Source organism: Nerophis lumbriciformis, linkage group LG33, assembly GCF_033978685.3.
Source record: "Nerophis lumbriciformis linkage group LG33, RoL_Nlum_v2.1, whole genome shotgun sequence".
NCBI lineage: Eukaryota > Metazoa > Chordata > Actinopteri > Syngnathiformes > Syngnathidae > Nerophis > Nerophis lumbriciformis.
In genome coordinates, this window is record NC_084580.2 from 11,242,091 (window position 1) to 11,386,269 (window position 144,179).

Below are 144,179 nucleotides of genomic sequence, written 5' to 3' on the forward strand. Positions count from 1 at the left end.
ACTGTCACTAAGTTTGTCGCTACATCTGTAAGTGCAAGTTAAAGCTCTACTATGCAAAGCGAAAGCCATTTATCAACAACATCCAGAAACGCCGCCGGCTTCTCTGGGCCCGAGATCATCTAAGATGGACTCATGCAAAGTGGAAAAGTGTTCTGTGGTCTGACGAGTCCACATTTCAAATTGTTTTTGGAAATATTCGACATCGTGTCATCCGGACCAAAGGGGAAGCGAACCATCCAGACTGTTATCGACGCAAAGTTCAAAAGCCAGCATCTGTGATGGTGTGGGGGTGCATTAGTGCCCAAGGCATGGGTAACTTACACATCTGTGAAGGCACCATTAATGCTGAAAGGTACATACAGGTTTTGGAACAACATATGCTGCCATCTAAGCGCCGTGTTTTTCATCGACACCCCTGCTTATTTCAGCAAGACAATGCCAAGCCACATTCAGCACGTGTTACAACAGCGTGGCTACGTAAAAAAAGAGTGCGGGTACTTTCCTGGCCCGCCTGCAGTCCAGACCTGTCTCCCAATCGAAAATGTGTGGCGCATTATGAAGCGTAAAATACGACAATGGAGAACCCGGACTGTTGAACGACTGAAGCTCTACATAAAACAAGAATGGGAAAGAATTCCACTTTCAAAGCTTCAACAATTAGTTTCCTCAGTTCCCAATCATTTATTGAGTGTTGTTAAAAGAAAAGGTGATGTAACACAGTGGTGAACATGCCCTTTTCCAACTACTTTGGCACGTGTTGCAGCCATGAAATTCTAAGTTAATTATTATTTGCAAAAAAAAAATTAAGTTTATAAGTTTGAACATCAAATATCTTGTCTTTGTAGTGCATTCAAATGAATATGGGTTGAAAAGGATTTGCAAATAATTGTGTTCCGTTTATATTTACATCTAACACAATTTCCCAAATCATATAGAAACGGGGTTTGTAGAAGAAGCTGGAATGAGATACCGTACAAGTCCACTGGCCAAGGTAAATGCTGTACATTATTATTACATTACTTCATAAAACTATTGTAAAAACTGACCGTGAGGAACACGAGAAGCACTTTTTATTTCAACAGAGTCTCTCTTTATACCGGCTGTCATTATCGTAAAGACCGACCGCACAGTTCCTGTTTTCACAATAAAAATGCCTGCACCAACAAAATAAAAGTCTCAAAAAACTAGCTAGGGAGTTAACTCCAATGTATTTCTTGTTAAGGGTATAAAAACGAGTATGGAAGATGGACAGATAAAAAGCTAAAAACAACAACTTTCATCTGGTGTTGGAAAGAGAGGACTTTTTCCCCTTCACAATGTAAATTTCAAGTTGTGGAGCTTGCTACAGAAAGACGTGTTTTATGCCACTCCCTCTTTATCTAATTTTGACAACTAAATGTTTAATGCTATGCGTGAATGCACAAAGGTGAGCTTTGTTGATGGTATTGACTTGTGTTGACAAGCTTTTTGGACTTGTTATTGACCTGTGTGGAGTGCTTGTCAGGCATATTTGGTCAGTGCATGACTGCAAGCTAATCAATGCTAACATGCTATTTGGGCTAGCATCATTATGCCTCGTTTGTAGGTATATTTGAGCTACTTTAAATTGCTCTCTGTATTTATTTTATATTTGCATGTCTCATGACACATTATCTGTATGTAATATGGGCTGCATTTCTGACAGTTGTTTGTGTGCCATATTGTTCCAGACCACAGCAAACATTACCCAGCTTGCCAAATATTGTAATGAATTCATTAGAAGAATGCCATATTGTTCCAGACCACAGCAAACATTACCCAGCTTGCCAAATATTGTAATAAATTCATTAGAAGAATGCCATATTGTTCCAGACCACAGCAAACGTCAGCCAGCTTGCCAAAAATGTCAATAAATTCATTAGAAGAATGCCATATTGTTCCAGACCACAGCAAACGTTACCTAGCTTGCCAAAGATTGTAATAAATTCATTAGAAGAATGCCATATTGTTCCAGACCACAGCAAACGTAACCCAACTTGCCAAAGATTGTAATAAATTCATTTGAAGAAGACAGCCTGCCGTTTCCTTTAACATGGAGACACACATCTATATCATCATTTCCAGGAGTTATCTCACCCTCTGAGAAGCCTCCGTTTTACTAACGTTTTACAATGTTGTAAAAATGTTTAGAATAAATATTACATTTCAAAACAAATACCTGTGCAAGCAGATATTCTCAAACATGAACAACATCAAGTCCAAATATCGCACCCGCCTCACAGATAAGAGCTTGCAGGCTAATTGTTATGTTTTAACAGAGGGAGATGATGGCTCAGACACTAGGGGGCAGTAATGTTCAATGATTTATTATATATATATCGTCTATATATATATATATATATATATATATATATATATATATATATAATGTCAGGACGTGGACTATGGGGTGTTTGTTTTCCCGAGATGCAAGAATAGAAGTGGACATGGCGTGAAGGTAAGGACATCATTTTATTTTAACACTAACTACAAAAAGGGTACAAACAAAAGGTGCGCACAAAGGCGAAGAACAAACTTGACTAATGAAACAAAAGCTAGCACTTGGGCAAAAAACTATGAACATGAAACAAATAAACACTTACTGTGACAAAAATATAGACAAAACTCACTTGGCATGGAACTATGGTAGCATGGGTACGGCGTGGCGCAGTGGAAGAATGGCTGTGCGCGACCCGAGGGTCCCTGGTTCAATCCCCACCTAGTACCAACCTCGTCATGTCCGTTGTGTCCTGAGCAAGACACTTCACCCTTGCTCCTGATGGGTGCTGGTTAGCGCCTTGCATGGCAGCTCCCTCCATCAGTGTGTGAATGTGTGTGTGAATGGGTAAATGTGGAAGTAGTGTCAAAGCGCTTTGAGTACCTTGAAGGTAGAAAAGCGCTATACAAGTACAACCCATTTATGGGTAACATGGGTAGCAGAAGTCAAACAGAGTTAATGTCGCCAGCCTAACTTCCTGGCAACTATTGGCTTAAATAGTCTTGAACATGATTAATGACAGGTGTGTGAGTCCAAATGAATCAAGTCTGTGACATGAGGACAGGTGAAAACTAATGGGTTGTCATGGAAACAAAACAAACAAGAGTGCACAAATAGTCCAAAAACCAAACCGAACATAACCAAAACAAAACATGATCACACAGACATGCCATATAATAATAAACAATACAAACTAACTATACTTAAACTAAGGAATGGAGTGTGTGACCAAAATGCAAGGGTGTGTGTGGTGTTAAACTATGTGTGTAATTAACTCTTGTGTGTTACCGCAATGTTGGATGAGGAAGCAGACAAATCCAAAGGGGTCTAGGTGAAAGGGGTCCGCGATCCAAGTGAGGTCCGTAGGGCAGAGAAAGAGGCGACAAGGTCCGTGTCCAGGCGGGGGTCGAGCATCGAGGGAGGCAGTCGAGATCCAGGACAACGGAAGGAAAACAGGTTCACCATCGAGAAACTAAGTTCCCGTCTGGATCCTTGTGTCCACTGGTCCTTTATATAGCTCTTTCTCATCAGGTCCAGGTGCGCTGATTGCTGATCGCCCACAGCCTTACATGACATCCATTATAAGACTTATATAAAGCTTTTAGTTGTTTGCAGCTCCAGACAGATTTTTTTTTTTTTTTTTTTTTGGTCCAATATGGCTCAAACTTTTATGAATTTCCTTAAGCCAACTTAGTGGTGTCTCAGTGATGTGGACGGCTTCCAACGCAAAACATGAAAGAAAGACTTTGAGATATGTCTTTTGGGTGAAAAATGACTGGGGACCATTGTTGAATGACACTATTATTATAGGATACATCTCATTACGAGCATCAACTACAGCGTACAATTACAGGACACAAAGGTGCAATAGTAAATTGGGGCTGCGCCATTAAACTTTAATTGCAGCTCACAAAAGGCATTCTGGGTAGATGTTTATTAGCTAAATTAGCCAGGATTAAGAGGTAATTATTACACCCATGGGGGACACGGTGGGAACGGTTAGCATTTATTTGCGCTCACTCACACATGAAATCTGCATATGGTGAATGTGGAGCAGTGCAATCCTAACTAAATTATTGGGAAAAGTGGATAATAATCATTGAATTAAAGGCATCAAATCATCAAAAACATGACTTGGTGAAGCTGTTGGATCGTCTCACTGCACCATGAGTCTAACGCCAGCTAAAAATGTTAAAATAATATCGAAACAGCGGACATTAATCCATGAAAATACGGAAAAGCTGCTGATGGAGAAGCAGCTGGATGGAGATACTGTAGAAGTCCCCTATCCAAGGTAAATAGTAGAGATGTCCGATAATATCGGACTGCCGATATCATCGGCCGATAAATGCTTTAAAATGCAATATCGGAAATTATCGGTTTCAAAATTATCGGTATCGGTTTCAAAAAGTAAAATTTATGACTCTTTAAAACGCCGCTGTGTACACGGACGTAGGGAGAAGTTCCGAGCGCCAATAAACCTTAAAGGCACTGCCTGTGCTTGCCGGCCCAATCACATAATATCTACACTTTTTCTCACACACAAGTGAATGCAAGCCATACTTGGTCAACAGCCATACAGGTCACACTGAGGGTGGCCGTATAAACAACTTTAACACTGTTACAAATATGCGCCACACTGTGAACCCACACCAAACAAGAATGACAAACACATTTTGGGAGAACATCCGCACCGTAACACAACATAAACACAACAGAACAAATACCCAGAATCCCTTGCAGCACTAACTCTTCCAGGACGCTACAATATACACCCCCCGCTACCACGCCCCCACCTCAACCCCGTCCCCCCCAACCCCGCCCACCTCAACCTCCTCATGCTCTCTCAGGGAGAGCATGTCCCAAATTCCAAGCTGCTGTTTTGAGGCATGTTAAAAAAAATAATGCACTTTGTGACTTCAATAATAAATATGGCAGTGCCATGTTGGCATTTTTTTCCATAACTTGAGTTGATTTATTTTGGAAAACCTTGTTATATTGTTTAATGCATCCAGCGGGGCATCACAACAAAATTAGGCATAATAATGTGTTAATTCCACGACTGTATATATCGGTATCGGTTGATATCGGAATCGGTAATTAAGAGTTGGACAATATCGAATATCGGCAAAAAAGCCATTATCGGACATCTCTAGTAAATAGCATACATTATTATTGCATTAATTCATAAAACTACTGTAGTTGACTCGTTAGTAGTATATTGTACTGTATTGTTTATAATACAAAAGTCGTTTATGCAAAAATTTATTTTTATTTTTAAAAGGCATATAACATGTTAAAATTGTGCTTTTTGGGTGTGTGTGTGTGTGTGGGGGGGGCAAGTACCAATTAAATCGATTCCAATTCATTTCAATGAGAGATGTTGATTTGAGATGCAAGTGTTTTGAGTTAAGAGCTCCGCCACAGAACCAATAAATATGTTCACTCACACATGAAATATGAGTTTGGTGAAATTGCAGCAGTGCAATAGTAACCAAAATATTAGAAATACCTCTATGTATCATTAAAAAAGAAAAGAAAACATCTATAAAATAATAAGAACTGCTTCTTCTAACCCATTTTCGGACAAACATATAAACAACACTTTTGTTTTTGACCCCTTTTTTCACGAGTTGAACTCAAAGATCTAAAACTTTTACCATAAACACAGAAAAGCAATTCCTCTCAGATATTGTTCACAAATCTGTCTAAATGTGTGTTAGGGAGAACTTCTTCTTTGCCAGTATAATCCATCCCACCTCACAGATGTGGCATATCAAGATTGTGATTAAACAGCATGATTATTGCGCGGGTGTGCTTTAGCGTACCAACTGCCCACGATAAAAGGCCACTCTGAAATGTGCACTTTTATCACACAGCACAATGCCACAGATGTCGCAGGTTTTGAGGGAGCGTGCGGTTGGCATGCTGACTGCAGGAATGTCCACCAGAGCTGTTGCCTGTGACTTGAGGCGTTTCAGGGAATTTGGCAGCACATCCAATCGGCCTCACAACTGCTGACTATGTGTAACCACACCAGCCCAGAACCTCCACATCCATGATCATCTGAGAACAGCCACCCGGACAGCTCCTGCAACAATTGGTTCGCATTAGGGATGTCCGATAATATCAGACTGCCCATATTATCGGCCGATAAATGCTTTAAAATGTAATATCGGAAATTATCGGTATAGGTTTCATAATTATCGGTATCAACAAGTAAAATGTATGACTTTTTAAAACGCCGCTGTGTACACGGACGTAGGGAGAGGTACAGAGCGCCAATAAACCTTAAAGGCACTTCCTTTGCGTGCCGGTCCAGTCACTTAATATCTGCGGCTTTTCACATTCACAAATTAATGCAAAGCATACTTGTTCAACAGCCGTACAGGTCACACTGAGGGTGGTCGTATAAAAAACTTTAACACTGTTACAAATATGCGCCACACTGTGTACCCACACCAAACAAGAATGACAAACACATTTTGGGAGAACATCCGCACCGTAACACAACATAAACACAACAGAACAAATACCCAGAATCCCTTGCAGCACTAACTCTTCCGGGACGCTACAATATACACCCCCCGCTACCCCATACCTCCTTCCATCCCACCTCAACCCTGCCCCCCCAACCCCGCCCACCTCAACCTCCTCATAGTCTCTCTCAGGGAGAGCATGTCCCAAATTCCAAGCTGCTGTTTTGAGTCATGTTAAAAAAAATAATGCACTTTGTGACTTCATTAATAAATATGGCAGTGCCATGTTGGCATTTTTTTTCCATAACTTCAGTTGATTTATTTTGGAAAACCTTGTTACATTGTTTAAAGGCTTACTGAAACCCACTACTACTGACCACGCAGTCTGATAGTTTATATATCAATTATGAAATCTTAACATTGCAACACATGCCAATACGGCCGGGTTAGCTTACTAAAGTGCAATTTTAAATTTCGCGCAAAATATCCTGCTGAAAACGTCTCGGTATGATGACGTCAGCGTGTGACGTCACGGATTGTAGAGGACATTTTGGGACAGCATGGTGGCCAGCTATTAAGTCGTCTGTTTTCATCGCAAAATTCCACAGTGTTCTGGGCATCTGTGTTGGTGAATCTTTTGCAATTTGTTCAATGAACAATGGAGACAGCAAAGAAGAAAGCTGTAGGTGGGAAGTGGTGTATTGCTGGAGGCTGCAGCAACACAAACACAGCCGGTGTTTCATTGTTTACATTCCCGGAAAATGACAGTCAAGCTTTACCATTGGCCTGTGGAGAACTGGGACAACAGAGACTTTACCAGGAGGACTTTGAGTTGGATACGCAGACGCGGTACCGTGAGTACGCATGCAGCTGCGGCTTCCAAACATTTGATCGCTTGCCCGTACGTGCGTGCCGCTATGTGCATGTCACGTACGTAACTTTGGGGACTTTGGGGAAATATATGTGCTGTATGAACTTTGGGGAGGTGAACGGTACTTTGGGCTGTGGGATTGAGTGTGTTGTGCAGGTGTTTGAGTTGTATTGGCGGGTTATATGGACGGGAGGGGGGAGGTGTTTGTTATGCGGGATTCATTTGTGGCATATTAAATATAAGCCTGGTTGTGTTGTGGCTAATAGAGTATATATATGTCTTGTGTTTATTTACTGTTTTAGTCATTCCCAGCTGAATATCAGGTCCCACCCGCCTCTCACAGCATCTTCCCTATCTGAATCGCTCCCACTGCCCTCTAGTCCTTCACTCTCACTTTCCTCATCCACAAATCTTTCATCCTCGCTCAAATTAATGGGGAAATCGTCGCTTTCTCGGTCCGAATCGCTCTCGCTGCTGGTGGCCATGATTGTAAACAATGTACAGATGTGAGGAGCTCCACAACCTGTGACGTCACGCTACTCGTCTGCTACTTCCGGTACAGGCAAGGCTTTTTTATCAGCGACCAAAAGTTGCGAACTTTATCGTCGATGTTCTCTACTAAATCCTTTCAGCAAAAATATGGCAATATCGCGAAATGATCAAGTATGACACATAGAATGGACCTGCTATCCCCGTTTAAATAAGAAAATCACATTTCAGTAGGCCTTTAATGCATCTAGCGGGGCATCACAACAAAATTAGGCATAATAATGTGTAAATTCCACGAATGTATATATCGGTATCGGTTGATATCTGTATCGCTAATTAAGAGTTGGACAATATCGGAATATCGGATATCGGTAAAAAAGCCATTATCGGACATCTCTAGTTTGCATAACTTAAGAATTTCTGCACAAACTGCGAAAAACCGTCTCAGGGAAGCTCATCTGCATGCTCGTCGTCCTCTTCGGGGTCTCGACCTGACTGCAGTTTGTGGTCGTAACCCGACTTGAGTGGGTAAATGCAAATGCCCACATTCGATGGCGTCTGGCACGTTGGAGAGGTGTTCTCTTCACGGCCGAATCCCGGTTTTCACTGTTCAGGGCAGTTGGCAGACAGCGTGTGTGGCGTCGTGTGGGAGAGCAGTTTGCTTATGTCAATGTTGTGAATCGAGTGGCCCATGGTGGGGGTGGGGTTATGGTATGGGCAACGAACGCAAGTGCATTTTATTGATGGCATTTTGAATGCACAGGCATAGAGATCCTGAGGCCCATTGTTGTGCCATTCACCCGAGACCATCCCCTCATGTTGCAGCATGACAATGCACGGCCCCATGTTGCAAGGATCTGTACACATTTCTTGGAAGCTGAAAACATCCCAGTTCTTGCATGGCCAGCATACTCACCGGACACGTCACCCATTGAGCATGTTTGGGATGCTGTGGATCGGCGGTTCCAGTTCCTGCTTATATCCAGCACCATAGCACAGCCATCGAAGAGTAGTGGACCAACATTCCACAGGCTACAATCAATAACCTGATCAACTCTATGCGAAGGAGATGTGTTGCACTGCGAGAGGCAAAAAGGTGCTCAGACCAGATACTGACTGCTTTTCTGCACCGCGACGAAACCTGCATGCATGTTGCAACGCTCTATGGCTCATTTGTACGCACTTGACCTTTCACAAGCTTCGCGAGCTGACTCATTTCTTTTATCGCATCAACAAAGGAGGAATAGTGCTTTCTGGCACACCCATCTTCGGAGCACAGATGGCGGTCGAAAGGGGACATGTGACCATCATGTGGCGGCACTAATGGAGGCTACGGTCTGGTTGCCTGTTGTCTGAGCCAACTGTTATTGTAGCCCGAGGTGATGAGACTTGGCTTTGTTGCAGCAGTACAGTAATGGACTCACTGACAGATGACTGGCGATGATACAGATAATCGAAATGTTTACCTGCATCTAACACAAGAATGCCAAAACAGTTATTCATTTTGCTGCTGTATGCATTACTAAGAGTTATTACAGTATTTGAACTTGTTTGTTTGGCTATTTGAGGGCAACATACTAGTACTTGTCAATAAATTACAATATTCTGCAAAAGGGAATTAGGAGTTTTCTTCAGACTAACAGACCATTAAAAGCAAACAAAGTCTTTGCAGTTAATTTGCAGATAAGAGCGTGACACAACTAATTAACAATATAGACCTTCAACACAATTCTAACATTTTTAATTAAGCTATGTGCTGTAATCATTATTGTTATTACTTAATTAATAAATAAAGAAGTTATTTAAATATTTCTGTCTGTGTAGCGAATCCATATAATGATATGACTTACAATTACAAAGTTAACCTTACTAAAATGTAATTGAACAACGGAAATAAATAACATTTAAAAAAACCTATATACCATTTTATTTAGATACATCTGTAATATTATTTATATATATATATATATATATATATATATATATATATATATATACTTTATATATTATTATATATTTTTTCCCCCCAAGATGGCATTGCTGTAGTGGCTGATGTTGGCAGGAGCTCTGTGCTCTTGTGTCATTGAGGAGGTTGCCCTCCAGGGGGTTCTTTGGACAACCAAGCACCGAAATGATAGCCCGGTTCAGGTTCAATAAAGTTTTATTTTTCAATCAAGTCTCTCGGTTGCTTTCCAGCAAATGTCTTTTGAGACGGTGACAGGCACGCTCTCGCTCTCACGCCAGCTCCAACAATGTCTCTCTTCCCGGCTGCTGCTTAAACAGAGCGACATGTGATTAGATAATAAGGCCCACCTGGGCCATCTACGCACCTGTCGCTGACTTCGAGGCCGGTCCTGGCACACCCCGTTCCGCTGCAGGCCCGCAGGCCACGCCCCCCTCCGCAGTCATCCTTTTGTGTTCCTGATGTTTCACTCTTGTTTTCATTTGTTTTTATTTATTTTTTTGCCTTTTGGTTCGGGACCCTTTGGGACTGTGCGACAAGGAGTGGCACTTTCGTAATTTCTGCTGTGATTTTTTGTGAACTTCTGGATCTGCATCCCGGGAGCCTTTTGGCCATGGAGAACAGCTGCTGGGTGTCTGCCACACCAGAGTCCGTTTGGAGAGACTGAGGAGATGCGGATGAAGAGACAGGGCTGCGGAGCTAGCGCTGAGTGCCGGGACAGACAAGCTTCACAGTCTCTTGGCTGAATGAGCAGGTATCGGACACCTCGGTCTCCTTTGACGCATCCTCGCTCATCCATGCGGACTGGACACTGGCCGAGAGTTAGTGGGCGGCCGAGGGTGGAGTCGGCTCTCTTGGTTGCTTTGTTGGGTCTGCTCCTGTCTCTGGCCACACTCCCCAAACCCCAGCAGACGATGGCATGGAACACCACAGAGGCCACCACAGTATGTGTTTTTTTTGTTGTTGTTTACCAGTTTCTCACCTTTTTTGTAAGGGCCGCTGGAAATTGGCAGACCCATCAGTGATCCTGTTCTGTCTTCCTGTAATGTTTATCTGATCTTGACATGATCCGTGGTCCGGATCATGTTTAGTTTAGTTATGTTTTGGACTTCTTTAGTTCCGTCTGCGCTTCCTTTTTGTCACCATGGCTACTTATTATTTTCACCTGCCGCTTGTGTTCTGGACGTGCACCTGTTTGTCATCAGAGACTCTATTTAGGTCTGCCTTTTCCGGTCACTCGGTGTGGCTTCATTGTTTACGTCACGTTCTGACCAAGTAAGTTTTCATGTTCCATGCCATAGCTTCTGCTAAGTATTAGCTTTACGTATTTTAGGCACGCTTGTCTTTTTTGTTATTTGCCTGTGTTTTTGGTAGTTGGGTGTTTTATGTTAATAAATCAAATCCTACCTTCACGCCTGGGTCCGGAACCATCAGTAATGCATTCCGGGAGTACGAACCGCAGCATGCTGCATCCCCATCGTGACAGATCTTGAATGGGATTGTGCTGAAAATCTTAATTTCCCCTCGGGGATTAATAAAGTATTTCTGATTCTGATTCTGATTATAAATATTATTATATAAATGATGAATAAATGATGAGTAATTTATTTCAAGTACATAGATACAAATTATTAAATAGATAGAAAATAAGTAAATGAATACAATATATAAAAGTATCGTGGCCTCTGATTGGCTCCGCTTCAGGCAGCATTGCTATATTGGATTAAGAGTGTAAAGGTAATTAAGGGTGTCATTACATGTCTAGAGGGCTCTCGTAATGTGGAAACCCTTCTTTAGAAGGTTGTACACAGGTTTGTTATGCTCCAGCAATAACAATATTTGATCTGTAATCAATAATTCCTACTTCACGGAAATTTGTGTATTGCAGTCATGTCAGTCACGTACGTTGAATGAGGGTTGACTGTAAAAATAATGTTTATAAAAATCATAAAATATGCTGGTTTATCATAGTGTTTGGAGCCTCAACTGAAGATGTTTCTAATCTTTTGGTACTCTATTCAGTTACTTGAGAGGGTGCTAAATACAGAGGTGGGTAGTAACGCGCTACATTTACTCCGTTGCATCTACTTGAGTAACTTTTGGGATAAATTGTACTTCTAAGAGTAGTTTTAATGCAACATACTTTTACTTTTACTTGAGTATATTTATAGAGAAGAAACGCTACTTTTACTCCGCTACTTTTATCTACATTCAGCTCGCTACTCGCTACTAATTTTTATCGATCTGTTAATGCACGCTTTGTTTGTTTTGGTCTGTCAGACAGACCTTCAAAGTGCCTGCCTTACTGGTGACGTTTCACTTCGTTCCACCAATCAGATGCAGTCACTGGTGACGTTGGACCAATCAAACAGAGCCAGGGGTCACATGACCTGACTTAAACAAGTTGAAAAACGTATTCGGGTGTTACCATTTAGTGGTCAATCGTACGGAATGTGTACTGTACTGTGCAATCTACTAATAAAAGTTCCAATCAATCAATCAAAAGTGTGAAGGAAAAAAGACCATTTTTTATTTTAACCGTACATCCCGTCAAAAGCCTAAAGACTGACTGCACAGTTCCTGTCTTCACAATAAAAGTGCCGCTCCATCGCGCCTGCGCTTTCAAAATAAGAGTCTCCGAAAGCCAGTGCAAACAAGCTAGCAAGCTAGCAAGCTACGGAGTTTGCCGCCAATGTATTTCTTGTAAAGTGTATAAAAACGAATATGGAAGCTGGACAAATAAGAAGCCAAAAACCAACCACTTTCATGTGGTATTAGACAGAAAGGAGGAACTTTTTTTCTCCTCCATTTGAAAACATGGACGTTATCATCACTACTGTCTGATTACAATCAATGCAAGTCATCAGAATCAGGTATTACACCAACTTATATTCTTGTTTTCATGAAAGAAAATAATATATATATGTATGTGTTAAACATGCATGTATATTCATTAAAACACCTTTAACATGTAAACAAAAACGGCAAAATAAATAAATATAAATTATATACTGTATATATCAATGTATGTATACATATATATATATATATATATATATATATATATATATATATATATATATATATATATATATATATATATATATATATATATATGTGTGTGTGTGTGTATATATATATGTGTGTGTGTGTATATGTTACTCATCAGTTACTCAGTACTTGAGTAGTTTTTTCACAACATACTTTTTACTTTTACTCAAGTAAATATTTGGGTGACTACTCCTTACTTTTACTTGAGTAATAAATCTCTAAAGTAACAGTACTCTTACTTGAGTACAATTTCTGGCTACTCTACCCACCTCTGGCTAAATATTAGGAACAACTCTCAGTATGACACACTTCTACACAGACTGCAACCATTTCAAACATCCATCCATCCATTTTCTACCGATTAATACCTTCGGGGTCGCGGGGGGCGCTGGAGCCTATCTCAGCTGCAATCGGGCGGAAGGCGGGGTACACCCTGGACAAGTCGCCACCTCATCGCAGGGCCAACACAGATAGACAGACAACATTCACACTCGCATTCACACACTAGGGCCAATTTAGTGTTGCCAATCAACCTATCCCCAGGAAACATTGTTTGCAAAATTTAAAAATATCAATCAATCAATCAATCAGGCTTGCTGATGAGAGACGGTCTTCACCCTAACCAGGAAGGCGCCACCATCCTTACTAAAAACATAGACTACTGTTTAAGTCACATTTGACTAACTACACTAGAGCAAGCCCGGTCACAGGCAATTACAGAGCCTGCTAGTCCGGGTGAGGAGTCAGTTAAGCTAGAACTAGCCAGCGCCAGGCTGGATAATCCCTGTACGCATATCAACACCTTTTTGGCACATGATAGCAAATCATAGCAATTCTGATATTATTTACTGCAGTTATTAATGTTATTTCTTATATGTGTAAATATATTGTGGACTGAGTGATGTGGATACATTTTGTTTGACTAAATATACTTCCCAAGGACATTTCATGTATAAATGATAATTCCCCATTTGTAAACGAGTCTATTACTCAGATGTTCAATATGTTTCTGTAACAGCACTATAGAAACATTTGATTATACAGTACCACAGACCATAATAATAGCTATTGTGCTATGGAGAATATATGTTTTGAGAATGTAATATTGCATTTAGAGAATTTTTATTAAATTTTTGTTGTGGATCATAGGAAATATGCAATGTGCAATACAGAGAGGAAACTTGGGAAGCTTCAAAGGTTGTTTTTGTCTTCACTTTCTTTAAAAATTGCCTGTGTTTTCCAGGGGTTAGAGTTAGACAATGAACACAACCTTTTTGTTATGTTATGTTATGTTATGTCATGTTATGTTATGTTATTTTCATTTATTATGCGCCCCAAAACAAAAAACAAAAAAACAGAAACGGACTGAGACACACAAAGGAATCTAAACTGAACATTTAAGACTCACAATGAACACATAAATCAAAAGTCATCTGCGGTAAAGAGGTGAGTTTTAAGCTGTGCTCTAAGAGTCCAGAGTGGTGGCGGTCTTAATATTTAGAGGGAGCTTATTCCATAGCCTAGGTGCCATCACTGAGAAAGCATGGTCTACGTTTGTCACTAGGTTTGACCATGGGACCTTCAGGGTCATCTGGTTGTCCGATCTAAGGCAACGACCAAGCCTGGAGCTGGTGGGTTGGTCCAGGAGATCTTTGGTGTAAGCTAGGGCGAGACCATCAAGCGCTTTGAAGACATACGTGACGATCTTAAATTTCACTCCGCGCTTCACTGGGAGCCAGTGAAGGGAGGAGAGGATGGAAGAAATGCGTTCCCTCATTTTTTGCGCCTGTCACCAGCCTGGCAGCTGCATTTTGTACTAGCTGCATGCTATGGATGGTCTTGTCGGTGACCCCAGCATGAAGGGCATTGCAATAGTCCAGTCAAGAAAAGATGAGCATCAACACGACCCTCCGTAGGTCACTGGGGGAGAGGAAAGACTTGATCTTGGCTATGGTGTGTAACAGGATTTCACCACAGATTTCACTTGCTTGTCAAATTTGAGGTCTGGGTCGAATATGACCCCAAGGTTTTTGACATGGGGTTTTTCAAGAGTGGACAAACTTCCCAAATTCTTCCTGATCTGACTGACCGAGGTGGAGTTGCCAAACAGAAGAATTTCACTCTTAGTGTCATTGAGCTGCAGGAAGCTTTGTGGCATCTACTCCTTTATGTCCCGCAAGCAGTCTTTCAAAAGGTCCAGCCCAGAGGGATCGTCTGTCTTGAGTGGAAGATAGATTTGAGTATCGTCAGCGTAGCAGTGAAAGGAAATTTTATGGCGATGAATGACTTGGCTGAGGGGGAGCATGTAGATGGAGAACAGGATGGGACCCAGTATTGAGCCCTGAGGGACCCCACAGGTGAGGTTGGCATTTTGTCTACTGAACTCACTGACAGAGGTGGGTAGAGTAGCCAGAAATTGTACTCAAGTAAGAGTACTGTTACTTTAGAGTTTTATTACTCAAGTAAAAGTAAGGAGTAGTCACCCAAATATTTACTTGAGTAAAAGTAAAAAGTATGTTGTGAAAAAACTACTCAAGTACTGAGTAACTGATGAGTAACCTGTTCTTTTAATGATGACGGCAACAAATAATGCGCAAAAACATAAAAATAGCAATGAACAAATTCAGAGCCAGGAATATCTCTTAAGCAACTAAAACAATAATACATTAAAATAAAATAAATTAAGACAAATTGAGCCACAATAACTTAACAGCACCATAGGCTCAGTAGGCAAAGATTACAAAGGAAAATAACAAGTTCGCCTTTACGCAAACCATAAACTCTGATAGGTGTGGGCTGCACCTGAGAACACACTGTGCACTTCTGATTGGTGTTTCTATGCATGCGTGAGTATGTGTGCGACTGTGCATGTGTGTGTGTGTCTCTGTCAGTCTGTCTATGAGGCTGCAGTGCGTTAATAAATGTCCGCACACTATGTACATTTGACAGTGATTCATAGCAGGGAAGCTAACATCAGCCTACGGTGACAGCCAAAATATCTACTAACGTTACTTATCGCCATGTGCTTCCTCAAATTTGATGTTGAGTTCATGTAAGCTGAAATGTCCACTTGTTTGGGGAGACACATATGACAACGTATTACATAACTGTTTTTTTTGGTTGTCTGAACGTGAACATCGATTTTATGTGAGGCCAGGGGTGTTCTTCCTCTTCTGCTTGACGCGAAGCGTTCATTGTTGTCTCTGCCATTGTTGTTGTTGTTTGCCGCCGAAACTTTATGTGTAGTTAATCACGTGACCACCTGACTCGGTTTGATTGGTGAAAAGGAGTCAAATGTCACTAGTGACTGTATTTGATTGGTGAAACAGGCATGCAATAGATCCTACTTTGAAGGTCTGTCTGACAAACCAAAAAAACAAAGCGTGCATTAACAGATCGATAAAAATCAGTAGCGAGCTGAATGTAGATAAATGAAGCGGAGTAAAAGTAGCGTTTCTTCTCTATAAATATACTCAAGTAAAAGTAAAAGTATGTTGCATTAAAACTACTCTTAGAAGTACAATTTATCCCAAAAGTTACTCAAGTAGATGTAACGGAGTAAATGTAGTGCGTTACTACCCACCTCTGCTCAATAGTAACAATAGTGGGGGCTGTGATGAGAGTACCATGGACTTGGTCATCACCCATCTTCAGTCCCCCGCCTTAATAAAACTGGAAGATGAAGGTATGGGCAATTTCTTGATGCTGAATGATTTAATCTGTAAGATGATTTCATTAATTGCTGTTGATTTAACTGTAAATGTAGACAATGGTGTTGCACACGTTTTGCCTGTAACTACAGGCACTACATTACTATCATCATATCAACATTCCCACAACACAGTCACAAAGCTATATGCTAACAATGCTACCAACATAAGCTGTGACACGACTACCAAGTCAGTAGGAGAATTTAGGAGAGTGTATGAAGAGTTAGGTGAAAGGCTTAGACAGTCTGAGGCTGAAGGTATTGCTCAACCCACTACACCCAACCTTTTAAAGGGGAACATTATCACAATTTCAGAAGGGTTAAAACCATTAAAAATCAGTTCCCAGTGGCTTATTTTATTTTTTGAAGTTTTTTTCAAAATTTTACCCATCACGCAATATCCCTAAAAAAAGCTTCAAAGTGCCTGATTTTAACCATCGTTATATACACCCGTCCATTTTCCTGTGACGTCACATAGTGATGCCAACTCAAACAAACATGGCGCATACAACAGCAAGCTATAACGACATTAGCTCGGATTCAGACTCAAATTTCAGCGGCTTAAGCGATTCAACAGATTATGCATGTATTGCAACGGATGGTTGTAGTGTGGAGGCAGGTAGCGAAAACGAAATTGAAGAAGAAACTGAAGCTATTGAGCCATATCGGTTTGAACCGTATGCAAGCGAACCCGACGAAAATGACACGACAGCCAGCGACACGGGAGAAAGCGAGGACGAATTCGGCGATCGCCTTCTAACCACGATTGGTATGTGTTTGTTTGGCATTAAAGGAAACTAACAACTATGAACTAGGTTTACAGCATATGAAATACATTTGGCAATAACATGCACTTTGAGAGTGCAGACAGCCCAATTTTCATCAATTAATATATTCTGTAGACATACCCTCATTCGCGCTCTTTTCCTGAAAGCTGATCTGTCCAGTTTTGGAGTTGATGTCAGCAGGCCAGGGAAGCTAGGGTCGATATTCTTCTCTTGATCATCTTCGGTGGCGTAAGGGACGGTGTGAGCCAAGACATCCAGGGGGTTTAGCTCGCTCGTCTGCGGTAACAAACTGCCGCCATTGCTTGCCGTGCTACCGAGGTCCTTTGTCCCTGAATTGCTCACACACTCCGGCAGATTCAATGGGGGTCTGGCGGCAGATTTCTTTGACTTTATCGTTGGAAATGCATCTGCTTTGAGTGTCGCAGGATATCCACACATTCTTGCCATCTCTGTCGTAGCATAGCTTTCGTCGGTAAAGTGTGCGGAACAAACGTCCGATTTCTTGCCACTTTCGCATCTTTGGGCCACTGGTGCAACTTGAATCCGTCCCTGTTCGTGTTGTTACACCCTCCAACAACACACCGACGAGGCATGATGTCTCCAAGGTACGGAAAACAGTCGAAAAAACGGAAAATAACACAGCTGATTTGACTCGGTGTTTGAGAAAATGGCGGATTGCTTCCCGATGTGACGTCACAATGTGACGTCATCGCTCCGAGAGCGAATAATAGAAAGGCGTTTAATTCGCCAAAATTCACCCATTTAGAGTTCGGAAATCGGTTGAAAAAATATATGGTCTTTTTTTCTGCAACATCAAGGTATATATTGACGCTTACATAGGTCTGGTGATAATGTTCCCCTTTAAAGAAGCGCCTAATAAAACTGATGAGCTTTATTATGTTCTTAAAGACTGACTTTTTGGGTCTCATTGCACTGTGCAGTTGTACCTAATAAAGTGTTTATATATGTTACTATTAATGCATTTGGGCTCTGCATTGTGATACCTACCTAGCACTGCAATAGAATATATATAAATACCGGTAAATATGGTAAAATGGAAACGTCTTCGCTCCCTCATCATCTTGGATGACAAGTTCTGTGTGGCTTCACGATGTCTCTCTGACAAGATGCAAGGATGTTCAATTTCCCCCAGAGTGAGTGGCTGGGACTGTTTGTTTGCGCCTCCGTGTCCTAATTGGCTCTGTTATATGCCAGTGTTATCAGTTGAAAAATGTATTAATATTGCTGCCCTATTAAAACAATAACCCTTCCCTGCTTCCATTTGCAGCCTCTTCTAAATTGGTTATTTTGACATCCTCGATGTGCAGGTATAGCATGTCGTTTATTTATGGAAAGAATCATCCTTCGCTGTCGCAACCTAATCTGCCCTACGGCTCTTTGGGTCTACAGCTGACAGCTTGTAATTGCTGTGAATTGCATGAGTCCACCACAATGACAGCAGCATTGGGATGGAGGTAAAAATAATACACGGACAGAGACATATTTGGCACAAATTTGACATATTAAAGTGGTTTTCCTTCTGCAAATTGAAAGGGAAATGACAATGTTTTTATTGTCCTTTTAGGCATATCTTCCATATAGTGGCAATTTGTGGTACATCTCTGTTGCCCCCCAGTGTTTGCTACAGTATATCACAGCTTGCTGCGATCAAGGTACAATTCATGGACAAAAAATCCTGGGTTGCACTTTTACAGATTACAGGTTAGGCCAGTGCTTTTCAGTTATTTTCTCTTACGCTAGGAAGAAGAAAACATTTAGTGCCTCTCCGCCTCCCGCTCTCGCAACGACTATAAATAGTATAATTTGTCTCTAAAATTGTTAAAAATACACCTCTGCATAACAATGTATTCTGATTAGCATTAAAGAAAACAAAATAAAAAATATAGATCAACTTACAACAAAAAATTTACTTTATTAACATTATTTTTTAGTCTGCAACGGGAAATATTTAAAGTGCATCAAATTGCAGGAAAATGAAAATAAAGTTATCCTAAATTAAACTATACAATTTTTTAAACCATTATAAACAGACAAATTAAAATACATAAACTCAATAATGTCATGTCTGTGTGATCATGTTTTGTTTTAGTCATGTTCGGTTTTGTTTTTGGACTTTTTGTGCACTTTTGTTTTGTTTTGTCACCATAGCAACCATTAGTTTTCACCTGTCACGTCACGCACCTGTTTCACGTTTTGAGTCACGCACCTGTTTTCGTTAATCATGTCTATAGTATTTAAGTTCATTGTTTTCAGTTTGTCGTTCTGGTGACATCCCGCATTTATACTCTCCACACACTTATGACCCTTGCTGTGCTTTTTCATGCCGTTTTTTTCATCCAAGTAAGTTTTCTTTATTCATGCCATAGTTTGCAAGTTTTGTTTAATTGTTCATAGTTTCTGCCAATGTGCAAGTTCTGTGTTTATAGTCTAGTTTTGTACCTCCGCCCCTGTGCGCACCTTTTGTTTGATCCTTTTTTTTGTAGTTATAGTGTTTAAATAAATCATGTATTTACCTTCACGCCACATCTGGTCCAATTCACTTGCACCTCGGGAGAACAAACCAAGCCATAGTCCAAGTCTTGACAAATAAATTATAAAACATTCCAATTGATCAACAACATTAACTCAGGAACACAATATATAAAACACTTTAACCTACAAAACAAAAATGAATGAGACAATTTATGTTGATTTTTTTTTTTTTTATCGAAATGAGAAAATCGGGATTACTGGCTAGAATGACCATGCTTTGTAGTGCAAAGCTATTCGAAGTGGGCTTTGAAGCACGACACTGCATGATGCTAATAAAGCATGTTCCCAGGGTCACACACCTATTTGAGAAGAACTGGGTTAGATTTAGAGTTGAATTAGGGTTAGGGTTTGTGTTAAGGTTGTGGTTGGTATTAAGATTGGGTTTTAGCGTGACAAGCTGAGAGTCTGGCTTGCAGTGTGACCCCAAGATGCAGAAATGGCAGGCACAATGCAGACAAAAAATATATTTAATAAATGAATGCAAATGACAACTAGTGCGTCTAGGGAGTGCACAGAAAAGTCTACACTTGACGTGGTAGCAAAACGAAATCTACACAGATAGCAGCTGAACGAGTGGAAATGTTCAAAGGACAGGGCTGGCTGGCATATGACGAAACACTCTTATTGGCAACCAGGAACAGGTGTATCTGATTGCCAATCAGGGACATGTGTGGAAGCCAGCGCTCAGTTGCAGACAAAGGAAGCACACATGAAGTGGAAACTGAAATTAAGACCACTGAAACCGAAATAACCCTAAACCATGAAAATAATAACTCTCACTTTAAACAGTCATGACTAGTCATGACATTTAGAGTTTAATTTTAGAGTTTGCATGTAGAATTAGTGTTGGCGTTTAGAGTTTGAGTTAGTTACATTGTGTGCAATAAGCTCAATGACTAAATGGGCTACTTCGCAAGGAGGGCCACGGTTTTAATCGTGTGTTGTTTTAGGGTCTGCATTTGGAATTAGAGTTGAGGTTTAAGCTTCAGGGTTTGAATTTGCTGAATCATAAAATAAGCTTGATCTGTGATCAGTCTGAGTCAGCGTGAAGGGCGTGTGGGGACCAGAATTCCAAAAAGTGTCCCTGCTTTTAACAAAACGACTGGAGAAGACACACAAAACAATACGGGTGCACTTTGAAGTGTTTCAGAACATTGTATGCGTGACCTACACATCAGCTTTTAAGTGTTGTACTGGAGTGCCGACGCTAGCTTTATTTGCCAGCTCTCGTTTTGTAGAGTGCGCAAAGCACTTAAAGCATGATTTACTAAGATCCAAACACCGCGCAATAAACAGCAGGTGCAATCTATAAAATTAGTTGGCGTGTTACGTGTGATCTACTAAGACTGTGTGGGCAATTGAAAAGTGGACTGCTTTATTTAAATGAGGATTTTGTGTGTACTTATACTTATACCTGCATTATCCTTTCCATCCTTACCCTTTCCATACTTTGTAACTGAGCTACTGTGTGGAACAATTTCCCTTGTGGATCAATAAAGTTTGTCTAAGTCTAATGTCTATGTCTAAGTACTAAACGGGGCATCTCCACGGAGACACTCTCATTTACTGCACATCCATGTTATCATGTATTTTCCTATGTTTCCAAGCAAGCAGGTCGGAGACATGTACCACTTTTTATGGGCATTTTTGAAGCAGTCATTTGAAGCGCGTGCATCTTTGCGGGGGGTGGGGTTGATATCAGCACTTCAGTCATCAACAATTGCATAATCAGAGAAATGGACATTGAAACAGTGTAGGTCTGACTTGGTAGCGAGCAGTGAACATAGTCAGTTCAGAAAGCATAAGAACAAGTATATACATTTGATTATTTACATTTGATTATTTACAATCCGGGGAGGTGGGATGTGGAGGGGGGAGGGTGTTGGTCAAGGGATAAAGTTGCCTGGAGGTGTTCTTTTAGTGCGGTTTTGAAGGAGGATAGAGATGCACTTTCTTTTACACCTGTTGGGTGTGCATTCCATATTGATGTGGCATAGAAGGAGAATGAGTTAAGACCTTTGTTAGATCGGAATCTGGGTTTAACGTGGTTTGTGGAGCTCCCCCTGGTGTTGTGGTTATGGCGGTCATTTACGTTATGGAAGTAGTTTGACATGTACTTCGGTATCAGGGAGGTGTAGCGGATTTTATAGACCAGGCTCAGTGCAAGTTGTTTTACTCTGTCCTCCACCCTGAGCCAGCCCACTTTGGAGAAGTGGGTAGGAGTGAGGTGGGATCTGGGGTGGAGGTCTAAAAGTAACCTGACTAGCTTGTTCTGGGATGTTTGGAGTCTAGATTTAAGGGTTTTGGAGGTGCTGGGGTACCAGAAGGTGCAAGCGTAATCGAAAAAGGGTTGAACGAGAGTTCCCGCTAGATGGAACGAGAGTTCCCGCTGCATTAACTTCGCCCAAGGCGCAAAAAAATACATTCCTATAGAAGTTTTTTTTCACATATTTAAAAAATATATATAATAAAGAACTTCAAAATACATCAATTGAAATTGTTTTAATCAGCCCCTTAAGTCCTTTATGCCGCTATAACATTATAAAATGATGTTGCTGAATAGATAATATGTCTAATATTTCTTATTTCTGACGTCTGTCTACACAACGCGAGCACTGATCCTGCAGACGTGTGTGGAACTGTCAGTTTGAACGTCCTTCTGACACGTGCTAAATAAAATGCAAAATACTGCTTGCAAAACAGTGATGAGTGTTGCTAAAATACACTGTGTGTGCTAAATAACTTTATGTGCATCTTCTCCCAGTATTGTGGGCGTTTTGATGATCAACATACTGTATATTTTGCATATTAATGAAGACAAAGATGGCTTATTCTGCCCACTTGACAGACGCAATCCACTTTGCACACGTTTAGTAGATCAGCTTTGCGTGTGCTATCAAGTTTGTACTTGTTTTAGTACACACAAATCTTTAGTAAATCAGGCTCTTAATGTGCAATTTCAAGCCCTTGCTCACAGATATGCATTTGACTAATAAAAACTAAATATATTCTGACGGTTCCGCTAGCGAGACAGCCTTTCTCCAAATGAGTAATACCGTCACGTATGAATAGCGTCACGACCCAAATAATGATGCATAGTTCGAATCCCTGTCATGGGGAACGGGTGAGGTTTTTGGTCTTAGTGTCAGGTTTTTGGGTGGGCATTTAAGTGTAATTTATATTGTGTGTGACTTATTAGCTCAACAAGTGATGATGCTTGCTCATTAGTTTCAGAGTTTGCATTTGGAATTAAAGTTGGGGTTTAGGGTTTTAATATGGTGTGGGGGGCGTGGCCTGCGGGCCTGCGGAGAAGATTAGCGGCAGGTGCATAGATGACACAGCTGTGAGTGTTTGTCTGATCACCTGTCGCTCTGTTAAAGGCAGCAGTCGGGAAGGAGAAGGTGGTTGTTGGTGGATGGCAGAGCACGCCGAGAGAGAGAGAGAGCGAAACTGACGGACAGACACAAAAGACGTTTGCTGAAAAGCAGCAGAGAAACCATTTGTGTGCTCAGGTGGGGGAAGAGAGCGAGCGAAGAAGTTGATATGGCAGAAATGGACAAAAAGGACATTTTTTTGAAAAATAAAACACTGTTCAAAACCCTGCATGCCGCTGTCATGTCCGTAGGGGGTTGTCGAAAGAACCCGGAAGCAAGAGACTTCCACATATGGAATTACTTACTTTGTTAAGAACTGATCAGTTTGAATACCAGGCAGGGTTGGATTTAATTTTTCGGGTGTTGGCATTTAGTGTTAGGGTTTGAATTTAGGGTCATGGTTTGGTATTAGAGTTGGGGTTAAGGGCTTAGGGTTTGAATTTGTAATTAGTCACACCTTGAGGGACTGATTAGCTCAATGGGTAGTACGACTTGCTCTCACTGCATGGATGCCTTGGTTTGAATCCTTGTCAGATTGAATGGTTACATTTTTGGTGTCATGTTATTAGAATTGGTGTTTACTTTTAGAGTTTTTAATTAGGAATTAGGGTTTTGGCTCAGCGTCCAGATTTGGAATTAAAGTCGGGTTTCAGGGTTTGCAGTTCAGTTTAGCCTTTGGTGTTAGGATTTGGATATAGGGGTTGGTTTAGTATTAGGTTTAGGGTTTGCATTCGGCATTCTGTTGTGTTTTCTTCTTTTCATTAGCAGTTTCTTTGAAGGTGTGTGCCACCCACCCTGGAGGTGGAAGCTCCGTCATTGTCAGTGTGTGCAAACATGCACTGCGGTGTGCACAAAATAAAAAATAGCAGTTAGCAGAGGACAACGTCTGCAAGTGTCCATTTTGTAATACTACATCAGAGTGCACCAACATGTCCCTTATGTGGGAAAACTGTAATTTGTACGCATTGAAACATGAAGTATTTAACCCGTGTTCATTCACAAATTTGACAAAAGACAGTGCCTGTAACACGGCATACAGTAGCCTACCGGAGAAGTCATTGAGCGCGGTCTTCGTCCTCTTCTTTCTCTTCCTGAAACTTCTTCAAACCTATTTGTGGTGGTGGATTTTAGTTCCAGTTCATTATCTGGGTTGATTGACTTGGGCTTGGTTTGTGTCGTGTTTCGCTCTATGACAAGGGTGAGTCCATAACGCGCTAAATGGCTAAGTGTGAACAATTTCATTGGTGCCCCTGACCCGTTCGGCATTTTCATTGGTCTGATGTGACGAGAATTACCTAATTAGTGGCGTGTGAAGCTTGTGAATCTGGAAATATCTATAAATTAGCCACAGTGTTTTATAATGTGGTGGAAAAAGTAGTATCTTACAGCTCAGAATTTATGGTAAATATTATTGTTAGGTTTAGGATATGAGGTCTACCCATTTACAGTAAGTACAAACCCCGTTTCCATATGAGTTGGGAAATTGTGTTAGATAATATAAACGGAATACAATGATTTGCAAATCCTTTTCAACCCATATTCAATTGAATGCACTACAAAGACAAGATATTTGATGTTCAAACTCATAAACTTTTTTTTTTTGCAAATAATAATTAACTTAGAATTTCATGGCTGCAACACGTGCCAAAGTAGTTCGGAAAGGGCATGTTCACCACTGTGTTACATGGCCTTTCCTTTTAACAACACTCAGTAAACGTTTGGGAACTGAGGAGACACATTTTTGAACCTTCTCAGGTGGAATTCTTTCCCATTCTTGCTTGATGTACAGCTTAAGTTGTTCAACAGTCCGGGGGTCTCCGTTGTGGTATTTTAGGCTTCATAATGCGCCACACATTTTCAATGGGAGACAGCTCTGGACTACAGGCAGGCCAGTCTAGTACCCGCACTCTTTTAGTATGAAGCCACGTTGTTGTAACACGTGGCTTGGCATTGTCTTGCTGAAATAAGCAGGGGCGTCCATGAAAAAGACGTTGCTTGGATGGCAACATATGTTGCTCCAAAACCTGTATGTACCTTTCAGCATTAATGGCGCCTTCGCCGATGTGTAAGTTACCCATGTCTTGGGCACTAATACACCCCCATACCATCACAGATGCTGGCTTTTCAACTTTGCGCCTATAACAATCCGGATGGTTCTTTTCCTCTTTGGTCCGGAGGACACGACGTCCACACTTTTCCAAAAACAATTTGAAATGTGGACTCGTCAGACCACAGAACACTTTTCCACTTTGTATCAGTCCATCTTAGATGAGCTCAGGCCCAGCGAAGCCGACGGCGTTTCTGGGTGTTGTTGATAAACGGTTTTCGCCTTGCATAAGAGAGTTTTAACTTGCACTTACAGATGTAGCGACCAACTGTAGTTACTGACAGTGGGTTTCTGAAGTGTTCCTGAGCCCATGTGGTGATATCCTTTACACACTGATGTCGCTTGTTGATGCAGTACAGCCTGAGGGATTGAAGGTCACAGGCTTAGCTGCTTACGTGCAGTGATTTCTCCAGATTCTCTGAACACTTTGATGATATTACGGACCGTAGATGGTGAAATCCCTAAATTCCTTGCAATAGCTGGTTGAGAAAGGTTTTTCTTAAACTGTTCAACAATTTAATCACGCATTTGTTGACAAAGTGGTGACCCTCGCCCCATCCTTGTTTGTGAATGACTGAGCATTTCATGGAATCTACTTTTATGCCCAATCATGGCACCCACCTGTTCCCAATTTGCCTGTTCCAAATAAGTATTTGATGAGCATTCCTCAACTTTATCAGTATTTATTGCCACCTTTCCCAACTTCTTTGTCACGTGTTGCTGGCATCAAATTCTAAAGTTAATGATTATTTGCAAAAAAAAAAATGTTTATCAGTTTGAACATCAAATATGTTGTTTTTGTAGCATATTCAACTGAATATGGGTTGAAAAGGATTTGCAAATCATTGTATTCCGTTTATATTTACATCTAACACAATTTCCCAATTCATATGGAAACAGGGTTTGTACATTTAGAGAATAGTTAGGGCTTAGTTAGGGTTAAGGTTTCAATTAGGGTTGTGTTACGTTTGTAGTTATTCAGATCTATAGTTTGTTAAAAACAATCATCTTTTCAATTAGGCTCCTAAAAAATATGTAGAAAACAAAGTGCGAAACAAAATGTTTAAATCAAATAAAATATCAGTCTATAATCAAAATTATGATAGCAACTAGACACGTTTGTTTTTAGATTAATAAAAAGGCTGTGAAATTGAGGCAACAAGTTATGGCACCCCTGAATTATATAGTATCTCCTTTCAGCCTATTGAAGAAAATAAGATATATTGGTACAATAATTGTATTAATAAAATAAATAGTTTTTAACATTAAAAAATATATTTTCTGTTATGAGTTGCATCGATTTATGCCCAACAGAGATAGGCTCCAGCACCCCCCCGTGACCCCGAAAGGGACAAGCGGTAGAAATGGATGGATGGACGTCTTGTGACAATTTGTCTCTATCTAGAGGATTTTAATCGTACTGCATGTGATTAAAAAAAAAAAAAATACTACCAGTCCATTTATTTCAATAACAAAAGTTTTATTAACAATGCAAAATGATCTAAATCATCAGCCTTCACCTGGCCCTAAACACTAATAACAAGCATCAACCACAAGGAGGCGCCATGCTGAGCACCGACCAACAACCTAACAATTCGTATAGGGCAGACACAATAAAGTCTAAAGTTAGATATTTATATATATAGAGAGTGTGCAGAGACAGTTCTCCATAATGTATCATACAGAATATTGCACTTTGAAAGCAGGAAAGTGAACACAGATTTATCTTTTATGGAAGACTAAATTAGGTACACCGAGGGGGGAAAAAAACAGACTACATTAAAATGACGTCCTTGTCTTTGCCATCCTTTCACATTCAGGTGGATTGTAGGCAATATTCTGACATAACAGACGGTTACACTCTTTTGTCTTCTGGTTTATCACAGGAAATGCTGTCTTTTCAAAAAAAGGGTTCTCTTTTACATTAAACAATTTTTTTTATTTAACCCCCAATACAGATTATGCAATAGATCTTCGTTGTATAACAAAATAAAAAAGGGCAATTTGTTAATCTGAAAAATGGCAGCAGTATAGGGTGAGGGAGACACACGTGGTGGAGGACAGTGGACGATGTTTCGTTGACTCCAAGAGACCTCAGCTGGTCACCAAGCAACAGAGGCCGAAGAAGCGTCTCTTCCTTTGTTGGACTAGCGGGTAGGGAGACAGGTTGAGCAAACTGCTGTCATCTAAAAGCACACGGGAAGTATATTTATTTTCATGTTGTATCATTTAAAAAGTTGTATACGTTAAGTTGTTACCTTGGTTCTTCAGTGGTAAAGGCATTGTCTCCCTGAGTTTACTAAGAAGGTTCTTCATGTCCCTCATGTCCCTGCAACAAAGACATACATGATAAATACATTATGGCTAAGGTTGTTTTGCATTTTATGTTGTGTATTTACACCTACAAGTCCATGAGTCATTGAGTTACAAATGCCACAACAGATTGGAGGATGCGGGCAGAACTGCGGACACTTTGTGTTTTAGATAACATCTGCCCTGCAGGATGAATTTGAGGACCAGTCATAGACAATTTAGAGTGAAAAGCAAATTTTATTTTCACTCGCATACAAAACTTTCTAACTTGGATTGTTTCCCTGGCTTCGGCGAAGACACAACAAACTCCCTTCTTGTCTATCAAGGACACACACCTGTTGTTGTTGACTTTGGACTGACTGGCGGCTGCAACAACACCAAGGCCGCGGAACAGAGACATAAGGAAGGCTTACACACACACACATGCATCCACAAAAAATATACGCCACACACACGTACCCCACCCCCCATCCAAGGCCCTTGACACAAATCCCTTATTGGTGATGGACAACTGGGCAGCGCCTGATGAGCTGCAGCCCCCCACCATAGCCCCTCACTCCCTCCCCTCTGTTGCAAGTCTCGAGTTTTATGTTGCTTTGCTATGGAGGTTTTTTTCCCACTCCAGACTGGGCCCCCTTAGGAGCCCAGTCTAGATTGTATGTTTTTACTCATCCTCCCCCAGCGTTGACCTTTTTCCCATCTTTTACGGGGCACCTTGTGGCGACCCATCAGAGTTCCTGTTCTGTAACCCTGTACATTGTTTGTTTGTCTAGTCTTGAACGGGTTTGTGCTGAAAACAAAGTTTCGCTGTACTTGTGCAATGTCAATAAAGACCTACCTACCTGCAGAGGCTATAACTATAAAATATCAGTTCACATTTATATATATATATATATATATATATATATATATATATATGTATATATATATATATATATATATATACATATATATATATATATATATATATATATATATATATATATATATATATATATATATATATATATATATATATGAATTAAATACAATTTATAAATTATAAATTAAATTAAATTAATTAAATTCTTAGACATCTTCTTTTGTTAATTTCTTGTTCTAAATGTTTATTTCGGACATAAAAAACATCTACACAATTTAAAGAAGAAAATAGTATCTCCAATAATATATTTTCATTTGTAAAAAACACTACGAATGTATATGAGGGAAAACAAATCATTTGGTGTGTCAAAAAAGCAGGAAGAAGCAATTTTATAATATCCTTCTTATGGAAAGTTTTTTGAAAAATACAAAACATGTATTTTGTAGAAGAAGACAAGAACATATTTTTGTAGATTTTATTTTTGGAGAACAAGATTGATTTAATTTTCTTTCAGTTTCAAAATTACACAAATATTTGAAAAAAAAACAAGTTGAGAGTGGTACAATTGTGCAGTAGTAGTTTTTGTTTTGTTTTCAGGCTCTTGAAAATATTGACAACGTATCTGTATATTACTATATCAGTATATACAGCACATTACAACTATATTTACATAGTTGTGTCATGTCTGTGTGATCATGTTTTGTTTTAGTCATGTTCGGTTTTGTTTTTGGACTTTTTGTGCACTTTTGTTTATGTCACCATAGCAACCATTAGTTTTCACCTGTCACGTCACGCACCTGTTTCACGTTTTGAGTCACGCACCTGTTTTCACTAATCATGTCTGTAGTATTTAAGTTCATTGTTTTCAGTTTGTCTTTCTGGCGACATCCGGATTCATACCCCTGTCACACTCTGTTTACCTCTGCGCACTTCATAGTCCATGCCAAGTAAGTTTTTGTTTATTAATGCCACAGTTAGTGTTTTTGTTTAATTGTTCACAGTTTCTGCCTATGTGCAAGTTTTGTTTTCAATAGCCTAGTTTTGTACCTGCGCCATTGTGCGCGCTTTTTGCTTGTTACTTTTTGATATATAGTGTTAAAATAAATCATGTACTCCCCTTCACGTCACATCTGGTCCAAATCTTTTGCACCGCGGGAGAACAAACCACGCCACAATCCAAGTCGTGACAAGTTGAATATATGTTTTTCGTCTTTTTAGTTATTTAATTTTTGTTTAACATTTTTGGTTTGGACACAACAAACCAACATATCCAATACTATATTTCCATTGGTATCAATCAATCAATCAATCAATGTTTATTTATATAGCCCTAAATCACAAGTGTCTCAAAGGGCTGCACAAGCCACAACGACATCCCCGGTACAGAGCCCACATAAGGGCAAGGAAAAACTCACCCCAGTGGGACGTCGATGTGAATGACTATGAGAAACCTTGGAGAGGACCGCATATGTGGGTAACCCCCCCTCTATATATATATATATATATATATATATATATATATATATATATATATATATATATATATATATATATATTGTCAAAAGTTAACATACACTTATAAAGAACATCATGTCATGGCTGTCTTGAGTTTCTAATAATTTCTACAACTCTTTTTTTTTTGTGATAGAGTGATTGGAGCACATACTTGTTGGTCACAAGAAACATTCATGAAGTTTGGTTCTTTTATGAATTTATTATGGGTCTACTGAAATTGTGACCAAATCTGCTGGGTCAAAAGTATACATACAGCAATGTTAATATTTGGTTAAATGTCCCTTGGCAAGTTTCACTGCAATAAGGCGCTTTTGGTAGCCATCCACAAGCTTCTGGCAAGTTTCTGGTTGAATGTTTGACCACTCCTCTTAACAAAATTGGTGCAGTTCTGCTAAATGGGTTGGTTTTCTGACATGGACTTGTTTCTTCAGCATTGTCCACACGTTTAAGTCAGGACTTTTGGAAGGCCATTCTAAAACCTTAATTCTAGACTGATTTAGCCATTCCTTTACCACTTTTGACGTGTGTTTGGGGACATTGTCCTGTTGGAACACCCAACTGCGCCCAAGACCCAACCTCCGGGCTGATTATTTTAGGTTGTCCTGAAGAATTTGGAGGTAATCCTCCTTTTTCCTTGTCCCATTTACTCTCTGTAAAGCACCAGTTCCATTGGCAGCAAAACAAGCTCAGAACGTAATACTACCACCACCATGCTTGACGGTAGGGATGGTGTTCCTGGGATTAAAGGCCTCACCTTTTCTCCTCCAAACATATTGCTGGGTATTGTGGCCACTCAATTTTTGTTTCATCTGACCACAGAACTTTCCTCCAGAAGGTCTTATCTTTGTCCATGTAATGTCAGATGAAACAAAAATAAAGAATAAAAAATAATAAACTCAGTTGAGAGTAGAATAATCTTTTTTTTTTTTTTATCATTGTTGTAATTATTTGTAGGCCATTAGACATACAGTATGGATTAAATACAATTTAACTGTATATTGGGCAGCTTTTTATGTGTTTATCACTAAAAGGTTTTTTTAAAAGGCAAAAAACATATTTTTTCAAATGTCGATTTTATAATTTTTGGGGGGACAATTTCTACTGGTACTTACAACCGGAATTTTAATAATTATTTAGATTAATTGTTGGCTTTAGAACAGTGTTCCAGGACAATTAAAATGTAATAGTTTTGGTACAATTTTAATAACATGTTTAAGTAATAACATGGTAACAATATTATTTAATGCGATAACACCCTTTACTGAGAATAGCGTGGCTCGGATGTTAGAGCGGCTGTGCCAGGAACTTGAGGGTTCCTGGTTCGAATCCAGCTTCCGCCATCCTAGTCACGGCTGTTGTGCCCTTGGGCAAGACACTTCACCCACCTTTCTCCTGATGGGTCGTGTTTAGCAACTCTTTTTATTTCTGTTTACTAAAAATGTTCATATTCAAAAAACAAAAGCACGTTGACTAAATCAGCGACAAAATTAATTGACAATTTAGTCAACAAATTAAAACGGGACCAAAATGTTGTCAGAGACGAAACCCAATCATGTTTAATTTTGTCTCTAGGCAGGTGCATGCAGGAAACGCACGATGCATATCCAATCAAAATTAGCCTCTTTGTAAGACACGCTGTTTTGATTTTTCACCCAGAAAAGCAAAAGTCAATACAAGACATCAATACAAGAAAGAGAAGAGAAGACATACAGTATGCACTTCACATTTGTCGCAGTAGACAACAAAACAGGTTGTGAACCCCGTGGCTCAATTTTCTTAGGAAAAATGCTAATATTTAAAAATTACTTCTACTGTACTGAATTACCGTTACTATTAAAGGCCTACTGAAATGCGATGTTCTTATTTAAACGGGGATAACAGGTCCATTCTATGTGTCATACTTGATCATTTCGCGATATTGCCAGATTTTTGCTGAAAGGATTTAGTAGAGAACATCGACGATAAAGTTCGCAACTTTTGGTCGCTGATAAAAAAGCCTTGCCTGTACCGGAAGTAGCAGACGATATGCGCGTGACGTCACAGGTTGTGGAGCTCCTCACATCCGCACATTGTTTACAATCATGGCCACCAGCAGCGAGAGCGATTCGGACTGAGAAAGCGACGATTTCCCCATTAATTTGAGCGAGGATGAAAGATTTGTGGATGAGGAAAGTGAGAGTGAAGGACCAGAGGGCAATGGGAGTGATTCAGATAGGGAAGATGCTGTGAGAGGCGGGTGGGACCTGATATTCAGCTGGGAATGACTAAAACAGTAAATAAACACAAGACATATATATACTCTATTAGCCACAACACAACCAGACTTATATTTAATATGCCACAAATTAATCCCGCATAACAAACATCTCCCCCCTCCCGTCCATATAACCCGCCAATACAACTCAAACACCTGCACAACACACTCAATCCCACAGCCCAAAGTACCGTTCACCTCCCCAAAGTTCATACAGCACATATATTTCCCCAAAGTCCCCAAAGTTACGTACGTGACATGCACATAGCGGCACGCACGTACGGGCAAGCGATCAAATGTTTGGAAGCCGCAGCTGCATGCGTAGTCACGGTACCGTGTCTGCGCATCCAACTCAAAGTCCTCCTGGTAAGAGTCTCTGTTGTCCCAGTTCTCCACAGGCCAATGGTAAAGCTTGACTGTCATCTTTCGGGAATGTAAACAATGAAACACCGACTGTGTTTGTGTTGCTGCAGCCGCCCGCCATACACCGCTTCCCACCTACAGCTTTCTTCTTTGCTGTCTCCATTGTTCATTGAACAAATTGCAAAAGATTCACCAACACAGATGTCCAGAATACTGTGGAATTTTGTGATGAAAACAAACGACTTAATAGCTGGCCACCATGCTGTCCCAAAATGTCCTTTACAATCCGTGACGTCACGCGCTGACGTCATCATACCGAGACTTTTTCAGCAGGATATTTCGCGCGAAATTTAAAATTGCACTTTAGTAAGCTAACCCGACCGTATTGGCATGTGTTGCAATGTTAAGATTTCATCATTGATATATAAACTATCAGACTGCGTGGTCGGTAGTAGTGGGTTTCAGTAGGCCTTTAAAGACGGTAGGGCAGGAGCAAGACTGCTTACTCTACCACATGTCCGAAAATAAATAAATACTTAAAACCAAACTACTTTTGTAGCAGACCATGATGCGGCATGTTTGTGAGACATATATACAGTATGTTAGTTTTATAACACTGGTTGCTGTATTTACACAGGACAGTGGCAAAAAAAAAATTACTGTGCACACTCAGTGTCGTTACCGGTACTTCGACGAAGAATATTTGTGAAATATTTCTTCAAACTTATTATGATTAAAATTCAAAAAAATTCTTTTGGCAAATCTAGAAAATCTGTAGAATCAAATTTAAATCTTATTTCAAAGTCTTTTGAATTTCTTTTAAAATTGTTGTTCTGGAAAATCTATGATTTGTCTTTGTTAGAAATATAGCTTGGTCTAATTCGTTATATATTCTAACAAAGTGCAGATTGGATTTTAACCTATTCAAAACATGTCATCAAAATTCTAAAAGTAATCTTAATCAGGAAAAATTACTAATGATGTTCCATAAATTCTTTTTTTTTAAATTTCAAAAAGATTCGAATTAGCTAGTTTTTCTCTTCTTTTTTTTGGTTGAATTTTGAATTTCAAAGAGTCAAAATTGAAGATAAACTATGTTTCAAAATTTAATTTTCTTTTTTTTCGTGTTTTCTCCTCTTTTATAAAATTGTTAGTGGCTAGCTAGTTAAAATTGGATATTGTGATTTCACAAGACTGTCTTAGAAGTGATCATTTGAAAATGTTCAATTTGAAAAATGTGCACTTAGAGAAAATATAAAAATAAAGTGTTGCATATTGATATTTATCTGTTTCTATATATATTTATAGTGAGAAATTATTAAGATGATCAGTGTTTCCACAAAGATAAATATCATTAATTATTAAAGGGGAACATTATCACCAGACCTATGTAAGCGTCAATATATACCTTGATGTTGCAGAAAAAAAGACCATATATTTTTTTAACCGATTTCCGAACTCTAAATGGGTGAATTTTGGCAAATTAAACGCCTTTCTATTATTCGCTCTCATGTTGTGACGTCACATCGGGAAGCAATCCGCCATTTTCTCACTTTCGTCGGTGTGTTGTCGGAGGGTGTAACAACACAAACAGGGACGGATTCAAGTTGCACCAGTGGCCCAAAGATGCGAAAGTGGCAAGAAATTGGACGAAATTTGTTCAAAATACGAGGGTGTGGGGAAAGCCGATGAAATGGTCAGTCGTTTGTTCCGCACACTTTACCGACGAAAGCTATGCTACGACAGAGATGTCAAGAATGTGTGGATATCCTGCGACACTCAAAGCAGATGCATTTCCAACGATAAAGTCAAAGAAATCTGCCGCCAGACCCCCATTGAATCTGCCGGAGTGTGTGAAAAATTCAGGGACAAAGGACCTCGGTAGCACGGCAAGCAATGGCGGCAGTTTGTTCCCGCAGACGAGCGAGCTAAACCCCCTGGATGTCTTGGCTCACACCGTCCCTTATGCCACCGAAGATGATCAAGAGAAGAATATCGACCCTAGCTTCCCTGGCCTGCTGACATCAACTCCAAAACGGGACAGATCAGCTTTCAGGAAAAGAGCGCGGATGAGGGTATGTCTACAGAATATATTAATTGATGAAAACTTTATTCATTACTCGCGGTTTTACGTAAATTATTATACATAAACTGTGTTTACCAATAATTTAGCTTAAAAACATTTATTTTTTTCAATCATTCGAGTACATTCGGGTAGTCTTGAGTAATGCAGTATTTTGTGTCTATTTAGGTATGGTTAACCTGAGTGCTGAAATTGTGGAAAAATATATGTTCTTAGCGCGCCTGAAACGAGCTGTCTGCACTCTCAAAGTGCATGTTGTTGCCAAATGTATTTCATATGCTGTAAACCTAGTTCATAGTTGTTAGTAATTATCTTATCAGACAGTGTTAAGCCGCTGAAATCCGAGTCTGAATCCGAGCTAATGTCGCTATACCTTGCTGTTTGTTTGTATTGACATCACTATGTGACGTCACAGGAAAATGGACGGGTGTATATAACGATGGTTAAAATCAGGCACTTTGAAGCTTTTTTTAGGGATATTGCGTGATGGGTAAAATTTTGAAAAAAACTTCGAAAAATAAAATAAGCCACTGGGAACTGATTTTTAATGGTTTTAACCCTTCTGAAATTGTGATAGTGTTCCCCTTTAATAATAAAATAGAGTTAAAGGTAAATTGAGAAAATTGGCTATTTCTGGCAATTTGTTTAAGTGTGTATCAAACTGGTAGCCCCTGTGATGAGGTGGCGACTTGTCCAGGGTGTACCCCGCTTTCCGCCCGATTGTAGCTGAGATAGGCTCCAGCGCCCCCCGCCACCCCAAAGGGAATAAGCGGTAGAAAATGGATGGATGGAAACTGGTAGCCCTTCGCATTAATCAGTACCCAAGAAGCAGCTCTTGGTTTCAAAAAGGTTGGTGACCTCTGCAATATAGAATACAACTTTTTTTTTTAATGAGACCATAAACATGCACACATATTTTTATGCACTACACATTGTTATTTATTTGTTTTTTTTCAACAATTTATTTGATATTTTGGTTTGGTCATATTTGTCTAAAAAAATAAATAGTACACCTGCATGATAAAATGTACACATTACCTCACTCAGCATCAAGGGTTGGAATTGGGGGTTAAATCACCAAAATGATTCCTGAGCGCGGCCACCGCTGCTGCTCACTGCTCCCCTCACCTCCCAGGGGGTAGAACAAGGGGATGGGTCTATTGCAGAGGGTAATTTCACCACACGTAGTGTGTGTGTGTGTAACTTTAAGTGTGGGACCTTACATACAGAGTGTGTGCCTTTCCAAATCATGTACAATCAACTGAATTTACCACAGGTGGACTCCAATTTAGCTGTAGGAACATCTCAATGAATGATCAGTTGAAACAGGATGCACCTGAGCTCACTTTTGAGCTTCATGGCAATGACTGTGAATACTTTTGTAGATGGTATTTCTTGTTTTGTTTTTTTTAATTTAAAATACATTGGCAAAAATCGGTAGAAATAACCAATGCCGTTATGGGGTATTGTGTGTCGAATTTTGAGGACAAAAGCGAGTTTATTCCATTTCTTAATAAGGCTGTAACATAAGAAAATGTGAAAAAAAGTGAATACTTTTTCAAATGCACTCTATTTATTTATTGTTTTTGTCGTTCAAGTTCACCACTTTTGTAATGCATAGTCAGTGTTTACAAAACAACACAAAATGACACTATACCCAAATTTCAAAAGTGCAGTTTTACTTACTTTTCTATGTTTTCTATATCTGTGGCCACCAGCCAACAGAGTTGAGGGCAGTCAGTCGGCGAGGAAGATGTGTCCTCCTGCAGGATGGGGATGTCTGAGCTCTCCTCTGCTTTTCGGTCCACTGCGGAGGGGCTGCAAGTCTCTTTACCTGGAGCACACAACCAGCAGGGGGCGCCACAGATATATATATATATATATACAAACTGCAAGGGACATGAGAAAGAAATCAGAATTGCCTGTGCGTGCATTTAATACCTTTCCTGTGGAGCTGCAGGGAGCTCAGCAAGCAGACAGATTTGAGCATCTCGGTGATGTACATCTCCAGGCAGCACTGCAGCTGGATGAAGAGTCTGCAGATCTCGGGGTGGATCTCGCCGTCCTCTGGCCTTGAAGCACAAAATATGCATAATCACGCATTGTTTCAGTCAAAAAAACCCACACAACAAATAAGTACGCTGCAAAAACTGAAATCTAAGTAAGATTAAATATCTCAAATAAGGGTGATATTTGCTTATTTTCTGTCTGATAAGATAATTCTTTTCACTAAGCAGATTTTATGTTAGAGTGTTTTACTTGTTTTAAGGGTTTTGGTCCTAAATGATCTCAGTAAGATATTACAGCTTGTTGCCGAGATTTGATGACCTATATTGAGTAAAGCATGCTTGGAACTAGAATATCAACTGTTGCAAAGCTGTGTCGTCAACACTCACAAGTATAAAACTACTTTTTTTTGAAGTAATACTTTCTTATTTCAAGCATGAAGAAAAAAAAAATCATGACTTTGACACAATTGTGTCTCATAATTAAAACAGATGACAGCCAAATGGACTTTGCTGTTTTATTTCCAATGAAACAATAGAAAATACATACTCATATACTAGTACAGTTGGCACAGTATAGTAAACTAACAGTTAATATTTAAACATTTAACATTTGACATTTCTAACAATTTTGAACAGAACTAGTTCATTCAGATAAATTCTTCAAAATACAATAAATTGGCTGGGGTTCCGGGCTGTATATATGCGAACTAATTGATTGAAAGAGCATGCACTTGGCGCGATGATGTCATGTTGTCGATGGAAAAATGCATTTTCAGACCATATGATTTGCCTGAGCGGCTAGGAGACCACAAGAGTAACAAACGGTTGCCTTGTTGAATTTCCATTAAGAACAATACATTTGTTTTTAGTATAAGTAAATGTAATGCCGAGCGCATATCATTATGTCAAGATAATGGCACTAGCATTTACTTAATTTAAGAATATTTTTCAACATATTGAGCAAAAAGTTCTCTTTTTTTTTTTTTTCCCAAGAAAAGTCCACTTGTTATTCATCAGAAAATACTTATTTTAAGGTATTTTTGGGTTCATTGAAGCTAGCTAATTTTACTTGTTTTGGAAAGTCTTGACAAGCCAAATTTTCTTGTTCTATTGGCAGATAATCTTGCTGAGTTCAAATAAAATACCCCTCATTTTTGTATTTTTTTTTCTTGTTTTTGAACACTGACTTTTTGCAGTGTAGCTATGTGGTAAACATTCTACACCTCCACATTACTTCATGCGTAAGAATCATTTGAGTAATACCACACATTTACATAAAATCCCATCAGATTATGTTTTATTGACCTGCATTCTGCTGCCGCGTCATGCATGCTTACACATAAACACATTTAAGGATGGGTACCGAAACTCTATGACACCGGTGCTGACGTAAACAGTAGTAACCAGACTTAAAAAAAGAAGTAGCTAACGACGCCTCATTTTGATGTGAAATGTAATGCAGACTCAGCAACATGCAAGTTCTGGTCGGTGATATTATACAAGTAACATTCTAATGTAGTGATGTAGCGTCCTGACTAGTGTTGTCCTGATACCAATATTTTGGTACCGGTACCAAAAGGTATTTCGATGCTTTTCGGTACTTTTTGGTACTTTTCTAAATAAAGGGGACCACAAAAAATGTCATTATTGGCTTTATTTTAACAACAAATCTTAGGGTACATTAAACATATGTTTCTTATAGCACGTTTGTCCTTAAATAAAATAGTGAACATACAAGACAACTTGTCTTTTATTAGTAAGTAAACAAACAAAGGCTCCTAATTTAGCTGCTGACGTATGCAGTAACATGTTGTGTCATTTTACATTCTATCATTTTGTCAAAATTATTAAGGACAAGTGGTAGAAAATGAATTATTGATCGACTTGTTCATTTACTGTTAATATCTTCTTACTTTCTCTTTTAATATGTTCTATCTACACTTCTGTTAAAATGTAATAATCACTTATTCTTCTGTTGTTTGGATACTTTACATTAGTTTTGTATGATACCACACAATTGGGTATCAATCCGATACCAAGTAGTTACATATCATACATTGGTCATATTCAAAGTCCTCATGTGTACAGGGACAAAAAAAATATCGATGTAATCATAATAGTATCGACTTGATACGCTCCTGTACTTGGTATCATTACAGTGGATGTCAGGTGTAGATCCACCAATGGCGTTTGTTTACATTTTGACGCCGGTGAGCTACGGTGTGTAGTGAAGCATGTTTAGCTTAGAGATGCGCGGTTTGCGGGCACAACCGCGGAGTCCGCAGATTATCCGCGGATCGGGCGGATGAAATAAAAAAAAAAAAGATTTTATCCGCGGGTCGGGTCGGGTCGGGCGGTTGAAATAAAAAAAAATTAGATTTTAAATAGATTCAGTCGGGTGGCAGTTAAACCAATTCGGAAATATATATACATAGTTAAATGTTGTTACCCACATACGAAAAACGAGCAGGCACCTGCTGCATATGCCATGGAAGTTGGAACCCGCTAAGGAGTGTGTAACAACCCACCTGCCGAATCAACTAGCCCTGAAAATAAATGGCGCTGGAGCGTCGGGCCCATACCCGGCCGTCGCCGGCAGCGAGACGCGCTTGGAGGTGCGCTCAGCGCGGCTCCCATATGATTGCGCACTGGTGTGCATCTGGGTCGTGACAGCGTGGCACGCGAATGTCTGTGCTGCATTGGATCAGTCTCCTTTCTTTAACAGGCAAAAGCTTTATAACCTCACTAATGCCTTGCATCGTCTATATTAGATATATAACAACGGGCGGGTGCGAGCGGGTGCGAGCGGGTGCGGTTCTGATCAAATGTTAGAAACGGGTGGATGGCGGATGGTTGACGACTTTCTGATGCGGTTGCGGATGAAATAATTGCCAATCCGCGCATTTCTAGTTTAGCTATTCCTCGTCCTGCAGGGATGATACTTGTAAGAAACTTACTTTATTTGTCGCCATGGAGGCGAGGATTAGTGATTTAGAAGTCTCTAAAACACTGCAGATGGACGTTAGCCGCTAGCTAGCTAGCCATGTCTGAAAGCACCTCTTCCTGAGGGCGTTTCAGTGTTATAACTTCACCTTTATCGTTAGTTTTTAAGCCAAAATGCGTCTGTTCTCCCTTTCCTGTCTACACACTGTGTCTGCTTGTAAGTACTCCGTGATTGTGCGCTGCCGAACATGCTCGTCTGTGACGACGACGGTGGGCCAGGGGGATGGTGGACCGGTACTTTTTAGACGCGGTATAGTACCGAATATAATTCATTAGTATTGCGGTACTATACTAGTACCAGTATACCGTACAACCCTAGTCCTTACAGAAGCTCTTTTGAAACTTTATTGGCAACTTAGTCATAGTGTTACACAAAATATACACGTACATCCATACGTTTATCTTGAACTTCATTTGATCACACACACACACACACACACACACACACACACACACACACACACACACACACACACACACACACACACACACACACACACACACACTCTTCAGGCACTAGACTATCTGCAAAAATATACAGCTGTGTCTTTGACCTTCAGGCCTACTATCTATTGTTTTTGGAGACATTGATATGTGGTGAAAAGAATAATGTCTCCAAATGGGTATCGGCCTACCCTGACATCGAGCTGTCTTAAGAATGGTCCAAATGACAAAATTCTTAAAAAGGGGGAGCGAGCCTCAGGTAATAAGGTGTTTAAAGGGCTCAAAAATATGATTTATTTTCAATTACGTTGTTTTAAGTGCCTTGTACTGAACTTTATTTATTTATTTATTTATTTATTTTTTTTACTCCTGGTACTTTTGTACTCTTACTTATGTTTTTTGTTTTTGTTTTTGTTTTGAGTGACAGCAGGGGTAGGGGATGAAGAGGGTTTGAATATGTTGTTAATGTGAATGTGAAATCAATAAAAAGAACTATGAAGAAGAAATATATGATTTATTTCTACATTTAAAACCCCAACACAACATTCCAGATGATATAGCGAGATCATCGGGCTCACCATGTTTTGTTGTCGGCACGACACGGAGATAAAGCGGACGGAGGAGTGGAAGGAAGCAGCCAGATCTCTAAGGTTAAATTTCTACATAGTCTGTATCTCTCCAATTCTAGATCCTGGACGTATACACGTGTATATTGACAATAACATTATTTTCTATTATATATCATGTTAATAAGTCCACTGCACTGCTGCTTCGACCCCTTTGTAAACAATAGAGGCTCAAGGCTATAAGTTACACTACAAGCGACTTCGCGATCGTAATATCGTATTTTATTAATACCGTATTTTTTGGAGTATAGGTCGCTCCGGAGTATAAATCGCACCAGCCAAAAATGCATAATAAAGAAGGGAAAAACATATAAAAGTCGCACTGGAGTATAAGTCGCATTTTTTGGGGAAATTTATTTGATAAAAGCCAACACCAAGAATAGACATTTGAAAGGCAATTTAAAATATATAAAGAATAGTGAAAAACAGGCTGAATAAGTGTACGTTATATGAGGCATAAATAACCAACTGAGAACGTGCCTGGTATGTTAACGTAACATATTATGGTAAGAGTCATTCAAATAACTATAACATATAGAACATGCTATACGTTTACCAAACAATCTGTCACTCCTAATCGCTAAATCCGATAAAATCTTATACGTCTAGTCTCTTACGTGAATGAGCTAAATAATATTATTTGATATTTTATGGTAATGTGTTAATAATTTCACACATAAGTCGCTCCTGAGTATAAGTCGCACCCTCGGCCAAACTATGAAAAAAACTGCGACTTATAGTCCGAAAAATACGATAACTGGTCTTTTGACAAACACGGTAGGCACTGATCCAAGTAAAAGTAGTCTTAAAGGCCTACTGAAATGCGATTTTCTTATTTAAACGGGGATAGTAGGTCCATTCTATGTGTCATACTTGATCATTTCGCGATATTGCCATATTTTTGCTGAAATGATTTAGTAGAGAACATCGACGATAAAGTTCGCAACTTTTGGTTGCTGATAAAAATTCTTGCCTGTACCGGAAGTAGCAGACGATATGCGCGTGACGTCACAGGTTGTGGAGCTCCTCACATCCGCACATTGTTTACAATCATGGCCACCAGCAGCGAGAGCGATTCGGACCAAGAAAGCGACGATTTCCCCATTAATTTGAGCGAGGATGAAAGATTTGTGGATGAGGAAAATGAGAGTGAAGGACTAGAGGGCAGTGGGAGCCATTCAGATAGGGAAGATGCTGTGAGAGGCGGGTGGGACCTGATATTCAGCTGGGAATGACTAAAACAGTAAATAAACACAAGACATATTTATACTCTATTAGCCACAACACAACCAGGCTTATATTTAATATGCCACAAATCAATCCCGCATAACAAACACCTCCCCCCTCCTGTCCATATAACCCGCCAATACAACTCAAATACCTGCACAACACACTCAATCCCACAGCCCAAAGTACCGTTCACCTCCCCAAAGTTCATACAGCACATATATTTCCCCAAAGTCCCCAAAGTTACGTACGTGACATGCACATAGCGGCACGCACGTACAGGCAAGCGACCAAATGCTTGGAAGCCGCAGCTGCATGCGTACTAACGGTACCGCGTCTGCGTATCCAACTCAAAGTCCTCCTGGTAAGAGTCTCTGTTGTCCCAGTTTTCCACAGGCCAATGGTAAACCTTGACTGTCATCTTTCGGGAATGTAAACAATGAAACACCGGCTGTGTTATCCGACACAACAGTCAGGGGGTGCATTCTACGGCGGGGGTGCGTTATCCGGCACAACACCTGCCGCAATACACCGCTTCCCACCTACAGCTTTCTTCTTTGCTGTCTCTATTTTTCATTGAACAAATTGCAAAAGATTCACCAACACAGATGTCCAGAATACTGTGGAATTTTGCGATGAAAACAGACGACTTAATAGCTGACCACCATGCTGTCCCAAAATTTTCTCTACAATCCGTGACGTCACGCGCAGGCGTCATCATACCGAGACGTTTTCAGCAGGATATTTCGCGCGAAATTTAAAATTGCACTTTAGTAAGCTAACCCGGCCGTATTGGCATGTGTTGCAATGTTAAGATTTCATCATTGATATATAAACTATCAGACTGCGTGGTCGGTAGTAGTGGGTTTCAGTAGGCCTTTAAGGAAAATGATTTTTTGTTTATGCCGGAGGACGGTGACGCTCGTGTCTCTTACGTTAGAAGGCTAAGCTAGCTACACAACAAATCGAGCTAACATTGCTAATGTATCATTCACACATTTCTAACCTACTGTTATTTCTTACCGTTTCATTAGGCTCTTCTCCACCGCAGGAACCTTTAAAGGAACTTCCCCACTTACCCGGGTGAATAAAGTTCCCCCTGTGTTTCCACCAAAAACCACCCAGGTAGATTTAGTTCTTCAGGAACTCTTAGAAGTTCCTGCCAGATTGGTGGGACTTTTGGGAGGTTCCCAAAACCTTTTCGGGGGCGAGCTGTGCTGTCGAACGCTGTTTGGTTGAACACAGCACCGCCATTTACAGAATTCTAGACGACTTGTTTATTTCTTGTTTGTTGTGTATTTCTATTACAATAAACTTGACGACGGAGAGAAAGAAGAACAAAGGCAACTTTCGACTCGCAGGAACTTTTGTGGTGCATCTTTGTGCCGAGGACCGTTGATCAGTGTTTTTACTCGGTCTTAGTCTACGCAGTTCATTGCTGTTTATTATTTTTATAAACTTCCTTTCCATACCCGAAGCTCTTTTAAACGTATTTACAGTGGAGTATGAAGCCGGACTGGGAGCAACGACTTCAGCTCTGACCACTCTGAGATTCCGTCGGATAAATGCGAAATAAAAGAGGAACTAAACAAGTGGAATATAACATTGAATATTAACAATTTACTTTATTACACGTTGTAAAAGTAGTCAGTGATACTTTGTTTGTTTAGTTATTAGCCTCAAACCGAGTGAACAGAATGCTAACGCTAACAAGCTAACGCTAAAGCGAATGTGTTAATAATATTGTCGGCGTGAGATAAACGCCGACATTTATTATTTATATATATTGTTGTTTATAGCTGAAATGGACCAAAAGTAATCACCTGAACTTAACAAATTCATAATTTACTGAGAGGACGACTTTCTGACTGCTGGACGTTGCGGACAAAAGCCTGACTTTTTATGAACAACTCAGTACACTTTATTGTTTAAGTCATATTGTTTTGTATTTCATTTATTTACAAACCTTGTTTCCATATGAGTTGGGAAATTGTGTTAGATGTAAATATAAATGGAATACAATGATTTGCAAATGATTTTCAACTCATATTCAGTTGAATATGCTACAAAGTCAACATATTTGATGTTCAAACTGATAAACGTTATTTTTTTTGCAAATAATCATTAACTTTAGAATTTGATGCCAGCAACACGTGACGAAGAAGTTGGGAAAGGTGGCAATAAATACTGATAAAGTTGAGGAATGCTCATCAAACACTTATTTGGAACATCCCACAGGTGTGCAGGCTATGTGGGAACAGGTGGGTGCCATGATTGGGTATAAAAACAGCTTCCCAAAAAATGTTCAGTCTTTCACAAGAAAGGATGGGGCGAGGTACACCCCTTTGTCCACAACTGCGTGAGCAAATAGTCAAACAGTTTAAGAACAACGTTTCTCAAAGTGCAATTGCAAGAAATTTAGGGATTTCAACATCTACGGTCCATAATATCATCAAAAGGTTCAGAGAATCTGGAGAAATCACTCCACGTAAGCGGCATGGCCGGAAACCAACATTGAATGACCGTGACCTTCGATCCCTCAGACGGCACTGTATCAAAAACCGACATCAATCTCTAAAGGATATCACCACATGGGCTCAGGAACACTTCAGAAAACCACTGCCACTAAATACAGTTTGTCGCTACATCTGTAAGTGCAAGTTAAAGCTCTACTATGCAAAGCGAAAGCCATTCATCAACAACATCCACAAAAGCCGCCGGCTTCTCTGGGCCCGAGATCATCTAAGATGGACTCATGCAAAGTGGAAAAGTGTTCTGTGGTCTGATGAGTCCACATTTCAAATTGTTTTAGGAAATATTCGACATCGTGTCATCCGGACCAAAGGGGAAGCGAACCATCCAGACTGTTATCGACGCAAAGTTCAAAAGCCAGCATCTGTGATGGTATGGGGGTGCATTAGTGACCTAGGCATGGGTAACTTACACATCTGTGAAGGCACCATTAATGCTGAAAGGTACATACAGGTTTTGGAACAACATATGCTGCCATCTTTTTCATGGACGCCCCTGCTTATTTCAGCAAGACAATGCCAAGCCACATTCAGCACGTGTTACAACAACGTGGCTTTGTAAAAAAAGAGTGCGGGTACTTTCCTGCCTCGCCTGCAGTCCAGACCTGTCTCCCATCGAAAATGTGTGGCGCATTATGAAGCGTAAAATACGACAGCGGAGACCCCGGACGGTTGAACGACTGAAGTTCTACATAAAACAAGAATGGGAAAGAATTCCACTTTCAAAGCTTCAACAATTAGTTTCCTCAGTTCCCAATCGTTTATTGAGTGTTGTTAAAAGAAAAGGTGATGTAACACAGTGGTGAACATGCCCTTTCCCAACTACTTTGGCACGTGTTGCAGCCATGAAATTCTAAGTTAATTATTATTTGCAAAAAAAGAAATAAAGTTTGAGTTTGAACATCAAAATATCTTGTCTTCGTTGTGCATTCAATTGAATATGGGTTGAAAATGATTTGCAAATCATTGTATTCCGTTTATATTTACATCTAACACAATTTCCCAACTCATATGGAAGCGGGGTTTGTACTTTTTTAGTAAAATAACTCTGACCTAATATTGTCGGTTTATTTACATGGTATCACTGTAGAAATAAACTGAACCTCTCCTCCGTTCGTCATCAGCCTGATTTGTATAAACTAACCCCCTACCCTCGTGAACACTCTTTGACCATGGACTTGCTTACACACACAATCAACAATGTGTTTGTGGGAGTGAGACCAATGCTGTAACATTTACCTGTGACCTGTTTCAATAAATGCATGTGAAATCTTCCAGAAGATGGAACGAGGCTATGACCGTTGGACAAAAAAAAAAATGCGGGTAAAGTCTAACAACTTCAACAGCTGCCGTAGAGTACGACAATGCTATCGCAGCACTAACTACAATAAACCCAAAGTAGGTCCTCATTATGCACCAATCATCGTCAAGGCAAGCGAGATGCATTCATGAACCCCGGAATTGTGACCATCAGCACAAGCAAGTTGGTTTTTTTTCACATTCTCTGTTTTTCTGTATTGTTTCTGGTTTTACTGCAATAATTATGACAATTTTAATGAGTGTATTTCTTATTTTCGAACGTAAAAATTTACCTAATTACATATTCAAAAAGCCATTCAAATTGAATGTCCCAAAATTCTGTAAAAAAAAAATATATATATTTTTTAAATATTTTTTATGTTTTCCATTTTGTAAGTGCTGCTTCCTTCAGGCATCGTTTAAGCATCGGTACTGTTTCAATAGTACCAATTTCGTTTCAGAATCGGTAGTTGGTAGGGGTGTGGCAAGATCTCGCGAGATTAGAATGTGACAAGATTTTGTTGTCTTGATCGGGCTTCTATTAAACCCAGAAAATATGATACAAATTATATTTTTATGCTGGATTTTTTTTCACAGCATCACAAAACTCTACATGTTGGAGCATAAGACACGATAGGTGTGCATTAAATGAGTGTCTCCATGGTGACAGCCAGTATACACAAGGGTTGCCCCCGATACCAATATTTTGATATTGGTACCAAAATGTACTTTGATACTTTTCGATACTTTTCTAAATAAAGGGACCCATAAAAAATGCATTATTGGCTTTATTTTAACCAACAATCGTACGGTACATTCAACATACAGTAGTAAGCAGACAAAGGCTCCTAATTTGGCTGCTGACATATGCAGTAACATATTGTGTCATTCTATTATTTCCTCAAAATTATGAGGGACAAGCGGTAGAACATTTATTATTAATCTGCTTGTTCATTTACTGTTAATATCTGCTTATTTTCTGTTTTAACATGTTCTATCTAATCTTCTGTTAAAATGTAATTGTGGAGGGGGGCGTGGCCTGCGAGTCAGGACCGGCCTCGAATACAGCAACAGGTGCGTAGATGGCCCAGGTGGGCCTTGTTATCTAATCACCTGTTGCCTTTATTAGGAGCAGCCGTGATGAGACGAGTACTTGGAGTTGGAGGGGCTGCTGAGAGACACAGACGCGGAAAAGACACTTTGCTGAAAAACAAAAGACTTTGCACGATTGGAGGAAAAATAATACAGTGTTATACCCAGAATTCCGGGCTCTCCTGGCAGTGTGTGGTGGTCTGAAGAACCCACTAGATGGCAACCTCTACAGTAACAAACACTTATTCTTCTGTTGTTTGGATCCTTTACCTTAGTTCTGGATGATACCACAAATTTCGGTATCAATTCGATACCAAGTAGTTACAGGATCATATTTTGGTCATATTTAACGTCCTCATGTGTCCAGGGACATATTTTCTGAGTTTATAAACATAATATACATTTTTCAATACAAATAAAATATTGATATAATCATTGTAGTATTGACTAGATATGCTTTTCTACTTGGTATCATTACAGTGGATGTTAGGCATACTTGCCAACATTGAAACCTTCGAATTCGGGAGATGGGGGGTTGAGGTGTGGGGGGCGGGGTTTGGTGGTAGCGGGAGTGTATATTGTAGCCCGGAAGAGTTAGGGCTACAAGGGATTCTGGGTATTTGTTCTGTTGTGTTTATGTTGTGTTACGGTGCGGATGTTCTCCCGAAATGTGTTTGTCATTCTTGTTTGGTGTGGGTTCACAGTGTGGCGCATATTTGTAACAGTGTTAAAGTTGTTTATACGGCCACCCTCAGTGTGACCTGTATGGCTGTTGATCAAGCATGACTTGCAGTCGATTACCTTTGTCTGTAGAGGCCGCATACAACATGTGACTGGGCCGACTGTATGAGAAACAGGACGCTAAAGACAGTGCCATCACGGCACACCCTCAATGTTGTTGTCCGGGTGAAAATCGGGAGAGATTCGGGAGAATGGTTGTCCAGGGAGATTTTTCGGGAGGGGCACTGAAATGCGGAACTCTCTCGTAAAAATCGGGAGGGTTGGCAAGTATGATGTTAGGTGTAGATCCACCCATGGCATTTGTTTACATGTTGGAGCGCCAGCTTGTCGTTAGCGGTGAACTATTGTTTCCTCCTACAATTTGTAGTGAAGCATGTTTAGCTATTCCTAGTCCTGCAGGGATGATACTTGTAAGAAACGTACTTTATTTGTCGCCATATAGGCGAGGATTAGTGATTTAGAAGTAGCTAAAACACTGCCGACTGCGGATGGACGTTAGCTGCTAGCTAGCTAGCTATATTTTAAAGTACCTCTTGCTGAGCGACGTTTCAGTGTTATGACTTCACCTATGTCGTTAGCTTTTAGGCCAAAATGCCTTCATTCTCCCTTTTGTGTCTACACGCTTTGTCTGCTTGTAAGTACTCCGTGCGTGTGCGTTGCCAAACATGCTCCTCTGCTCGTAAAACCAGCAATGTCACGACGTGACGAATGCGCGGTGTTATGTCCGTAAAATAATTTTAATTTTAAGGGTAGCACGGTGGAAGAGGGGTTAGTGGGGCAGCACGGTGGAAGAGGGGTTAGTGCGTCTGCCTCACAATACGAAGGTCCTGAGTAGTCGTGAGTTCAATCCCGGCCTCGGGACCTTTCTGTGTGGAGTTTGCATGTTCTCCTCGTGACTGCGTGGGTTCCCTCCGGGTACTCCGGCTTCCTCCCGCCTCCAAAGACATGCACCTGGGGATAAGTTGATTGGCAACACTAAATTGGCCCTAGTGTGTGGATGTGAGTGTGAATGTTGTCTGTCTATCTGTGTTGGCCCTGCGATGAGGTGGCGACTTGTCCAGGGTGTACCCTGCCTTACGCCCGATTGTAGCTGAGATAGGCACCAGCGCCCCCCGCGACCCCGAAGGGATTAAGCGGTAGAAAATGGATGGAATTTTAATGTATTTATTTTAATTTTAATTCATTAGTACCGCGGCACTTTATTAGTACAGGTATACCGTACAACCCTAGTATACACAAAATAAACGCATTTACACTAAAGCATATCCAATGCATTCTAGACCACAATGTAGTGTGTTAAATGTAAAATACAATAATTGCCTCGTCTCCAGCGGGTCTTTCCACGACGCTGCTTTCTGCCTCGTCTCCAGCGGGTCTTTCCATGACTCGTCTCTGGCTCTGCAGTCAGCTAGACCTTCAGCCCTCTGGTCCATCAACAGGGACTTGGGCATAAGACTCATCGGCTGTTGAGCTTCTGGCGCCGCTCACATCTGCCTCTTCATCGGCCACAATTAGCGGCGTTCAACTCACCGTCGCCACCTGACTCGTCCCCGGTGGCTTCGGGGACACTTGGCTTGGCGACCTCCTACAATGTCCTCCCTCCACCTTCCCGTGACTAGAGATTTGATTCAGTTTGGGACATCTGGAATCCGTCCCTTAAGGAGGGGGTAATGTCATGATCCGTTGTCCGGGTCATGTTTCGTGGAATTAGGTATATCCTTACTTGTTGTTTATTTCTGTTTTAGCACTCTTGTTTGTTTTCTTAGTTGCCATGGGTGCTGATTTTCGTCACCTTCCTCCGATTAGTGGTCGGGATGCTCACCTGCTCCCGGTCACTAATCAGAGAGTTATTTATTCCTGCCTCGCGCCCCACTATGTCTGGCAGTCTCGCCAGTAGTTTCTCCTACTTGTCACTAGCCTTTGATCATTCCTGAGTTAAGCTTTCCCAGAGTTTCCCGTGCCATCGGCACGTCGCCCTTTTTTGTATTTTTTCCCTCGCTTATTGATAATAAAGAAGCATCTTACCTGCACGCTGCTTTCCTGCCGTCCTTTCTGCGACCATCGCAACCATGCGGCCAAGACGTAACAGGAGACTGCCAGGATGAAGTTTCCCCGCAGAAAGCAACGCCAAGAACTTCACCGTGGAGGAAATGGAGGTATGGACTTGGCGGGTGTTGAAAGCGATGGAGGCGGAGAGCCTTCATCCTTCTCCAGAGTGGCTCCAGAGGACAACGAGACGTTAATATGGGGTCCTGATGGTACACTGATCCTGATTGACACCGTTTGTCCCGGGGACCACAACACATTGCAATCCCGTGCGGGTCGACGGAGGCGGATGTTCACCAATTCTTTCCATGGATCAAGCATAGTACAGACGGCTTCTCCCCCCTCGTCGCCGCAGTTTGGTAACCCCATTCCTCATGATCCAAAGCCTTCCATATTGTGGGTTCTTAGCCAGGACTCTAACCCGTCACAGCGCGATGACGTCCCGCCATAGGCGCGCTTTAATGACCTCACAAGTCATTCAGTTACTTTTTCCTTAACCTTGTCTCCCAGGCAGCCTTCACTTGAGAACATTAAGTCAAAGGCTGCTCACAATTAGAACCTTTTTCATAAGGCTAATGCAGATAGCCAATCCATGCCTCCCAATAGGCAAGCTTTGACGCCCGCTTCAGCCAAGCTTGCCCAAGCATCCTCGACGCCTGCCCAGCCGCATACTGCTCCAGCAACGCAATCTACCGTTGTCTCTCTAGAGAGGTACAGTGCGGCGTGGATGGATGAGTGGTGCTGGAAGATGTTGGTTGGACTGGAAATGGAGGATCTGTTTCGTGCATAAGACTCATCGGCTGCTGAGGTTCTGGCGCCACTCACATCTGCCTCTTCATCGGCCACAATTATGACTCGTCCCCGGTGGCTTTGGGGACACTAGGCGACCAGCCACCATGTCCTCCCTCCACCCTCCTGTGACTATAGACTTATTTCAGTTTGCGACATCTGGAATCCGTCCCTTAAGGAAGGGGTATTGTCATGATCTGTTGCCCGGTTCATGTTATGTTGAATTAAGTATATCCTTAGTTGTTGTTTATTTCTGTTTCAGCACCCTTGTTTGTTTTCTTAGTTGCCACAGGTGCTGATTTTCGTCACCTGCCTCCGATTAGTGGTCAGGATGCTCACTTGCTCCCGGTCACTAATCAGAGATCTATCTATTGCTGCCTCGCGCCACACTCTTTCTGGCAGTCTCTCCCCCTTCATGCGACAGCTTGCGTTTTGGTTTCTCCTACTTGTCACTAGCATTTTGATTGTTCCTGGGTTAAGCTTCAAGTTTCCCGTGCCATCGACAGGTCTCCCATTGTTCTCCTCCCTTTTTGATAATAAAGAAGCATCTTACCTGCACGCTGATTTCCTGCCGTCCTTTCTGCATCTTGGGGCCACGACCACCGCAACGATGCGGCTAAGACTTAACACTATATAAACTATCAGACATTCAATTGTTAAAACGTCCAAACATACAATATACGTATAATTCAGTGGTTCTTAACCTGGGTTCGATCGAACCCCAGGGGTTCGGTGAGTCGGCCTCAGGGGTTCGGCGGAGCCTCTGCCATGGAGGTCAAGACACACCCGACTCATCGTGTAAATAAAAACTTATTATGGATATTTGAGTCCTGGGCATGACATTAAAGTCCATCTGGCAGTGGAGGCTCCTCTATGGGGTCTTGGGGCACTAGGAGGTTAGTCCCTTTACTACTGTTACCCCAGGTGTCCCTTGGCAAAGGCCTAGTACCTGACTGCCCCCTAGCCAGGGATACGGTGAAGACCTCAACGGCGGAGCAGGCGGAAGACGGTATATATAAGAACTACCACAACGGCTGCGATGGCGGGAGAAGGCTGCAGTAGAAAAGGGTCCCCAGTCGTCTTGGACTCCATGCCACTGGACCCTGACCCGATTCTGTCAAGGATCGTGTGGTGACTGTCTGTGCACCAGTCTCCCCACGTTAAACAAAGTCACGCACAGGCATCCTCCATAAAGGGATACACCCCTACCAGGAGGATCGTCATACTCATTCGAGTGACCGCCGATGATATTACGGATACCCCCAAAGACTGTTCCCTCTAATTTTCCATCTGATTTGCAGGTGTGTAATTTGTTGTGAGTTCATGCACTGTGTTGGTTTTGTTCTTTGAACAAGGTGATGTTCATGCACCTTGTGCACCAGTAAAAAAACATATAACTTTGTCTTGAATTTGAAAAAAACAAAACATTTTATTTTTCACTAAAGAAGGGTTCGGTGGATGTGCATATGAAACTGGTGGGGTTCGGTACCTCCAACAAGGTTAAGAACCACTGGTATGATTATAAAAGACATTCAAAGTCGAAAAAATATGAAAATATATTTACAGAACTTTTTGGGTAGGTGACATATTTTGGTATTTGGGTGGAATGGGTGAGAAGGTGCAGCTTAAAGAAACGATAGGGAATAATGTACTTTGAGTAAACAGCTTCAAAACCATGTTGATGCCGCACTGTAAGGACGATAGCATCGGCGCTAACATGACATTATGTGTAGGGATGTCCGATAATATCGGACTGCCGATATCGTCGGCCGATAAATGCTTTAAAATGTAATATCGGAAATGATCGGCATCGGTTTCAAAAAGTAAAAAGTATGTTTTTTTCAAACGCCGCTGTGTACACGGGCGTAGGGAGAAGTACAGAGCGCCAATAAACCTTGAAGGCACTGCCTTCGCGTGCCGGCCCAGTCACATAATATCTATGGCTTTAGACACACACACAAGTGAATGCAAGACATACTTGATCAACAGACATACAGGTCACACTGAGGGTGGCCGTATAAACAACTTTAACACTGTTACAAATATGCGCCACACCAAACAATAATGACAAACACATTTCGGGAGAACATCCGCACTGCAACACAACATAAACACAACAGAACAAATACCCAGAACCCCTTGCAGCACTAACTCTTCCGGGACGCTACAATATACACCCCACGCTACCCCCTAAAGCCCCCTCACACCCCAACCCCACCCACCTCAACCTCCTCATGCTCCCTCAGGGAGAGCATGTCCCAAATTCCAAGCTGCTGTTTTGAGGCATGTTTAAAAAAATAATGTACTTTGTGACTTCAATAATAAATATGGCAGTGCCATGTTGGCATTTTTTTTCCATAACTTGAGTTGATTTATTTTGGAAAACCTTGTTACATTGTTTAATGCATCCAGCGGGGCATCACAACAAAGTTAGGCATAATAATGTGTTAATTCCACGACTGTATATATCTGTATCGGTTGATTCGGTATCGGTAATTAAGAGTTGGACAATATCGGAATATCAGATATGGGCAAAAAAGCCATTATCGGACATCTCTAATTATGTGCATTAATTATTCTACATTAAAATAAATGTATGCTGTTTTTTCCAGAGTGTTTTGAAATGATATACTGTAACACCTCAAGAGCAAAAACCATTAATTTCTTCCAAATATATAAGCTCATTACGTCATGTAGTTTACTCCTCCTGCCATACCGCACATACATTGTGGTTTTAAATCTATACAGCTACTGTACATACAATGACAGGAAACACTCACCCTGATATCAAGGACAGATTGTGGTGGGCAGCTCTTGCCATCTCGCATCCTTTGGTTCGAGTCCTCAGGATCTCGGCCCGTAAAATGGGACAGTCCACTGTGATCTCGCCGATGGAGATGACCAGCTCACGATACAGCGCCACCAGTGTGTTGAACTCTTGGACGATCTGTGTTTATGACGAGCACACCGTACAAATCGTATAGCGGTTATTAACATGTTATCTCATGTTATGTTTTCTAATAGGATCCAATATACATATATTCTTGCTCAATTTTGACTGTTCTTAGCTGCTACACATGATATCAGAAACTGTATGATGTGGTGCACATCATGTAACCCATACATTTAAAACCGTTCCACCATGTGCGGAAATAAGTACATGACAGTTGTGAATAATAATAATTGTAAACATAAAACAATGATTTCTGATATTGGTCCGATTACAGAAAAAAAAAAAAAAAGGATTATATTGGCTTGCATCTAAACTACCTGATATAAGCTCCGATATAAGCAATCCTGTGGTGTGTTTACAAACCCAAAACCAGTGCATGTTGTTTAAAGCGTAAATAAAAACAGAATACAATGATTTGCAAAGCCTTTTTAACTTATATTCAATTGAATAGACTGCAAAGACAAGATACTTAATGCTCGAACTGGTAAACTTTGTTATTTTTTGCAAGTATTAGCTCATTTGGAATTTGATGCCTGCAATATGTTGCAAAAAAGCTGGCACAAGTGGCAAAAAAGACTGAGAAAGTTAAATAATTTTCATCAAACACTTATTTGGAACATCCCACAGGTGAACAGGCTGATTTGGAACAGGTGGGTGCCATGATTGGGTATAAAAGCAGCTTCCATGAAATGCTCAGTCATTCACAAACAAGGATGGGGCGAGGGGTCACCACTTTGTGAACAAATGCGTGAGCAAATTATCGGACAGTTTAAGAACAACATTTCTCAACCAGCTATTGCAAGGAAATGTAGGGATTTCACCATCTGCGGTCCGTAATATCATCAAAAGGTTCAGAGAATCTGGGGAAACAACTGCACATAAGCGGCAAGGCCGAAAACCAACATTGAATGCCCGAGACTTTCGATCCCTTGAATCCCTTGATTAGAGAAACTGGAAATTGTGATGTATCATGTTGTATGCATGCATGTTCGAAATAAACTCAAACTCAACTCAACTCAACTTAGGCGGAACTGAAACAAAAAGCGATATTAGTGTATAAAGGATATCACCACATGGGCTCAGGAACACTTTAGAAAACCACCGTCAGTAACTACAGTTTGTCGCTACATTTCTAAGTGCAAGTTAAAACTCTACTATGCAAAGTGAAAGCCATGTATCAACAACACCCAGAAACGCTGCCGGCTTCACTGGGCCCGGGCTCATTTAAGATGGACTGATGCAAAGTGAAAAATTGTTCTGTGGTCTGACGAGTCCACATTTCAAATTGGTTTTGGAAACTGTGGACATTGTGTCATCCGGACGAAAGAGGAAAATAACCATCCAGACTGGAGGGTGTATTAGTGCCCAAGACATGGGTAACTTACACATCTGTGAAGGCACCATTAATGCTGAAAGGTACATACAGGTTTTGGAGCAACATATGTTGCTTTCCAAGCAACATATTTTTCATAGACGCCCCTGCTTATTTCAGCAAGACAATGCCAAGCCACGTGTTACAACAGCATGGCTTCATAGTAAAAAGGGTGCATAGTACTAGACTGGCCTGCCTGTAATCCAGATCTGTCTCCCATTGAAAATGTGTGGCAAATTATGAAGCCTAAAATACGACAACGGAGACCCCGGACTGTTGAACAACTTAATCTGTACATCAAGCAAGAATGGGAAAGAATTCCACCTGAAGAGCTTCAAAAAATTGGTCTCCTCAGTTCCCAAATGTTTACTGAGTGTTGTTAAAAGGAAAGGCCATGTAACACAGTGGTAAAAATGCCCCTGTGCCAACTTTTAAGTTGGCACAGGGGTTAAGTTAATAATTATTTTCAAAAAAAAAAAGAAAAAAGTTTCTCCGTTCGAACATTAAATATCTTGTCTTGGCAGTCTATTCAATTGAATATAGGATGAAAATAATTTGCAAATCATTGTATTCTGTTTGTATTTATGATTTACACTACGTGCCAACTTCACTGGTTTTGGGTTTTGTACTTGTGCAAGCACACAAAATGTACATATGTCGTAAGTGTCCTTAATTGAACAATATTGCAGACTAAAACACAACATTTTTCAATACAAACAAATGTCAAATATTCATAGTTGCATATTACTTACAAATAAAATGTCCAGGGCAGAAGCGTATTTAAAAAGTATCCAGTGACAAACGTGTCTGCATCGTTGAACTTACTGCATCTTGAGCTCAATTTAAGAAATTATTCTGGCCACTAGGTGTCACCAAAGAACAAACTACCACTCCACTTCAACTTAAAGACATAACATACGTCCATTCCAGACAGTTCATAATAAATAGGTTGGCAATTTTTATACCTACCATGAATCTCTGTTTGAATAATTTCACATGACCAAACCTTTATTAACATTTCACTCTACAAAATAACAAAAGTATGTAAGTTTCGTATCGGGTTATATCGGTATCGGCCAATACTCAATGCTCCGATATCAGTATTTTATGAAAAAGTGTAATCGGGACATACAAAACGACAAAATATAATATTTATTTTATTAGTACCGTATTTTTCGGACTATAAGTCGCAGTTTTTTTCAAAGTTTGGCCGGGGGTGCGACTTATACTCAGGAGCGACTTATGTGTGAAATTATTAACACATTACCGTAAAATATCAAATAATATTATTTAGCTCATTCACGTAAGAGACTAGACGTATAAGATTTCATGGGATTTAGCGATTAGGAGTGACAGATTGTTTGGTAAACGTATAGCATGTTCAATATGTTATAGTTATTTGAATGACTCTTACCATAATATGTTACGTTAACATACCAGGCACGTTCTCAGTTGGTTATTTATGCCTCATATAACGTACACTTATTCAACCTGTTGTTCACTATTTTTTATTTATTTTAAATTGCCTTTCAAATGTCTATTCTTGGTGTTGGGTCTTATCAAATAAATTACCCCCAAAAATGCGACTTATACTCCAGTGCGACTTATATATGTTTTTTTCCTTCTTTATTATGCATTTTCGACCGGTGCGGCTTATACTCCGGTGCGACTTATACTCCGAAAAATACGGTAGTACAGTAGTTGAAGTATGGTAAAAATATGTAATAAAATATTTGAAATATTTTCCAAATAAGTTGTAATGTAAGACGGTGACTTGCTTTACTCATACAACATATAAAAAAATAAGAACATAAAAGAACAAAATAAATAATAATTTTATCAGTAGTAGTTGTTGTAATATAAAATTAATGACATACGTAATATAATAAAAAAATTGTACGAACGTATGTATTTGTAAACGCTCTGAAGTGGGAAAGGGGCAGGATTAAATAAGCGTTGCTTGTTCTTACTCCTTTTCGGACATGATTTAAAAATAATTTATATGAAATTGTGTGATGAATTATACTGTAGGTGTGTTCATGTTCGAAATAAAACTAAAGAAAGAAAGAAATAAAGCTGTGACTGTATTTGTTGTATAAACAACAGCATAAAATAATGAAATGTAATAGTAATATTATTGATAGTTATAATAATAATTAAAGCTGCAAGCAGCGATGGACGGGACCGACTTTGACGGCACATAAAATCCAAACCGAAACAGTAACTAAAACTCTTTGGTCAACTTTTAATCAGAAGGGTTTAATCTCTCTCCTGTGCTAGTTTGAAGCCGACACGACAAACACGCTCAGAGGAGATAATGTTTGAAAAAAGGTGACCGGTTTTTACAAAACTTTTGTTTTGAAGGGGGAATTGCAAACTTCCTGTTGATTTTTGCTCGGGGTTGTCAATATATGAAATGTAGGTCTAAGTGAGACCTACATAGAGGTTTTTGTTTCATGTCTCTAAGACATTCTTACTGGAAGTTACAGGCAGTTTTGTCTGAGTTTTCCCTCCCGCTAGAGCGCAATTTTGAGTTTTGGGGTTGGTTTTTTTTATTAGATCGCAATTTTTGCCAGTCCAGATGTGTGTGTCCAGTTTGGTGAGTTTTGAAGCATGTTAAGAGGGTCAAATTATAGTTCAAAGAGGCAAAAGTGACTGTTTTTACTAAAATTTTGTTTTGAAGGGGGAATTGCCATTTTCCTGTTGATTTTTGCTGAAGGATGCCAATGTATGAAATCTAGGTCTAAATCAGACCTACATAGAGGTTTTTGTTTCGGAAGTTACAAGCAGTTTTGTCTGTGTTTTTTCCTAGGGGGCGCTAGAGCGCAATTTTGAGGTTTTTTTTGTTTTGTTTTTTTATTAGATGGCAATTTTCGCCAGTCCGGATGTGTGTGTCAAATATGGTGATGTTAAGGGGGTCAAATTAGAGCTCAAAGAGGCGGCGGAATAATAATAATAATAAAACGCACGAAATACAATAGGGTCCTCTGTCCCAAAGGGACATTGCGGTCCCTAATTCTGAAAAATATGATAGAAAAAATAACTAATAAATATATTAGGTTAAAAAAATAGCTGTAGCAAAAATTATAATGACAAAAAAAAAAAAAAAAAATATTTTGTATCCCAGCTGTTCTCATTGTGCAGGTTGGGTTTATTTCCCTTCACACTGGGGTACAAATAAATTTAAAAAAAAAAAGACAAAAACAGTGCAATAAAATCACATAATTGAACGTGCAGAGCGGCCAGTTGTGGTGAAAAACAATGATAACAAGTCAAAATAATCTAGGACGAAACAAAATGTGCAATGAGTTGCCGTGCAGAGAATGCTTTAATTACAATTACTGGGTTGACTTTGTACCAGATAGCCCTCCCAAAAAAGCTGCTTTACTATATGCAGTTGCTAAAATGCCTTTTGTGCGTCTGTCATCATCACAGCACTGACACTCATCCATGCACCATCCCAGCAACTCCACTGCAGCAGTAAGCCCACGTCACATTTCACATGCGTGCAGATATGATCCCGTCCTAAGTGCATGCACATACAGCCATGCATGAGCACCGTGCACGGCTTTGGAAGTGAGTCCGCCACCTACCATCCTGCAGTCGGCCACGGCGCGCTGGGCTCTGCGGCTGCTCTCCGTGCTCTCCCTCCGCTGGGGGTCTCGGTAGAGAGGCTTGCCGATCTGGAAGATGGTCCCGGCCGATTTGGGGCGGTTTTTGCGCCCGTTCGACGCAGAACTCATGCATACACACGCATGCAATACGCTGTTTGCTCTAAATGCCTAACCGCCGCCACACCTCCCCTCCGCTCCTCACGCAACTCCACCCGCTCTCACAGCCGTCCCTCCCCTCGACTCACCCGGACTCGCACCTCGCTTGTGGCTTCTGTGGCTGTCGACCCCCCCTCCCTCCCTCCCTTCCTCCCTCCCTGCACCTCCCAAGAGTGGCGCCAGATGTGCGCCCGGATGAGAAACGGTGAACGGCAGCAGCAGGAAGAGGAGGAGGAGGAAGAGGAGGAGGATGCACGCCTCTTCTCCGCATCAAGTCACCTTCACTCTGGCAGCTCGGTGCAGAGTCCTCCTCTCGCCTCCTTGCGCAGCCTCAGCATCCCGTCCAATGCACCACGTCTTCTGTCTTCTGCATGTGCGTCCCACCAAGCAGCAGCAGATAACCATCTGCTGTGCTTCACGCAAGAAGGCTGCAAACGTCACCCCCTCTACACACACACACACACACACACACACACACACACACACACAAACACACAGTTGAGTTGGCATGCATGTCTTTGGGAGCGTATATGCACACACACACACACAATCACACACACACACACACACACACACACACACACACACACACACACACACACACACACACACACACACACACACACACACACACACATTGTCCAACAGTTTAAGAACAACATTTCTCAGCGAGCTATTGCAAGGAATTTAGGGATTTCGCCATCTACGGTCCGTGTTATCATCAAAAGGTTCAGAGAATCTGGAGAAATCACTGCACGTATAAGCGGCAAGGCCGAAAACCAACATTGAATGCCCGTGACCTTCGATCCCTCAGGCGGTACTGCATCAAAAACCGACAACAGTGTGTAAAGGATGTTATTTTTTGTCTAATATTAGCTCATTTAGAATTGCAACATGTTTCAAAAAAGCTGGCACAAGTGGCAAAAAAGACTGAGGAGTCACCACTTTGTGAACAAATGCGTGAGCAAATTGACGAACAGTTTAAGAATAACATTTCTCAATGTGCTATTGCAAGGAATTTTGGGATTTTGCTATCTACCTTCCGTAATATCATCAAAAGGTTCAGAAAATCTGGAGAAATCACTGCACGTATAAGCGGCAAGGCCGAAAACCAACATTGAATGCCCGCGACCTTCGATCCCTCATGCGGTACTGCATCAAAAAAACGACATCAGTGTGTAAAGGATGTTATTTTTTGTCTAATATTAGCTCATTTGGAATTGCAATATGTTTCAAAAAAGCTGGCACAAGTGGCAAAAAAGACTGAGGGGTCACCACTTTGTGAACAAATGCGTGAGCAAATTGTCGAACAGTTTAGGAACAACATTTCTCAGCGAGTTATTGCAAGGAATTTTGGGATTTCGCCATCTACGGTCCGTAATATCATCAAAAAGTTCAGAGAATCCGGAGAAATCACTGCACGTATAAGCGGCAAGGCCGAAAACCAACATTGAATGCCCGCGACCTTCGAACCCTCAGGCGGTACTGCATCAAAAACCGACAACAGTGTGTAAAGGATGTTATTTTGCCTGCAACATGTTTCAAAAAAGCTGGCACAGGTGACAAAAAAGACTGAGGGGTCACCACTTTGTGAACAAATGCGTGAGCAAATTGTCGAACAGTTTAAGAACAACATTTCTCAGCGAGCTATTGCAAGGAATGTAGGGATTTCGCCATCTACGGTCCGTAATATCTTCAAAAGGTTCAGAGAATCCGGAGAAATCACTGCACGTATAAGCGGCAAGGCCGAAAACCAACATTGAATGCCCGTGACCTTCGATCCCTCAGGCGGTACTGCATCAAAAACCGACATCAGTGTGTAAAGGATGTTATTTTTTTTGTTGCTAATATTAGCTCGTTTAGAATTCAATGACTGCATCATGTTTCAAAAAATCTGGCACAAGTGGCAAAAAAGACTGAGGGGTCACCACTTTGTGAACAAATGCGTGAGCAAATTGTCGAACAGTTTAAGAACAACATTTCTCAACGAGCGATTGCAAGGAATTTTGGGATTTTGCCATCTACCGTCCGTAATATCATCAAAAGGTTCAGAGAATCCGGAGAAATCACTGCACGTATAAGCGGCAAGGCCGAAAACCAACATTGAATGCCCGTGACCTTCGATCCCTCAGGCGGTACTGCATCAAAAACCGACATCGGTGTGTAAAGGATGTTATTTTTGTTTTGCTAATATTAGCTCGTTTAGAATTCAATGACTGCATCATGTTTCAAAAAAGCTGGCACAGGTGACAAAAAAGACTGAGGGGTCACCACTTTGTGAACAAATGCGTGAGCAAATTGTCGAACAGTTTGAGAACAACATTTCTCAGCGAGCTATTGCAAGGAATTTAGGGATTTCGCCATCTACGGTCCGTAATATCTTGAAAAGGTTCAGAGAATCCGGAGAAATCACTGCACGTATAAGCGGCAAGGCCGAAAACCAACATTGAATGCCCGTGACCTTCGATCCCTCAGGCGGTACTGCATCAAAAACCGACATCAGTGTGTAAAGGATGTTATTTTTTTTTTTGCTAATATTAGCTCGTTTAGAATTCAATGACTGCATCATGTTTCAAAAAATCTGGCACAAGTGGCAAAAAAGACTGAGGGGTCACCACTTTGTGAACAAATGCGTGAGCAAATTGTCGAACAGTTTAAGAACAACATTTCTCAACGAGCGATTGCAAGGAATTTTGGGATTTTGCCATCTACCGTCCGTAATATTATCAAAAGGTTCAGAGAATCCGGAGAAATCACTGCACGTATAAGCGGCAAGGCCGAAAACCAACATTGAATGCCCGTGACCTTCGATCCCTCAGGCGGTACTGCATCAAAAACCGACATCGGTGTGTAAAGGATGTTATTTTTGTTTTGCTAATATTAGCTCGTTTAGAATTCAATGACTGCATCATGTTTCAAAAAAGCTGGCACAGGTGACAAAAAAGACTGAGGGGTCACCACTTTGTGAACAAATGCGTGAGCAAATTGTCGAACAGTTTAAGAACAACATTTCTCAGCGAGCTATTGCAAGGAATTTAGGGATTTCGCCATCTACGGTCCGTAATATCTTCAAAAGGTTCAGAGAATCCGGAGAAATCACTGCACGTATAAGCGGCAAGGCCGAAAACCAACATTGAATGCCCGTGACCTTCGATCCCTCAGGCGGTACTGCATCAAAAACCGACATCAGTGTGTAAAGGATGTTATTTTTTTTGTTGCTAATATTAGCTCGTTTAGAATTCAATGACTGCATCATGTTTCAAAAAATCTGGCACAAGTGGCAAAAAAGACTGAGGGGTCACCACTTTGTGAACAAATGCGTGAGCAAATTGTCGAACAGTTTAAGAACAACATTTCTCAACGAGCGATTGCAAGGAATTTTGGGATTTTGCCATCTACCGTCCGTAATATCATCAAAAGGTTCAGAGAATCCGGAGAAATCACTGCACGTATAAGCGGCAAGGCCGAAAACCAACATTGAATGCCCGTGACCTTCGATCCCTCAGGCGGTACTGCATCAAAAACCGACATCGGTGTGTAAAGGATGTTATTTTTGTTTTGCTAATATTAGCTCGTTTAGAATTCAATGACTGCATCATGTTTCAAAAAAGCTGGCACAGGTGACAAAAAAGACTGAGGGGTCACCACTTTGTGAACAAATGCGTGAGCAAATTGTCGAACAGTTTAAGAACAACATTTCTCAGCGAGCTATTGCAAGGAATTTAGGGATTTCGCCATCTACGGTCCGTAATATCTTCAAAAGGTTCAGAGAATCCGGAGAAATCACTGCACGTATAAGCGGCAAGGCCGAAAACCAACATTGAATGCCCGTGACCTTCGATCCCTCAGGGGGTACTGCAGCAAAAAACCGACATCAGTATGTAAAGGATGTTGTTGTTTTTTGCAAATATTAGCTCGTTTAGAATTCAATGACTGTAACATGTTTAAAAAAAAGCTGGCACGAGTGGCAAAAAAGACTGAGTAAGTTGAGGAATGCTCATCAAACACTTATTTGGAACATCCCACAGGTGAACAGGCTAATTGGGAACAGGTGGGTGTCATGATTGGGTGTAAAAGCAGCTTCCATGAAATGCTCAGTCATTCACAAACAAGGATGGGGCGAGGGTCACCACTTTGTGAACAAATGCGTGAGCAAATTGTCGAACAGTTTAAGAACAACATTTCTCAACGAGCTATTGCAAGGAATTTTGGGATTTTGCTATCTACGGTTCATATTATCATCAAAAGGTTCAGAAATCTGTAGAAATTACTGTATGTAAACGGCAAGGCCTTGACCTCCCATCTCTCAGGTGGTACTGCATCAAAAAGCGACATCAGTGTGTAAAGGATATCACCACATGGGCTCAGGAACACTTCAGAAAACCACTGTCAGTAACTACAGTTCGTCGCTCTAGCTGTAAGTGCAAGTTAAAACTCCTGGAAACGCCGCTGGCTTTGCTGGGCCCGAGCTCATCTAAAATGGACTGATGCAAAGTGTAAAAGTGTTCTGTGGTCTGACGAGTCCAAATTTCAAATTGTTTTTGGAAATTGTGGACGTCTTGTCCTCCAGACCAAAGAGGAAAAGAACCATTCGGATTGTTATACGCGCACAGTTCAAAAGCCAGCATGTGTGATGGTATGGGGGTGTATTAGTGCCCAAGGCATGAGTAACTTACACATCTGTGAAGGCACCATTAATGCTGAAAGGTATACATACAGGTTTTGGAGCAACATATGTTGCCATCCAAGCAACATCTCACACACACATCTTCCTCATCCTTCTCGATTTAGTTCCTACTGGTCTTAGGTACAATTGCAGCAGGACAACACATGCAGTGCACACCCCAAAGGGCTGAAATACTTTAATGAAGCACTATGTCCTATAAGCACAATGCTTAAAATAATTTTTTTTTGAGTGTGTTTATGTTGTGCATCACACAATGGACACGTCATTAGGTACACCTGCAGGCAATAGTATACAAACAGCTCTCAGCATCATGCCGTGCAATTTTACACCCCTCAATTATTTGTGAATGCTAGGACAATAAATAATAAAAATGTAAACGTGTAATTATAGTAAAATAAGAAAACAGCACTGTGGAGGGAGGTGTGGCCAGCGCGCCTGCAGGAGCAAAGGTCACCGCCTCTGTCTATGGTGCTGAGGACGAGCACCATCGGATAGAGGTGGGGCATGTGCTGACGGCGAGACACAGCTGGCAGGTGATTAGATTTCACTGGTGGTACGTGTTAATCTAATTATCTGTTGTCTTTAACAGTAAGCGGCCGGGAGCAGGAGGGGGGAGAGGATACGGACGTGGCTGAAAAGTTGTGTCCTGCTGGAGGGAAAACTGGTGATAAAAATCTATGTACATTAAAACCTGGGTAAAAACTGCAAGCTTGGCTCCGGTGCTGTGTCTACCAGTGGAATGGCTGGTGAGCGACTTCCACAACCACGTACATGTCATAAAAGTATCAAATATTAAAAGTAACATATTTTCTCGACTATAAACCGCTACTTTCAAGAGTGTTACTAAGACAGCCTTCTTTCACCTCGGTAATATCGCTAAAATGTGTCCCATTTATGGTCCACCAACCACGTTGAGATCATTATTCATGCGTTCGTTACGTCTCGTCTCAATTACACTGCAAAAAGTCAGTGTTCAAAAACAAGAAAAAAAATACAAAAATTAGAGGTATTTTACTTGAACTAAGCAAAATTATCTCCCGATAGAACAGGAAAATTTGGCTTGTCAAGACTTTCCAAAACAAGTAAAATTAGCTAACCTCAATGAACCCAAAAATACCTTAAAATAAGTATATTCTCACTAATAACAAGTGCACTTTTATTGGTAGAAAAAAAAAAAATACTTTTTCTCAATATGTTGAAAAATATTCTTAAATGAAGTAAATGCTAGTGCCATTATCTTGACATAATGATATGCGCTCGGCATTGCATTTTTTGAAACCAGCAAACTTATATTAAAAACTAGTTTATTGTTCTTAATGGAAAGGCAACAAGACAACCGCTTGTTACTCTCGGGGTCTCCAAGCCGCTCAGGCAAGTCATATGGTCTAAAAATGCATTTTTCCATCGATAACATGACATCATCGCGCCAAGTGCGTCCTCTTTCAGTCAATTAGTGCGCATATATACAGCCCGGCCCCCGGCCAAAATGTTTTTAATTGTAATTTTGAGGAATTTCCTTAATGAACTATTTCTGTTCAAAATTGTTTGAAATGTCACATGTTAAATGTTTAAATATTAACTGTCAGTTTGCTGTACTGTGCCAACTGTACTACTATATGAGTACATATTTTCTATTGTTTCATTGAAAATAAAACAGCAAAGTCAATTTGGCTGTCATCCGTTTTAATTATGAGACACAATTGTGTCAAAGTCATTCTTTTTTTTTTCATGCTTGAAATAAGAAATTATTACTTTTAAAAAGTAGTTTTATACTTGTGAGTGTTGATGGCACAGCTTTGCAACAGTTGATATTCTAGTTTCAAGCATGTTTTCCTCAATATAGGTCATAACATCTCAGCTACAAGCTGTAATATCTTACTGAGATCATTTAGGACCAAAACACTTAAAACAAGTAAAACACTCTAACATAAAATCTGCTTAGTGAGAAGAATTATCTTAGACAGAAAATAATCAAATATCACCCTTATTTAAGATATTTAATCTTACTTAGATTTCAGTTTTTGCAGTGTACTGTAATGTATTATTTTCTAGCATTAACAGATTTGAGTTGGAACAAGAAAGTTTGACCGTACAACGCCTATACTGGCTCACCTGCACTGGCTTCCTGTGCACTTAAGTTGCAACTTTAAGGTTTTACTACTTACATATACAATACTAAAAGGGTCTAGCTCCATCCTGTCTTGCTGATTGTATTGTACCATATGTCCTGACCAGAAATCTACGTTCTAAGAACTCATGTTTATTAGTGATTCCCAGAGTCCCAAAAAAGTCTGCGGGCTATAGAGCGTTTTCTATTCGGGCTCCAGTACTATGAAATGCCCTCCCGGTAACAGTTAGAGATGCTACCTCAGTAGAAGCAATTAAGTCCCATCTTAAAACCAATTTATGCACCCTAGCCTTTAAATAGGCCCCTTTTAGACCAGTTGATCTGCCGTCTCTCTTTTCTGCTCTGACCCCCCTCTCCTGCGTGGAGAGGTTATTAGGTGACCACAGCTGAGATGCGAGCTGTTCAAAGTCGGGATCCGGGGTGGACCACTACTCAGTTGGGGACGTCTCTGCGCTGCTGACCTGTCTCCACTCAAGATTAGTTTTTATTGTATTACAAATGTTTTTAGTTTTTAGCTCAATGCCTTCATGATGGTTTGTATGTTGTATGTATTTTATGTATTTGTACCTTGTTTTTACTGTTGTACCTTGTTTTTACTGTTGTACCTTGTTTTTAATGACTACTGCTGCAAACCAAATTGCCCCTTGGGGACAATAAAGATTTTCTAAGTCTAAGTCTAAGTCTAAGATGATCCCCTGCTGGCCCCACTATGGACTGGACTTGTGCATGAAGTCGGCACCCGGAGTGGACCACTCCTTATGCATCAGTCGGCGACGTCCCTGCGCCCTGACGTGTCTACATGCCCCACTTTAGACTGGACTCTCACATTATTAACCGTATCCACTCGACATCCATTGCACCGGTCTGTGGTCCCGTCCAAGGTTTCTCATTACGCCCGATGGGTTGAGTTTTTTTCTTGCCCTGGTGTCGTATCTGAGCTGAGGATGTCGTTGTAGCTTGTGCAGCCCTTTGAGACACTTGTGATTAGGGGCTGTATGTAATGATCTGTGGTCTGGATTATGTTTTTGTTATTTTCCGTTTGTTTTGGACTCTTTTAGTTCCTGTTTGCGCTCCCTTGTTTGTTTAGTTACCATGGCGACTTATTAGTTTCACCTGCTTCATGTGTTCGGGTCACGCACCTGCTCTAATTAAGAGACTATTATTTAAGCCTGTCTTTGCCAGTTAGTCAGCCTGGCGACATTGCTCTTTTCATGCTCGTTTCATGCCATTGCTTCATTCATGCCGCAGTAAGTCTTGTTCGTTCTATGCCATAGTTTGGTTAGTTGTTTTCTATATCCATAGTTCAGTCTAAATGTTAGCGTATGTTTCCTGCGTTACGTTTTATGTTCCTTAGCCTCTCGTGCAATCGGCACGCTTTCCTTTTGTTTTAGTTCCTGTCTTTTGTCCTGTGTAGTTAGATTAATAATAAATATGTTCCTACCTGCTACCTTTGTCCGGACAAGTCAGATTGCATCCCGGGAGAACAATCCTCGCAGTAAGTTGCGAAAAACCCCTCGTCGTGACACTGTATAAATAAACTTTGATTGATTGATTTATTGATTGACTTTTTCTCCAAGGTTTGAACTTGTTGTTGTTGTGGCTAATCTAAAGATTTTTCTTTGCTAAAGGCTAAATTATGGAATGGATTAAGCAAAGACATCAAACAATCTACTAAAACTATCCACTTTAAGAAACTATTCAAATTCAAAGTGTTCACAGAGTACAAGGAAGAAGAATCCTGATAAACATCCATCCATCCATTTTCTACCGCTTGTCATATTGGACCTTATTAATAAACTAGAAAATCAGTCGCATATAGAATGAAGAAAGATATCAGTGACTTGTGTTTTGTTTGTCTCTGGATGTTGTCATTCATCCAGGTCATTGTAATCTCAGGGCATTCAATCAATCGCAACTGGAATGTTTTGTTTGTTTGATCAGCCGTTTTACTGCCTTGTTACAGGCACCGTTTAACATTTAAGGTATGTAAATAAACATTTACAAAATCTTTCTACGTAAATATTTCATTTCGTATAAAATACTATTGTACCATATGTCCCGGCAAGGAATCTGCGTTCAAAGAACTCCGGCTTATTAGTGATTCCCAGAGCCCAAAAAAAGTCTGCGGGCTATCGAGCGTTTTCTATTCGGGCTCCAGTATTCTGGAATGCCCTCCCGGTAACAGTTACGGATGCTACCTCAGTAGAAGCATTAAAGTCCCATCTTAAAAATCATTTGTATACTCCAGCCCAGTGGTTCTTAACCTGGGTTCGATCGAACCCTAGGGGTTCGGTGAGTCGGCCTCAGGGGTTCGGTGGAGCCTCCGCCGCGGAGGTCTAGACACACCCGACTCAGCTTGTAAATAAAAACTTCTCCCTATCGGCGTACCAAGGATACGCCCAAACAATGTTCCCTCTAATTTTCCATCTGATTTGCAGGTGTGTAATTTGTTGTGAGTTTATGCACTGTGTTGGTTTTGTTCTTTGAACGTTCATTTTGTGCACCAGTAAAAAAACATATAACTTTGTCTTGAATTAAAAAAAAAAAAAAGTTTAATTTTTCACTAAAGAAGTGTTCGGTGAATGCACATATGAAACTGGTGGGGTTCGGTACCTCAAACAAGGTTAAGAACCACTGCTCTAGCCTTTAAATAGACCCCCTTTATAGACCAGTTGATCTGCCGTTTCTTTTCTCTCCTCTCTGGGGGGCACAGGTCCGGTGGCCATGGATGAAGTGCTGGCTGTCCAGAATCGGGACCCGGAGTGGACCTCCTGCTGGCCCCACTATGGACTGGACTCTCACTATTATGTTAGATCCACTATGGATTGGACTTTCACAATATTATGCTAGGCCCACTCGACGTCCATTGCATCCGGTCTCCCCTAGAGGGCGAGAGGTCACCCACATCTGCGGTCCTCTCCAAGGTTTCTCTTAGTCATTCACATCGACGTCCCACTGGGTTGTGAGTTTTTCCTTGCCCTTATGTGGGCTCTGAACCGAGGATGTCGTTGTGGCTTGTGCAGCCCTTTGAGACATTTGTGATTTAGGGCTTTATAAATAAACATTGATTGATTGATTGATTGATAATATATGAAAAAACATTTTTTTCTTCTAAAATTTAGTGTGTGCGGTTTATATACCTGGGGGCGCTTATAGTCTAGAAAATACAGTATATATATTATTTATTATTTCTACAAATTACACTATTTATTAAATATACTTTTTTTTCAATTTCAGTTGCAAAGCAATAAGGATGTAACTGGTGGTGTGTCGAATGATACTGAAACATCGATGCATTATCAAACATAAGGGATGACAATTGTGTTCCTCAATACCTCGATGTGTGTGTGTCGACCAGAAACATTTCTTTCGACTCAAAACAGACGGCTCGTGCAAAAAAAGGTACATTTTTGTCTTCGATCTGAAATAAAACTAAAAAAAGGGAAAGATTTCAAAGTGTTCTTCTTTTCCTTTTCTACTACTTGGCTTAGTGACCAGAGTTGCGCGGTACATATTCCTTTTTGCACAGCTTTTCATTCGAAAATGCAAGTTATATTTCGGAACTGTATATATTTAATTTTGCAGGTCAAATATACAATAGGGAAGAAATTCACACGACCTCATTCTGGTTGGATCTCCCGTGTTAATCATTTTGTAATGCGGTCTGCCGAAAAAGGTGGAAAGCGCCACTCTACGCTGTGGTCAAAATTGGTATTGCCACAAGACACATTGTAAGATGTTCAACACTCTATTGCCATGTGGATAGTAGGTAGTGCAACCAACCCCAATTCTTCCTGTTTCATGTCTTAGGTAAACTGACAACAAATAGGGCCTTTTGAATCCCCTTCCTACTGTAATGTATTTTAATGCAGAAGAAGGCGCTATTATGAAACACCAACGTCAATACAGCCAGTGAGTGTGCCACACACACACTGAGGCCTCGATTATTTATCACTAGATATCGCAAATAAAGCAATAATGGTAGTATTTGTAAGCAATAGGCTAGCACATGCTAAAGTAAAAATAATATTGATGATAACAACATGCTGCTTTAGTGGTCTACCATGGACCAGCCAGGCCATTTCTCGTAATCTCCACACATTAAAAGCATCATTATACATTTTTTGTTAACGCTCTTGTATTGAATGCACTGTAGTTCAATTGTGCAGGTGTACCTAATGTTTGCTGTTGTATGACATTGTCGTTGCTATGGTCACACAATTCCACCCAAATTGCCATCCTTCAGTAATTATCCCATGTTGTCAAAAAGAGGGGAAAAAGAGGTAACAGAGAATGCAGAAGATGAAGAAGCCAACGATCCAGTTGACCGAGTAGATGTAGATGATGACCATGTCCATGTCAAAGTGCCACCCCGGGGTGTCGTCGTCAAAGTCCAAAGCGTCCAGGCGGTAGGCTCCTCCGCGGGGGAACTGACGCCACGCCCCGGGACTGGAGGGTCTCCTGAAACCTGAATGAGACACTTTGATGTATCATAGTATCCACCAGCCCAATGACATGTTCTCTTTTGGCCACTTAAAGGGGAACATTATCACAATTTCAGAAGGGTTAAAACCATTAAAAATCAGTTCCCAGTGGCTTATTTTATTTTTTGAAGTTTTTTTCAAAATTTTACCCATCACGCAATATCCCTAAAAAAAGCTTCAAAGTGCCTGATTTTAACCATCGTTATATACACCCGTCCATTTTCCTGTGACGTCACATAGTGATGCCAACACAAACAAACATGGCGGAAAGAACAGCAAGCTATAGCGACATTAGCTCGGATTCAGACTCGGATTTCAGCGGCTTAAGCGATTCAACAGATTACGCATGTATTGAAACGGATGGTTGTAGTGTGGAGGCAGGTAGCGAAAACGAAATTGAAGAAGAAACTGAAGCTATTGAGCCATATTGGTTTGAACCGTATGCAAACGAAACCGACGAAAACGACACGACAGCCAGCGACACGGGAGAAAGCGAGGACGAATTCGGCGATCGTTCTCTAACCAACGATTGGTATGTGTTTGTTTGGCATTAAAGGAAACTAACAACTATGAACTAGGTTTACAGCATATGAAATACATTTGGCAACAACATGCACTTTGAGAGTGCAGACAGCCCAATTTTCATCAATTAATATATTCTGTAGACATACCCTCATCCGCTCTCTTTTCCTGAAAGCTGATCTGTCCAGTTTTGGAGTTGATGTCAGCAGGCCAGGGAAGCTAGGGTCGATATTCTTCTCTTGATCATCTTCGGTGGCATAAGGGACGGTGTGAGCCAAGACATCCAGGGGGTTTAGCTCGCTCGTCTGCGGGAACAAACTGCCGCCATTGCTTGCCGTGCTAGCGAGGGTCCTTTGTCCCTGAATTGCTCACACACTCCGGCAGATTCAATGGGGGTCTGGCGGCAGATTTCTTTGACTTTATCGTTGGAAATGCATCTGCTTTGAGTGTCGCAGGATATCCACACATTCTTGCCATCTCTGTCGTAGCATAGCTTTCGTCGGTAAAGTGTGCGGAACAAAGGTCCAATTTCTTGCCACTTTCGCATCTCTGGGCCACTGGTGCAACTTGAATCCGTCCCTGTTCGTGTTGTTGCACCCTTCGACAACACACCGACGAGGCATGATGTCTCCAAGGTACGGAAAACAGTCGAAAAAACGGAAAATAACAGAGCTGATTTGACTCGGTGTTTGAAATGTGTTTGAGAAAATGGCGGATTGCTTCCCGATGTGATGTCATTCCGAGAGCGAATAATAGAAAGGCGTTTAATTTGCCAAAATTCACCCATTTAGAGTTCGGAAATCGGTTAAAAAAATATATGGTCTTTTTTCTGCAACATCAAGGTATATATTGACGCTTACATAGGTCTGGTGATAATGTTCCCCTTTAAATGGCGTTTTGTCAGTAAAGTTGAACATATTGTGCACTATGAATAATACATTTATTATGTTTGCAGTTGATACAAATGTATATTGTTCAGGAGAAGACTTGAAGGAAGTGTTGAGGATAATACAGGTTGAGTTGATTCAGCTAAAAAAATGGTTTGCTATTAATAAGTGATCATGGTGTTTAGTGGTGCAAGGACAAATTGTGACGCAAAATTTAAATTAAATTGATAGAGTATATGAAACTCAATTATTGGGAATAATAATTGATCATAAATTATGTTGGAAACCGCATATTAAATATATAAAGGGGAAAATAACCAAATCCATTGCTATTCTTTATAAAGTAAGACTGAATAAGAAATGTCTGCATATGTTATATTATTCTTTTATTTTTCCATATTTAACATATTGTGTTGAAGTTTGGGGAAATGGTTATAGAACTAACATAGACCCAATAATCAAACTTTAAAAAAGGGTCATTAGAATAATACACAAAGCGTGCTACTATGAACATACCAATCCATTATTTATGAGTTGTAATGTGTTAAAATTTTCAGATTTTGTGTTTTTTAAAAACAATGGAAATTATGTTTCGAGTAAAAACAGCCTTCCAGCTTGTATTCTTAGGTTATTTCAATTAAGAGGAGAAAACTATAATTTACGGCGGATATTGATTTTTGAAATAGGTAAAGTAAGAACAAAGATAAAATACAAATGTATTCAGTTTTAGGAGTTAAATGGTGAAACAAGTCCAGTGATGAGCTGAAGACATGTACTTCTGGTTTAAAAAAACCTTAAAAGGTGAAATAATTGAAAATTATGAAATATAGTAACAATTACTTTCATCCCATTGATTTTTTTTTTTTTTAACGTTGATGTTCCGGGCAATCTTATTTTCAGAGAATGTATAGGATAGGCAAATATAAGCTTTGGCTTCAGTCTATTCCTTTTTCGGTCATTTTTTAATTTTATTTTATTTTTGTGTGTAAATGTGTATGATTGTTAAATATGTATAATCTGTACTGTTAAACTGGTCACACAAAATGGTTAATGGTTGATGGTTGATTATATGACCGAAATAAACGTATTTCATTCATTCATTCGTTCATTCATTCATTCAACTATCATGCTATTAAATGAACTGCCAGGCCCCAAATAGTTGAAGGTTGTGTTGTCTACAAACAAAAACATTGCATGAAGCATAATTGATTGGTTTGATTGATTGATTGATTGGTCAGCATGCAGCAGCTCTGCATGCGCTTTAAAATGTTGGTTACGCTAATCAATCGTGGGGTGAATATCACACGTTTTATTTACAAAAGATTCATCAGTGGTATTAATACTGACTGAGAAGTTTGCTTTTTACGACTATCGCAACATTGGTTCAGTTGCTGCTGTGTTGTGCAATGAACTTGCCTAACATGGGTGTCTTTCACTTCCAATACCGATTCTGATATTGGAGCCCGAGTATTGGCCCATTCCGGGAGTATTAATGCGGCACGAATCATATCACATACATTTATTATGTCAGAAAAGGCTTGATATACAAAGAACAATGGTAGGTATGAAAACTAGATACCCGATATCCGATATTCCGATATTGTCCAACTCTTAATTACCGATTCCGATATCAACCGATACCGATATATACAGTCGTGGAATTAACACGTTATTATGCCTAATTTTTTTGTCACGCCCTGCTGGATGTATTAAACAATGTAACAAGGTTTTCCGAAATAAATCAACTCAAGTTATGGGAAAAAAAATGCCAACATGGCACTTCCATATTTATTATTGAAGTCACAAAGTGCAATATTTTTTTTTAACATGCCTCAAAACAGCAGCTTGGAATTTGAGACATGAGGAGGTTGAGGTAGGCGGGGTTTGGTGGTAGCGGGGGGTGTATATTGTCGCGTCCCGGAAGAGTTAGTGCTGCAAGGGATTCTGGGTATTTGTTCTGTTGTGTTTATGTTGTGTTACGGTGCGGTTGTTCTCCCGAAATGTGTTTGTCATTCTTGTTCGGTGTGGGTTCACAGTGTGGCGCATATTTGTAACAGTGTTAAAGTTGTTTATACGGCCACCCTCAGTGTGACCTGTATGGCTGTTGATCAAGTATGCCTTGCATTCACTTGTGTGTGTGTAAAAGCCACATTTATTATGAGACTGGGCCGGCACACTGTTTGTATGGAGGAAAAGCGGACGTGACGACAGGTTGTAGAGGACCCTAAAGGCAGTGCCTTTAAAGCACGCCCCCAATATTGTTGTCCGGGTGGATATCGGGAGAATGGAAAATCGGGAGGGTTGGCAAGTATGCCCTACGTCCTATGTTAAAAAATCATTAATTTTACTTTTTGATACCAATACGATCATTTCCGATATTACATTTTAAAGCATTTATCGACGTCCCTACTTTTCACTATTGTTTGTTTTTAATTAGTAAGTTGAACAAATTACCTCCAAATATTCTGAAGAGCTTCCTGCAGCTTGGAAGAGGCCATTTTGCACAACTCGCCTTCTGGAAGTTCTGCTTCCGACACAGGTATTCCTTTGGGAAGAAGGTCCTCGCCATATTGTTTAACTCTGTGAGGGAAAAAAACAAAACGGGCGTTTGGGTTTGATTTCCACATGAAGCTTGACAAGACTCTCGTCTTGTCGTGTCGGCATGACCTTGGTTTAGCTAATCAACGTAAGAAGCAAATTACCACCGCCATAATCACCATTGAGAGCTCTCGTCTCGTTCTGCGTCCGTCATCATGACCGCATTCCGCTCTGCCTTTTTACGGCTCACTTTCTCCCACACACATTATAACTAGGACCCATCTCATGAATTAATCATACAATGGGGGTCGAACCAGGCAACATCCACAATATTAACAACCGCAATATTAAGTACAAATGCAATCAAAGACCATAATGCTCAGTTTTGATTGTCATTGACAGAATTTAGCAATATTACCTCAGCTAAGTGCTATTTTTTTTCCCAACACAAGCAACTGTTCAGACACGGAGAAGTGGTTCAATTAAATAAACTCTGCTTCTTCCTACTCCTTTTTTGACATGTTGAATCGTGCGCCGTTCCACCAAATCGGTGATATTCTGAAATGAAATGCATAAATGCACAGTAAAATGTAATTGAAAATCTCATGTTAAAATCTCAGCACAGTCCTGTTACCTAAATAATTGTTTTAATGTAGTTTATTTTTGAAATATCTATTTTTTTGTTGAAGTGGTGTACAGTGCACAAATGCTATATATAAAATTGGTTTAATGACAGTGTGCACAATATATTAGATATAGCTAACAGCTAATTTCCATCTGTAGACTTTGATCTGACATCACCAAACATACAATGGAGAAAACAAATAAAACACAATAAAATGATGGCTTATAAAAGGACATATTTATGTAGAAAACAGTACGATACAAAACAGCAACATATCCAACAAACACATCCCACATTATTTGTTGATTATGTTACTTACTGTTACTTTCAGTCCTGTTACTCAAAAGACTCATATTTATTTGGCTTAGGAAAATTGAACAATCATGTAATATACCTTGAACAAAGTGAATTGAACTCACACTTTGAGTTGAGAAAAGATAGTAGAATTAGTAATCATGCAAAACTACGTAACCAATTTCCATGAAACCTTGTCAAGTGTCAACATAGAAGCTATAAAAATGACGCGGATCTGGATAAAGGTGTCAGAATATATACACAGTACAGGCCAAAAGTTTGGACACACCTTCTCATTCAATGCGTTTTCTTTATTTTCATGACTATTTACATTGTATATTGTCACTGAAGGCATCAAAACTAGGAATGAACACATGTGGAGCTATGTACTTAACAAAAAAAGGTGAAATAACTGAAAACCTGTCTTATATTCTAGCTTCTGTCAGGTTCAAACACTGATGACATCTATTAAACAAGACAAGAAGCAAAGAATCAAACAGAGACGGAATTAAATTTGGACTCAATATAATGAGGCGAGTCGCCTTTACACTGTACCCTTCTACAGTATCTCAGCACGCTCTGCCAAAAGATTGCATGCCTCCTTCTTTTATTTTGGACCCTCCCGGACCACATGGCCACCACTGTTTCCAAAGGACAAAGGTCGCAAAAAGTTCACAGAAAAGGTCGTAAACAATTCACAGAAAAGGTCAGTTCAAAAAGAGTTTGTAAAATAGTTCAAAAAGAGGTCCATAAAATAGTTCAAAAAGAGTTCGTAAAATACTTCAAAGAGAGGTCGTCTGGAAATTGGGCAGAAGCTGTCATCTCTCCGCTTTGAAGTCCTTGGGTTAGAACAATATCTTTCTGTTGATTACCATACATGAAAGAAGACAGGAACCCCGCCCTACACAGTGGAGTTTTATGAGCCTTACTCTTGGTAGGTTTCAAAGACAGCTTTTGTCTTCTTGCCTGGAACTCATTTCAACACAAAGTTTTTTGTGATAACTTACAAACAATTATTCTAACACTTTCTTCAAAATAGCCACCCTTTGCTCTGATGACTTTTTCGCACACTCTCGATGAGCTTCAAGAGGTGGTCACCTGAAATGGTTTACACTTCACAGGTGTGCTTGTAGCTCATCAAGAGAATGCCAAGAGTGTGCGAAAAAGTAATCAGAGCAAAGGGTGGCTATTTTGAAGAAACTATACTATAAAATATATTTTCAGTTATTTCACCTTTTTTTGTTGAGTACATAACCACATGTGTTCATTCCATACTTGCCAACCTTGAGACCTCCAAATTTGGGAGATGGGGGGTTTGGTGGGAGTAAGGGGGTGTATATTGTAGTGTCCCGGAGAGTTAGTGCTGCAAGGGTTTCTAGGTATTTGTTCTGTTGTGTTTATGTTGTGTTACGGTGCGGATGTTCTCCCGAAATGTGTTTTGTCATTCTTGTTTGGTGTGGGTTCACAGTGTGGCGTATATTTGTAACAGTGTTAAAGTTTTTTATACGGCCACCCTCAGTGTGACCTGTATGGCTGTTGATCAAATATGCTTGCATTCACTTGTGTGTGTGTGTGTAGAAGCCGCATATATTATGTGGCTGGGCCGGCACGCTGTTTGTATGGAGGAAAAGCGGACGTGACGACAGGTTGTAGAGGACGCTAAAGGCAGTGCCTTTAAGGCACGCCCCCGATATTGTTGTCCGGGTGGAAATCGGGAGAATTTCGGGAGAAATTCGGGAGAATGGTTGCCCCACTGAGCACTGAAATTCGGGAGTATCCTGGGAAAATCGGGAGGGTTGGCAAGTATGGTTCATTCATAGTTTTGCTGCCTTCAGTGACAATCTGCAATGTAAATAGTCATGAAAATAAAGAAAACACATTGAATGAGGAGAAGGTGTGTACAAACGTTTGACCTGTACTGTATATATATATATTTTTAAACATGTCAGCAACTGAAACCATGCTTTATTAATGCAATGTATTAATATTGTGTTGTTATTATTGCTATTAAAGGTGGGCGGGCACATTAATTCTTGCAGTAACAATCTGCTTGCATTGCAGCCAAGTGGGAGCATTGATCCACCAGATCCAGTCTTTCTCTGCACTTAATTATGCACAATGATCACCTACTGGATCAGAGTGGTACTGCAAATTGCAAATTCTACTTTTATTTTGAATGTCATTTTAGGCGGACTTCTCATGTTCACTCTCGTTCCAGTGAAATCATGACGAAAAAAAAAGCCCAAGCAAGAGAATTGTGTGTTTGTCTCATCTGCTGTGGACTTTATCCCCACTGGGACGCCGGCAGCTGCAGCCAACAAGCACATGACTGTGAAGTGTGGACTCACCCTTCTGGAAGAATACGTGCGTAATGGCGGTCCTGCAGAGGGGGCAGGGGGTGTTGGCGGGACAGTTCTTGGCCAGCGTTCTCAGACAAGGCTCACAGAAGATGTGCCTGCAGGGCTGACACATGTACGGGCTGAAGTAGACGTCCAGACACACGGCGCAGATGTAACCCTCTTTGTCGCTCAGCACTTCTTCCTCATCGTCGTCGTCGCCGCTGTCGCTGCTGCTAACGTTTGCTGTGGAACTCTGAGGGAGGGAAATGCAAAGTAAAGCAAATTTATTTATTTGCATTCATTTCAAAGATAGAGTAAGGTCATTTTACTCCTGGCAGTATGGGAGGTGAGGGGAGCAGCGAGCAGCAGCGGTGGCCACGCCCGGGAATCATTTTTGGTGATTTAACCCCCAATTCCAACCCTTGATGCTGTATAGCTCAAATAAAGCAACGGTAAGCACGAGCATTTATTCTGACATTATTGTTCAATGCTTTGTGCAGGCCTTGGAAAATATTTTTCCGGAAATGTTGTTACACTACTCGTGGTGCATATTGGCGGACCCGCAGAACACCTATTTTGTTATGTTAGCTTTAGTTATCAGTAGGGATGTCCGATAATATCGGACTGCCGATATTATCGGCCGATAAATGCTTTAAAATGTAACATTGGAAATTATCGGTATCGGTTTCAAAATTATCGGTATCAGTTTCAAAGAGTAAAATTTATGACTTTTTAAAAAGCGGCTGTGTACATGGACGTAGGGAGAAGTACAGAGCGCCAGTCACATAGTATCTACGGCTTTTCACACACACAAGTGAATGCAAGGCACCCTTGATCAACAGACATACAGGTCACACTGAGGGTGGCCGTATAAACAACTTTAACACTGTTACAAATATGCGCCACACTGTGAACCCACACCAAACAAGAATGACAAACACATTTCGGGAGAACATCCGTACCGTAACACAACATAAACACAATAGAACAAATACCCAGAACCCCTTGCAGCACTAACTCTTCCAGGACGCTACAATATACACCCTTCCCCGCCCCCCCCCCCCCCCCCCCCCCCAACTTCCCCATGCTCTCTCAGGGAGAGCATGTCCCAAATTCCAAGCTGCTGTTTTGAGGCATGTTAAAAAAAATAATGCACTTTGTGACTTCAATAATAAATATAGCAGTGCCATGTTGGCATTTTCTTTCCATATCTTGAGTTGATTTATTTTGGAAAACCTTGTTACATTGTTTAATGCATCCAGCGGGGCATCACAACAAAATTAGGCATAATAATGTGTTAATTCCACGACTGTATATATCGGTATCGGTTGATATCGAGTATAAGAGTTGGACAATATCGGAATATCGGCAAAAAAGCCATTATCGGACATCTCTAGTTATCAGTGTTAATGCTGCATTTTACAGTTGCGTGCAGTGCCGGCAAACATTTTGTAATACCCTATATTGTTCTTATCGTAACATAATATTACAATACATGGGCATATTGCGTTGGCGGACCAGCCAGGACACGTCTCAAATTGTGTTAGCCATGACTAACGACAGTGTTCAAAGTGTTCAGTGACTGTGAAAAAAAATTGCTCTGACATGATGTTACAATACACTGCTTGTGTGTATTGGTGGAACAGCCAGGACAGCCAACTCGTGTTGTGCTTTACCATCCGTGCTCAGCAACCCGCGGCTCTAGCATCTTTAGCGCCGCCCTAGTGGCTCCCGTAACCTCTTTCAGAGATGTGTGAAAATAGAAAAAGATGAAGAAAAAAATATAATTTTTGTTTTAATATATTTTCTGTAAGAGAGCAAACCTTCCTAATTGTTAGAAATCCCACTCCCCAAATCTTATACATGCTTCACTGATGAGAGTATTTGGCAAGTGCCGTTTTGTCCTACTAATTTCAGCGATCCTTGAACTCATCGTAGTTTGTTTGTATGTACAACTTTCTCCGACGCTGCCACAGAAAGAGGTGTTTTACGCCACTCCTTTTTTGTCTCATTTTGTCCACCAAACATTTTATGCTGTGCGTGAATGCGCAAAGGTGAGCTTTGTTGATTTTATTGATATGACTGCAAGCTAATCAATGCTAACATGCTATTTAGGCTAGCTGTATGTACATATTGCATCATTATGCCCCGTTTGTAGGTATATTTGAGCTCATTTAATTTCCTTTACTTATGTCCTCTGTGTGTTTTATTTATATGTGCATGTCTCATGACACATTATCTGTATGTAATATTGGCGGCATTTCTCATAGTTGTTTGTGTGACGTGTTGTTCCAGACCACAGCAAACGTTACCTATTGGATTAGATTTATATAGCGCTTTTCTAGACACTCAAAGCGCTTCACGGAGAAGTGAGAACCCATCATTCACTCACACCTGATGGTGGTAAGCTACTTTCATAGCCACAGCAGCCCTGGGGTAGACTGACGGAAACGTAGCTGGCAGTTTGCGCCTACAGCCCCTCCGACCACCACCCACCATTCATCATTCATTCACCAGTGTGAGCGGCACTGGGGGAAAGGGGGAAGTGTCCTGCCCAAGGACACAACGGCAGCGATTTGTATGGTAAAAGGCGTTAAGGTTAAGGTTTCCTTAAACTTGGACACACACATTTATACCTTTGGCCATTCTGAGCCAGTAATTTCCAGAAGTTATCTCATCCTGTGAGAAGCCTCCATTTTAGTAATGATTTCCTATGTTGCAAAAATTTGTAGAATGAAAATTAAAATACAACATTTCTGTCAACAAAGATTTGCATCAGCCTTTGATAGTAGGCTAATATATCTAATATAAAGACTTACTGTACATCATGTGTTGCCTTCATTATAACAATTATATAAGGCTTTTAATTTTTTGCGGCTCCAGACAGATTTTTTTTTTTGTATTTTTGGTCCAATATGGCTCTTTCAACATTTTGGGTTGCCGACCCCTGGTCTTGACGAAGGCAATCGCATCCCCTCCCTCTCCGTTTCTGCCTGCTTGCCTCTTTGTCTTGTCCTGTCTTGTCTATATTTTAGGAGCCTCTCTTTCTGCACCGGTTTCCAAAATGTAAACATCTTCACATGGAATTTAATAACAGGACTCTCAACTCAATTGACAAAATATTCTCGATGAGGAGCAGGACGTGCATGGAAAGTTTGCTGTGGGTACATGAGGGACTCATAGGGAAAAAGGCGGATCCTGAGCCTCTCATTACAAACCCTGTTTCCATATGAGTTGGGAAATTGTGTTAGATGTAAATATAAACGGAATACAATGATTTGCAAATAATTTTCAACCCATATTCAGTTGAGTATGCTACAAAGACAACATATTTGATGTTCAAACTGATAAACATTTTTTTTTTTTTGCAAATAATCATTAAACTTTAGAATTTGATGCCAGCAACACGTGACAAAGAAGTTGGGAATGGTGGCAATAAATACTGATAAAGTTGAGGAATGCTCATCAAACACTTATTTGGAACATCCCACAGGTGAACAGGCAAATTGGGAACAGGTGGGTGCCATGATTGGGTATAAAAGTAGATTCCATGAAATCCTCAGTCATTCACAAAGAAGGATGGGGCGAGAGTCACCACTTTGTCAACAAATGCGTGAGCAAATTGTTGAACAGTTTAAGAAAAACCTTTCTCAACCAGCTATTGCAAGGAATTTAGGGATTTCACCATCTACGGTCCGTAATATTATCAAAGGGTTCAGAGAATCTGGAGAAATCACTGCATGTAAGCAGCTAAGCCCGTGACCTTCGATCCCTCAGGATGTACTGCATCAACAAGCAACATCAGTGTGTAAAGGATATCACCACATAGGCTCAGGAACACTTCAGAAACCCACTGTCAGTAACTACAGTTGGTCGCTACATCTGTAAGTGCAAGTTAAAACTCTCCTATGCAAGGTGAAAACCGTTTATCAACAACACCCAGAAACACCGTCGGCTTCGCTGGGCCTGAGCTCATCTAAGATGGACTGATACAAAATGGAAAAGTGTTCTGTGGTCTGACGAGTCCACATTTCAAATTGTTTTTGGAAACTGTGGACGTTGTGTCCTCCGGACCAAAGAAGAAAAGAACCATCCGGATCGTTATAGGCGCAAAGTTGAAAAGCCAGCATCTGTGATGATATGGGGGTGTATTAGTGCCCAAGGCATGGGTAACTTACACACCTGTGAAGGCGCCATTAATGCTGAAAGGTACATACAGGTTTTGGAGCAACATATGTTGCCATCCAAGCAACGTTACCATGGACGCCCCTGCTTATTTCAGCAAGACAATGCCAAGCCACGTGTTACATCAACGTGGCTTCATAGTAAAAGAGTGCAGGTACTAGACTGGCCTGCCTGTAGTCCAGACCTGTCTCCCATTGAAAATGTGTGGCGCATTATGAAGCCTAAAATACCACAACGGAGACCCCCGGACTGTTGAACAACTTAAGCTGTACATCAAGCAAGAATGGGAAAGAATTCCACCTGAGAAGCTTCAAAAATGTGTCTCCTCAGTTTCCAAACGTTTACTGAGTGTTGTTAAAAGGAAAGGCCTTGTAACACAGTGGTGAACATGCCCTTTCCGAACTACTTTGACACGTGTTGCAGCCATGAAATTCTAAGTTAATTATTATTTCCAAAAAAAATATAAAGTTTATGAGTTTGAACATCAAATAACTTGTCTTTGTAGTGCATTCAATTGAATATGGCTTGAAAAGGATTTGCAAATCATTGTATTCCGTTTATATTTACATCCAACACAATTTCCCAACTCATATAGAAACGGGGTTTGTACTTCCCGTCGAGGACGTGGAAGCTTTCTATCTATTTGAATCTGTGATCGCAGGGCATATGCTGATTGGGCTGAGCTTTTCTTTGGTTTATCGACAAATTCGGAAGACAATGGCAGCCGTTCAAGGAGCCCAGAGGCTGCCCGTCGCGACGGACGACATGGGGCGAGCTTTGGCAATCTCAGAATTGAATCGCGAACGGATAACATAATGCAGAGGCTTTCTTTCAGAATGGAAGATTAAGATCAGACAAGCCATAGGAATGTGTCTGCATGCTTGGAAAAACAGCAATCCTTATCTGCAGTTTGGCTCCCTTGAGGCCGTGCTGTAAACAAATCACTGTTAAAAGTGATTTTGGCTTTTAGTCAGAAGGCCTATTGTTGTCAAGTCGACAGAACAAATTGCCCGTCACAACTAAGCAAACAAGATAGCTCGTGGTTAGCGCACTGTGTGTGTACATTGGTGAATGTGATAATGTATATACTACAACTACAGATATTATCGGCCGATAAATGCTTTGAATTGTAGTATCGGAAATTATCGGTATCGGTTTTAAAAAGTAAAATGTATGACTTTTTAAAACGCCGCTGTGTACACGGACGTAGTGAGAAGTACAGAGCGCCAATAAACCTTCAAGGCACTGCCTTTGCGTGCCGGCCCAATCACATAATATCTACGGCTTTTCACACACACCATACAGGTCACACTGAGGGGGGCCGTATAAACAACTTTAACACTGTTACAAATATGCGCCACACTGTGAACCCACACCAAACAAGAATGACAAACACATTTTGGGAGAACATCCGCACCGTAACTAACAGAACAAATACCCAGAACCCCTCGCAGCACTAACTCTTCCGGGACGCTACAATATACACCCCCCGCTACCTCCTAAAACCTCAACCCCGCCCCCCCAACCCCACCCACCTCAACCTCCGTCCATCACCCCAAAGGAGTTAAAAGTGGTGGCAGAGGCATTTGGTGGGGGTGAGGGGTAGGTGTGCACATGTGCAGTTCATGGTCCATGGTGTGTGTGTGTGTTGTTATGTCTGTAGGCCAGGAGTCGCCCTGCAGGCACGTCACACAGAGTTCAACTCCCCCATGTATTGGTGAAGAATGTGATGTCTTCTGCAGTGCAAAAAAACTAATTCTTGACCCAACTTACTCAGTTAGGTCATCTTCTTGCTTTGACTAAGTTAAGTTGAATCAACTTACAGTGTCAAGTATATTACGCTTTAAAACATTAGTTGACATTCAGTCTGATGTAATATGAACTTGAAAATATTAGTTGAGATCATTTTAAAATAAGTTGGTTCAATATATTTTATGGAGTTCTTACGTCTGTTGTAGTTAGAGATGTCCGATAATGGATTTTTTGCCAATATCCGATATTACGATATTGTCCAACTCTTAATTACCGATTCCGATATCAGCCGATAGCGATATATACAGTCTTGGAATTAACACATTATTATGCCTAATTTTGTTGTGATGCCCCGCTGGATGCATTAACAATGTAACAAGGTTTTCCAAAATAAATCAACTCAAGTTATGGAAAAAAATGCCAACACGGCACTGCCATGTTTATTATTGAAGTCACAAAGTGCATTATTTTTTTTCACATGCCTCAAAACAGCAGCTTGGAATTTGGGACATGCTTCCCCTGAGAGAGCATACGGAGGTTGAGGTGGAGGGGGGGTGGGGTGGTAGGGGTAGCGGGGGTGTATATTGTAGCGTCCCGGAAGAGTTAGTGCTGCAAGGGGTTCTGGGTATTTGTTCTGTTGTGTTTATGTTGTGTTACGGTACGGATGTTCTCCCGAAATGTGTTTGTCATTCTTGTTTGGTGTGGGTTCACAGTGTGGCGCATATTTGCAACAGTGTTAAAGTTGTTTATACGGCCACCCTCAGTGTGACCTGTATGGCTGTTGATCAAGTATGCATGGCATTCAATTATGAGTGTGTCAAAAGCCGTAGATATTATGTGACTAGGCCGGCACGCGAAGGCAGTGCCTTTAAGGTTTATTGGCGCTCTGTACTTCACAGCGGCGTTTTAAAAAGTCATAAATTTTACTTTTTGAAATTGATACCGCTAAATTTTGAAACCGATACCGATAATTTCCGATATCGGCTGTCCGATATTATCGGACATCCCTAGTGCTAATGTTTCAGTGTTGAAAAGGTTTTACTATGTTTGAAAACATCATGTAACAATACACGTCCAGGACAATGGTCATGTTGTGTTAGCATTAGCGTCATTGCTGACATTACAGACTTGGATTAGACATTCCTTGGTGGATCACTGGAAGAGGGGGGGTTTAATCATTTGGCAATGCAGTCTGCTGAACATGATGGAAAGCACCACTGTACATAGCAACTGACGCTGTGGTCAAAGTTGGAAATTCCACAAAACACATTTTAATATATTCAACACTGAAGTGGATGGTGCACCTCCCAATTTGTCACGTTTCATGTGTCAGGTAAACCGTGACTAATGGGGCCATATGAATCCCCTTTGTACTATAGAAACGTAGACACTTTTCAGTCAACTTCTTTAGCTTTTCAATGTCTTAGTGACAAAATATTTAAAGAACACATTTAAAAATTACGCATATGATTTTTTGCATACTGTAACTTTAAAAGGCATTTGAATCTTAAGGCCTTACATCTCCACTTCTATTTGTATTTCTCCCGCATAGATTTTTCCCCACAATCCCATCAACGACAGCACAGATGGGATTTAAAAACAGACATCATCGCTGACTGAAAATATCATCTTTAGCTTCGAGGTTGATGTACTTTTTCTCTCTATTATTCGACGCCTACATGCACGAAATAATGTGTTGGTCAAGTGAGACTGCAGCAGAGTGAGATGACTGTCCCTTATGTTTTCGCACATTCTGTAATGTATTAGACACCTGATCCAGGGAGTGTTAGGTGGTATGTACATTTGGAAGGAAATCTTGCTTATGGCGAAGGGATGAAAACTCATTGCTCCGAGAGCTGAATACAAAAAAAAATAGCTTATGTTTAGAATACGCCACTAAAAAGGGACTTGCAACTCACAAATGTCTGGATTTTGTTCACCCGTGGCTTATATCATACATACAGTCGCGATCAAAAGTTTACATACACTTGTGAAGGACATTGTGGGGGGGGCGTGGCCTGCGGACCTGCAGCGAAGCGGGGTGTGCCAGGGCCGGCTTCGAGATTAGCGACAGGTGCGTAGATGGCACACCTGGGCCGGTTTATCTAATCACCCGTCGCTCTGTTAAAGGGTTGTTGATGATGGAGAACGAGTACGAGCACGAGCATGAGAGAGAGCGAGGACTGACAGGTAACGCAATGACTGAAAAGGAACACAAAGAGCATTTATTGAAAAATAAATCATTGTTCAGAACGATGAATGAAGCTGTCATGTCCGTGATTGGTGGTCTGAAGAGCAAGTCTTCCACAGACATAATGTCATGGCTGTCTTGAGTTTCCAATACTTTCTACATCTCTTGTTTTTTTGTGATAGAGTGATTGGAGCACATACTTGTTGGTCACAAAAAAACATTCATGAAGTTTGGTTCTTTTATGAATTTATTATGGGTCTACTGAAAATGTGACCAAATCTGCTGGGTCAAAAGTGTACATACAGCAATGTTAATATTTGGTTACATGTCCCTTGGCAAGTTTCACTGCAATAAGGCGCTTTTGGTAGCCATCCACAAGCTTCTGGCAAGCTTCTGGTTGAATTTATGACCACTCCTCTTGACAAAATTGGTGCAGTTCAGCTAAATGTGTTGGTTTTCTGATATGGACTTGTTTCTTCAGCATTGTCCACATGTTTAAGTCAGGACTCTGGGAAGGCCGTTCTAAAACCTTAATTCTAACCTGATTTAGCCATTCCTTTACCACTTTTGACATGTGTTTGGGGTCATTGTCCTGTTGGAGCGCCCAAGACCCAACCTCCGGGCTGAAGATTGTAGGTTGTCCTGAAGAATTTGGACAACCTAAACCTCTGTCTGTCTTTGGTTCCAGGGACCACCAAAGACAGACATGACTTCGAGCAGATTCGTGACTGTTTATTTTTCAATAAACCTCTGCGCCGTCGGGTCGCTTTTCAGCTCCTTTTCCCCACTGCTCGCTCTGCGGTTCGCTTATCAGCCTCACGCGTCATCGTCGTCGTCATCTTCGTCTCGCTCTCGGTCGCTTCTGCGCTGCATGTACTGACTGCTGGCTCTCCAACTCCTTCTGCCCCGTCGTTCTCGGCTGCCGCCCTTTTACACACTGCCAGGTGATTCTAGAATTGCGCCCAGGTGGGCGATCCACGCACCTGACGTCCATCTCGGAGCCGGCCCCAGCTCGCCACGCCTCCTCACAGTCCACCATCGCCAGATGCAAGCCGGGACTCCAACCGGCTGAGCCTACTACCCCCCCCCCCCCCCCCCCCCCCCCCCCTTTTGAGGGAGCGGGAAAGGAAGTCAGTCACGGCCACCCGTGCCCCCGGTCTTCTCTTCCTTTTCCACTTTTTCTTCGATTTCTTCTTCTTGTCCTTCTTCTTGTCCTCCTTGTCCTTCTTTGTCTTTGTCTTCTTCTTTTTCTTTGTCATTTTCTTATTCTTTGTCTTTGTCTTTTATTTCTTTGTCTACTTCTACTTGTTCTTCTTCTTGTTCTTCTTCTTGTTCTTCTTATTGTTCTTCTCTCTCTTCTTCTTCCCTTTCTACTTCTTGTTCTTCTTGTTCTTCTCTTTTTTCTTCTTGTTATTCTTCTTCTTCAACTGTGGGGGGGGGGCCATCCTCCTTTTTCATTGTTTCATTTACTCTCTGTAAAGCACCAGTTCCATTGGCAGCAAAACAGGCCCATAGCATAACACTACCACCACCATGCTTGACAGTAGACATGGTGTTCCTGGGATTAAAGGCCTACTGAAACCCACTACTACCGACCACGCAGTCTGATAGTTTATATATCAATGATGCAATCTTAACATTGCAACACATGCCAATACGGCCGGGTTAGCTTACTAAAGTGCAATTTTAAATTTTGCGCGAAATATGCTGCTGAAAACGTCTCGGTATGATGACGCCTGCGCGTGACGTCACGGATTGTAGAGGACATTTGGGGACAGCATGGTGGCCAGCTATTAAGTCGTCTGTTTTCACCGCAAAATTCCACAGTATTCTGGACATCTGTGTTGGTGAATCTTTTGCAATTTGTTCAATGAACAATGGAGACAGCAAAGAAGAAAGCTGTAGGTGGGAAGCGGTGTATTGCGGCAGGTGTTGTGCCGGATAACGCACCCCCGCCGTAGAATGCACCCCCTGACTGTTGTGCCGGATAACACAGCCGGTGTTTCATTGTTTACATTCCCGAAAGATGACAGTCAAGCTTTACCATTGGCCTGTGGAGAACTGGGACAACAGAGACTCTTACCAGGAGGACTTTGAGTTGGATGCGCAGATGTGGTACCGTGAGTACGCATGCAGCTGCGGACTCCAAACATTTGATCGCTTGCCCGTACGTGCGTGCCGCTATGTGCATGTCACGTACATAACTTTGGGGACTTTGGGGAAATATATGTCCTATATGAACTTTGGGGAGGTGAACGGTACTTTGGGCTGTGGGATTGAGTGTGTTGTGCAGGTGTTTGAGTTGTATTGGTGGGTTATATGGACGGGAGGGGGGAGGTGTTTGTTATGTGGGATTAATTTGTGGCATATTAAATATAAGCCTGGTTGTGTTGTGGCTAATAGAGTATATATATGTCTTGTGTTTATTTACTGTTTTAGTCATTCCCAGCTGAATATCAGGTCCCACCCGCCTCTCACAGCATCTTCCCTATCTGAATCGCTCCCACTGCCCTCTAGTCCTTCACTCTCACTTTCCTCATCCACGAATCTTTCATCCTTGCTCAAATTAATGGGGAAATTGTCGCTTTCTCCGTCCAAATCGCTCTCGCTGCTGGTGGCCATGATTGTAAACAATGTGCAGATGTGAGGAGCTCCACAACCTGTGACGTCACGCGCATATCGTCTGCTACTTCCGGTGCAGGCAAGGCTTTTTTATCAGCGACCAAAAATTGCGAACTTTATCGTCGATGTTCTCTACTAAATCCTTTCAGCAAAAATATGGCAATATCGCGAAATGATCAAGTATGACACATAGAATGGACCTGCTATCCCCGTTTAAATAAGAAAATCGCATTTCAGTAGGCCTCACCTTTTCTCCTCCAAAAATACTGCTGGGTATTGTGGCCAAACAGCTCAATTTTTGTTTCATCTGACATCACATGAACAAAGACAAGACCTTCTGGAGGAAAGTTCTGTGGTCAGATGAAACAAAAAATCAGCTGTTTGGAATGAATGAATGTTCTTAGTGACCAACAAGTATTTGCTCCAATCACTTTAAAAAATAAGAGTTGTAGAAATGATTGGAAACTCAAGACAGCCATGACATTATGTTCTTTACAAGTGTATGTCAACTTTTGACCACAACTGTATACTCTAGTTTGCATCATGTCCACAGCTTGAATGTCCCTCATCTCCCCAGACCAACGTCCCAGGAGCCCACATACACTCGCACACATTCTCCATGGAGCCATGTGGAAAGATGCAACCCCCTGGAGACCCCCCCCCCCCGCTTCACCTTGAAATAGCGCCACTTAAACACAGGTGACACTTCGTGACACCTCACACCTGCATGGAGTGAGTAATGATGGGCGGTGGAGGGGTGTATTCAGGGTAATCACCGCTTTGTCACCCATGGGGAACTCCAGGGACTTCCCGGTAGCGAAGGTGTGTCATTAACACACAGCAACGATGCAATCACTGGCAACGCGGCGTGCAACAAGCCCCTATGGGGAAAAGCAAGGACCTACAATAACTACTCTGACCTTTGTCACTTGTTGGAATGAGGCTCTATTATTTGGACAATGTTAAATGTTGTAAAGATTCCCTTTCAAAACAAATGCAAATATAATTAGAATTTGTGTAGTTCTTAGTTATAATAATAATAATAGGTTTTATTTGTAAAAAAAAAAAAAAAGCACTTTACATTGAGTAAACAACCTCAAAGTGCTACAGTGTATTAAAAAATACAAATTAAAAAAATGAAAAGATAATAAAAAATAAATAAAAATAAAAACTAGAACAGCCAAATAGCTAAAACTAGTATGCATATATCTAAAATAAAAAAAGGCTTTTTTAAAAAGAAGGGTTTTTAAGCCTTTTTTTAAAAGCATCCACAGTCTGTGGTGCCCTCAGGTGGTCAGGGTGAGCGTTCCACAGACTGGGAGAGGCGGAGCAGAAAGCCCGGTCTCCCATTGTTCGTAGCTTTGTCCTTGGAGGTTGGAGGAGTTTAGCCTGTCCGGAGCGAAGGTGTTGTGTGGAGGATTTGGGTAGAGGAGGGCATTTCCATGGAGGCACTGGTGGGTTAGTAGGGAGACTTTGAATTCAATCCTGAGTGGAACAGGTAGCCAGTGAAGGGATTTGAGAGTTGGTGTGATATGGTCATATTTCCGCACTCTCAACAGGATCCTAGCAGCACTATTCTGTATGCATTGCAGCTTCTGGGTGTTCTTGCTGGGGATCCCGACAAGAAGTGCGTTGCAGTAGTCTAGCCATTAGTTGTGAAGTGTGTAAGTAACCAGGGGCGTAGAAGTGCGGCTCCTCTTTGACCCTCGGTCCATTCCGTAGAGAGGGAACATGTAATTCTGTTCAGTTACTGTGGAGCTTGTCCTCACAGGGGACACTGTGGAAATCCCAGGTCCAAAGCCATGGCAAGTCGCTCTCCCGACATGACAAGACCACTCTATCTTCAATCGTCGTGAGACGACGTCATTGGAACGAGAGCGTGCTGGCAAACTTTGCTGCTTGTTGAGTGCATTAATGACATAAAATGTAAATTGTTACGCTAACTGCTTGAGTAAGATGGCAAGGCAAGGCAACTTTATTTGTATAGCACTTTTCATAAGGCAGACTCAAAGTGCTTCACAGCACAACATGTGGGACAACAAAGTGAAATGAAAGAAAATAAAAGCAAAATTAAAATTAAAATGCAAACAATAAAAAATAAAAACAGGGCGGACGTTAAAAGTTAAAAGATCAAAAGATTTAGCTGAAAGCTAAGGTGAACATAAACATTTTCAGTCTAGTTGTAAAAGTAGTCATCTTCAGGAAGTTTATTCCAGCTATGTGTTGCATAGTGACTGAATGACGCTCTCCCTTGATTTGATTATGATTAATTTTTCATCGAAACAGGAATATATATCCAAACAGTCGGCATCCCAGTGAGAGCAGACTTTGTACAGTAAGTGATTGTTTTATTGTGTTCTTATAGTTTGTATTTCTTGTTCAGTGTTTAGCAATCCTGCTGCATGATGCTTAGCTAGATCTGTTTGGCACACAGCTTGTAAAGCTTGTTACTCTGGATATTTTCCAAATGTCAAAATTTTAGGGTACCAGCACTCAAAAAATCGGGATTGTTTTCAAGTGTCACAATTTAGGGTACAAGCACTCAAGTGTCTAGGTCATACTTCCCAACCCTCCCAATTTTTCCGGGAGACTCCCGAATTTCAGTGCCCCTCCCGAAAATCTCCCGGGGCAACCATTCTCCCGAATTTCTCCCGATTTTCACCCGGACAACAATATTAAGGGCGTGACGTGATGGCACTGCCTTTAGCGTCCTCTACAACCTGTCGACACGTCCGCTTTTTCACCATACAAACAGCGTGCCGGACCAGTCACATGTTGTATGCGGCTTCTGCATACACACGAAAGTGACTGCAAGACATACTTGATCAACAGACATACAGGTCACACTGAGGGTGGCCGTATAAACAACTTTAACACCGTTACAAATATGCGCCACACTGTGAACCCACACCAAACAAGAATGACAAACACATTTCTGTCAAGACTTGGACTATGGTGTGTTTGTTTTACCGAGATGCAAGTAAAGCTGGACTGGTCATGGCGTGAAGGTGAATACATATTTATTTATAACACTCAAAGGAACAAAAGGCGCGCTCAAGGCAGATGTACAAACTTGACTAACGAAACAAAAAGACTTTCACGTCGGCAAAAAACTGTGAACAATTAAACAAAAACACTAACTGTGGCATTAATAAACAAAAAACTTACTTGGCATGGACTATGAAGTGCGCAGAGGTAAAAGTGTGACAGGGGTATGAATCTGGGATTTCGCCAGAACGATGAACTGGAAACAATGAACTTAAATACTACCGACATGATTAACGAAAACAGGTGCGTGACTCAAAACGTGAAACAGGTGCGTGACGTGACAGGTGAAAACTAATGGGTTGCTATGGTGACAAAACAAAACAAAAGTGCACAAAAAGTCCAAAAACAAAACCGAACATGACTAAAACAAAACATGATCACACAGACATGACAATTTCGGGAGAACATACGCACCGTAAGACAACATAAACACAACAGAACAAATACCCAGAATCCCATGCAGCCCTAACTCTTCCGGGCTACAATATACAACCCCGCTACCACCAAAGCCCCCCCCCCTCCCCCCCAATCTCCCGAATTCGAAGGTCTCAAGGTTGGCAAGTATGGTGTAGGTGCTTGTTTCTTTAAGATCCTCATTACATTCAGGCTCAAAAATAAAAGGTTCTGGATCATCATTTGTCCCAAAGTAGTTTTTGTTGCCTCTAATGAAGTCTGCCGTTTGTTGTTGTTGAAGGGAAAAGCGAACGTAGGAAAGAAAAACATGTGTTCTTGTCTTACATAAGGATTGTGAATGATAGACAACATTCCCCAAAAAAGTGACGTTCCCCTTTAAATAGACTTAGCAACTGAAAAAAAGAGGGCCTTCATTGCAGCATGTTTCTAATTTTCATCAGAAATTGTAGTATTTATAGTTTTAACGCGATACTGTAATATTACAAACATCTTGTTTGGGGTGCAACTTATAAGAACCTTTGCTAAAATCACCAAGAGTGAATCTGATACAGTCTTTATAGTGTAAAGGAATTGATAGGTTCTTGATATTGTGTCCATACAGTAAAGTATACAAAGGCAAGAAATGTACTAATAGGCGTAAAATGTTATGTGGGATTTTTTTTCAGTCGACCGGCACACACCGACGTGACGGCAGCCAATCAAAACACCTTTTGCTCTTTTGTCCGCACGCCAGTGAAGGGCTCTCTGCAAGCCCAGCCTCATCATGCAAGCTAATTCAGACACGAGCCCACTTCAGGCTGCACTGATAAAGACTATTGAGATGAGCTGCGTGTTGACCAGGCTGTGGACGGTCTGTGTGTGCGATCCAACCAGCTGATGGACGCGACAAATACAGGAACATTTCTATATCATGTTGTGGAGGTTTCCCTCCAGGGGGTTCTTTGGACCACCAAGCATTGACATGACAGCCCGGTTCAGGTTCACAACACAGTTTTATTTTGCAATGAGTGTCTCTTGTCTCTCTCGCTCTCGCTCGCGCTCTTGCTCCAGCTCCCACAACGTCTCTCCTCCCAGTTTGCTGCTTATACAGAGCGACAGGTGATTAGATAACAAGACCGAGGTGGGCCATCTACGCACCTGTCGCTGACTTCGAGGCCGGTCCTGGCACACACCGCTTCGCTGCAGGCCCGCAGGCCACGCCCCCCTCCACACATGTATATTTTGTACTGTTGAAAGGCTCGTTGGAAGAGTTATATTTGTAAAAACATGTGACAAATCTTGACTATTTTATCATATTTGGTTGATGTGACGTGGTACGTCACTGAATACATTAAACTATCTATATTAGATTCTACAACCCGGGCAACACTATATCTCCGCACTCTAAGATCGAACTACATTTTTCGGCAGCGTTCACCCCACAATGTGGTGGTCATCAAAGGCTATAGCTCCGGGATTTGGGATTTTCGAAAGACCAACAAATTAACTCTTGTGGGATCTCCGGGTAGTTCTCAACTGACAGACTGACCAGCACACATGTGTAAGTTAGTTGAGGAGTGGAATGCCCTCCCACAGCAGTGTGTGACCAGCATGAGGATGTTGTTATGGTTATTTCACAGTCTACCCAGCAGGCACAAGTAGAGATGTCCGATAATGGCTTTTTTGCCGATATCCGATATTCCGATATTGTCCAACTCTTAATTACCGATTCCGATATCAACCGATACCGATATATACAGTCGTGGAATCAACACATTATTATGCCTAATTTTGTTGTGATGCCCCGCTGGATGCATTAAACAATGTAACAAGGTTTTCCAAAATAAATCAACCCAAGTTACGGAAAAAAAATGCCAACATGGCATTGCCATATTTATTATTGAAGTCACAAAGTGCATTATTTTTTTTTAACACGCCTCAAAACAGCAGCTTGGAATTTGGGACATGCTCTCCCTGAGAGAGCATAAGGAGGTTGAGGTGGGCGGGGTTGAGGTGGGGTGAGGGGTAATAGGGGGTAGCGGGGGGTGCATATTGTAGCGTCCCGGAAGAGTTAGTGCTGCAAAGGGTTCTGGGTATTTGTTCTGTTGTGTTTATGTTGTGTTACGGTGCGGATGTTCTCCCGAAATGTGTTTGTCATTCTTGTTTGGTTTGGTTTCTCAGTGTGGCGCATATTTGTAACAGTGTTAAAGTTGTTTATACAGACACCCTCAGTGTGACCTGTATGGCTATTGACCAAGTATGGCTTGCATTCACTTGTGTGTGTGTGAAAAGTCGTAGATATTATGTGATTGGGCCGGCACGCAAAGGCAGTGCCTTTAAGGTTTATTGGCGCTCTGTACTTCTCCCTACGTCCTTGTACACAGCGGCGTTTTAAAAAGTCATGAATTGTACTTTTTGAAACCGATACCGATAATTTCCGATATCACATTTTAAAGCATAATAATATCGGCAGCACAAGACATTAAAACGACTTTTGAGAACTACTTGAATGAGGTCTTGATGTTGAGCAACTCAAACATAACGTTGGAACAACATGCTTTTTGACAACGTTGAATCAATGTTGGGTCCTGACGTTGATTTGCCATTGAATTTTGGTCATTTTCCAACCAATTTTTTACAACACTTATACAACGTTGAAACAACAATGCTTTTTGACAATGTTTATTCAATGTCAGGTTGTGACGTTGATTTGACCATTGACATTTGGTCATATTCCAACCAACAACGTGGATTCGACATTAGACACCATCTCAATTTACAAATACAACTATTTTGCAGCGTTTTTTCAAAGGCACTTTTAAAGGACATGTATGTATAATCAATTTTGCACCATGTTTTGTGCCTGCTGGGTACTGAAGATCCTAGTCATTTTAGTTAGATACATTGTAAAACTCCCAATTCAATATGTATTTTTTGATGAAAAATGTACTCCAGCAAACAGAAAGCAAAAGCATAAAGGGCTGTTTGACATACAGTCATACCCTCGCCACATCGTGCTTCGAAGTTTGCAGCTTCACCATATCGCTGGTCTTTTCCCTGAGCATATTTTACGTATTTCTGTGCTGAATTAAGCATTTTCGAGCACAAAAATGGTTATAGTTATGGTGTTGGTTTATTCCGAACATGCATACAAATACAATATAATACAGCACATAATTACAGTTTCTCAGGACAGCATGTCCAAAAAGGAGTCAGAGGAAATGGCAAAATGAACTAAAAATATATCAATATCAATATCAGAATTGTAGTGGCCACGACATGAGAGCTAACCACACTTGCCAACCCTCCCGAATTTTTCAGGAGACTCCCGAATTTCAGTGCCTATCCCGAAAATCTCCCGGGACAACCATTCTCCCGAATTTCTCACGATTTCCAGCCGGACAACCCTAAACTCACTCCTTTCCTGCAAATTAAATTTCACAGATGCTGCCCATACCTATGCTCCTTCAAAGGCTGTGCTGCTGGCTGCAAAGCATTGCACTTTCAAATACAACAATGAGTAGAGGAGTGTTATGTGTGTGTATATGTGTAAATAAATGAACACTGAAATTCAAGTATTTATTTTATATATATATATATATATATATATATATATATATATATATATATATATATATATATATATGTATGTGTGTGTGTGTGTGTGTGTGTGTGTATATATATATAAAATAAATATATATATATATATATATAGCTAGAATTCACTGAAAGTCAACTATTTCTTTTATATATATATATATATATATATATATATATATATATATATATATATATATATATATATATATATATATATATATATATATATATATATATATTCGGAGGTCTCAAGGTTGGCAAGAATGGAGCTAACCGATCAGATCGTGCTGTTCAGTATCGTGGCCACTGATTGGCTCAGCCCAAGGCGGACATTTTTAACATATAGAGGGCTCTGATAATGTTAAAAAAAAACGTATTTAGAAAGTTGTAAACCGTTTTTTAAAACAGTAAAAAGGTATTGAGCTACGAACATAATAAATGTATGATTAAAAATACTATTTCGCGGATATTCATTAACTACGGACAGGCCAATTAACAGTAATAAACGAGGGTTTACTGTGTAAGCAGTTAAGATTTTGATACATTTTACACGGGAACAACTTGTAAAGCATAATATTTGTCGGTACTATAGAGCAGTGTTTTTCAACCTTTTTGGAGCCAAGGCACATTTTTTGTGTTGAAAAAATCCGGAGGCACACCACCAGCAGAAATCATCACAAAACTAAACTCAGTTGACAGTAAAGAGTCGTTGTCGCAATTGTTGGATATGACTTTAAAGCATAACCAAGCATGCATCACTATAGCTCTTGTCTCAAAGTAGGTGTGCTTGACTTATTTGGAGTTTTTTGCCGTTTTCCTGTGTGTAGTGTTTTACTTTTTGTCTTGCGCTCCTATTTTGGTGACTTGTTTTCTTGTTTTGGTATTTTCCTGTAGCAGTTTCATGTCTTCCTTTGAGCGATATTTCCCGCATCTACTTTGTTTTAGCAATCAAGAATATTTCAGTTGTTTTTATCCTTCTTTGTGGGGACATTGTTGATTGTCGTGTCATGTTCGGATATACATTGTCTTTGCTCCACGGTAAGTATTTGCTGTCGTCCAGCATTCTGTTTTTAATTTGTAGACAATTCAGTTTTAGTTTTGTTCTGCATAGCCTTCCCTAAACTTCATTGCCTTTTGTCAGGGGCACCCACCTTTTGGTTATTTTTGGTTTAAGCATTAGGTACCTTTTTTACCTGCACGCTACCTCCCACTGTTTTCGACATCAACAAAGCAATTAGCTACCTGCTGCCACCTACTGATATGGAAGAGTATTACACGGTTACTCTGCCAAACTCTAGACAGCACCGGCACTGAACAACAACACATCATTTGCAGACTATAATTACTGGTTTGCAAAAAATATTTTTAACCCAAATAGGTGAAATTAGATCATCTCCCACGGCACACCAGACTGTATCTCACGACACACTAGTGTGCCGCGGCACAGTGGTTGAAAAACACTGCTATAGTTCCCCCCCCCCCATTCTCACCACATTCTACAGAGGCACTATAGAGAGCCTGCTGACCAACAGCATCTCTGTCTGGACTGGAGCCTGCAATGCCTCAGACTGGAAGTCTCTCCAGAGAGTGGTGAGGACGGCGGAAAAGATCATCAGGACTCCTCTTCCTCCTATCCAGGTGATCGCAAAAAGCCGCTGCCTGACCAGGGCTCAGAAAATCTGCAAAGACTCCTCCCACCCCCTCCAAGGACTGTTTTCACTGCTGGACTCTAGAAAGAGGTTCCGCAGCCTCCGAAGCAGAACCTTTAGGTTCTGTAACAGCTTCTTCCCTCAAGCCGTAAGACTTTTGAACGCATCATAATTAAATTATCCCCTCAACTCCCCCCAAAATGGATTAACTCGCTGGAATAAAAAAGACAATATAACATACATCCATAAAACGTGGACGCATGTGAAAGTGCAATATATTTATCTGTACAGTAATCTATTTATTTATTTATATATATTTTTTTTAATTTTATTTTATATATATATATTTATATATTATTTATATATATTTATTTATTTATTTATATATGCACCTTATTGCTTTTTTTATCCTGCACTACCATGAGCTATTGTAACGAAATTTCGTTCTTATCTGTGCTGTAAAGTTCAAATTTGAATGACAATAAAAAGGAAGTCTAAGTCTAAGTCTAAGTCTAAGTCTAGAGAACTGATCGACCAATCGAATATTTTTTGGGGTAATTTAATGAAATGTGTATTAATTTTTATTCAAGTATCAATGCGACCCCCAAAGGCATAAGTGGTAGAAAATGGATGGATGGATGTAGGCATTCTCACACATACATCCAAAGAAAAATCATTCAAATGAAATAAATAATTGTTTGACGTTTACAAAAGTGTATAGGAAGTTGAAAAATGATAAGAGACTTAAAAACAACATTTAGGCCAAAAAAAAACCTATATATGTAATAATGTAATTGCATATGTTTAAATGTTACAATGTGTTTTATGTGTGCCTCACCTGCAGCTGACTCTGTCTCCATCGCTCCTTCCTCCTCTGCCTCCTCCTCAGACATTTTATCCTCTTTCTTTCTCTTCTACTCATCCTTCTCTCCCCGACCAACGACGCCGGTGGAGTCGGGGTCAAAGGTGGGCTCATCGCGTCAATCACCCCACTTGCCCCCGCCTCCTCCTCCTCATCCTCCTCCTCCTCCTCCTCCTCACATGACCACCCTGTCCTCTGCACTTCCAGCCAGAATGGATCAGGGTCTCTGCCAGGACAGCTGTGGGGGTCCACTGCAGGTGTCCTGGATGACAAGAGTCTCAGAGGGGTCGCTGGAGTGGATCTGGCTTGGACAGAGGCTTGTGGTTTCACGTTGGTGGCAGAGCTTCCTCTTGGCTCGTTGTTCGATCCCTCCGCATCGGAGCTGGACAGACTCGCCATGCTTTCTCCTGATGCATTCCCAATAGTCTCGATACTGATGGTCCTTCTGACGAGTGCCCCTCTGTCTTCCTGTTCTCTCGTCTTAACTTGTCTCGTGACTCTGTGGACTTTCCGTCCTGGCATCGGGGGTCTCACCAGCTTCTCCACACTACAATCTCCGCTGGCCCCAGCCTGGGAGCTCATGGCCGCACCTTCATCCTCACTCCTATCTACGCGTGTGATGCTTTAAAGTGATTTGTGGAGTTTCGAGGGACTGTTCCAGTGAGCGGGAGGTCCATTCGACCCCCCCACCCAAAACCGCACCAACCCCCCCCCCAGTAAAAGCCCCCTGGGACATTCCATGCTATGTGAAACAAAAAAGAAAAGGCCCACCCGCCCCACCATTTCACAATAGATGACAATAGCATGGGGCCCGGGCCATGGTTATTTGTGTCAAAAGAGTGCAGTGTGTAAGATGAACAAACTAGATCAGGCCTGGGCAATTATTTTGACTCAGGGGCCACATTTAGAGAAAAAAATGTGTCTGGGGGCCGGTATATCTATTTTTAGGAACACTGATACAAAACCTCACAATAATGTCTGATTGAATGCTAAAAACGTCATGACAGAACGCCTTAAAAAACGTAATGGAATTTTACATTTTTCTATGAACGATAAAACACGGAATATTGACAAAATATGAACGTCACACCCCCTTTCGATCGACATATTTTACAATCAAGTGAAACACAACAAAAATGCAACAAACAGCAAACGGTACAAAATAAACCAACCTACAATCTGATATATCTGATATATCACTAATCTTTAGAACTTTGTTGTGAAAATCTCCTTCCGCGTCTGTGGAAACGCTTCTCACCCACACTGCTTGGTGCCTCGTTTGGGTTGCTGTGACGTTGATTACCATGATAACTAATTAGATGACCATAGTAACTAATTAGATGACCATAGTAACTAATTAGATTACCATAGTAACTGGTATATCATCCAAAAGTGCAGATTCCAACCATTGAAATACTTAGTATAGTTCGAGACTTACGGTCATTAGAAAACATCACGGCACATCATAATGGCAGCTACACTTTCCATCTTAAACATCTAAAAAATGTGTCTGGGGGCCGGTATATCTACTTTTAGGAACACTAATACAAACCTCACAATAATGTCTCATTGAATGCTAAAAACGTCATGACAGACTGCCTTAAAAAACGTAATGGAATTTTACATTTTTATATGAACGATAAAACACTGAATATTGACAAAGTATGAACGCCACACCCGGTTTCGGTCAACATATTTGACAATCAAGTGAAACGCAACAAAAATGCAACAAACAGCGAACGGTACAAAATAAACCAACCTACAATCTGATATATCTGATATATCACTAAGCTTTAGAACTTTGTTGTGAAAATCTCCTTCCGCGTCTGTGGAAACGCTTCCCACCCACACTGCTTGGTGCCTCGTCTGGGTTGCTGTGACGTTGATTACCATAGTAACTAATTAGATGACCATAGTAAATAATTAGATTACCATAGTAACTGGTATATCATCCAAAAGTGCAGATTCCAACCATTGAAATACTTAGTATAGTTCAAGACTTACAGTCATTAGAAAACATCACTGTACATCATAATGGCAGCTACACTTTCTATCTTAAACATCTAAAAAATGTGTCTGGGGGCCGGTATATCTATTTTTAGGAACACTAATACAAAACCTCACAATAATGTCTGATTGAATGCTAAAAACGTCATGACAGACCGCCTTAAAAAACGTAATGAAATTTTACATTTTTCTATGAACGATAAAACACAGAATATTGACAAAGTATGAACATCACACCCCCTTTCGATCGACATATTTTACAATCAAGTGAAACGCAACAAAAATGCAACAAACAGCGAACGGTACAAAATAAACCAACCTACAATCTGATATATCTGATATATCACTAAGCTTTAGAACTTTGTTGTGAAAATCTCCTTCCGCGTCTGTGGAAACGCTTCCCACCCACACTGCTTGGTGCCTCGTTTGGGTTGCTGTGTGTGACGTTGATTACCATAGTAACTAATTAGATGACCATAGTAACTAATTAGATTACCATAGTAACTGGTATATCATCCAAAAGTGCAGATTCCAACCATTGGATTACTTAGTATAGTTCAAGACTTACGGTCATTAGAAAACATCACGGCACCTCATAATGGCAGCTACACTTTCCATCTTAAACATCGAAAAAATGTGTCTGGGGGCCGGTATATCTATTTTTAGGAACACTGATACAAAACCTCACAATAATGTCTGATTGAATGCTGAAAACATCATGACAGACCGCCTTAAAAAACGTAATGGAATTTTACATTTTTATATGAATGCTCGGTGTCTCGTCTGGGTTGCTGTGACGTTAATTACCATAGTAACTAATTAGATGACCATAGTAAATAATTAGTATTAATTATTAATAATTTTTTTTTTTTTTTTTTTTTTTTTTTTTTATGTCCTGTCCAGCTTCTCAGGCAAATCATATAGTTGATGTAGATGCCCATGTCGGCTGTTCAGATTTACTTTACAAAAGAGAAGTGTAGGATACTTCTCTTGTTGCCTTATTTGTATTTGACTTTATTAAATGTATTTATATTATCATTTAGTGCAGCCGGGCCGGAGCAGGAGGGGATAGAAAGAGAGAAAAAAAGAAGACAGAGGGGGAAATTGTGGGGACAAGAGGGGGATTAGACAGAGAGACAAAAACAACAACAGCAAACAACAACAACAACAACAATAGAGCAACATCAGCAAATATGACATGTACAAATATGATGGTAAAAGTAATAGCAAATAAGCAGTTAGCGAAAAATAAAAAATAATACAGAAATGACAATGAGCATTATTACACTACAAATGGATCAATACAAATACCAATAGAAATAGCGCTATTGATAATGAACAATACCAATAATTTACCTTTATTATCAACAATACAGTTGTTTAAATGCAACAATACATATACGTAATGATAACTTGAGATACGAAAGAATGCAGAAAAATGGAGGGGGAGAAAGAGAAGCAACCTACATTAACCTTGTAGATTGTTATAGTCACAATAGGTTAAGCTTTGTCAGTGTGCCATGTGTTACACCCAGTTTACCCTAGGGCAACAACGTTAATATATGTTTGATGAAACGTGATTATGTGCATGAGTGTAAGTATGCATATGTACTTGTATATGTACAGAATGTGTATATGTGTTTGTACAATGAATGTATATGTACAGAATGTGTATATGTGTTTGTACAGTGAATGTATATGAACAGTATGTGTATGTGTATGTTTGTATATTGAATGTGCGTGTGGATGTACGAACATTAGGTAGGTAAATATGTACTGTATTTGTGTATGTATGTGGGAGCGTAGGTACCTATGTACGTATGTGAGCATATGTGAATTTGCATGTACAATACAATCGACTCCCAGAGTGCGTGGGAGCCAGAGCACGGCCCCATCACCCCCGAGAGCCCAACCCACAAACAGGAGGCGTGGTGCCCAGGGAACCAGGGACCACCGCCCCCACGCAGCCAAGCCGGCCAGCGACAGGAACCCCAGAGCCCGACCCACCGTACCGCCCACAAGGGCCAGCAGCAGGCCGCAGACAGACGCACCCGGCAGAGGACAGGGCACGAGAAAAGCAGGGGACAGCCAGACCCCAAGCCAGCGAGAGACCACACCCCACACGGGCAGAAAGGCGAGACGCCCCGCCCGAGGGACCCAGAGACTCCCCGCAACCGGACGGGAAGACCGCCCCCGCCCCACCGGCAACCGGGCCCCCACGAGCCCACCCCCCACCCCCGGAGAGCGCGGCGAGGCCAGCCCTCGGCCACCCCACCCAAACCGGCCGCCGCAGGACCACCCAGGCACAGGGCCACGGGAACCACCCACCCCACCCGCAGGGACCCCAACGATGGAGATGGAACAACCAGCAACCGCCCCGCCGAGCCCCCCCCCCTGAGGGAGGGGAAAATTAAAAAATAATATTAATAAAATATATTAAAAAATAAATAAATTAATAAATTAATTAATTAATTAATTAAAAAAAAAAAGAATTAAAAGAAGATCACAGACATGCTGACAAACAAGGTCACTACCCCAGCAACTGGCCGACTCGCAGCACCTCGGAATACCTTGCAGCACCAAGCTACCACAACAGACGCAGGGACTAGGCCCAACAGGCCCCAACCAAGACGGGCACCCGGAAGGGATGGACAGCGGGACCCAGGAGCTCCAGACACGCAGTTCGGATGCAGTAGCCTGAGGCGTCGACCCCCGTCTGACAGGCAGGCCCAGAGCGTACCCCCAGAAATATACATACATACATGTTAATTATTAATAATTAACGGGCCGCATGTTGCAACTGGGTCTTAATTTGCCCAGGTCTGAACTAGATCCTGCATGTCAACTCACACACCAGCTCAAACCGTGCTTGGCTACAGAAATCAAATTAAATGTTTGTACAACTTAATCAAGACATGGAGTTCAAAGTTACAACCCAAATCGTTTGCCTATTTCGTTTTAACAGTTGTTGTTTATTAGGCTTTTTAAAGCAAAATAGGGTGCAATTCTGTCTGTGAACAGCAGATGACAGCAGCTGCCCTCACTCCCTTCCTATTGGCGCTGTCCCTGGTCCTGAAACCACCCTTTTTTTCCCCCACCCCTTTATTTAACGCCCTTTTACTTCAATCCAACCTTGTCCAATTTCAGCACATTTGAATATTACATTTTAGTACTACTCGCAATTAAACCCGTTTTCAACCTACACGTCACGTCTATGAAAAAAAATAAATCCACTAAAGAAGTAGGTTTTGAGAGTGAGAGAAGCAGCCAGTATGGGTGTGAGGTGAATAAATGGGAGAAGGAGGAGAGGGGGAGCCTTTTAAAGTGCGGGAGCGACCTCCACGCAGTCTGACGTGTTTCGACGCTGCCGCTATAAAAATCCTCCACGCCGTTACCGAGCTCAGATGACTCCAAACACCAGTGGGCGCGCACGGCTGTCAACTCACACATGATCAGGCGCACACATGTACAGCGTGCGCACACACACACACACACATGCACTCACACACACACGCGCGCGCGCGCACACCCGGCGTGCGTCATGCGTCCTGAGAGTAACTCGCTTCCTCGGCTGGAGCGCGTCAAGACGCACACGATGAGCTCCATCGGCGGCAGCGGCTGAGGGGGCCCCCCCATCCCCCTTAACCTCGCCCGGCTGCATGCCCTCCCCGCACCGCCCCGGGAAAGTTGCACGCCAACTATGGATTACCTCACCGCCACGGGCAACCACAGCAACGCCACCGGGGGCTACCCGCCAGGGGCGGAGGTGGTCGCGGACTGGCTGGGCTCCGACAACGGCACCGGTTCTGCGGGGTTCTCCCCCCAGGTGGAGCTGGGCTACCAGGTGCTCACTTCCCTGCTCCTGGGGGCCCTCATCTTGAGCTCCGTGTTCGGCAACGCGTGCGTGGTGGCCGCCATCGCCCTGGAGAGGTCCCTCCAGAATGTGGCCAACTACCTGATCGGATCCCTGGCCGTGACGGACCTCATGGTGTCGGTGCTGGTGCTGCCCATGGCGGCCCTGTACCAGGTTTTGAGCAAGTGGACTCTGGGCCAGGGCGTCTGCGACTTGTTTATCTCCCTGGACGTGTTGTGCTGCACGTCCTCCATCCTGCACCTGTGCGCCATCGCGCTGGACCGCTACTGGGCCATCACGGACCCCATAGACTATGTCAACAAGCGCACCCCGAGGAGAGCCGCGATCCTCATCAGCGTCACCTGGCTGGTGGGCTTCTCCATCTCCATCCCGCCCATGTTGGGGTGGAGAAGCGCGGAGGACCGCGCCGACCCGGACGCGTGCATCATCAGCCAGGACCCGGGCTACACCATCTACTCCACCTTCGGGGCGTTCTACATCCCCCTCATCCTCATGCTGGTCCTCTACGGGCGGATCTTCAAGGCGGCTCGCTTCCGGATCCGGAAGACGGTGAGGAAAGAGAAAGTGAAAGCCGACAGGTGCTTGACTTTGTCCCCGGCGGAGGCGACCAGGCCGTGCGTAAACGGCGCGGTGCAGTTCGGCGACGAGGGCGAGTCCCTGGAGGTGGTGGAGGTGAGCAGCTCCAAGAGCCACCTGGCCCTGCCCAACACGCCGCAGTCGTCGTCGTCGCACGAAAACCTCAACGAGAGGAACTGCGGCGCCAAGCGCAAGTTGGCCCTGGCGCGGGAGCGCAAGACGGTGAAGACGCTGGGCATCATCATGGGCACCTTCATCTTCTGCTGGCTGCCCTTCTTCATCGTGGCCCTGGTGCTGCCTTTCTGCGCCGAGAGCTGCTTCATGCCGGACTGGCTGGGCGCCGTCATCAACTGGCTGGGCTACTCCAACTCCCTGCTCAACCCCATCATCTACGCCTACTTCAACAAGGACTTCCAAAGTGCTTTCAAGAAGATAGTCAAGTGCAAATTCCACAGGCCGTGAGCGCGCGCGCGCCACGACGTTAGGTACACCTGGCAGAGAGTCACATGTGGCGTGTTGACATGTGAGGTCAAATGTTGTTTACGCAACGCAGCTCCCCCTGCAGTTGCCTTGTTGAACTTGCAGGTGCGGAGGGACACACATTTGACTGACAGAGGTAATCATTTAAATGTTTATTTTTTTTATTTTTTACTATCTTTAATTCTTACTTTGGGTAATATATTTTTCATTTAATACTGCTCAATTCGTATATTTTTTTGGTAAGTCTTTAGTATGGGGAACAAATACTTAATTAAGAGTTATTTGGACAATAGGGGAACAAATTGTAAGTAACAAAGACTTAATTTTGGGTCATTTGGTTAGGGTTAGGGTTAGAGCAGGCCTGGGCAATTATTTTGACTTGGGGTCCACATTTAGAGAAAAAAATGTGTCTGGGGGCCGGTATATCTATTTTTAGGAACACTAGTACAAAACCTCACAATAATGTCTGATTGAATGCTAAAAAACGTAATGGAATTTTAATTTTTTCTATGAACGATAAAACACGGAATATTGACAAAATATGAACGTCACACACCCTTTCGATCGACATATTTTACAATCAAGTGGAACGCAACAAAAATGCAACAAACAGTGAAATATGAATGCGAAGGGTACAAAATAAATCAACCTACAATCTGATACATCTGATACATCACTAAGCTTTAGAACTTTGTTGTGAAAATCTCCTTCCGAGTCTGTGGAAACGCTTCCCACCCACACTGCTTGGTGCCTCGTCTGAGCTGCTGTGACAATGATTACCATAGTAACTAATTAGATTACCATAGTAACTGGTATATCATCCAAAAGTGCAGATTCCAACCATTGAAATACTTTGTATAGTTGAAGACTTAGGGTCATTAGAAAACATCACTGCACATCATAATGGCAGCTACACTTTCCATCTTAAACATGTAAAAAAAATTGGGGGGGAATGTCCGGCAGGCCCCCGGGCCTTAATTTGCCCAGGTCTGGGTTCGAGGGTTAGGGTTATGGCCATGCAGAAAAATTAAGACATACTTAATAATGACTAATTAAGAGCCAATATGTTACTAATTTGCATGTTAATAAGCAACTAATTAATGGTGAATATGTTCCCCATACTAAAGTGTTAAAAAATGTTCTTTCCTGCATTTATATGTATTCAACATGATGTATTGCAGTGGTTCTCAAACTTTTTTTTCACCAAGTACCACCTCAGAAAACACTCCAAAGTACCAGCATAATGACCAACATTAAAATACAGTAGCGTAGCAGGCCTAAATATTAATTGAAAACATGGGGAACAAAGACTTAATCAAGAGTTATTTGGTTAGGGTTATGACCATGCCGAATAAGGCATTAATAAGTACTTAATAATGACTAGTTAAGAGCCAATATGTTACTAATTTGCATGTTGATAAGCAACTAATTAATGGTGAATATGTTCCCCATACTAAAGTGTTAAAAAATGTTCTTTCCTGCATTTATATTTATTTAACATGATGTATTGCAGTGGTTCTCAAACTTTTTTTTCACCAAGTACCACCTCAGAAAACACTCCAAAGTACCAGCATAATGACCGACATTAAAATACAGTAGCATAGCAGGCCTAAATATTCATTAAAAACATGGGGAACAAAGACTTAATCAAGAGTTATTTGGTTAGGGTTATGGCCATGCAGAAAAAGGCATTAATAAGTACTTAATAATGACTAGTTAAGAGCCAATATGTTACTAATTTGCATGTTAATAAGCAACTAATTAATTGTGAATATGTTCCCCATAGTAAAGTGTTAAAAAATGTTCTTTCCTGCATTTATATTTATTTAACATGATGTATTGCAGTGGTTCTCAAACTTTTTTTTCATCAAGTACCACCTCAGAAAACACTCCAAAGTACCAGCATAATGACCGACATTAAAATACAGTAGCGTAGCAGGCCTAAATATTCATTAAAAACAAGGGGAACAAATACTTAATTAAGAGTTATTTGGACACTAGGGGAACATATTGTAAGTAACAAAGACTTCATTTAGAGTTATTTGGTTAGGGTTATGGTTAGGGTTAGGGTTAGGGTTAGAGGGTTAGGGTTATGGCTATGCAGAATAAGGCATTCATTAGTTTAGTCTTTATTTGAAGGGACAATGCACAGAAATATTAAGCACAAAGACAGATATGTTCTGTACCAGATTATAGCTAAATAGCTCATTTCAATCTGCAGTCCCTGGCTACCTAAATTAAAGGGATACAAAAATCATGCAATAAAATTATGACAATAAAATCCTACACGAGTATTAAGAAAAAAGTCATAAAATGCCCTTTCATGGACACATACTTAATATACAATACAAGCACACCTCATTTACATCATCACACAAACACAATACATGCTCTTGTTCACATCTGTCATCATTTGTAATAACAACCTTGATTTTAACAGACACACCTCACAATTTACAACAAAAATGCTCTCATGGATAAATATAATGCACAATAAGTTGACATGTAATTAATAAGTACTTAATAATGACTAATTAAGAGCCAATATGTTACTAATTTGCATGTTAATAAGCAACTAATTAATGGTGAATATGTGTTCCCCATACTAAAGTGTTACCATTTTTTTCTTTACTGTATTTATATTTATTTAACATGATGTATTGCAGTGGTTCTCAAACTTTTTTTTCACCACGTACCACCTCAGAAAACACTGCAAAGTACCACCATAATGACTGACATTAAAATACAGTAGCGTAGCAGGCCTAAATATTCATTAAAAACATGGGAAACAAAGACAAGAGTAATATATTTTTCATTTAATACTGCTCAATTCATATATTTTTTCGGTAACTCTTTAGTATGGGGAACAAAGACTTAATTAAGAGTTATTTGGACACTAGGGGAAGGTATTGTAAGTAACAAAGACTTAATTTAGAGTTATTTGGTTAGGGTTAGAGTTAGGGTTAGGGTTAGGGTTATGGCCATGCAGAATAAGGCATTAATATGTACTTAATAATTTTTTCCTTACTGCATTTATATTTATTTAACATGATGTATCGCAGTGGGTCTCAAACTTTTTTTTCACCAAGTACCACCTCAGAAAACACTCCAAAGTACCACCATAATGACCAACATTAAAATACATAGCGTAGCAGGCCTAAATATTCATTAAAAACATGGGGAATAAAGACTTAATTAAGAGTTATTTGGACACTAGGGGAACATATTGTAAGTAACAAAGACTTCATTTAGAGTTATTTGGTTAGGGTTCGGGTTATGGCCATGCAGAATAAGGCATCAATACGTACTTAATAATGACTAATTAAGAGCCAATATGTTACTAATTTGCATGTTAATAAGCAACTAATTAATGGTGAATATGTTCCCCATACTAAAGTGTTACCATTTTTTCTTTACTGTATTCATATTTATTTAACATGATGTATTGCAGTGGTTCTCAAACTTTTTTTCACCAATTACCACCTCAGAAAACACTCCAAAGTACCACCATAATGACCGACATTAAAATACAGTAGCGTAGCAGGCCTAAATACTAATTAAAAACAAGGCAGATGATAGAAGTATATTAAATATTTTCGGCCACTGTTACATTACACCCAATTTGAACAGTAACACTGTCTTTGAATATAGGACTGTCCTATAGGACTGTCCTATATTCAAAGACAGTGTTACTGTTCAAATGTTGTCCTATTAGGACAAGAAAACACTGTACTTAAATACGGAATCAAAGTGATTTAATACTAATTTAATATCGATATAATACTGTTGGAGAGGTATGAACCAATACATAACTGTTTTTTTTTTTTATCACAGTAGTCCCTCGTTTATCGCTATTAATTGGTTTTGTACATGATTGCAATATAGGAATTCCCGCAAGTAGGAATCATTAATTGTAAATGTAATATTTTCATAGTTAGAGTACCTATTTATAATCATCCAGATAAGTTTTTTTTTATTTTTTTTATGAGAGCTTTCTAGACATTAAATAACACCCTTTAGTCAACTTTACACTATTATAATCCAATGGTTCTCAATCTTTCTTTCTTTCATTTTTTTTTATTTTTTTTACCAAGAACCACCTCAGTAAACACTTGGCTCTCCAAGTACCAACCTACTGACCAACTTGGTAATACAAACGCATAGTAGGCCTAAGTATTAATGAAAAACAAGGCAGAGGTTTTATTTAATATTTTTGGCCACTGTAACATTACACACAATTTGAACAGTAACACTGTCTCTGAATATGAATATGAAATGAAATTAAATCAGTTTATTTCCATCATATAATCAACCGTTTTGTGTGACCAATTTAACAGCACAGATTATGCATATCAACAATCATACACATACACACACAGCAAGAAAAAGAATGACCGAAAAAGGCTGAAGCCAAGGCTTATATTTGCCTATCCTATACATTCACTGAAAATGACATAGCCTGGAACATCAATATAGGACAAGAAAACACTGTAACTAAATAATTAATCACATCTTTGGCATGTTTCACTGATCAAATACTGATATAATACTGTTGGAGAGGTATGAACCAATAAATAATAAATAATTGGTTTCATTTGAACACAGTAGTCCCTCGTTTATCGCTATTAATTGGTTCCGTACATGACTGCAATATAGAAATTCCCGCAAGTAGGACTCTTACATTGTAAATTGAATATTTTCATCGACAAAACCTATTAATAACCATCCTAATAAGTTGTTTTTTTTACACTATGAGAGCTTTCTAGACATGAAATTACACGCTTTAGTCAACTTTACTCTATTTTAATCCAATACAACAGTGGTTCTCAAACTTGTTTTTGTTTTATTTTTTTTACCAAGAACCACCTCAGAAAACAACAACCAACATTGTAATACAAACACAAAGTAGGCCTAAGTATTAATTAAAAACAAGGCAGAGGTTTTATTTAAGAAGTGTATTTAATATTTTTGGCCACTGTAACATTACACACAATGCATACACATGATCAACAATGATACTCTATATCAGGGGTGTCAAACTCAAATACAGAGTGGGCCAACATTTAAAACTGAACAAAGCTTGAACAAATTAACCTTTTAATAGGGACCTAAACAAGTTTTGCATTGAATATTGAACAAGCAAGGCTTATATAACTTTATAGTGACATGCAAAATCCAGTCTCAAAAAATAATAATAATTAAAGAATATCAATTGCATATCAAATACAATTTTAAAAAAAATTGAATGCCTCTTTTCTATTTGCAGCCTTCTGAGGTAAATGTCAACATTAACTTTTTCCACAGGCTAATAAATGTGAAAATAAAATAATGAATAAACCAACCATTCAGGACTTTAAACTGCTCAGTTTGCAACACACTGATCTAATCTGATGTGCCCAAGCCAGATATCTGCCATCTTTTCTTGGATGCTAGTTCATTAATGTCGGGGCTCAGGCTTTGAGCTGAGGCAACCTTCATTATCGAACGAAGGTGTTCATCAGTCATTATATCTCGTAGTCCACCCGGACCACAGTCTTGGGGGCGTGCCTTAAAGGCACTGCCTTTAACGTCCTCTACGAGCTGTCGTCACGTCCGCTTTTCATCCATTCTAACAGCGTGCTGGGCAAGCCGCAAGATATGTGCGGCTTCTGTACGCACACACACGTGAATGCAACGCATACTTCATCAACAGCGATACAAGTTACACTGAGGGTGGTGATATTAACAACTTTAATACTGTTAGAAATATATACGCCACACTGTGAATCCACACCAAACAAGAATGACAAACACATTTCAGGAGAACATCCGCATCGTAACACAACATAAACACAACAGAACAAATACCCAGAACCCTTTGCAGCAGTAACTCTTCCGGGACGCTACAATATACATTTCTTTGGCGTACCACCAGTGGTACACATACCACAGTAGTCCCTCGTTTATCGCTATTAATTGGTTCCGTACATGACTGCAATATAGAAATTCCCGCAAGTAGGAATATTACATTGTAAATTGAATATTTTCATCGTTAGAGTACAACAAACCTGTTTATAACCATCATAACAAGTTTGTTTTTACATTATAAGAGCTTTCTAGACATGAAATAACACCTTTTAGTCAACTTTACACTCTTTTAATCCAATATAACATTGTTTTCTTAAAAAAAGAACCACCTCAGTAAACACGTGGCTCTCCGAGTACCAACAGACTGACCAACATTGTAATACAAACGAATATTAGGCCTAAGTATTAATTAAAAACAAGGCAGAGGTTTTATTTAAGAAGTATATTTAATATTTTTGGCCACTGTAACATTACACACAATGCATACACATGATCAACAATGATACTCTATATATTTCTTTGGCGTACCACCAGTGGTACACATATATCGCTATTAATTGGTTCCGTACATGACTGCATTATAGAAATTCCCGCAAGTAAGAATCATAATAAATTATAAATTGAATATGTTCATCGTTAGAGTACAGCAAACCTGTTTATAACCATCCTAACACGTTTTTTTTTTACATTATAAGAGCTTTCTAGACAAGAAATAACACCTTTTAGTCAACTTTATACTCTTTTAATCCAATATAACATTGTTTCCTTAAAAAAAGAACCACCTCAGAAAACACGTGGCTCTACGAGTACCAACAGACTGACCAACATTGTAATACAAACGCATAGTAGGCCTAAGTATTAATCAAAAACAAGGCAGAAGTTTTATTTAAGAAGTATATTTAATATTTTTGGCCACTGTAACATTACACACAATACATACCTATGATCAACAATGATACTCTATATATAGCACATATTTACACATTTCTTTGGCGTACCACCAGTGGTACACATACCACAGTAGTCCCTCGTTTATCGCTATTAATTGGTTCCGTACATGACTGCAATATAGAAATTCCCGCAAGTAGGAATATTACATTGTAAATTGAATATTTTCATCATTAGAGTACAACAAACCTGTTTATAACCATCCTAATAAGTTTTTTTTTTACATTATGAGAGCTTTCTAGACATGAAATTACACCTTTTAGTCAACTTTACACTCTTTTAATCCAATACAACAGTGGTTCTCAAACTTTTTTCTTTTTCTTTTTTTTTTTACCTCAGAAAACAACAACCAACATTGTAATACAAACACAAAATAGGCCTAAGTATTAATTAAAAACAAGGCAGAGGTTTTATTTAAGAAGTGTGTTTAATATTTTTGGCCACTGTAACATTACACACAATGCATACACATGATCAACAATGATACTCTATATATTTATTTGGCGTACCACCAGTGGTACACATATATCGCTATTAATTGGTTCCGTACATGACTGCATTATAGAAATTCCCGCTAGTAGGAATCATAATAAATTATAAATTGAATATGTTCATCGTTCGAGTACAACAAACCTGTTTATAACCATCCTAATAAGCTTTTTTAACATTATGAGAGCTTTCTAGACATGAAATAACGTCTTTTAGTCAACTTTACACTCTTTTAATCCAATATATATCATTGTTTTCTTAAAAAAAGAACCACCTCAGTAAACACGTGGCTCTCCGAGTACCAACAGACTGACCAACATTGTAATACAAACGCACAGTAGGCCTAAGTATTAATCAAAAACAAGGCAGAGGTTTTATTTAAGAAGAATATTGAATATTTTTGGCCACTGTAACATTACACACAATGCATACCCATGATTAACAATGATACTCTATATACAGCACATATTTACACATTTCTTTGGCGTACCACCAGTGGTACACATACCACAGTTTGATTATCACTGCAATATATATATATATATATATATATATATATATATATATATATATATATATATATATATATATATATATATATATATATAAATCAGTGGCCACAATACTGATCGATTTGGTCTCATCTAGTGGCCATGCTGTAAATTATAAATTCACTGCAAATTTGCCGACTCTTAACTGCATCACCTAACAGTGACATGTATAGTATTTTACTGTGAAATAAAAGGGTATGGCAATTTTTACAGTCATTTGTTGTGATGTTACAGTTAGTTTTGATGAAAAAAAAATGCTTTGAAAATTGGCAAATATTTACAGTGCAGTATTGATAGTTTTAGTTTATTTGGCCATTTTATGCTTGGAAATGCTTAATTTAGTCCTAACACATATACATTATTTATTTGATGCCATTCATTTTGATGTAATAATCCCACCATCATTTTTGCTTTTCACTTTGCGTCCTTTGTGATGGGTTCGATGCCTGCAGGTGTACCTAATAAAGTGTCCACTGAGCTTTCATAGTGAAGGAGTCAGCCACGCGTTGGAAGTTCCTAAAAAGAACAAAAAGGACATGTTCACTGACTGTATGGAGAGCGAAAAGACGATGATAATAACAATGCACATACTTGACTTCAAGCTCGGTCCATGTGCTACGTGTGTGTGCGTCTCCCAGGCCTCCGGTGCCAACAAATGGCACACGACAACTAATTGTGCCAGCTCGCAGCTTCGTGTCGTGCATACTGTGTGTGTTGTATGCGACCAGCAGTCGGCGTTGACGTATGCTCAATCCATGCATTTTTTTTTTCCCAGGTGGGGGTTGGTCATCATGAGCTTTGTAGCACTGAAACAACAATAATAATAAAATAAAAAAAAGCAGTCCAAATCAGTCTGCAAGCTGATTGTGTGTGAGGGGAAAAACAAAGGCGGAATGAGCCAGAAGAAGAAATGCAGGGCTGGTTATCAACGTCATATATCTTCATATGCATTACAGGGCATTCATCTTGTACAGTACTGCTGAGGGGGGGTGCAGAGTCACTTATCATGCTGGTGATCAGGTTATCAGCGTGTCTGAGGCTCGTCTGCAAACGGACACAAACAAAGCACAGGCCGGGCGGCGGGCGGTGACACGCACACAGATTTGCATTGGCTTTGAGACGCCACAATATCAGGGACGTCTGCACAGTCCAGTGAGCGTTCATGCAACGGTCGTGTCAAATGTGACGACGTTGACACAGTCAGAGAGAATGTATCCTTTATAGCAGGGGTCTCAGACACGCGGCCCGCGGGCCAATTGCGGCCTGTAAGACGTTATTTTGCGGCCCGCACCTTAATATGAAAATTTAAAGGGGAACATTATCACCAGACCTATGTAAGCGTCAATATATACCTTGATGTTGCAGAAAAAAGACCATATATTTTTTAACCGATTTCCGAACTCTAAATGGGTGAATTTTGGCGAATTAAACGCCTTTCTAATATTCGCTCTCGGAGCAATGACGTCAACGTGGCGTCACATCGGGAAGCAATCCGCCATTTTCTCAAACACCGAGTCAAATCAGCTCTGTTATTTTCCGTTTTTTCGACTGTTTTCCGTACCTTGGAGACATCATGCCTCGTCGGTGTGTTGTCGGAGGGTGTAACAACACGAACAGGGACGGATTCAAGTTGCACCAGAGGCCCAAAGATACGAAAGTGGCAAGAAATTGGACGTTTGTTCCGCACACTTTACCGACGAAAGCTATGCTACGACAGAGATGGCAAGAATGTGTGGATATCCTGCGACACTCAAAGCAGATGCATTTCCAACGATAAAGTCAAATAAATCTGCCGCCAGACCCCCATTGAATCTGCCGGAGTGTGTGAGCAATTCAGGGACAAAGGACCTCGGTAGTACGGCAAGCCATGGCGGCGGTTTGTTCCCGCAGACGAGCGAGCTAAACCCCCTGGATGTCTTGGCTCACACCGTCCCGAAGATGATCAAGAGAAGAATATCGACCCTAGCTTCCCTGGCCTGCTGACATGAGGGTATGTCTGCAGAATATATTAATTGATGAAAACTGGGCTGTCTGCACTCTCAAAGTGCATGTTGTTGCCAAATGTATTTCATATGCTGTAAACCTAGTTCATAGTTGTTAGTTTCCTTTAATGCCAAACAAACACATACCAATCGTTGGTTAGAAGGCGATCGCCGAATTGGTCCTCGCTTTCTCCCGTGTCGCTGGCTGTCGTGTCGTTTTCGTCGGTTTCGCTTGCATACGGTTCAAACCGATATGGCTCAATAGCTTCAGTTTCTTCTTCAATTGCGTTTTCTCTACCTGCCTCCACACAACAACCATCCGTTTCAATACATGCGTAATCTGTTGAATCGTTTAAGCCGCTGAAATCCAAGTCTGAATCCGAGCTAATGTCGCTATAGCTTGCTGTTCTTTCCGCCATGTTTGTTTGTGTTGGCATCACTGTGTGACGTCACAGGAAAATGGACAGGTGTATATAACGATGGTTAAAATCAGGCACTTTGAAGCTTTTTTTTAGGGATATTGCGTGATGGGTAAAATTTTGAAAAAAACTTCGAAAAATATAATAAGCCACTGGGAACTGATTTTTAATGGTTTTAACAATTCTGAAATTGTGATAATGTTCCCCTTTAATGCTAGTGCGGCCTGGGGGTTTTATATGAATGGCGCTTGACAGCGTCATACTTGCCAACCCTCCCGATTTTTCCGGGAGACTCCCGAATTTCAGGGCAACCATTCTCTCGAATGTCTGACGATTTTCACCCAAACAACAATATTAAGGGCGTGCCGTGATGGCACTGCCTTTAGCGCCCTCTACAACCTACATATAGCGAGACTAAATAGCATCCTTTAGCTTGCAGTGACCAAATATGTCTGATTATCACTCCACACAAGTCAATAACATCAACAAAACTCACCTTTGTGCATCCATGCACAGCGTTAAAAGTTTGGTGGACAAAATGAGACAGAAAAAGAAGTGGCATAAAACACGTCCTAGAAAGTCGGAGAAAGTTATACATGTAAACAAACTACGGTGAGTTCAAGGACCGCCAAAATTAGTAGGACAAAACGGGCCTCGGCAAATACTCGAATCAGTGAAGCATGTTTAATATAAACAGTGTGCTTTATAACAATCAGGGAGGTTTGTGTCATGTTTGTTCTCCTACAGAAACCATATTAACACAAAAAATGTTTTTTTCCCCTCATCTTTTTCCATTTTTCATACATTTTTGAAAAAGCTCCAGAGAGCCACTAGGGCGACACTAAAAGGCTCTAGAGCCGCGGGTTGCCAACCCCCGAACTAGGACCTTTCACATTTTTCTTTCCTGCACCGCATGCATGCAGATGACTAAAGATGTTCCCTATAAAGCAGGGGTCTCAAACTCAATCTACCTGGGGGCCACTGGATGCAGAAACTGGGTGAGGCTGGGCCGCAAGAAAAAATTTCTTAAAAAAATCGAACATGCACTTTTTAATGAATTCACCTTCTTTGAATGGCTTTCCCGCCCTAGCAAGATACTTGCCAACCCTCCCGATTTTTCCGGGAGACTCCCGAATTTCAGTGCCCCTCCCGACAACCATTCTCCCGAATTTGTCCCGATTTTCACCCGGACAACAATATTGGGCGTGCCGTGATGGCATTGCCTTAAACGTCCTCTACAACCTGTCGTCGCGTTCGCTTTTTCACCATACAAACAGCGTGCCGGCCCAGTCACATGTTGTATTTGGCTTCTGTACACACACGTAAGTGACTGCAAGACATACTTGATCAACAGCCACACAGGTCCCACTGAGGGTGGCCGTATAAACAACTTTAACACTGTTACAAATATGCGCCACACTGTGAACCCACACCAAACAAGAATGACAAACACATTTCGGGAGAACATCCGCACCGTAAGACAACATAAATACAACAGAACAAATACCCAGAATCCCATGCAGCCCTAACTCTTCTGGGCTACAATATACACCCCCGCTGCCAGGTGGGCAGGGTTTGGTGGTAGCGGGGGTGTATATTGTAGCCCGGAAGAGTTAGGACTGCAAGGTGTTCTGGGTATTTGTTCTGTTGTGTTTATGTTGTCTTACGGTGCAGATGTTCTCCCTAAATGTGTTAGTCATTCTTGTTCGGTGTGGGTTCACAGTGTGGTGCATATTTGTAACAGTGTTAAAGTTGTTTATACGGCCACCCTCAGTGTGACCTGTATGGCTGTTGACCAAGTATGCCTTGCATACAACATGTGTCTGGGCCGGCACGCTGTTTGTCTGGTGAAAAAGCGAACGCGACGACAGGTTGTAGAGGACGTTTAAGGCAGTGCCATCACGGCACACCCAATATTGTTGTCCGGGTGAAAATCGGGACAAATTCGCGAGAATGGTTGCCCCGGGAGATTGTCGGGAGGGGCACTGAAATTCGGGAGTCTCCCGGAAAAATCGGGAGGGTTGGCAAGTATGTTGCTAGGGCGGGAAAGCCATTCCAAGAAGGTGAATTCATTAAAAAGTGCATGTTGGATTTTTTTTAAGAAATCTTTTCTTGCGGCCCAGCCTCACCCAGTTTCTGCATCCAGTGGCCCCCAGGTAAATTGAGTCTTTAATCTTTAGTCATCTGCATGCATGCGGTGCAGGAAAGAAAAAATGTGAAAGGGCCTAGTTCGGGGGTCGGCAACCCGCGGCCCTATTTAGCGCCGCCCTAGTGGCTCTCTGGAGCTTTTTCAAAAATGTATGAAAAATGGAAAAAGATGAGGGGAAAAAAATATATTTTTTGTGCTAATATGGTTTCTGTAGGAGGACAAACATGACACAAACCTCCCTAATTGTTATAAAGCACACTGTTTATATCAAACATGCTTCACCGATTCGAGTATTTGGCGAGGGCCGTTTTGTCCTACTAATTGTGGCGGTCCTTGAACTCACCGTAGTTTGTTTACATGTATAACTTTCTCCGACTTCCTGGGACGTGTTTTATGCCACTTTTTTTTCTGTCTCGTTTTGCCCACCAAACTTTTAACGTTGTTCATGAATGCACAAAGGTGAGTTTTGTTGATGTTATTGACTTGTGTGGAGTGATAATCAGACATATTTGGTCACTGCAAGCTAAAGGATGCTAACATGCTATTTAGGCTAGCTATATGTACATATTGCATCATTATGCCTCATTTGTAGGTATATTTGAGGTCATTTAGTTTCCTTTAAGTCTTCTTAATTCAATTTATATCTCATGACACACTATCTGTATGTATTATGGCTTTTAATTTTTTGCGGCTCTAGACAGATTTGTTTTTGTATTTTTGGTCCAATATGGCTCTTTTAACATTTTGGGTTGCCAACTCCTGTCCTAGATAAACATAATTCAATACAATTGCAGCCAGATGAAAATATTCTTATAAATGGAGTCATTTAAAAGGTCATCCATCCTTTTTCTGCTGTTCAAATAAAAGGCCCCAAAAAAAAAGAAAAAAAAAGAAAGATGAATGCAAAGTAATATTTAAAGCATCATTCTGCAAAAAAGTAGGGTGTGACAGCCTCTTATGTCCAACAGTACTTGTGGACCAGCCAGGACACCTCTTAAGCAATGTCAGCATTAGCGTTTCCCATCCATCCATTTTTCTACCGCTTGTCCCTTTCGGGGTGGCGGTGGGTGCTGGAGCCTATCTCAGCTGCATTCGGGCGGAAGGCGGGGTACACCCTGGACAAGTCGCCACCTCATCGCAGAGCCAACACAGATAGACAGACAACATTCACACACTAGGGCCAATTTAGTGTTGCCAATCAACCTATCCCCAGGTGCATGTCTTTGGCGGTGGGAGGAAGCCGGAGTACCTGGAGGGAACCCACGCAGTCACGGGGAGAACATGCAAACTCCGGGGATCGAACCCAGGACCTTCGTATTGTGAGGCACATGCACCGTGCTGCCGCATTAGCGTTTTGCATATTGTTATTGTCCAGGGTTTTGTGCAGGGCTTGTAAAATAGTTTTCAGGAAATTATATTATAACACTTATGCATTTTGGCGGACCAGCCAGGACACCGCCGTTGTTGTGTTAAGCTTTAAAATCACTTTTACAGTTTTACAGCTGTATGCAGTGCTTGCAAACATTCTGTCACACCCTTTGCTGTTTTTATCATGACACGATATTTACAATACATGTGCATATTGCATCGGCGGACCAGCCAGGACACCTCTCAAATTGTGTTAGAAATAGCGTCGATACTAACCATAAAGCTCAAAGTTGTGTACAGTGCTTGCAAATTTTTTGGCAGAATTGTGTTACAGTACAATACTTGTGCACATTGGTGGACCAGCCAGGACACCTCTCTTTATATATAGAGCCAGTCAATAAAGAAAGGTACAAATAAAAGTCGTACTTAGATATTAAGAAAAACATAGATAATATAGTGTTAATATTCACATATATGGTGTATTACAATTTTAGTATGTAATAACAATTGGAAAACAGTAAATTAGCCTAATGTACTACAATAATGTGAGCCCATTGACAGTAAATGGTAAGGACTACAATTAAAACATCCATCCATCCATTTCCTACCGCTTAATCCCTTCGGGGTCGCGGGGGGCGCTGGAGCCTATCTCAGCTACAATCGGGCGGGAGGCGGGGTACACCCTGGACAAGTCGCCACCTCATCACAGACAATTAAAACATAATTTATCATAATATAATGAAAACAAAATATGATAGTATGTCCTTATTAGAAAGGCAAAAATGCTTAACAGTTGTAAAAAAGACACTAAAGTAAAATAAAATAAAAAGTACACAGTACCATAATAATAATGCTTGAATATACTGTATGCAACAGTTTAGATTTTTCAAAGAGTTTAAAAATATAAACTTTTAAGTAGAGATGCCGATAAATGCGTTAAAATGTAATATCAGAAATTATCGGTATCGTTTTGTTTTTTTATCGGTATCATTTAATTTTTATTTATTTATTTATTTTAAATTAAATTAACATAAAAAACACAAGATACACTTACAATTAGTGCACCAACCCAAAAAAACTCCCTCCCCCATTTACACTCATTCACACTCATTCACACAAAAGGGTTGTTTCTTTCTGTTATTAATATTCTGGTTCCTACATTATATATCATTATAATTCAATACAGTCTGCAACAGTTTAGATTTTTCAATGAGTTTAAAAATATAAACTTTTAAGTAGAGATGTCCGATAATATCGGCCTGCCGATATTATCGGCCGATAAATGCTTTAAAATGTAACATCGGAAATTATCGGTATCGGTTTTTTTTTATCGCTATCGTTTTTTTTTTGTTTGTTTTTTTTTATTAAATCAACATAAAAAACACAAGATACACTTACAATTAGTGCACCAACCCAAAAAACCTCCCTCCCCCATTTACACTCATTCACACTCATTCACACAAAAGGGTTGTTTCTTTCTGTTATTAATATTCTGGTTCCTACATTATATATCAATATAGATCAATACAGTCTGCAAGGGATACAGTCCGTAAGCACACATGATTGTGCGTGCTGCTGGTCCACTAATAGTACTAACCTTCAACAGTTAATTTGACTCATTTTCATTAATTACTAGTTTCTATGTAACAGTTTTTATATTATTTTACTTTCTTTTTTATTCAAGAACATGTTTTTAATTTATTTATCTTTTTTTATTATTTTTTTAAAACATACTTTATCTTCACCATACCTGGTTGTCCAAATTAGGCAAAATAATGTGTTAATTCCACGACTGCATATATCGGTTGATATCAGTATCGGTAATTAAAGAGTTGGACAATATCGGAATATCGGATATCTGCAAAAAGCCATTATCGGACATCCCTACTTTTAAGTCGTTTAACAAGCAGAACAATGCGCTACTGTATTTTATTATTGCAGGTGTGCAGATCGCCATCATATTGACCGGTGTTGAATATTTTGGTAAACATAAACATATACAGCTGTCAGTATGATGCAATGCAAACTGCAACCACAATAAAAATCCAAACTGAGCAGCAATTATCCTTGAAAAAGGCGTGGATCTAATTAGGTGTTCCTAATGTTGTGTCCTGTGTGTGTGTGGCCTCATAAGTGGATAATAATGAAGTCACAGTATATGCAGTAAAACCTCTCACGTCAACCCCGGGCACAAATCTACTTAGAGCGGATGAAAAGATTAATACAAAAAATGGAGGAGGAAAAAAAGAAAAAAGAATAAGTCTTATGAAGGAGCCCACCCGCTGAGAGCTGCGCGGCGGACAAGGCGGGTGGCTCCTTGGCTGGTCGTCATGGCAACTTATCAAAGCCAAGGCATCAGGGGTCAGGGAGAGGCGGGGACAGACGGGAACACCAGACAGCATTGCAAAGTAGAGACGACACCTGTGGCATACAAAAATAATGATGCGCTGTAGTCGGAACTGATGATGTCCTACAGTACATAACACTGCAATAAATAATGCACACTTTTACTGTATTGAACAATATCTTTACTAAAGTGCCTCTCGTTTGCACAGCATCACCCCAAGAGGGACACCTGGTGGAAAATGAATGGATGGTTGGGCAATTTATATATTTACTCATCTCATGGTTGGAGTTGCTCATTTGCTCAACTGCAGGGGGTATCAAACATATTATTATTAGAGTGATGGCATTAATTAGCAAAAATGCTTTTAAAGTATATGTTTTTTTCTCCTACAAATAAACTAAGTCAAAACAAATTCTCTGTCAAATATAATACTATGATAACACTGTCATCTGCAATCTCTAATATTAATTATTCAATCATATAATTGCATGTAATTATTTATTTAAATATGTACTTTATTTCCTATATACTGTTTATAATTGCATTTTATATATATATATATATATATATATATATATATATATATATATATATATATATATATATATACATATATATATATATATATATATATATATATATATATATATATATATATATATATATATATATATATATATATATATATATATATATATATATATATATATATATATATACAGTACAGGCCAAAAGTTTGGACACACCTTCTCATTTCAATGCGTTTTCTCTTTTTTTCATGACTATTTACATTGTAGATTGTCACTGAAGGCATCAGAACTACGACACCTGTGAAGTGAAAACCATTTCAGGTGACTACCTCTTGAAGCTCATCTAGAGAATGACAAGAGTGTGCAAAGCGGTAATCAGAGCAAAGGGTGGCTATTTTGAAGAAACTAAAAATATAAAATATAATTTCAGTTATTTCACATTTTTTTGTTAAGTACATAACTCCACATGTGTTCATTCATAGTTTTGATGCCTTCAGTGACAATCTACAATGTAAATAGTCATGAAAATAAAGAAAACCCATTGAATGAGGAGAAGGTGTGTATAAACTTTTGGCCTGTACTGTATATATATATATATATATATATATATATATATATATATATATATATATATATGTATATATATATATATATATATATATATATATATATATATATATATATATATACACACACACACACACACACACACGGACAGTTCATTATAGTAATTTTTAAACAGTACCGGTACATTTATACTGTTTAAAGAATTACTATAAGAACTAGCCATACTTAGACTTAGACTTAGACAAACTTTATTGACCCACAAGGGAAATTGTTCCTCACAGTAGCTCAGTGACAAAGGATGGAAAGTGTAAGGATGGAAAGGACTATGCAGGTATAAAATAGACTAAAAATGTACCGTAGTAGAAATATAAAATATAACATATATGTAATATTTACATAATGTATGTACAGTATATGATATATACTGATATATTATATTATATTATATGTTTATATCATATATACAATATATAACAATTAAAAAATACAAAAATGATTGTCAATAAGGCTACCTTATGGAAATATCAGGTTTAAAGTCCATTCTGTCAGGCAATCCATCCCAAAGGTTCCAACTACTGTCCATTTCTCATCATAAAAAAATCAGCCCAGCAATTAAACCCTCGAGATGTTATACCTGCTAAAATAATGCTGGGGGTTATTGAGACCATTGGTCCAAGCCTTGTTCTCCTTATTAACAGCTGCTTCAGGCTGGGTATTGTCTCCACTGCCCTGAAACATGCTGTAGTCAGACCATTCTAAAAATGCATAACCTAGAGCAGTGGTTCTTAACCTGGGTTCGATCGAACCCTAGAGGTTCGGTGAGTCGGGCTCAGGGGTTCGGCGGAGGTCAAGACACACCCGACTCATTGTGTAAATAAAAACTTCTCCCTATTGGCGTATTACGGATACGGCAACAGCAGAAGTCAGACTGATTTGCAGGTGTGTAATTTGTTGTGAGTTTTGTTGTTTGAACAAGGTGATGCTCATGCACGGTTCATTTTGTGCACCAGTAAAAAAACATGGTAACACTTTAGTATGGGGAACATATTCACCATTAATTAGTTGCTTATTAACCTGCAAATTAGTAACATATTGGCTCTTAACTAGTCATTATTAAGTACTTATTAATGCCTTATTCGGCATGGCCTTATTATAACCCTAACCCTCTAACCCTGGCCCTAACCCTCTAACCCTAACCCTAACCAAAAAACTCTAAATTAAGTCTTTGTTACTTAGAATATGTTCCCTATACTAAAGTGTTACCAAAAACATATAAATTTGCCTTGAATTTGAAAAAAAAAATAAGTTTTTATTTTTCACTAAAGAAGGGTTCGGTGAATGCGCATATGAAACTGGTGGGGTTCGGTACCTCCAACAAGGTTAAGAACCACTGACCTAGACCCATCCATTCTATCCAAAATCTCCCTTTTCTGTCCAAGACGTAGGAAAAACTTGTCCTTGCACAACTTCAGCTATATCTGTCATTGCTGACAAGTTTCAATCAGGATTCAAGAGTCGCCACAGCACAGAATCAGCATTACTAAAAGTCCAAATGACATTATTTTGGCCCTTGACACCAACAATTATGTTGTGCTAGTCCTTCTGGATCTCACAGGTGCCTTTGACACTGTGGACCATGCAGTTGTCTTGTCCCGCCTATGTGGATCTGTGCTGAAATGGTTTTCCTCACACCTCTCTAAAAGGTCCTTTCAGTAATGATTCATGATCTCCACTTTATTCTGGTGTCCTCCAGGGTTCAATCCTTGGGCCTATTCTTTTTTCTCTTTCCATAATCCTGTTAGGTTCAATCATATCCAAACACAATGTTAACTTCCACTTTTATGCTGATGATGTGCAGTTCTATTTGCCCGTTATAAGTGACAGAAATGCACTCATTCCCCCCATAGCTGTCTCAATAACATTAAACTAGTGGTTAGAGTGTCCGCCCTGAGACTGGAAGGTCGTGAATTCAAACCCCGGCCGAGTCATACCAAAGACTATAAAAATGGCACTCAGCATCAAGGGTTGGAATTGGGGGTTAAATCACCAAATGATTCCCAAGCATGGGCGCACGCTGCTGCTCACTGCTCCCCTCACCTCCCAGGGTGTCATGATCCGTGGTCCGGATCATGTTATGTTCTGTTAGTTTTGGATTACCGTAGTTCCTTCATTGTTTGCGTCATGCCTTTGCCAAGTGAGTTTTTGTTTCATGCTCTAGTCCAGGGGTCACCAACCCTTTTGAAACCAAGAGCTACTTCTTGGGTACTGATTAATGCGAAGGGCTACCAGTTTGATACACACTTAAATAAATTGCCAGAAATAGCCAATTTGCTCAATTTACCTTTAACTCTATGTTATTATCATTCCGTCGTAAATTTTTTTTCCTTTTACGGAAGGTTTTTTGTAGAGAATAAATGATGAAAAAAACACTTAATTGAACGGTTTAAAAGAGGAGAAAACACAAAAAAAATGAAAATTAAATTTTGAAACATAGTTTATCTTCAATTTTGACTCTTTAAAATTCAAAATTCAACCGAAAAAAAGAAGAGAAAAACTAGCTAATTTGAATATTTTTGAAAAAATTTAAAAAAGAATTTATGGAACATCATTAGTAATTTTTCCTAATTAAGATTAATTTTAGAATTTTGATGACATGTTTTGAATAGGTTAAAATCTAATCTGCACTTTGTTAGAATATATAACAAATTGGATCAATCTATATTTCTAACAAAGACAAATCATTATTTCTTCTAGATTTTCCAGAACAAACATTTTAAAATAAATTCAAAAGACTTTGAAATAAGATTTAAATTTGATTCTACAGATTTTCTAGATTTGCCTGAATATTTTTTTTGAATTTTAATCACAATAAGTTTGAAGAAATATTTCACAAATATTCTTCGTCGAAAAAACAGAAGCTAAAATGAAGAATTAAATTAAAATGCATTTATTATTCTTTACAATAAAAAAAAAAAAATGTACTTGAACATTGATTTAAATTGTCAGGAAAGAAGAGGAAGGAATTTAAAAGGTAAAAAGGTATATGTTTTTAAAAAATCCTAAAATCATTTTTAAGGTTGTATTTTTTTCTCTAAAATCGTCTTTCTGAAAGTTGTAAGAAGCAAAGTAGAAAATAAATGAATTTATTTAAACCAGTGAAGACCAAGTCTTTAAAATATTTTCTTGGATTTTCAAATTCTATTTGAGTTTTGTCTCTCTTAGAATTAAAAATGTCGAGCAAAGCGAGACCAGCTTGCTAGTGAATAAAAAAAAAAAAAAAAAAAATAGAGGCAGCTCACTGTAAGTGCTGCTATTTGAGCTATTTTTAGAACAGGCCAGCGGGCGACTCATCTGGTCCTTACGGGCGACCTGGTGCCCGCGGGCACAGCGTTGGTGACCCCTGCTCTAGTCTGTGCTAAGTTGTAGCCTTACCTTCCGGTGCAATCGGCACCTTGTTCCATCTGTTTGTTTTCTGTTTTGTACCTGTTTTGTGTTCATTTACGATTAAATCATGTCCTTCCTGGGAGAACAAACCCCGCATCACCATGCGACCCGGGGGTGAACATGGGGATGGGTCAAATGCAGAGGACATATTTCACCACACCTAATGTGTGTGTGTGTGACTATTATTGGAACTTTTTAACTATGGCTGTCACAGAATTGTATGCATTTAAATTGGAGCAAAACAGAGTTAATTGTTTTTAGCCCTGATGCACGTCATAGTGCACCCAGCTTTAGCACCCCAGCCCTCGCTCTTGCAGCGACCTTAAATTAGAAAAACAAATTAACTCCGTGGTTGGAGCAGGTTTTTTCCAGCTGGGACTTTTGACAAAGGTGAAGCCTTTTCTGCCGAAGGCAGACCTTGAAAAAGCCATTCATGCTCTCATCAGCTCTAGACTGGACTACTGTAATGCCCTCTGTAGTGGACTAAATCAGTCACTGCTCCACAAGCTCCAGTTAGTACAAAATGCAGCTGCTCGCCTCTTCACTCATGCTCCAAAACATGTCCATATTACCCGGGTTCACTTTAATCTCCATTGGCTCCCAGCAATGTTCCCTCTAATTTTTCATGTGTGTGAGCAAACGCAAAAATTCCCTGAGCATTCAGTGGAGCCCATGTGAGCAACATCAGACGTGCACACTGTGGCTACACCAACAGCACACCTGTCCCAAACCTGACTAAATAACAAGTTCAATCTCCATCCATCCATCCATTTTCTACCGCTTGTCCCTTTCGGGGTCGCGGGGGGTGCTGGAGCCTATCTCAGCTGCATTCGGGTAGAAGGCGGGGTATACCCTGGACAAGTCGCCACCTCATCACAGGGCCAACACAGATAGACAGACAACATTCTCTTATTATTATAATCAAATGACAGCAGTCATTTCCATGAGGTTATTTTCTAATATAAGTGTTTAGGCCCACTTACAATGACAATAACAAAAAATATTGTTTTTCATGAACTGTGTATTGTTTGTCTGGGTGGAGGTCCTGCTTTGGAAATAATTTGTACACCTTTCAGACATTGCATTTAGTTCCCATTAAAACATTCACATGTTGCACAATGAGATGTAAGCAGGGGATCATGTGTATATTCCTGCAACTTCCTGTTTGTAAAAAATACATTTTTATTAGTATTTATTTAATATACTAACAGCATTTCATGATTAACATTTAAAAATTAAGATTCCTAATAAATGACACTAGAATAAGCACACATTTGATTGGTAAATCATAGTGTAACAACCTGGAATTACGCTTTATGTGTGGTGTTGGAGTTGTCACACTTTTTGTGTGGCTGTAAACGCATCACTGGCTAAGTGCCATATGTGCATGTGTTGGCGCAAGTGAGAAAGAGCGAGCGGCTGCTGTTGATATAACAAAGTTGCTTTTGGTCTGGTTTGTACTGCAGAAAATGACCAGTTTTGCTAGATATAATTTTTTTTACTAATGTTTTGGTGATGTGTTTATGGCCGACAATAAATAGTTTTCCTCAGTAAAGTGATCGATGGAATTCATGTCCTCAAAGCGTCTCGACAGACGTTACAATATTTGAACAATGATGACGAAAACTGTTTTCTCTGTCGTGTCCGTGTCGTGTCGAAAATTGTTATGCGCTTATTTTTTTATTTGATTTTGTGCGTGGCATAAATTTGCCGTGCGCAGAGGACGCTTGAGCAGTGCGCAATTGCACAGGCGCGCACCATAGAGGGAACATTGGCTCCCAGTCTGTTTTAGAATACATTTTAAAATCCTTCTTTTTGATTTTAAGGCCATCAATGGTTTGGCACCAGCATACTTGGCTGATATTTTAACTGTTAGCCATCCACCAAGGAATCTGCGCTCATCTTAACACACATCTTTTGGAAGTACCAAGGAATAGAGTTAAAAAATGGGGTGATCGTTCTTTTTTCGCACCCAAGTTATGGAACTCCCTCCCACCTGATTTGCGAGCCATCACGAGCTAGTGTCATGATCATGGTCTAGATCATGTTTTGTTTAGTTATGTTCTGTTTGTTTAAAACTCCATCGTTCCTGTTTTTACACTCCCTTGTTTGGTCACCATGACAACTGATTAGTTTCACCTGTCCTCATGTGACTCACGCACCTGTTTCAATCATGACATTATTATTTAAGCCTGTTTTGCCAGTGAGTCGGGCTGGCAACATTACTCTGATTTTGCTGTTCATGCCATTGATTCATGCTCTGCCAAGTGAGTTTTGTTTCATGTCCATAGTTTCTGCCCATGTGTTAGTTTTGTACCCTACGCCTAGTTTGTGTCTCCGCCTTGTGTGCCCCTTTTGTTTGTACCCTTTTGTAGTTTATAGTAAAGATTAAATCATGTTTTTACCTGCAAGCCTTGTCCGGTCAAGTCCGTTTGCGTCTCGGGAAAACAATCCTCGCAGTAAGCTGCGAAAAAGTCCACGTCCTGACAGCTACAAGCTTTAAAATCTCAACTAAAAACATATTTGTTTAAAATTGACTTTTAACAAACAATTGCCATAAGTATTTATTATTACTGTTTTAATATGCGTGGTTTTACTTGCTTTTAATGTATTTGTCATGTTAAGCACTTTGTGCACCATTTTGATGTTGTAAGGTGCTACACAAAGTAGGGCTGGGCGATATGGACGAAAAAGTATATCTCGATATATTTTTCAGTGAAAGTATACATATAAAGATATACATTTTTGAGCCATATTCACTGAAATTGAAGTGAATGACAACTGTACTGTAAACACTTTTATTAACCCACTTAGTCAAGATGGGTATTAACAGCACAGAAAATAAACTGTTTAAGTAGCACAGAATTACAAAACATAAATACAATAGAACAATATTCTTTCTACATAAAATAAATAACATAGCTGTGCAAATAATACGACATGTATGAAACTCAGATAAAAAATACATTCGCAGGCAGGCACTTTTTAATTCCCAGTCGACGATGTAATGGACTGTCACACACGTACGGTTCTGTGGTCCTACTAGAGGTGGTAAGTGACTTGACTTAATTGTGCGGCTACGATCTTCCTCACTTTGGCGTACATTTCGCTTCAATATTCTCCGTTCTCCGACTCTCTCGTCGTCATTTGGGATGTGCTGCATCTGTTGTGATTTCCCTACCTTGTTCTATGACCCGCCCTATCTTGCCTCTGATTGGCCTGTCCGTAATGTTTTGCCCTAATTTTAACCAATCCCGACTCATCATTTTAAACCATCCGTGGATTTTCTTATACGTAAATCAACCAATCATTGATCTTTCCAGTATATTTTGTCCTCTGCCCGTGGAGCTGCACTACTCCAGTTCTCTTTCTCTTCTCCCTCTCTCTTCTTTTGTAGCATGTAGCTTAGCTAACCGCTACACGGGTCTAAAAATAGCTACTTATTTAAAAAGTAGCAAAGCTACTGGGAAATGTAGATACTGTCATAATCCGTGGCCCGGTTCATGTTTTTGTTATGCTCTGTTGTTTTTGGACTCCCTTAGTTCCTGTTTTGTGCACCCTTGGGTTTGTTTTGGTTTCTATGGGGTCGACCACTAATCAGAGAGCTATTTATTCACCTCTCTCGCCACACTCGTCCTGGCTTCTTTGTTTGCTTCATGCTCTCGTCACGTAAGTTTGCTTGTCTCCTAGCCTATGCTAAGTTAGCTTCGAGTTCGATTGGCACGTGTTTTCATTCTGCTTGTTTTTTGTTTTTCTATGATTTATGATAAATAAATCATCTCCTAGGGGATAAGTTGATTGGCAACACTAAATTGGCCCTAGTGTGTGGATGTGAGTGTGAATGTTGTCTGTCTATCTGTGTTGGCCCTGCGATGAGGTGGCGACTTGTCCAGGGTGTACCCCGCCTTCCGCCCGATTGTAGCTGAGATAGGCTCCAGCGCCCCCCGCGACCCCAACGGGAATAAGCGGTAGAAAATGGATGGATGGAAATCATCTCCTACCTCACGCTGTCGTCCAGAGTTGTCCGTTTGCATCTGGGAGGAACGACCCCGCGGTAAGTCGCGACCCACACGTGACAGATACACTCCATAGCTTCGATTTTTAAGTTAATTATTTTGTGTTTGAAAACCGTATTTTCTACCACTGCAGTCGTAAACCGGAATGGATGATCAAAAACCGTACTCATTGCAGGAAAACCGTAGTTGTTGGCAGGTATGCAGAAGTTCGCGTTTTACTTACTAGTTGGTCACTGGCACACTGTTGGTGGCACAGTCAGGCTCCATATTTACTTGTGTGTTGTTGTTGTGGGTCAGTGCAGAGGGAAAGCATGTCTTGGAAGGAGGGAGGGGTTCAATAGCCCCTTGGAGTCTTGCGAGGTAGTGGAAAGCGAGGCGAACAAGGAACACTACAAATAAGAGGTGTTTGGTCATTTTAACGTGCAAATTTTTTAATCGATATTTCACATCTTGTTTAAGAATATATCTTACAAACTCGATATATCACCCAGCCCTAACACAAATAAACCTTGATTGATTGATAAAGCCATGGCAAATTGTTTTCCCAACAAGAAAGCACTATTTTTTGCCTGGAGAAGAGACAATATCCCCGTAGCAAACACCTGCTGTGCGCGTCGTTCTAGAGGTGGGTGGTGCTTCACCTCCGAGTTCAGATTACGGTTAAGGTGCAGTGATAACATAACCTTTTGATTGTTCCTGTGATATAAAAGCTCAACATAACTGAAAGATAGTCGGCAGGAAGTCGAAAGGAGACGTTTTTATTGCAAACAATTGATCCGACATCAAAACATGTCAAGACACTTCCTCAAAACAATCACACACTTTTCCAGCTTCAAAATAAAAGTGCTACGCTATAAATTGCACCACTGCCTAACAAAATAAATATAAGGTTTTGCAACGTCCAGGAGAAAACAAACACAGTCTGACACTGTTTTTTAGCATTTATTGCCAATTTTAAGCTAATAACGTAAAAAGTATTTCCTCCGTGCACACACAAAACACAACACTTTCTCCACCGACACGGTGTGTTCACAGACCATGGCCACCATAACACACTATATTCGAGATATACCTGCGGACATTGATCTTCTCAATTTTAGATGACACTGGCGGCTTTTAATGAGAGAAAAGTTCCCAGCAACGCGAAGCAAGTGTGATGTCAGGCTCTTTGCAGCTCACTTTTTGTCACGGACATAGTGCGACAGAATGCTCTAAACAGAGTCCCTAATAAGAGTACAGTTTCCAATAACACGAAAAAGAAATGTTAGATTTGTTGCCAGTCGTTATTAAAGAACGAGTGACTAAAAGGATTGGAGAAATCTCTCTCAAAAAAAGAAATTCTCACCAAAGTACACTGTACAATAAGCAGCAACAATTTATAAAACAATATTATGTAAGAAAGACATGTATGTTAATATTATACATAATAATAACAGATTGGTTTTAAATGTAAATTCAAATGTGTTTGCCTTTTTAAAGAACATATGTGTGATGTCATATTGACCAAGCCCCTAACCACACCCCCACGGCCACAAGTATTTTGGCAATTTAGGGAAAACCCTGACATTAACAAAATAAAAACGCCTTACATTACAATCAAACTTTGTCAGATATGTTTAGTAATGTTATTCTGTGATATTTGCACCTAAAGTAATGCTAATACATCAGTTGTGGGAATATGGGAGCAGGTGGGGTTGGAGTATCTTTCCGGCTGGCTGAAAAATTGTGTAAATTATTTTATATCCGTTATATCTTTTATATTCGTTTTTATCAGGCTTAATATTACATTTTATCAATTAATATAGAAGGTTAATACATTTTCATGCAGCAATATTAAGACTGTTAACTTGTTCAACATGTAATGTACAGAATATCAGAAGCATATATTCATGTAGAAATATCACAGATGAGATAACAGCTGGGATAGGCTCAAGACCCCCCCCAAACACACAGCAGACAATTGTTATTGTCATCGTCTGTGGAACGCTCTCCCTGACCACCTGAGGGCACCACAGACTGTGGATGCTTTTCGAAAAGGCTTAAAAACCCTTCTTTTTTTAAATTTTTATAAAAAGCCTTTTTTTTTAGATGTATGCATGCTAGTCCTAGCTATTTGGCTGTTCTAGTTTTTATTTTTATTTATTTATTTATTATCTTTTTATTTGTATTTTTTTAATACACTGTAGCACTTTGAGGTTGTTTACTCAATGTAAAGTGCTTTTTACAAATAAAATCTATTATTATTATTAATAAATGGTGTTTGTCCTTTAAGTAATGATTGATGATAATTATTTGCGATTAATCGTGATTCATTTTGAGTTCACTATGAACATTGCGATTATCGCGATTAAATATTTGAATTGTTTGACAGCCCTAATATATATATATATATATATACATATATATATATATATATATATATATATATATATATATATATATATATATATATATGTGTGTGTGTATTAGGGTTGTACGGTATACCAGTACTAGTAAAGTACCGCAATACTAATTAATTAAAATCGGTACTATACTACCTTTTGAAAAATACCGGTACTGTTCTTTCATCTGAATGCCGCTGTGCAGCTGTCACTACAGAGCTGAGGTGCATGATGTTGAGTGTTTCAAAACGCACACACAAAGTGCATACAAACAATAATATCGTGGTGGAGAAGAATGGCAAAAAACGGCAATTCTACTGATTCATAAAGAGGGTGCGTGAAGCGCAATATGGAGGTATTTGGGCTTCAAAACTAACAATAAAGGTGAAACTTACAACAAGGAGACGCCGCGCTGCAAGTGCTGCTTTAAAACACACCTCGCCAAACGTGGCAATTAGTATTACCACTTTTGCTTCAAACTTAGGTAAATATTTAAATAATAAGCTTTCAGATCTGCACAAGGAGTTATAAAGAGTGACAGGTAATAATGTAATTGTTACACCTGTCCTGCTGTTCGGCTCCGGGGCAGACCGTAGTCGAGGAGCACAGGGCAGACGTTTCCTCCAGGGCAAATGTTTTCGTCGGGGGTAACACCCTTCACTTTACCCGGCAATGGGTCTGCTAAGCTCCGCTTTTGGCTTAGACTGAAGAGGCCGCCAAGTTGTGACAATCGCTTGATTATTAGTTTTTCTCACTCTACTGCGCAGTGCACTCTCTCTTTACCCACCCACTCACTCACTGACGTCACTCAACCAACACGTTGCCATTCTCGCAAACACACATACTGTACGCTACTCTCATAAGTTAACCAGCTCCCCTGTTGTGCACATGTAGATACAGAGACGCGCACACAGGTGCTTGGCTTGATGCCAAATATTTGCGGAGTTAAGACCGTCCGTCTAGTATCAACTAATGCAAGTGAAATGACTGAATTTTGTAACAAATTCCTAGAATTTGTGTTTTATCATAAACAATGTGTGTTTTACCTGCTACATGGCTTATTTGTGTGTTTTAGTACTTACTAATAATTGTATTTTTCTTAAAGCACTGGCCAGGAGTGGGCAACCATAAGTCATGATTTTTTTAATACAATGTCAATAAAGCTTTTTATTATATTCTAACCTAATTCTTGATTATGGCAGACTATATGTAATATGGAACATTGTTCATTGAGTGCAATAAGAAAAGCCCAATGTGTTTAATGCCTTTTAATTTATATGTTAACCTTCTATCACTTTTGAGTGCAATGGGAAACATGTTTATTGTATTGTAAGATTTTCTGTTAAAATAAAGCCGATATCGATATTTTTCGTAGTTCCCTTTATTTAGAAAAGTATCGAAAAATATCAAAAAGTATCAATATACATTTTGTTACCTGTAACGGTACCAAATGTTTGGTATCGGGACAACCCTAGTGTATATATATATAAACATATATATATATATATATATATATATGTATATATATATATATATATATATATATATACACACACACATATATATATATATATATATATATATATATATACAGGTTATATATATATATATGTTTGTATATATATATATATATATATATATATATATATATATATATATATATATACAGGTTATATATATATATATATATACAATTATTGCCTATATATATATATATATAGGCAATAATTGTCAAGACTTTTGCATGTCATAATGAAGTTTGAATAGTGTCTGGTTAAGATTAGAGTCATGTTTTTTAACTTCTCTTTCGGGAAAGCTTATCACAGAAAAGACCACAGCCTCAAACAGTGGTCGTCATGGTGAAGTCTATTTGTCATTTCCCAGCAAAGAAAGAACATTCAGATCATCACATTTGGGTCTCGGTGATGGATTATCATCATTATTATTATCAAACGGATTAACTGTGCGGGTTTGTAATGTAGGACTGCATTTAATCCCACCCACTGTGGGATTTTTCGATGTAAAGTACGCAGGTGGTGTCAGAGTGATAATGTAGGATCCTTTCCTTCACCTCCAACATTACATAACTTGCTGGGATTACAGCCTTTGTTTGCCTTGCATTACCCTCCTCTCCAGTCTTAAAACCATAATAGAATCTGTTTTATATTTCCCAATATTAATACATTTTATGAACATATTTTAAGCCTGTGGTGTTAGACATCAAGCTGCCTCGTCTTTGTGTTAAAACAAAATTAGATTAAATAGTAAAAAAGGCAGCGTGAATGAGGATACATTTACTTTACCAAGGGGATTGATAATAAATATTAACAGTTTATTCATGTATATTTATATATTCTATACCATTTATACAAGAGGGTTAGGGTTAGGGGTTAGGGTTAGACAATGTATTTATTTGTTCATTGGATCATTACAGTACTTTGTGGCTAGTCACTTTTATGTTGTTTGCTGTTATGTCTTGGCAAAAATGAGGACTCAGATGCAGAAGAGAGACAATTGACTCAGACTTTATTTAATTAGTTTTCTTTGCTATCTCTTGGACAGAGTGATTAAACAAAGTGGCTACAAAATCTATCTATGATATACTTGAGTAACTAGAGGATGTGTAGCATAGGACATAGGGCAATAAACAGAAAATCACTCCATAAGGAGGAAAAAGGGCAATAGCAAAATTTCTATATAAGTCTAATAACAAAAAACCAACAATCTATGATAATCTACAAAAAGATAATTTCACTCATGAAAAGAAGTAGAGAAGCTTGCAAACTAAAAGCGCTCCAGAAGGAGGAAAAAAAAGGAAGACAAGGCACTAAGAAAATTGATACAAAAAGACTTGACCAAAAAAAACTTTAGCAAAAGAAAATCACTCTCAGAGGAAACAAAGAAATCAATAAATAAAGCGAGACAATACTTATCAAGGCTGTAGGTACGTAGCGAGACGATATACTCTGGCACAAGACAAGAGGAAGAAGAGACATTTATACACATGAGGGAGGGTGACACAGGTGGGCACAATCAGGAGAGACATCAGACCAGTGAAACGGGAGGAAGGGCAAGTGACCTGAAACGAGAGGGAGAGTTGACCTTTCAAAATAAAACAAGAAATGACAAGACAACATGAAACCAGACGAAACCCAGACAAGACTTCACCCAGGTGTGACAGAACTCCCCCCCTCTAAGGCCGACTCCTGACGGCCCAGGAACCTCAGGGTGGAGTCTATAGAAGTCCCTGATGATAGTGGGGTCAACAATGTGGCGGGACGGAACCCACTGTCTCTCTTCGGGTCCATATCCTTCCCAATCCACCAGGAATTGTCTTCCCCGGCCCCGGTTGCGTACTGCCAACAAGCGTTTAACCTTGTATACTGGTCCGCCTTCGATCATTTCGGGTGGTGGAGGGGACGTGGTGGCTGGGACCATGGTGCTTACTTTGGCTGGTTTGATCTGACTGACGTGGAAGGTGGGATGGACGCGGAGGGATCGGGGCAGACGAAGCCGTACCGCTGCAGGTCCGACGAGTTTATTGATTGGGAATGGGCCTACAAAACGTGGTGCCAGTTTCTTTGATGGAACCTTGAGGCGTAGGTCCTTGGCTGATAGCCAGACTTTCTGACCAGGCTGGTAGGCGGGCGCAGGCCGTCTCTTGCGGTCTGCCGCCCGCTTCATCCGATCTCCTTGTTTGTTCAATACCTGGCGGGCGGCTGCCCAAATACGGCGACAACGTTTGCCCATGGCATGGGCGGAGGGGACCAAAACTTCCAACTCATTCTCGGGAAAGAGAGGGGGCTGGTACCCTAAGGCACAATGAAAGGGAGAGAGGCCGGTGGCTGATGTAGGCAATGAATTGTGCGCATACTCTACCCAGACCAGGTGCTTGCTCCATGTGGAGGGGTTCTGGCAGACCAAGCACCAGAGGCCGGTTTCCAGCTGCTGGTTTAGTCGTTCGGTCTGGCCATTGGCTTCCGGATGATATCCAGATGTTAGGCTGGCCTTGGCTCCAATTAGTCGGCAGAACTCCCTCCAGAACCGTGATACAAATTGGGGCCCCCGGTCTGAAACAATGTCTTTGGGGAATCCATGAACTCTGAACACATTAGTCATCATAATCTCCGCCATCTCCTTGGCGGATGGTAATTTAGGCAAAGCGATGAATCTGACCATCTTGGAGAATCTGTCGACCACAGTGAGGACGGTGGTCTTACCTTGTGAGACCGGGAGCCCTGTAACAAAGTCCATCGCGATGTCTGACCATGGTCTGGAGGGGATGGGGAGAGGGTGGAGAAGTCCCATGCGAGACCTGGAAGATGTCTTGTTCATGGCACAGACCGAACACGCCTCTACGTACTCCCGGACCTCCGTCTCTATGGCTGGCCACCAGAACCGCCGGGAGATCACAAACATTGTTCTTTTAACTCCCGGATGACATGAAAGCAGCGAGGTGTGGGCCCAATGAATCACCCGGGGACGCAGCTCAATGGGGACAAACAATCGATTATCAGGACATCCCCTAGGTGGCGGGGCCACACCGTTAGCTTGCTTTACCTCAGTTTCTATTGGCCAAGTTACCGCTCCTACCACACAGTTCAGTGGAAGGATGGTCTCAGGTTGCTTGGCCTCAAGCTCGGGGTCGAACAGTCGTGACAGGGCGTCTGGCTTGACGTTGCGGGACACCGGCCTGTAGGAGAGCGAAAAGGAAAAGCGATTAAAGAAAAGCGCCCACCTGGCCTGGGGTGAGTTGAGTCTCTTAGCCTTCTTGATGTATTCCAGATTCTTGTGATCAGTCCAGACGATGAATGGGTGTTCGGCCCCCTCAAGCCAATGCCTCCATTCCTCCAAGGCGAGCTTCACCGCCAGAACTCACGATTGCCAACATCATAGTTTCTTTCAGCTTTGGACAGCCGCCGCGACAGAAAGGCACAGGGATGCATCTTGCCGTCCTGTTGAGAACGTTGAGACAGGACCGCTCCTACTCCTTCATTAGAAGCGTCCACCTCCACGACGAACTGGCGCTGCGGGTCCGGAATGGTGAGGATGGGCGCTGAGGTGAAGCGGTGTTTGAGTGTCTGGAAGGCCCTCTCTGCCTCTGGAGACCAGTGGAACCGCACCTGGGGAGAGGTAAGAGCAAGGAGAGGAGCAGCTATTGCGCTGAAGCTTCTGACAAACCGCCTGTAAAAAAGTTAGCAAAACCCAAGAATTGCTGAACCTTCTTGCGGTTGTCAGGTGTAGGCCAATCAGCCACAGCGCTAACTTTAGCCGGATCCATCTGCACTCTTCCAGGAGCTACAATGAAGCCCAGGAAGGAGACAGTGTCGGCATGAAAAACACTCTTTTCAGCTTTAACATACAAGTCATTGTCCAAGAGTCTTTAAAACCTGAGTTACGTGGACTTGGTGAGTATCACTGTCAGGAGAATAAATCAATATATCGTCAAGGTAGACGTACACAAAATGGTCCAGGAAGTCTCTTAGAACGTCATTGATCATTGCTTGGAACACGGCGGGAGCATTGGTGAGTCCGAAGGGCATGACCCTGTATTCATAGTGGCCGCTGGGTGTGTTGAATCCAGTCTTCCACTCGTCTCCCTCTCTAATTCGGACCAGATGGTAAGCGTTGCGTAGATCCAGTTTGGTGAATATTTTGGCCTGTTGGAGTTGGTCGAAGACAGAAGACATGAGGGGGAGAGGGTAACGGTTCTTGATGGTAATGTCATTGAGTGGGCTGTAATCAATGCAGGGTCTTAATGACCCGTCTTTCTTCTTCACAAAGAAGAACCCTGCTCCTGCTGGCGATGACGACGGGCGGATCAAGCCAGCTTTCAGTGATGCAGAGATGTAATCAGTCATGGCTGCCTTTTCTGGACCAGAGACAGAATACAGGCGACCCTTGGGAATAGTGGACCCGGGCAGTAAATCAATGGCACAGTCGTAGGAACGGTGGGGTGGAAGTAACAGAGCCTTAGTCTTGCTGAAGACTGGTCGTAGGTGGTGGTAAAAGGAGGGAACAGATTTCAGGTCTGGAAATTCTGAGTCTGTGGCAGGATTGGCAGAAAAAAGATTAATTTCTTTGACATTTTTCTTTTGGACAGTAGAAAAACTACATTTCTGGGTACATTCCATTCCCCATACACTGATCTTCCCTGTTTTCCAGTCAACACGAGGGTTATGCTGGTACAGCCATGGATACCCCAAGATTAGCGAATGAGAGGGTGAAATAATCAGGTATGGACAAATTTGTTCCTGATGGCCGTCTATGTTCATTTGGAAAGGTTCACTGATGTGTGTGATGGTGAAAAGCTCCTTACCATTTAGAGACCTGGCCCTAATGGGTTTAGCTAGTGGTTCTGACTTGAGTCCTAGTCTCCTAGCTAAACCCCAGTCCATCAGACTCTCATCTGACCCAGAGTCTATTAGCGCCTCTAGAATTGTGGTCGTGTGATGGGTTATCGTGATCTTGGTAAGAATACGGGGCATCTGAGGAACAGCCGGAACGTGACTCACCGCCTGGGATCCCTTGGTTGGACACGAAACGACAAGATGGCCGCCCTCTCCACAGTAAAAACATCTTCCTTCCATCAGCCGCTTGCGTCGCTCCTCTGGGGTCAGTCGGGCTCTCCCCAGCTGCATGGGTTCCTCCTCCCGATTTGTACGTAGGTGAGGAAGTAGCTCCGGAGGTGGGCACCAAGTCGTTGACCAGCTAGGTCCGAAAGGACGGGTGGTTCTCACTGCAGCTTCCGATCCTCCACCTCGCTGTCGTTTGAGCTGGGCTAGTCGGTTGTCCGTCCTGATAGCGAGCGCGATGAGGGCATCTAGGTTATCGGGTAGGTCTAGGGGAATGAGGAGGTCCTGTATGGAAGCTCCAAGCCCCTTAAGAAAAACATCATAGGGCGCCATGTCGTCCCACCCACTTTCAGCTGCCAGCGTGCGGAAGTGGATGGCGTAGTCGCACACGGAACCGCTGCCCTGCTTTAAGCTGCTTAGCTCTTGTGCCTTTTCTCTGCTGGAGGACACCGGGTCAAAAGTTCTTGTTAGAGCAGCTTGAAAGTCTGTAAATGAGTGGCAGAGTGACGAGTTCCGCCCCCATTCGGCAGAAGCCCACGCCTTGGCTCTATCCGTAAGATGGGAAATCATGAAAGCAATCTTGGAACGGTCAGTGGAAAATGCATGGGGCATCAGTTCATAGTGAATAGCACAGTCAATCAAAAAGGTTTTGCACAAACCGGGGGCGCCAGCGTATGGCGCCGGAGGGGCCAGCTTGCATTCGGCTCCGGTAGGAGGTGACGACAGAGTGGGAGCGGCGGTTGCCGTGGGGGGCGGAGATGCCGGTTCTGGTCGAGCAAACTGCCCGAGTAGTCCTTGCAGCTGGGAGGAAAGGTGACCCATGTTCGCTGCCATCGCCGTCTGAAAATCCTCCTGTCGGGCGAGCCGTGATTCCTGGGCGCGCAGGATTTCCGTCAGTTGTTTAGCCTCTGCTGAGTCCATTCTGGCCAGAGTATAATGTTGTGTCTTGGCAAAAATGAGGACTCAGATGCAGAAGAGAGACAATTGACTCAGACTTTATTTAATTAGTTTTCTTTGCTATCTCTTGGACAGAGTGATTAAACAAAGTGGCTACAAAATCTATCTATGATATACTTGAGTAACTAGAGGATGTGTAGCATAGGACATAAGGCAATAAACAGAAAATCACTCCATAAGGAGGAAAAGGGCAATAGCAAAATTTCTATATAAGTCTAATTACAAAAAACCAACAATCTATGATAATCTACAAAAAGATAATTTCACTCATGAAAAGAAGTCGAGAAGCTTGCAAACTAAAAGCGCTCCAGAGGGAGGAAAAAAAGGAAGACAAGGCACTAAGAAAATTGATACAAAAAGACTTGACCAAAAAAAACTTTAGCAAAAGAAAATCACTCTCTCAGAGGAAACAAAGAAATCAATAAATAAAGCGAGACAATACTTATCAAGGCTGTGGACAAGGCTGTAGGTACGTAGCGAGACGATATACTCTGGCACAAGACAAGAGGAAGAAGAGACATTTATACACATGAGGGAGGGTGACACAGGTGGGCACAATCAGGCAATCAGGAGAGACATCAGACCAGTGAAACGGGAGGAAGGGCAAGTGACCTGAAACGAGAGGGAGAGTTGACCTTTCAAAATAAAACAGGAAATGACAAGACAACATGAAACCAGACGAAACCCAGACAAGACTTCACCCAGGTGTGACAGTTTGCAATATTAATAATTTCATATTCAAGTCTTATATATAGTCATAGATCATTTCAATTTCACTATCTATACTGCATGATACTCCCTTGTTTTTGTGCCTTTTCCGGCAATGACTTTCTTCGGGTTTCTCATTGGCTAACTTAGGTGTCTGCTAACCCATTTTTTTGTGGATAGAGATTTTATTTACCAATGTCATGTGCCTTAATGCAAATTGGCCAGTGGTCAACTCAAAATAAATATTCCAGATTCAATATCCCACTCCCTTTCAGGCAAAACTGGACAATCATGCATTACATACGAAACATTACCTTTGCACTATATTAATTTGCACTATATTAATTGATATTATTATGTGTTGTCAACTTTGTACTTTTTGATGTCATTGCCTGAAATAAATAAATAAATGAAAAAATTAAATGAATAGAGAGTAGTAGAAATCACTTCCACAATCTCTCATAATCTTTATAGTACTACAGTATTACACAGCACCATCAGCCCAATGAATTCTGCCTAGCAACAACATTCCAGGGAGTTTCTGCTAAATTTGATAGCTCATTCATTCGATCGCTAAAAAAATAAAAAAGACACAATACAGTATATTAGTTGAGATGTTTTTTCCCCCATAATTATTTATGTTTGTGTTGTTATCAGTATTACAAACCCCGTTTCCATATGAGTTGGGAAATTGTGTTAGATGTAAATATAAACGGAATACAATGATTTGCAAATCATTTTCAACCCATATTCAGTTGAATATGCTACAAAGACAACATATTTGATGTTCAAAATGATGAACTTTTTTTTTTTTTTTGCAAATAATCATTAACTTTAGAATTTGATGCCAGCAACACGTGAGAAAAAAGTTGGGAAAGGTGGTAATAAATACTGATAAAGTTGAGGAATGCTCATCAAACACTTATTTTGAACATCCCACAGGTGAACAGGCAAATTGGGAACAGGTGGGTGCCATGATTGCGTATAAAAATAGATTCCATGAAATGCTCAGTCATTCACAAACAAGGATGGGGTGAGGGTCACCACCTTGTCAACAAATGCGTGAGCAAATTGTTGAACAGTTTAAGAAAAAACATTCTCAACCAGCTATTGCAAGGAATTTAGGGATTTCACCATCTACGGTCTATAATATCATCAAAGGGTTCAGAGAATCTGGAGAAATCACTGCAAGTAAGCAGCTAAGCCCGTGACCTTCGATCCCTCAGGCTGTACTGCATCAACAAGCGACATCAGTGTGTAAAGGATATCACCACATGGGCTCAGGAACACTTCAGAAACCCACTGTCAGTAACTACAGTTGGTCGCTACATCTGTAAGTGCAAGTTAAAACTCTCCTATGCAAGACGAAAACCGTTTATCAACAACACCCAGAAACGCCGTTGGCTTCGCTGGGCCTGAGCTCATCTAAGATGGACTGATGCAAAGTGGAAATGTGTTCTGTGGTCTGACGAGTCCACATTTCAAATTGTTTTTGGAAACTGTGGATTTCGTGTCCTATGGACCAAAGAGGAAAAGAACTATCCGGATTGTTATAGGCGCAATGTTGAAAAGCCAGCATCTGTGATGGTATGGGGTGTATTAGTGCTCAAAATATGGGTAACTTACACATCTGTGAAGGCGCCATTAATGCTGAAAGGTACATACAGGTTTTGGAGCAACATATGTTGCCATCCAAGCAACGTTACCATGGACGCCCCTGCTTATTTCAGCAAGACAATGCCAAGCCACGTGTTACATCATTGTGGCTTCATAGTAAAAGAGTGCGGGTACTAGACTGCCCTGCCTGTAGTCCAGACCTGTCTCCCATTGACAATGTGTGGCGCATTATGAAGCCTAAAATACCACAACGGAGACCCCCGGACTGTTGAACAACTTAAGCTGTACATCAAGCAAGAATGGGAAGAATTCCACCTGAGAAGCTTAAAAAATGTGTCTCCTCAGTTCCCAAACGTTTACTGAGTGTTGTTAAAAGGAAAGGCCATGTAACACAGTGGTGAACATGCCCTTTCCCAACTACTTTGGCACGTGTTGTAGCCATGACATTTTTATTATTTGCAAAAAAAAAAAAAAAAAGTTTATGAGTTTAAACATCAAATATCTTGTCTTTGTAGTGCATTCAATTGAATATGGGTTGAACAGGATTTGCAAATCATTGTATTCCGTTTATATTTAAATCTAACACAATTTCCCAACTTATATGGAAACGGGGTTTGTACAATGATGTTAGAAAAAATACATTAAATATTTACATACAAAAACAGTGCAAGAGTATGTAGTGTTCCTGTTACAGTATGCTGAATATACCGTAAATAAAAAATCAACTGAATAATTGCATGAAAAGTGTTGGGCAAAACAATTATCCTGCTTCAGGACCTCTCATTTGCCAGTTTTAGCGGGCTTTTTGCTTCTGGTTTTAAGCCTAAAATGTTGTGGGGCAGCCATTAAGAGATGGGAGGAGCGGCAAACCTCCTTCTGACGTGGAGAAATAACGATGGGGCGGTTTTAAGACGGGGTATTTTTTATGTGTTTTCGTAGCATAACAAATGGAGATAGAGGACAGGCACGGTGCGTTCAAGGACAGCAAACAGAATAAACAATGTTTAATGCAGCCTGCCAACTAGCGCCAAACATTCCAACGCCCGGCGAGCAGAGATGAGGTGTGTCACGGCTTTATCAGCATTTACAAGCACTTACCTTGCCTGACATACTCGGTTCCCCCTTGCAGCACACATTCAGAACGTAAAAACAGCATAACAAAACACTTAAAGGGGACTTTTTATGCAAAACCAACTTGTATTACTTATTGGTACCTGTTTGTGTGAGTTTGTGATATGCAAGTCTCGAAAACTTGAAATCAAACCATGGAGGCATGGCGAAGATTAGGGTTGTCCCGATACCAATATTTTACATTTATATTGATACTTTTTGATACTTTTCAAAATAAAGGGGACTACAAAAAATTAATTGCTGGCTTCATTCTAACAGAAAATCTTACGATACAATACAGATACATTTTAGAAGATTGGATTTAAAATTAAAAGGTGTTAAACATACTGGGCTTTTCTTCATTGCCCTCAAAGAACAAGTTACAATTTTCCATATGACATAATATACGCTGTAAAAAAATTATGAGCAATTGCTAAATAGCAACAGTAGAACACTGTAAAATCAAAAATAGTTTATCACAGTAGTAAGTGCATACCAATAAACAGTATCTAACCTAAATTACTATGGTTATAATATGTAGAAAACAAATAACTTAACTTTACATAACCTGTAAAAATAATGAGAAATTGTAAAACCATCAATCAATCAATCAAAGTTTATTTATATAGCCCTTAATCACAAGTGTCTCAAAGGGCTGCACAAGCCACCACAACGACATCCTCGACTCAGATCCCACATCAGGGCAAGAAAAAACTCAACCCAATGGGATACAATGAGAAACCTTGGCGGAGACCGCAGATGTGGGGTAATGGGTCCCGTTGAATTGATTTACATATGTTGGAGAGGGGGAGAACTTCAGTTTTTTTACACACTTGTTATTTCATATGTTAACCAGAGGGGGGGCACTTTTTAAACCGACACAGTCAATTTGAAAAATCCCTCCTTTTTGGGACCACCCTAACTTTGATAGATTTCACCACCAGGGGTGCAAATGAGACATTCTCTATTAGATGCAATGGTTTTCCTTATTGGGACCATGATTTATGTCCTAACTTGTTCACCGGTCCTCATATGGAAGGTACTTTTCCTTGTTGTTGATGCCTCACAAAGAGTAGAAATACAAGAACTACCCCCTCACCCCCTCCCCATCAACAGTGATGTTCATCTTCAAAATATTGAATATTTAAACAGTATACATTTTCAAATGATACATTGTGATACTTTTAGAGTGGTTGGAGAGTGGAGGGTTTCATTTGCAATCCAAAGGAACGCCTCCACACACTAACTATTTGCAGACATATTAAGAAAGGAGATTATAAAGTACCAATGATTGTCACACGCACACTAGGTGTGGTGAAATGATCCTCTGCAATTGACCCATCACCTTGTTCACCCCCTGAGAGGTGAGGGGAGCAGTGAGCAGCAGCGGTGGCCGCGCCCGGGAATCATTTTGCTGATTCAACCCCCAATTCCAACCCTTGATGCTGAGTGCCAAGCAGGGAGGTAATGGGTCCCATTTTTATAGTCTTTGGTATGAACTCACGACCTACCGATCTCATAAAAGTGACCATAGAGCAAAATTTGTGCACAATTTACAGCAAAGCATATCAAATACATGTTATCTACACCAGTGTTTTTCAACCTTTTTTGAGCCGAGGCATATTTTTTGCGTTGAAAAAATCCGGAGGGACACCACCAGCAGAAATCGTCAAAAAACTAAACTCAGTTGACAGTAAAAAGTCGTTGTCGCAATTGCTGGATATTAATTCAAACCATAA

At 40.6% G+C, this 144,179-nt stretch overlaps 3 protein-coding genes across 3 annotated transcripts; 1 reads left to right on the plus strand and 2 right to left on the minus strand.

Moving 5' to 3' along the window:
* Positions 1–26,894: 26,894 nt before the first annotated feature.
* Positions 26,895–58,760, minus strand: rgs7bpa (regulator of G protein signaling 7 binding protein a). Its single transcript, XM_061928372.1, has 6 exons — positions 58,516–58,760; positions 53,378–53,544; positions 36,732–36,862; positions 36,477–36,624; positions 27,659–27,729; positions 26,895–27,586 (listed from the first exon to the last, which is right to left on the minus strand). Exons 1-6 carry the CDS (start codon positions 58,663–58,665, stop codon positions 27,495–27,497), a joined length of 759 nt encoding a protein of 252 aa, XP_061784356.1. The 5' UTR covers positions 58,666–58,760; the 3' UTR covers positions 26,895–27,494.
* Positions 58,761–62,906: 4,146 nt separating this feature from the next.
* Positions 62,907–98,164, minus strand: rnf180a (ring finger protein 180a). Its single transcript, XM_061928793.2, has 4 exons — positions 97,475–98,164; positions 77,206–77,449; positions 73,855–73,980; positions 62,907–69,975 (listed from the first exon to the last, which is right to left on the minus strand). The coding sequence occupies exons 1-4, from the start codon at positions 98,078–98,080 to the stop codon at positions 69,770–69,772; spliced, it is 1,182 nt and encodes a 393-aa protein (XP_061784777.1). The 5' UTR covers positions 98,081–98,164; the 3' UTR covers positions 62,907–69,769.
* Positions 98,165–103,205: 5,041 nt separating this feature from the next.
* On the plus strand, positions 103,206–104,417 carry htr1aa (5-hydroxytryptamine (serotonin) receptor 1A a). Its single transcript, XM_061948596.2, has one exon. It carries the CDS (start codon positions 103,206–103,208, stop codon positions 104,415–104,417), a length of 1,212 nt encoding a protein of 403 aa, XP_061804580.2.
* Positions 104,418–144,179: the final 39,762 nt, after the last annotated feature.

What these genes read in the sequence shown, in the direction of transcription:
- rgs7bpa (XM_061928372.1), bottom strand. Translation starts at nt 58,665, where the DNA reads ATGAGTTCTGCGTCGAACGGGCGCAAAAACCGCCCCAAATCGGCCGGG. An exon ending in GATATAGAAAACATAGAAAA is followed by an intron (nt 27,730 to 36,476) that starts GTAAGTAAAACT and finishes TCTTTGTTGCAG; the next exon opens with GGACATGAGGGACATGAAGA. An exon ending in TTTACCACTGAAGAACCAAG is followed by an intron (nt 27,587 to 27,658) that starts GTAACAACTTAA and finishes GTGTGCTTTTAG; the next exon opens with ATGACAGCAGTTTGCTCAAC.
- rnf180a (XM_061928793.2), bottom strand. Translation starts at nt 98,080, where the DNA reads ATGAGCTCCCAGGCTGGGGCCAGCGGAGATTGTAGTGTGGAGAAGCTG. An exon ending in GGAGACAGAGTCAGCTGCAG is followed by an intron (nt 77,450 to 97,474) that starts GTGAGGCACACA and finishes TCCCTCCCTCAG; the next exon opens with AGTTCCACAGCAAACGTTAG. An exon ending in GCTCTTCAGAATATTTGGAG is followed by an intron (nt 69,976 to 73,854) that starts GTAATTTGTTCA and finishes TGTCTCATTCAG; the next exon opens with GTTTCAGGAGACCCTCCAGT.
- htr1aa (XM_061948596.2), top strand. Translation starts at nt 103,206, where the DNA reads ATGGATTACCTCACCGCCACGGGCAACCACAGCAACGCCACCGGGGGC.